The sequence below is a fragment of the Gossypium arboreum genome, chromosome 8 (assembly GCF_025698485.1).
Source record: "Gossypium arboreum isolate Shixiya-1 chromosome 8, ASM2569848v2, whole genome shotgun sequence".
NCBI lineage: Eukaryota > Viridiplantae > Streptophyta > Magnoliopsida > Malvales > Malvaceae > Gossypium > Gossypium arboreum.
In genome coordinates, this window is record NC_069077.1 from 10,845,961 (window position 1) to 10,990,139 (window position 144,179).

At 32.3% G+C, this 144,179-nt stretch overlaps 9 protein-coding genes and 1 long non-coding RNA gene across 11 annotated transcripts; 5 read left to right on the forward strand and 5 right to left on the reverse strand.

Moving 5' to 3' along the window:
• Nucleotides 1–3,309: 3,309 nt before the first annotated feature.
• On the reverse strand, nucleotides 3,310–5,428 carry LOC108467868 (geraniol 8-hydroxylase-like). The gene is made up of 2 exons (XM_017768682.2): nucleotides 4,316–5,428; nucleotides 3,310–4,231 (listed from the first exon to the last, which is right to left on the reverse strand). Exons 1-2 carry the CDS (start codon nucleotides 5,201–5,203, stop codon nucleotides 3,626–3,628), a joined length of 1,494 nt encoding a protein of 497 aa, XP_017624171.1. The 5' UTR covers nucleotides 5,204–5,428; the 3' UTR covers nucleotides 3,310–3,625.
• Nucleotides 5,429–27,500: 22,072 nt separating this feature from the next.
• On the reverse strand, nucleotides 27,501–29,153 carry LOC108469153 (geraniol 8-hydroxylase-like). Its single transcript, XM_017770041.2, has 2 exons — nucleotides 28,275–29,153; nucleotides 27,501–28,188 (listed from the first exon to the last, which is right to left on the reverse strand). The coding sequence occupies exons 1-2, from the start codon at nucleotides 29,151–29,153 to the stop codon at nucleotides 27,583–27,585; spliced, it is 1,485 nt and encodes a 494-aa protein (XP_017625530.1). The 3' UTR covers nucleotides 27,501–27,582.
• An 8,753-nt stretch (nucleotides 29,154–37,906) lies between these two features.
• Nucleotides 37,907–39,324, forward strand: LOC108469023 (growth-regulating factor 10-like). The gene is made up of 3 exons (XM_017769907.2): nucleotides 37,907–38,257; nucleotides 38,332–38,640; nucleotides 38,724–39,324. The coding sequence occupies exons 1-3, from the start codon at nucleotides 38,206–38,208 to the stop codon at nucleotides 39,104–39,106; spliced, it is 744 nt and encodes a 247-aa protein (XP_017625396.1). The 5' UTR covers nucleotides 37,907–38,205; the 3' UTR covers nucleotides 39,107–39,324.
• An 8,307-nt stretch (nucleotides 39,325–47,631) lies between these two features.
• Nucleotides 47,632–50,696, forward strand: LOC108467510 (probable sugar phosphate/phosphate translocator At1g12500). Its single transcript, XM_017768143.2, has one exon. The coding sequence runs from the start codon at nucleotides 48,022–48,024 to the stop codon at nucleotides 49,090–49,092; it is 1,071 nt and encodes a 356-aa protein (XP_017623632.1). The 5' UTR covers nucleotides 47,632–48,021; the 3' UTR covers nucleotides 49,093–50,696.
• Nucleotides 50,697–51,777: 1,081 nt separating this feature from the next.
• Nucleotides 51,778–57,721, reverse strand: LOC128296331 (uncharacterized). The gene is made up of 3 exons (XR_008286907.1): nucleotides 57,609–57,721; nucleotides 55,452–55,504; nucleotides 51,778–51,931 (listed from the first exon to the last, which is right to left on the reverse strand). It is a non-coding gene; the product is annotated as an uncharacterized LOC128296331 (long non-coding RNA).
• A 10,181-nt stretch (nucleotides 57,722–67,902) lies between these two features.
• Nucleotides 67,903–70,067, forward strand: LOC108469263 (guard cell S-type anion channel SLAC1). The gene is made up of 3 exons (XM_017770155.2): nucleotides 67,903–68,525; nucleotides 68,610–69,415; nucleotides 69,497–70,067. The coding sequence occupies exons 1-3, from the start codon at nucleotides 67,995–67,997 to the stop codon at nucleotides 69,843–69,845; spliced, it is 1,686 nt and encodes a 561-aa protein (XP_017625644.1). The 5' UTR covers nucleotides 67,903–67,994; the 3' UTR covers nucleotides 69,846–70,067.
• A 4,703-nt stretch (nucleotides 70,068–74,770) lies between these two features.
• LOC108467450 (probable aminotransferase ACS10) lies at nucleotides 74,771–78,077 on the forward strand. Its single transcript, XM_017768064.2, has 4 exons — nucleotides 74,771–75,694; nucleotides 75,801–75,932; nucleotides 76,953–77,113; nucleotides 77,190–78,077. Exons 1-4 carry the CDS (start codon nucleotides 75,212–75,214, stop codon nucleotides 78,034–78,036), a joined length of 1,623 nt encoding a protein of 540 aa, XP_017623553.1. The 5' UTR covers nucleotides 74,771–75,211; the 3' UTR covers nucleotides 78,037–78,077.
• A 64-nt stretch (nucleotides 78,078–78,141) lies between these two features.
• Nucleotides 78,142–81,727, reverse strand: LOC108469247 (probable LRR receptor-like serine/threonine-protein kinase At1g12460). Its single transcript, XM_017770137.2, has 2 exons — nucleotides 79,801–81,727; nucleotides 78,142–79,712 (listed from the first exon to the last, which is right to left on the reverse strand). The coding sequence occupies exons 1-2, from the start codon at nucleotides 80,976–80,978 to the stop codon at nucleotides 78,233–78,235; spliced, it is 2,658 nt and encodes an 885-aa protein (XP_017625626.1). The 5' UTR covers nucleotides 80,979–81,727; the 3' UTR covers nucleotides 78,142–78,232.
• Nucleotides 81,728–84,644: 2,917 nt separating this feature from the next.
• Nucleotides 84,645–87,184, reverse strand: LOC108467614 (uncharacterized). Its single transcript, XM_017768321.2, has 4 exons — nucleotides 86,599–87,184; nucleotides 85,672–85,908; nucleotides 85,375–85,592; nucleotides 84,645–85,305 (listed from the first exon to the last, which is right to left on the reverse strand). Exons 1-4 carry the CDS (start codon nucleotides 86,890–86,892, stop codon nucleotides 85,128–85,130), a joined length of 927 nt encoding a protein of 308 aa, XP_017623810.1. The 5' UTR covers nucleotides 86,893–87,184; the 3' UTR covers nucleotides 84,645–85,127.
• Nucleotides 87,185–122,158: 34,974 nt separating this feature from the next.
• LOC108468152 (putative DUF21 domain-containing protein At3g13070, chloroplastic) lies at nucleotides 122,159–124,866 on the forward strand. 2 transcript variants are annotated; one of them, XM_053031475.1, is made up of 2 exons: nucleotides 122,159–123,166; nucleotides 124,486–124,866. In XM_053031475.1, exons 1-2 carry the CDS (start codon nucleotides 122,708–122,710, stop codon nucleotides 124,498–124,500), a joined length of 474 nt encoding a protein of 157 aa, XP_052887435.1. In that variant the 5' UTR covers nucleotides 122,159–122,707; the 3' UTR covers nucleotides 124,501–124,866. The 2 variants fall into 2 exon arrangements, with proteins under 2 accessions (XP_052887435.1, XP_017624513.1); XM_017769024.2 differs by having other exon boundaries at nucleotides 122,171–123,166; nucleotides 124,481–124,866.
• The last annotated feature ends 19,313 nt before the right edge of the window (nucleotides 124,867–144,179 follow it).

Sequence of the window (144,179 nt, forward strand, 5' to 3'; positions counted from 1 at the left end):
CAATAGTGTTGCAAGATCGAAAAATAAAACAAGATAATTCGACGGAGAACTTTAAAGAAAATGGAAAATCACCTTCAAGAATATGCTTTCAAAATGCCTTCTCTAATATTTAGTGTGCATAATATGCGTATTTTAGAGTGCATGCGTCCCCTTACAAAGATGAAATCGATGGGTTTTTATAGCCAGATTTTTTAGAATAAATAAAAATAAAAATTACATTTATTTGTTGTATTCTGTTAATGGTTCTTCTGGTGTATTCTTGTGCAAACTCGGCCGTACGGAGGAGCGGGGAGACGTGCGAAGGAGGCCGTGCGAGGAGCCGCTTGTGGGAGCCCAACTCTCTCTAGCATATTCCAGAAGCTTCTGGTGCTCTCAACCACTGAATTTCTTTTTGAGTTCCGGATTTGGGCTAGGTTTAGGATATGGGTTTATGAATTTGGGTTAAAATTGTATCTGGGCTGGTATAAGTTCTTTATTTGGGCCTGAAAATTTGTAAAAGGACATTGATGTTGGATTTTTATTGGTTTTTATCTTAATTTATTTTTGTTTTTGTTTATTTTTTTATTTTTGGGTTTACTCTAGCGAGCCCGGGCGAAATGGGCCAATTACAGTAACAAAAGAACCTAATTGAGATAAACTCGATAGTTTACTGATGTGATTAGAATATTTTAAAATTTAAGGACAAATTTAAAATAAAATCATAGTTTGAAGATATTTGGTACAATTCACTCTTAAATTAATAAAGTAATAATAGTGAGTTATTATTTAAAGAACAGATTATGCTTTTTCTAATCTCACGAACAAACTTAGAAAATTATCATGTGTTAAAATTTTTATATATTTATTTATTCATATTTTATAGGATATTTTATCACCCCAATTCTACTTAAAATAAACTACCAGTATATTTGATATATTTATTTATTCATATTTTATTATATCTTATAGGAGATTATGCTTTTATTTTATTTATTTTTGTTGTATCGCATATTGACCAATAATTTCTTGAAGGCTTGAAACAAGAGCAAGAACAAAACAGGGCACACTAACCAAGTCAAGAAATTCATCATATTTCCTTATTATTAGTATCCTATTAAATAAATAAATAATATATATTTAGGTACAGTAAAGTCATTTTATTTTATAGCAATTCTAAGCATTAATCTTATTTGCAGGGTGAAATCAGAAAATTTTTTGAGGAGAAAATTAAATTGTAAATTTTAAAAATTAAATTAAAATTTTATATTTTAAGGAGTTAAAATATAATTTAACTTTTATTAATTTTAAAATTTTAAAAGGTTAAAATAAAAATTTTCTACGCCCCGCTGCTTATTTGGAAGTTGAAACTGAACGCGGTCTCCATTTCTGACTAAAGTAGCAGCGTTGTTTGGGAGCTGAAACTGAAGTGCCAAAATAGATTTGGAAGTGGCGTAAATAAGCTCCCATTTCAGACTCAGCTTTGTGGGATTAACTGCTTCAACTTTGCCTGCTAATTTCAATTACACAAAATCAATGAAAATAGGAGTTTTAAGGGAAAAGCAGTCTAAAACACAAATATATCAACATTCCATACATTCTCTTTTTTCTTTTTCTTTTCTTATATTGTACATATAAGTTGCTGCTACGGCTCTTTACCAGTTACCGAGTTGTTTTTAGGCGGTTTCTCAATTTCTAATTTTGTTGCATTTTTTATTATACAAATCAACAATTAAATTATAACGGTGTATCACTGAGTCAATGGCGAGAATAGCAGTTTATTGAACTAGTTATTAGCTTTTTTCTTCAAGATACTAATAAATTAACTCTTTACTTCATTAATGGCGTACAAGACTCATATCCCGACTCTACTTGTCTATCTTACATGTGTCCCCTATTTTTATTTTTTTTTTTACTTTTCCGGTTGGAGAGAGAAAGAGAGAAAGGGAATGAAGAGATGGAGTTTGCTTAATTTTGTGTTTTTTGTATGAATTGTTTTATCATATTATTGACATGATTTGTATTTAATTTAGAGAAAAAATATTTTATTTTAAATTTTTATTATTTATTTAGATGGTAATGGCCGTGAAACCACCAAATAAAAATTCCTACGATAAAATAACTCTAAACAATTAAGAGTAATAGGGTTGAGTCCACATGGATTGGTACTTATAATCAACTTTCGTGTTTCTCTTATTAATAGAATTTCTTTCGTGCCGATAATCGTGGCAATAGCCGTACACACGACTCAAAACGGACCTATTGAAAAATAAATACAATAAATTAGGGGAGTTAAAAATGTATAGAAATTAAATAAGTGAGATAGCAAAAATTAACAATTATGTAAATCGAAAATAAAATAAATTAGAAAATGAATTTGAATTCTGTAAACACAATTATAAAGCCTTAGCCCTAGACTCGGTGAATTCTGGTTTCTAAATCTATCCTCGAAAATGAGTTTTTTCCTCCAAACAATAAGCTAGTTATAGCGGCTAAGAATGTCCTAACCGTCAATTTCTCCTTCGTAGTTGATTTCGGTACAACCTGCAAATTAACCCTTACCGATTGTCTAACTACGATACACGCATTCTCAATTCAAGACCTCGATAGTCTTGCATTTTGAAGAATCCAACTCGGATCAACGGCCTTAACAACGTGGGACATTTAAATCTGATCATTATCTCCCTTGATTTGTTTGCGGAAATCCGAATACAGCATGGTCGACTCATCCTTCCAACTATCAGCCAAAACGACTCTAACCCAACGCGCTTTTTGAATTAAAATTGAGTTAACTTTAAGGGATAAATTTGTCAATTCCGATATTTCAGAAAGATGGTGAATACCGGTTTGAAGGATTTTTAGTGTAGATACATTTCTTACGATTTCTGACTGGAAAGAATATCAACCTAAAGCTAAGTAAAGCATGAAATTAATCATGCTTTGGTTGGTTATGGAAGTGGATTTGAATGGAAATGGTGGTAGGTGAAAGGGGAAGGGCTTCGGAAAAAATTAAGCCAAAATATTAAAATGGAGACAAAAGTTGACAGAATGCCACTCTTTCATACAAAGTAAGAATGAAAATAAATTGATTTTTTTCTATTCAATAGCCAGGCAAATCAAGGAGTCTTTTCAAGTCCACCATAGACCTTGTTTATATACAAACTATAAAATATCAAATTTTTTTTTTTAAATTTAACTTTTACAAGGTTAAAAATCTAATTACCCCTTAAATGTCTCTAAATTTTTTATTTGACCCTTCTATTGTTGATGCTCCAAAGATTAAAAGCAAAGAAAATTTGTGTTGAAAGATGAAAAACAGAAGCAAAAGAAGAATTCTGTTGAGAGAAAAATGATAATTCTCATTACTAGTTTCAGTAACAATACAATATATATATATAAATAGCTCCATAACATTGGAAGAAAACAAATATAACTTGTGCTAGTATCCAAGCTGTAAAATCAACTTAATGATAAGTTAAAAAGCTACTAAATCAGCTAAGTAGCTCACTAACCTTAGTAAAAACAAAATTACAACCAAACTAAACTTAGTTTACATATTACAAAAAGTTCCAACAACCAAATTACACACTAAACATTTCCTTGCTGTTGCATTGTTGCCAACGTTCAACAAATATTCAACAGAATGTTTTTAGACTGAATGTGCGATGATTTTTAATGGTTGAGCTTTTTGTAGAACAATGCCATACTTGTCATCCATGTTTAAGCTTTCAGGTGTGATTCCATCTTCAAGTTCCCAAACAAATGAATGAATAAGTCTACCCAGTATTAAGTGCAACATTCTCATGGCTAATGGCGATCCAGGACAAATTCGTCGCCCAGCTCCAAATGGAATCAGACCGAAGTTCCTTCCTTTAACATCTATATCTGATCCTATGAACCTTTCTGGATGAAACAAGTCAGCTTCTTCCCAGATACTGGGATCTCTGCCTATAGCCCATGCATTGATCAACACTTGTGCGTCTTTTGGAACCACAAAGTTGTGAATCTCAATATCTGCTTCAACTTTTCTAGGAAGTAAGAAAGGAGCCGGAGGATGCAATCTCAACGTTTCCTTTAGAATTGCTTGCAAATAAGGTAAACGAGTAACATCAGATTCCTCCACTACGTTCCCTTTGCCAATTATTTGTTGTAGTTCTCTCCGGGCTTCTAGTAAAGATTTTGGGTTACAAAGTAATTCTGCCATTGCCCATTCGAGTGTACTTGTAGTTGTATCCGTCCCTGCGGTGAACAAATCCTGTTTCACAAATTCTTACCAAGTTATGGACTGAAACTTCAAAAAAAAAAAAATTGAGAAACTAAAAAGAGACAAAGTTACTACAAAAATCAAATGTTTTATCAGATTTCTATCGAGTTCTTCGTTGTCATCTTGACTGATTTGGAGAAGAATATCCAAGAAATCATTAGTTGGTATATAATCATTCATCTTTCTCAACTCCAACCGCTTTTCAATCTCTTTATCGAAGAGCTTCATAATCTTCTCAAAAAGAATTGTCACCCGACGCCTTATGCCTTGCAAGTCTAGCTTAGCAAGAAGAGTAGGAAAAAAATCACTAAAATTGGGTTTCCCAAACTCCTCCTTGAAAGCCTCCATAGTTTCTCTGAATTCCAGAGCAGTATGAGAAGAAGAGTCGGCAAAATCGATGGAGAAAACAGTATTGGAAAGAAGATTAAGCGAAGTTTTGAAAACAGCTGTGGATATCTCTATCGCTTCCCCAAGTCGGGAACTATCACGAACATCAGTAAGGAGTTGTTCTACTTTGCTTCGCCGCAAGTGTTGGTTAGCGTCAAGTTTCTTACTAGCGAAAATGTGCAAATTGCAGATTTTCCTAAGATTTTTCCATGTGGTTGAAACAGGCATCCAAGGCAATCCAGCTTCGTGGTGTTGAAGGGCACGAAGGGCATCTGGAACGGTTCGGTTACAAGATATTGCATCCTGTGTTTGGAGGATTTCTTTGGCCATGGTTTCAGATGACAAAACTATAGTAGTTGTTTGACCAAGTTTCAGAGTCATGATGTCCCCATGAATCTTGGCAAGATTGGCAAGAGACTTATGGGGTTTATCACCAAGCAGAAAGAGGTTTCCGAAGATCGGAATTGCGGGTGGGCCTGGTGGAAGCTTGTCGGTTCTTGTCAATTTCCTTGAGGCTTGAAACAATACCAAGAACAAAACAAGGCACACTGACACTAACCAATTAAAAAAAACCATCGTAGTTGCTTGCTCGTACAAAGGATACAACTAATTTTCAACATATTTTGTAAATTGTAAAGTGAAGTTGTTTTATAGCAATTTTAAGCAACATGCCTTGAATGTCTTGCTGTTGGGTAGCCTTATTTGAAAATTGAAACTGTTGATGATTACTGAATAAATTAGTTTACTGACAGTGGTTTTGAATGTTTGACCCAATTATTCAACGACGGAAATATTAAGACGCTACTCTAAAATATAGAAATCAAAATTATTGAAAGTGAAACTAAATTATAGAAATGACAAAACGCCAAGAAAAATATGTACTTTTTTTTTGGTCTTCCAAGAAAAAGATTTAAGTAGAGACTTCTTAAATAAAAATAATAATTGTAAATTTTTTATTAAAAGCTTAATATAAGTTTTAGTACTTGAATTTGACATATTTTATAATTTAATATTTAAACTTTTTTGGTGCAATTTAATATTTAATCTTGTCAACCAATACACAAAATACTCTAAAGCGCTAAGGGTGTTAATATTTTTATGAGGTGGCACACATATCCACTATCTGGCTGACACATGGCATATGAAACCATCACAATTTCAAATATGAAAAATACATAAAATTTTTAAATTTTAATTTCTTAATTAAAATTAATCTCTTTTTTTTGAAAATTTCTTTACTAAAACTTAATCTCATTTTCTTTCAAAAGCTAAACCCTAAACCATATAACAACTAAATCATTCATCTTCTTCAGATTTCTTTTCAATCAAAGAAAGAAATTAATATCAAGTGATATTTGTATTTATCTTGAGTGGCCTACTGATTTTTTTATTTGAAAATCTTTTTTCTTTTCTCTTTTTATAAACCCTTTTTTAATTTTTATTTATGATTTTTTTGTTAACTAAATTGTGTTTTGTTGTTGAAATATCAAGTTTTCAATATTTAAAACTCGAAATATGTTGTTTATTTTAAGTTGTGTTTTGTATTTGGGTTAGGTTTTTTTATTTGCTTTAAGGAATTTGATAATTTATTAAAAATTCTTTTTGGATTTTCTTTAAAATTGTTTTATGAGTATTTAGAACTAATTTGAGGGTTCAAAATAAGTATCTAACTTGGGAAATGAAGTTGAGAGATTTCGAATTTGAGTTCATGCTCATATAGGTTTTCCTTGATATGGTTTAGAGTCATAATATGATTTGAACTCATTTTGATTTTGAATAATTAAATTTTTTTATAGCACATCTTTAAGGAACCTACTTTTCTGAGAGTGAACTAAGTGAATTGAGATTATTGACTATGATTGTAGAATGTCAGGAAACAAAATATATATATATATATATATATATATATATATGATTTTTCTCTAATTTTTATTTTTATTTTGTTAATTTGTTCTTCAAATATCAAGTTTTAAATATATATTTTTTGGTAGACTAAAAGAGAAACCCAAAAAGGGTTATGCTCCATACAACCTATCACAGGAGGTCCATCTACTATCCAAGGTATGCTTCAACACGTCTGGTGAGTTCTCCAACCAACTAAACCTTATAGGATTATCATACATAAGTCTTGGTAGAAAATCAACAGCCAAATTTTAAATCATATTTTGTGTTTGGGTTAGATTTTTTTATTTGTTTTAAGGAATTTGAAAATCAGTAGTTATGCCATTGTTGTTAGTACTGCAAATATTACATGGAATTGGTATTTTGGAACAAAAAAAAAAGTAATGTTTTAACCAAATTACTTATTTAGAGCTTGGGTTGTTGCGCTTTTGTTTTTGAATAAATATCAAAGGCTAAGTAAATAAAAATTTATTCATGTGGTGAGGACATCCTATGGTGCCAATGATAAGGAATTTGACTGTGTTGGATAGTAGTAATGTGGTGTTATGAAAACTAGGGTTTCCTTGTCGAAAGAATTGGTGTTGTACGTTGGATATCCTTGTTCTCTCTATAAGCAAATTTACAAGAAATAAATTATAGCAGAAGGAAAAAGAAAATAATGACATCCAATTATAATTTATTCACCTCAATAGTTTATATCAACCATTTTTATTGTTGTATAATATGAAACGAGTCACATGCCTATTAAAGTTAAGGAATTGAATAACTACAATTCATTTGTTCAAAAACTATGTTAAAAATTCCCATGAATTAACAATAAACCAATTATGTTTTAAACTAAACAAAAATGTATCGATTTTCTAGCATTATTCATTTCAACCATACATAATAGTTAATTTGATTATGTTATTCTTAGGTTATTTTTATTATACCTGTGTACATAATAGTTAATTTGATTATGTTATTCTTAGGTTGTTTTTATTATACTGTACTATTAAATTATGGTTTGAATTGTTTGATTAAAAATTAAATTGATTAAAAATATATTGTTCTCCTTCGTATCTCAAACTAAATATTATTGATTATGTTTGAAACTAGAAACACAATGAACAAGTTTCGAAATATCAAATGATGAAATATAACATCAAATGACATTGAAAACAAATGAGGCCAAACTTATTAGAATTAAATGTTTCAAATAATTGCAAACATTCAAAATTTCAAATGATAAAATATGACATCAAATGAAATTGAAAATGAATTTGCATTGTTTATAGCAAAAAGTTCCAAAATATTTGCAAACATTTCTAAATAGTTCTAACATTCATAATAGTCTATTTTCATAACCAACATCTAGGTTTTAATAGGCAACAACTAACTACATTGAGTAATTAAATCTTAACAAGCAAAGTTTCCAAATATTGCTATTTTTGAACTTTGGCATTTTTGTTTCTACTCTCTTTTGTACCTATTGTTGCATTAATGTTAATTTCCTTCCTTTTGCTAGCTTTCTTTCTCTTAGGTAAAGAGATTAATGTTTCACTTTGAAACCCACGCTTCATAAAAAAACAAACATAACATCAGTAGAATTTAACTTATACAATAAATCATAAATAAAACTTAAAAGGCAAATCACTTACATTCAAAATTTGCATGCCTGACCTATCATCTGTGTATAAACCAATCCCTTGCAAGATTTGTTTTTCCCTTCTCCCAAGTTGACCAAAATTTGGCATGGAAGTTGAAGGTGGTATTGATGGACCACCAATTGTAAGGGTTGAATGTGCTTTTGAAACATTGGAATAAATAGTAAAAATTCCTTGACCCTATAAGAAATCATAAACTTATTCATTTTATATAAAAATTCATAGTATTCATAATAAGAAGTTTACCTTAACTATTGGTTGTGATTGTGGAGTTGTAATTGTAGGTGCTATTGTATCAAGGTTTACTACATCTCTTGATCTAAGTTGGTAGAAAATTTCATTGTCCTACAAAAGTATAACAAATGTAAGTTAAATATTTTAGAATTAAAAATTTTATAATATTAATACATTAATGGTTACCTAATTTGAAGTGCCACTAGTAGGGACTAAGTTGTTAGTGATAGGGGTTGGAACATTACTGATACATGCCGAAGTGCCATACAACAATAACAACCACATAAATTTATATAAATAAACGCACGATAGAATTGAATAAGAAAAATAAATCAAGAAACACTCATACAACTCTTAACATTGTTTCCGATCTTGAAACACTTTTGGCATCGTATTTTCCTTCCTCTTATTAATAATTGAGTGCCACAACTTGATTCACCTACTTCCTTCGCTTTGCATCTGTTGGGTCTTCCAGGCTTTTTTCTTAAGATAGGTGGATCAATTGATCCCATGTTTGTTTTTGTCCAGAAATTTTCACTTGGTAAAAGAAATAAAAACACATTCATATAGTTTTTTCATATAAATGTATACTATATCCAACAGAGACATAAGTTGCAATATCTTCTTACTTCCACAACATGGTAGCAATGGAATAAAGGCATGGGATACTAGTGAGATCCCCAAGCCCTACAAGTGCATTTCCATTTAACAAGGTCAACCACATAAACATCATCTCCATAGACCACTTCAAATCCTTCAGATCCATTCCATCTTACATGAAAAAAAGCACTAAGTTCTTTGTTTCTTTTTAATTTCCCACACATCTTAGGACAAAATATTGTACAATTTAGCCATATTATTCACTATCCTACCCATTACATACTGGCTCACTTCCTCAAACAATAAAATAATAACCATAAATCTTACCCCTATTATGACTAAATTAAAGGCTTCAGCAAAGTTGTTATCTACCACAACATCTAGCATGGAAGAATGCTCGACAACAACGTTTCATTTTAGAACTTTAGAGACCTATCATGGCTTCATGCTTGATTGTACCTACCTTTTGTATATTGTTTTCATATTCAACCTTAGTTGTTGATTTACAACAAGCCAAAAATGTATGATGTACATCACCACCAGTATGCTCCTTCCTCCAATTAGCATAATAATGCATTACACAAAATCGATACTTGTAACAAGCCATTTTTCAATGATATTGAAAACAGTGGTTTTAAGGCCACAAATATGATCAGTGAGTTCGTAAATATTATATAATAATATTTGCAAGCCAAAAATAGTGTTATAATAAATTTTTATTTGATAATTTATGTATTTGAATGAACAATTAGGCTCAAGTAGTAAGTCCTTAAAGTCAAATGGTTTTAGAAAATGAGGTATCTGAACCTCGTTTCTATAAACCAAACCTATAAATATTTTATTAAATATTTATGAATTGTTATTAGGGTCATATTAAAGTTTGGTTAAGAAATTCTATCGTTTAAATAGTTAATTAATTAATAAGGACTAAATTGTAAATGTTACAAAAGTGGGTTTCTATTAGTTTAATGGGATAAATGGTTAATAAAATTTTAAAGTAATGGAATTATATGGTAATTATACCAAATCTTTAATTGGTGGACATTTTTGGACTTTAATTTGTTGAATTTTAAAGTAATCATAAGGGCAAAATGGTATTAAGCATAAAATTAAAACAAACAGAAGAAACAACTTCCATCTTCCACAATTTTGGAAGCTAGCCACAAAAACCATCCTTTAAGGGTGGAAGACGTTCGGCCAACCTTAATTATTCATGCATGGTGAGTGATTTTTGTCTCATTTTTAGTAATTTTTATGTTTTTGAGCTCATATTAGCTTAATCTAGCTAACTCAGGGGTCAAATTGTAAAAATTTTAAATTTTATAAATTATGCCATTGATTAATTTGATATGTTTTTGAAGTTTTATGGTAGATTGTTAAGCTTGGTTGTTAAATAAACATAATTTGTTAAGTAATTTTTGACAATTTTAAGGTTTAGGGACTTTTTATGAAAATGATAAAATTCAAGGAAAATATTGTGAATTGATGATAAATATGGGTAATTATGGGACTAGGTAAAAATCGGCTAGCATGAATTTTAATTAAAAATGGTTAAATTGCAAGTTTTGGGTTTAGAGACTAAATTGCATAAAAGGTAAACTTTGAGGGCAATTTCATAAATTATATTGTTAAAGGTTATAAGATAAATTAATTATTTTAAGTTATTTGAATGGTTTAATTGAGTGAAAATTATTATTTAGATAAAGAAACGCTACAATTGAATTTAAATCAAGAAAAAACTAAAGTTTCGGACTAGTTGTCGATTCCGTTTTAGCAACTGTTCTAATCAAGGTAAGTTCATTTAATATGAAATAAATTATATTTATATTTTTTTATGAATGTTAGAGATTAAATGATATAAAAATTACTTATGTTTAAATTGATTTGTTGATAGAACTAGAAATGTAAAAAGTCATGAAAATGATATTTTTTAAGATAAATGGAGACAGGCTACATTCATACGTAAGACCATAGCAAGGCTATGGCAATTATAAATGTAAGACCATAGCAGGGTTATGGTAGTTTTTTGGATATAAGACCATGGTTAGACCATGGCAATGTATACGTAAGACCATAGTGAGGCTATAGTAGTTGTTCAGTCGTAAGACCGTGGTTGGACCGTGGAAGTGTATATATATATATGTAAGACAATAGCTGAGCTATGACATTCTAATGATAAGACCATAACTGGGTTATGGCACTATAAACGTAAGAACATGATAAGGTCATGACAGTGCACATGTAAGACCATAGTTGGACTATGACACAATATGAAACGTGTATTAGGGTTTCAATCATCTTTACAGTGTTCATCGGATGGAAATAAATGAGAATCTAAATGTGATATGTAAAACGGTAAGTGGTTTGTAATAGTACATATGTGTAAAAGAGGTAAATGTTATACTACCATTATAGATTAAAGAGATTGTGCATTATGATATTAAGAAATGTAAATGTTATGAAATGTGAGGGAGTTGATGAGAATAGGAAAGGGATTAATACTCTCCATGTGGGATTTGCGATATATTTTGATAGATGAATGTTTTGACTAGTATAGTTTGTAATGCATATTATACCTTAGTGTGATTATATGTTTCATATGTCTATAAATATGTTAACTAATGATGTTTGTGGTATTTAGAGAATTAAATGAATATACGAGTATTTTCTGAGTAGTCAATGTTATTTCATATGATTCAACGGATAATCAAGGTTCAAATGGATAAGTACATGTATGTATTAAGCTATGGTATTAAATATGTGAGATGGGAATTTGGATATGCATAGTTTAAGGAAAAGGAAGTTACATGGCATAAGCATAAATGTTAGTTGGTGAAATTGAAATGTTGGTATGTTTATTGCTATGCCTTATTTGATATTATAATTGCATTGTTTCACTAACTAACCTTATGACCTTTTGTATATAAGAAAGGATGTTTAGCCTATAATGAAATGAAATTATCTTTGATTGTTTAACTTAATGTACACGGTAAGTTTAAGTTATTAATACGAGCTTACTAGGCACTACTTGCTTACGTATGTGTTTTCTCTGTTTTGTAAATCATCGGAAAGCTCAATTGATGGAATCTCGTTGGAGCTTTGTCACGCTATTCATTCATCATATTGGTAGTTCTGGTTATTTTGGTTAATGGTTATAAATGACATGTTATAGGGTTAAAAAATTATTCGAGTGATTTGCCTTTTTTTTAATTGTGTCCAATTTATTATGGTTAATAATGTTAGATGATGGCATGTAAATAAGAGTGAATGAACCCTTATGCATGATCTTTAAATAATAATATTGTATGGTATAGTGGCATGTTTTGGAATGGTTACTTGGCATGGTTGGCATATGTTCAATTTAGGTTTTGGAAATGTTGAATGGGATTAAGTTTAGTTTGTTAAATGTAGTGTCTTTGAATGGCACATTGGTTAGTTATAGGTTAAATGATTCTTGACATGTTTTAAGTGATTATTAATGTGATTTAAGCATGTGAAAGTAGTTATAGATGTAGTAGTTAAGAAATGGTATTTGAAATGGCTTGTTTTAGAGGCAATTTGAGCTACACACAACCTGGGACACGGGTTGTCACATGACTTTCTACCACACATGGTCACCCCACATGGCTGTGTGTCTTATTAAATTTAGGAGCAGGATCCATTCGGTCTAAAACACGGCCATGTGGCTCAAGCCAGTATGTAACACGGTCTGGCATACGGTCTACGACACGACCATGTGTCTCAAGTTAGTATGTAACATGGTCTGGCACACGGCCTACGATACGGTCGTGTGACTCAACATCGAATGCACATACGATTTGACATACAACCTGCGACACGGCTGTGTGACCTTATTTTGAATAGCTACATAGGTGCACGACCATGTGTCCTTACTTCGAATGTCCACACGGCCTGGTCACACGGTCGTGTGACCCTTATATCTCAAATTTTCAAATTTTTCCTAAATTTTTTATTCCGTTTAAATTTGGTCCCTGAGTGTTCTCAAGTTACTTTTAGGGCCTCTTAGGCTCAATTTAAGGCTCATAAGAGTATTATTGTAACAGCCCAATTTTGGGCCTAGTCGAAACAGTGGTTTCGGAACCATTAACTCGAGGTCAGAGAAATTATTATTTTTTCTTTTTTATATCATTTATTGTGTTGTATCATGATTATATGAGTGCATGAAAATTTTAGTGAATTAATTTTAGCGATTGTCAGCTTAATTGCGAAAAAGGACTAAATCGCATAAAGGGAAAAAGTTTTGTTTTACTAGCAAATGGTGTTAAATAGCTAGAGAATCATAATTAGGGGTCTTTAAAGGGCAAATAGACTTATTCTAATAAAGGTGCCTGGCCATTGAGACAAAGAGGAGTCAAAAAGTTAAAAAAATTGAGTAGGGTTAGTATTTGATGACATTATCTAAATGAATAAAAAAATAAAATCAAAGGGGTCATCTTTCTTCTCCATCTTTCCACCAAAAATTGAAGTGAAAAACCCCCATGGGAGCTTGAAATTTTCAGCACAATAAACCTCTACATGTAAGTCATTTTGATGGTTATTTTTGTTGATTTTTGTACTTTTGAGACCCTTGTAGCTTAATTTAGCTAATGAGGGACTATTTTGCAAATGGTTGAAAGTTTGGGATTTTTCCATTGAAGATTTTGTGTTATTTGCTGAAATATTATAGAATAAAATGAGTCATGGTTGTTAAACAAACAACTTTTGTGAAAGGATTTTCATGAAAACACCTAGAATGGACCATTTTGTAAAGATGACAAAATGAGTGATAAGTATGAGTAATAATTTGAATTTTGGGCTGCTTCTAGTACAAAAAGGATTTGGCTAGGCTTGGTTAGTGAGAAAATTTGATAAAAATTAATTTACGAGCCTAGGGGTAAAATAGTAATTTTGTAAAAGTTTAGGGGCAAAATGGTTATTTTTTCAAAATATGAATTATGAAATACATTGATTAATATGACGATTAAATTAGTGAATTTTTATCATTTTAGATCAGGAAATACGAAATCCGAACTTAGATCGGGGAAAGGCCAAGTTAGTAGACTAAATCCAATTAGTCATCCACTTTTTATATACCGAGGTAAGTTCTGCATAAGTAAGGCAACTTTATCACTATTATGTGTTGAATGATTGATTTTGCATAATATGGTTGAATATGATTATGAATAATGCATGATGATATTAATGTGGTAAATTCTAGTTGAACCTAGGAATAGATTGAATATCCGTGCCATGACATTTGGGTGATATGTGCGCTAGTGTAAGACCATGCCTGGGACATGGCGTCAGCCACAATATGAAAGCCAGTGTAAGACCATGTTTGGAACATGGCATCGGCAATGTTGTGTGAGCCAATGTAAGTCCATGTCTAGGACATGGCATTAGCATTGATATGTGCACTAGTGTAAGACCATGTCTGGGACATGGCATCGGCCTCGACATATGAGCCAGTGTAAGACCATGTCTAAGACATGGCATTGGCAAATTACCCTCTTGTATGAGGCTTATCGGATATCCTTTAGTATTCCAAAGGGTTTCACAGGTTATTTTTAAGGCTTATCATAAAGATGTGGAATGATATGATCATGTAGTAAGTGGTACAGGTTTTTATTCGAAAATCATGAGATATGAGTCTAGTTATGATGCCTTAATGGTAAGAATAACATGAGTAAGTTCTATCTATGAAAATGATTTTGGAATCCTTGGCTTATACTGTGATGTATAAATATGTGGCGATATCTACCTTTGTGCACTCAAGAATGTTGTGTTCGTTTATTACATGCTATGTGTTTAAATATGCGTGGTTGACGTCGTTATTTATTTACATGCAACTTACTAAGCTTTATGCTTACCCCCTCTCCTTTCCATTTTCTTATAGTGCCTCCAAGTTAATATCGGGAATCAAGGGACGTCGGAGGCATCAATCACACTATCCCCTGAAGCTTTTGGTATAGCTAGTTTAAATGTTTTGAGTGTGGCATGTATAGGGACTTGCTTTTTTGTTTAGTGTCATGTTAGTTTAGCCACAAGTGTTGGCTCATATGGACGTGATATTCATTTTGTATAGACCATTAATGTTGGCTAATATTGATTATTATTAAATGCACTTGATGAAAATTCTCATGGTTGTGGCTGTTTTGGTTATATGCGTTATGCTTGGATTGGTTTTGGTTGATTTTGTGTAGGTTGGTGCAAGTAAGGGTGGCCTTATTTTTGTCCACATGGATAGACACGCGGGCGTGTGTCTATATCGTGTGTGACACATGGGTTGCCCCATGGGCATGTGGTAAGGTCGTGTGTCCCCTGCACTTAAATTTGGCAAAACAGAATGCCTAGTAGTAACCATACGGACAGAGACATGGTCGTGTGTCCCAACCATGTGGAGGACACAGCCAAGTACACGGGTGTGTACCATGGCCCTGTGCCCTTAAAGGGTTACTGACGTCAGAAACAGAATGTCAATGTAATGACCCAAAATTCACGGGCACCGGAAAAGAGAGTTATAGGGCTTCCGTCTTAGTGAAATAAGTTCGAAAATACTTATTAGAAATATTTATGAGTTTAGTAGTGTGTCTAATTAGATTTTAATTAAGTGAATTTAGCTTAATTTAGAGGAATTAGTAAAAAGAACTAAATTGAATAAGGGGTAAAAGTTTAATTCTGAAGTAATAGAAAATAAAAAGGATTAAAATGGTAATTAAACCATTTACAAAAGATTAGGCGCCATTTTTGTTTGACAAACAAATTGAATAATGACAATTGTAATAAAAATATTGGTACATTTGTAATAAATAGATACATGCACACTTGTAATAAAATAATTAAGTTACTTAATATTAAGGTAAAAGATATTTGTTAATTAAATTATTAAATTATTAAATATTTGTGTGAAAAAAATAAAAATAAATGGTGACAAATGTATGGTATTGATGGTGCACACTTGTGTATATAATTAAATGCTTAATAGATATTTAAAATAAATATATTATAATATATGTTAATTAAGTAAATAAAAGAATAAAAGAATGAAATAAAAAGAAACAAAGAAAAGAAATAACAGAGACATTCGAAACAGAACAGGAAGAAAAGGGCAAAGAAAAGAAAAAGGAAAAACTGAGCGTTTAAGGTTTAAAGCTTTGATTGGTAAGTCATTTAAGTCCTTTCTATTTAATTTTGATGTTTTAGAAGTCTTAAAACAAGGTTTGATGAAATTAATTTGATAGTTTGAAAGTTTAAAAGTTTTTAAACAAAGTTCATGTTGAAGAAAAAGAAGAATTATGGATTTAATTGAATGAATTTTAAGTTAGAAATTGAAAAAGGGATTAAATTGTAAAAGAAGCTATAAGTTTTGTGTTTTAGGAAATTAAATTGAAAGAAATTTTAAATTAGGGTTTTATAATGAACATTAGATTGTTAGGGTGAACATGGAAGGAAATTGAGTAGAAATGAAGTATAAATTAAGTTAAACAAATAAAAGAGTTAATTAGGATTAAATGAGAATTAGGGAATAAATTGAATAAAATTCAATTAATTATTAAATTAATGCTGTAATTAATAATGTAAATTGTTATTATAATTTTTTTTTCGTAGCTAACAAGGAAAACGAGGCATCGGCATCCAAAGGAAAAGAAAAGATCATTGAGGAGTAAACTCGTGTTTGGGTTTGTATTACTATAACTCAAACTATTTATTAAATGTATATTGAATTTATAGTTATGTAATAATTAAGATAAGGTAAGTATTATATTTAAATTTAAATATAAGTATGTGTGAAAATTAAATTGTATATGAATTAAGATAATAGATATTTGAATTGATTGAGTATTGAAAATTTTTTTTGTATAAATGAAATTGAAATTAGAAAAGTAAAATAATACCCTATTAACTTGTTGGACTAGATTTGATACAAATGGCAAGCCATTGGATTTGTGATGTGATAAGGAGATTGTAGTTCGGCCGAGAAAATGTTTCTGTTATTATATACTTCGGTTTATCCGAAGAGGCATTTAATGCCTTACTGGTGTGTTTGGAGGATTTATAATATTCCGGGTATGTTTGGGTTGGATATTCTGGTGTGTGGGTGGAATCCGCGTATCTGTCAAAGTCTGAGCCTTGTTAATAGGGTAAATAATTGAAATGAAATATTGAAAATAAGATTATTTGTTTTGGTACTATTGAAAAGTATGAGAAAGAATGTATGAACTAAATTATGAATTGAGTTGGTATGGAAAAAAAAATGAATTATGAATTTAAGATTTATGAAGTAATATAATTATATATATAATTAGTTTAAATAAATAATAAATTTATGGTTTAATGTTTGTAATTTATTAATGTTAAATAGTCTTGATTTATAGTAATACCACTGAGTATGAAATACTCAGCGTACGGTTGTTTCCGTACTCAGGTTATTAGAGTTTAGGATCCGGTCTAGCATCCAAAACAAACCCGACTCCAACAAAAAGATTTTGGTGATGTATTTCTTCCTTTGGTTAAGTGGCATGTACTAGGTAGTTGCATATAAATTATGTGTATACATTAAGTTAAATGATTTTGGTTGTATATAAATGATTATAATGTTTTGGATTATGAATATGATATAAAGTTGTGAAATGGTAGGTTTGGTATTAAATAATTGAAATGAAATAAATATTATTAATTATACATATATACTAACATGTTGTATTGTTTAAACTAAGGTATTAAATTATTATTTTAATATAAATTGGATGTAATTGAGTATACTTAATCATTGGTTGGAGTATTGATATTGGTTTGTTTTTGAGTTTAAAGTTTGCAGGGGGTTTTATATAAAAATAAGCAGAAAAGCTGTCGAAATTTAAAAAAAAATCCGAAGAATTTGAACAAGTTCCGTTTCACTTTTAAATTTACGTTTTGGCTTCGAGCATCTATTATTAGGACTTAACTGTTATATTATACTATGAATATTTTTTATTTGTGAATTATTTTGTAAGTTGTCTGATATGTCTAGTAATGCCTCGTAACCCTATTCCGACAACGGTTTGAGGTTAAGGGGGCGTTACAGTCAAGGTTTTTGCACACGGGTATGTCCTGGCCGTGTGGTAGACAGGGGCATGTGCCAAGCCGTGTGAAAACCCTTGTAAGTTCGAATCGAGAAATAAATTCGCACAGGCTAGGGATAAGGGCGTGTCCCGATATGTTCAGGCCGTGTGAGCCACACGGGCCTTCAACATGGCCATGTTAAGAAGACACACGGGTGTGTTGCCCTTCCACATGGGCGTGTGCTCCTGTCTGCTTGAAATTTTACAAAGTTTTCTAAAGTGCACAGATTAGTCCTGAATCAATTCTAAAGTGTTTTCGAGGCCTCTTAGGCCCATAGTAGGGACATTAAAGTACTGTGAAAGGTTTTAAATTGGAGCGAAATTTCATAATTAGGAAATGTATGTTTGTATGTGTTTAAGTCCGGTAACACCTCATATCCTGTTTCGGCGTTGAACTCGGGTAAGGGGTGTTACAATTATGCTATAATTAAATTAAGTTTTTTTAATTGTTACTTTTTAAATTGCATATTAGTTTATATTTCGGTGTTAACTGTTTTGATTTGTATAGTAATGCTTCATAACCCTAATCCGATGATAGAGATGGGTTAAGAGTGTGACAATGCTCCACTCATAGCAACATGTATGCAATCTCCCTTACAAAATAGAAATTTCAAACTTAATAGCATAAATATGGTTAAATTTGTATGAAAAGCCAACTAAATAAAAATTAAATAAAATATACTAACCTTTTGCATATCACTCATTATGCTGAATCCATCACCATCACCCAACTATAGATCCGATTACAAATTTTCAAGGAACCACCCCCATGTTTCCCTATTCTCTACCTTAACAATAGCCCATGCAATAAGGTATATTTGATCATTCTCATCTCTACCCACAATTGATAAAATCTCACCTTTGTAAGACCCTTTCAAGAAACATTCATATAAACATATAATAGGCTTACAAAATTGCTTAAACCCATTTTTCAAGGTTGTGAAGCAAACATACATTCTCTTAAAATTTAGGGTGTGATTAATAGTAGGTCGCTTAACCATTAGCTCTATCTTGGCAATTGGGTCTGTCTTTCTTAGAGAAAAAGTGTAATCATACAAATGACTAAACTTAAACTTCACTGTACCTTTTAATTTGTTTTAAGGCCCATGCCCTAGCTCTACTACATACACTTATTTGCAATTCTACCTTCAAATCCTCGTTTGCAAGCCTTTACATCTAAACTAGCTTTAATTGAGGTAACACTCTCAACTTTTCAAGAAAATGCCTTCCAACAAACTTGTAATTGGCTCGACTATTTCAAAATGTCACAGAACATTGGTGCTTATTCAAAAAGGTCTTAATCTTGAAAAATCCATTAGTACTATCCTTAGTAGCATATATAAGAAAAGGATAACTAGCATATTTACACTTAGCTCCTGTCCTAAACTTCTCGTTCCTAATGTACTTAATATCAATTCTCTTAGCTATAGCATAAGCTGCTAAAGCATTCTTGAATTGAGTATTATTAGTAAAACTCATTCCAAGCTAGAATCTAGGTACTGTGACCAATGTATCAAATAAGACAATTCTCCCTTTCTTACAAGCTAACCTACCATTGAATCAGTTTCACAACTATCCAAATCAGAAGATCCCAAATACTCAATGTCATCCCCACTAAACCTATTAAAATATGCTTCTACATCATTTTATTTTCCTACCATTTTTTTCTATCTCTCAATTTCACTAATGACTCTCTCTCTCTCTCTCTCTCTCTCTCTCTCTCTAGGACTCAATTATATTATCTTCATTAACCCTTATACCGTTAACATAATTAGACCCATCAACCCTACCTGTCTCTTTGGTACACTAATAAAATCAATTATATTATTTTCATTTGCCTTTGGCTTAAATCACTTATCTCAATTTCTATACTATGCAATAAAGGCTCAGAATCTACATCAATTGGTGCACTAATCAAATCCACGTTTTACTCTACAAAAACAACCATTTACAAGCCTACATTTAATACTAAAAAATTACAAACAACAATAAAATGAGTTCCATAAAATAATAACAATATATGCAATACATGTGTATAGTAAATTTCAAATGAAAAAAAATGTTCCTTGACTTGTCTACAATCACAGTCAATAATCTCAATTCACTTAGAATTCACTCCCAAAAAAAAAAGATGTGTTGTCAAAGAAATTAAAAAAATATTACTTATTCAAAATCAAAATGAGTTCCAAATCGTATTACAGCTCTGAACCATATCAAGGAAAACTTATCAGCACATGAACTCAAATTCAAAATCTCTCAACTTGATTTCCCTATTTAGATATTTATTTTGAACCCTCAAATCAATTTTGAATACTCATAAAACAATTTTCAAAGAAAATCTAAAAAGAACTCTTCATCCATTATCAAATTCCTTAAAACAAATAAAAAAATCTAACCCAAATAAAAAAACACAATTTAAAATTAGGGGTGAGTATTCGATCTAGTCAAGTCGAATTGAGTCAAAAAATTCCAACTTAGTCGATTTGACAAATCCTATTTTAGCAACCAACCTAATTTGAATTTTTTTTAAATCGAGTCAAACTGAATCAAAAAATTTCAAGTTGAGTCAAGTCGAATTAACGAATCTTATTATTTATACTCAATGTTTCTTTTACGTGGACCGATTATTTTACTAGTAGACGAAGTACAAGCTTTTAGATTAATTTTGAGTAAAGGAAAAAAGGAGAGTGGGGTGATTCGGGAAGGAAAGTAAGACTAATGGGTAATCATTTATCAAAATAATGTAGTTTTGCCTTTTAACTTGATAGTTTTGACTTTTAACTTTAGAAAAATTAAACATTTATCAAAACGACGTAGTTTTGCCTTTTAACTTGATAGACTTTTAACTTTAGAAAAAGTAAACATTTATCAAAACGACATAGTTTTATCTATTTTATTTGGATTTTTCTTTAACTCGAATTAGGGGTGAGCGTTCGATTGAATTGAATGAAACCGTTTGAGTTAAATTAGAAAAATTAATAATGTTAAATTACAATCTTGTACAAAATAACTATTTCCATGTTAGAACACAAAATTTGAAATAATATATATTTGAAAACTTTTTAAATCAAAATAAAAGAGAAAAAATATATATATATATATATGTTAGTATCATAAGCTTGAATCATTAATCACTTATTTAGATTCCAAAATTATTATTTTATTACATTTTTAATTTATTTTAGAATTTTTAAAAATTTATAATTTTTTAAAAATATAAATTTTATAATTTCTATAAATATTTTGAATTTTAAAATTATTTTCAAATTTTGAAAATTACTTTGATTTTTTTTTTGTACTTTTTTGTTAAGAGAGAGACCAATTTGCTCATTTTCAAAATTGATAGGGACCAAAACGGTATGTATACTAATTTTTTATTTGAATTATTCGAGTTACTCGAATTGTAAAAATTCAACTCGACTCGAACTCGAAATCTGAAATTTCTTATTCGAGTTGACTCAAATAATTTGAATAACTCGATTTGACTAATTTGAAATTTAATTTTTTTATTTTTTCGAATCAAATCGAATTTTGCTCACCCCTATTTAAAATAACAACATATTTCGGGTTTCAAATATTGAAAACATGATATTTCAACAGAAAAATACAATTTATTCCTTCAATGGTTAACAAAAAAATCATAAATAAAAATTAATAAAAAGGGCTTATAAAAAGAAAAGGAGATTTTCAAATAAAATAATTAGTAGACCCATTCAAGATGAAATACAAACCTTATTGGATATTGATATCTTTCTTTGAATTTAAAGAAATCTAAAGAAGTTGAATGATTTAGTTGTTGTATGGTTTAGGGTTTAGCTTTTGAAAGAAAACGCGACTAAGATTTTGTAAAGAATTTCCCAAAAAGGAGATTAATTTATAATTAAGAAATTAAAATTAAAATTTTTTATGTATTTTCCACGTCTGAAATTGTGATGGTTTCATACACCATGTGTCAGACTCAGCCACACATTGTCTATGTGTGCCACCTCATAAAAAAATTAACATTGTTAGTGTTTTGGGTGATTTGTGTAACAATTGACAAGTTTAAGTATTGAATTAGGAAAAAAAGTTAAATTCAAGTACCAAATCTTATATTAAGCCTTCATTAAAAATTTAATTCTACACTTTAATACAACTGCCCACATTTTATCCTTAAGATAGTCTCTTCTTTTCCCTTGAAAAGACTATTAATGTTTTATGGGCTAGTTGCATCCCTTAAAAAAGATAACTAAGGTTAGTTAAAATCATTCAAATCAAGTTTATTCAATAAAAGATCTGTTAATTTTCTTGGTAAATGTCTATTACTCACACATGTCACCTTCTAGTTGCAACATTTGTCCTTTTTTTTTTTCATACTTCACTTTTTATTCTTTTCTAATGTTTTTTTTTCTTTCATAGTAAATCAAAAGAGTTAATTACACCAAACATCTCCAAACTATGACCCTCATTCTAAATTGGTCTCTAAATTTCAAAATATTCTAATTACATCATTAAACTACCGATGCTATATCAATCAAGTCCTTCTATCATGAAAATGCTAATTTAACTTATAAATGACACGTAAAATCTTATATAACATGATTTAAAATGAAAATTTTAAAGAAAAATAAAATGTTGCCACATAACTTTTAAAAATAAAAACTAAAAAATAAAGTAAAATTAAAGAAAGAGAGTGTGTGTGTGTGTAAGTGAATGATAGTTTTTGTAAAAGCTTTGACAACCTTAAAACCAATATTTTTACAACATTTATTTTTACAATATTCATTTTTCTTTAAATTGTTCATTTTAATTATGTCACATAAAATCTGACATCTCATTTTTACCTTTGTCACCATTTTCGTTTCTATCTTTTTAGTGGTCTCCCCACCATTGCCTATCTCTTTAGGCTTGGAAGACTCAAACTTGTCTTTCCTCTGACCAAGCTTGATAAAGGATTCTGCCTCGGTCATGGATACAATAAGCTTAGTGATACGTTGTCAATGCAACTTTTACTTCACCTAAGGCTTCAACCTGTCTCTAAACCAGTAGAAAGTTTCTTTCTCAGTCAGGTCAATATTTGAAGTATCAATTCACTTAAGTCTTTGACATACTCCCAAAAAGTACCTTATTGCGTAAACTGATACAACTTAGCCTGAGTCTCTTCCTCAACATATTGCGGGTAAAACTACTTCTTTAGTCCTTTTAGGAACTCCTCCCAAGTCCAATTTTGGTACCACCTCATTCTCATCTATGGACTTATGACGCCACCATAAAAAAGCGACATTAGTAAAATATATTGTAACAGTGTTTACCTTAGTGGCATCATCCTCGATGCCTACCGCACGAAAGTATTGTTCTACTCCCAGAGAAAATTGTCCATATCTCTTGTGGACATTGTCCCCTTGAACTCTTTTGGCTTAGGGAATCCATTTTTCACTGTTTAGGGACTACAATCAACATCTATTTTCCCACGGCAGCTCTGCATAGAGTAAGTTTTTCCTCGAGCTCTTCAATTTTTGCGATCATGGCCTCAGTTTCCCCCTTCAAATCCACGATCATCGCTTTAAGAGCAATATCCTTCTTAGACAGCTTCTTGTCTAATCATCCATGGCGACATTGATGCCATCTCTCATTGCACCCCGGTTGGAACTAATAACCTCTGTCACAAAGTCCCTAAGTTGCTCTCTCAACGAGTCTAACTCACCGATGCATCCCTCAACTACCTTGAGTACTTCCTTCACACCACCCATGTATTCCTCGAGATTGGTCACCCTACTTTCCAAAGCTGATAGCATATCCCTCAATCTACTATTTTTCCTAGACCTCCTACGAGTCTCTATCGAAACATTCTGCTCGTCTCCTCCTTTCATCATCTTAATTGGTGCCTTCGAACATTGGCTCTAATACCAGCTGTCACGGGGCTAAATCTTTAGTCTAGTAGACCGCGCGGCCTTAGGCGATTCTTTGGGTTCAAATCTTGCCTAAGTCAGCCTACTTTTGAAAAATGAGAATTCTTGTAGAAATTCTCTAAGACACAGAAGCAAAACGGAAATAAACTCGAAAGACAAAAGAAGCTACGAACTAACAGAGAAAGCCACAGAAAAATAGCACACACCAAGTATTTGAGTAAATTCTCTCAATAATATTCAATTACTATGAAGGATTGCAAATGAGTGAATATAAATGAAGAGTAAGACCTCTATTTTAGTTGAGTTCCCCCAAAACCAATGGTACAGATTAAGTTACATCGACTATCGAGATCAGAGTGTATCTACAATTGAGAGTCCTGAGGGATTTAAGCTCTATAAAAACTTATCCTTTTAGGATTTACACTATTTAACATGATAACTCTAGTTGTTCTAGAGTGTTTCACTGCACTACCAAGGCTTCAAGTAGATAGGCTTCTGGAAACATGAAAATATATAGACTTTTTCATGCCTTTTTTAACTCAAAATCATGCAGTTTCGTAATAATTCTGGTCGAAAAATATAATTATAAAATAATTAAATTGTACTTAAATTATTAACATAATTAATTTTGATTAATTTTATAATAAACTTTCATAAATTTTTATTTATTTTCAACATATTTGCACAAAGGATGAAATTTGGCTTAGCAGACACTGCTAGAAGCTCAAAACCATGAATACTTATACATAATATAACTAATTTTAATTTTTCAACATATTTGCACAAATGGTGAAAATTTTGATTTATTTTCAAACATATTTGCACAAAAGGTGAAAATTAGCTCGGCAGACATATTTGCATTAAGATGAATTAATTTTTTGGCCTAAGATGATCCAAATTATGAATATTAATACATAATATAATTAATTTTAATTTTTATCCAATTTATTTTGAGTTAAATAATTATTATTAATTATATTATGGAAAGGAGACCCAATTGTGCTATAACGAAAGATTGATCCAACTGAGCAATCAGACTGTCCAAACCCATCCTAAATGCTGATCCAATTAGCTCAAATTAATTGATTTATTGACTTACAAATCAGCCCTTGTAATCTCCTTGAAATCGCATTTAAACCCCTCCACTTATTATGCTTTTATAGATTTGCCCCTAACTAAATATAGCAAGTTGAAATCTTCCACTTGTGCATGAGTGGTGGCCGGCCATGGGGGGAATTAATGGTTGTTAATTATTTGCTATTTTTAGCAGCCACTCCCATCTATAAATACCCCCTTCACCTATTCATTCAACACACCTTTCATTCCACATCTCTCTCTCTTTTACTCACTTTCTCCCTTCCAAAACCTCCATTTGTTTCCCATTTTTCCCTTCTATTTCCATTGTTGATTTCTCTATTGGAAAAGAGCCTTCAACCACCTTGGGTAGTAGTATTCAAGTGCTTATAGAAGCCGTGGAACAATAAGAATGAACGGAGAAGGAGAGGAGCAAACTAGTCTGGCTTCGGAGAAACACAGGATTTGATTCTAGTTTTCTATCCTTTAACTTTCCTTGTCGTTGTTATGAATATGTCTATGAATATTTTATGTTTTTATTCTAAATTTAATTAACATGGCTTAAATTTAATTTGTGTTAGGTGATTGCATTTCGCATACTTAAGTTATTAAAATCATGTTTGTGTTGTGATTAAACTGTACATTAGTCTTGCATAACTTGCAAGATTATTGTGATTAAACTGTTTCAATATAGGAATATATTGTTACTTCACTTAATCTTTTACTTGCTTATTAAAATTGATTAATTGTTTGAATTGACATGGTAATATGTTCAAGAGATTAGTTAATTTTGTAAGTCTGCATGTGCTATAGTTAACAAATTACCAAGATGCCATGAATTTATTCGTAACAACATGAACATTGTTTTAGTAATATTAAGTTAAAAAATGTAATTGATCTAACACAATTATGTCATATTGATTCAGCAATCGTGCATTAGAATTTCTACCCTTTAATTTTCTTAGTTAAAATCTAGTTTTATTAAACCCTTTTTCAAAACAAACGATTTTCCATCACCAAAGTATTTTTAATTGCATTTCATAAATATTTTCTTACACAGTCCCTCTAGGTACAATAACTCGACATTTACTTGTCATTTTATTTCTTCTTGTGATTGTGTACACTTGCACATTTCCATCGTTCCAGCTTTCCATGAGTCAAGCTAATTTATGTTGGTCAAATGAGCACCATTTAATAAGTTAATCTCTCTAAGACATTCTGTGCACAATGGTCTTAGGCTTTGATCTGTGACCTGTGAAACTTACATTTATAAGTTCAAAATGCATATATTATAACATTCTCATGAATACTAAAAAAAAAAAAAAAAGTGACAGATTTTATCACCAATAAAGTTTGAGGATTTTTCGAACTTGGTATACGTACTTGTACATACACTTGTATCCTTGGTATCAAGATTCTTGCTCATTAAGCTTCAATGACAATGGAGAAAGTTGTTTAATCCATATATATCTAATATATGTGTTGTGGCAGATATATTTTGGTTGTTGACGAAATGAACCTTTGTTGAGTTCAAATGTGAATGTTGGCTCCCAGACATGACTTGATAGTGAATAGGTACGCATGATTTTTATGTGATTGATGTTGTCATTGCCCACAATGTTTGAAAAACATGAATATAATACAAAATAATTTGATAATAACTTTTCATCAAGTAAGTTTCAATTATTGCTCTTCAGTAGTTATAGATACAAATAATCAAAACATGTTTCAAGGGGGGACGAGTAGGTTGGGTCCATGCTGAGGTTGAAGGATCGGGACGGCTAATCATCAAGAAATCTGGGTGAAATCGGGGAGCTGACTACGCGTCTAAGTTGGTATGTGTATTTATATCCTTGGTACCAATACTTTAGTTCACATAATTTATGAGCAGTGGAAAATATTGTTATATATATATATATATAAGATGTATTGTGGCAATAATTTATGTGATTAATGAATGCTAGCATTGCCCACAATGTTTGAAAAAAATGAAAGATAATCTAAAATAATTCTATAATAACTTACTATTAATGAAGGGTGTGTTTGATAAATCATTGAAAATGAAAGTTTTCAACATTTAATACTTTAAATGTGTTTGATAACCATTTTATTTTTTACTATGAATTTTTTTAGAAAGTGTTGAATAAGATAAGTAGATAGGTAGATAGTTATTACTTAATCTAAAAAATATTAAATTAATTTTATTTTATTAAAAATTAAAACAAATTATCCTTCTCTTAAAAGAAAGACATATTTAAATTACTATATTTATCTTTCACGAAAATAATCCAAAATATATAAAATAATATATTAATAAGATTAAAATTAAAATTAATATTTACTTTTATCTAACAACATAATTATATTTAATATTTATATTTACTAATTTATCAAACAATTTTCTAATATAAATTTAGCTCTCATAAAATTTAACAGTAAAATTCAATACTTAACTTTTCTAATACTTAAATTTTTCAAAAGTTATAGATAAAATATACAATAAAATATTATTAAATCGAACGAGGGATAACTTTTAATGGTTGAGTTTTCTGTAAAATAAGACCGTACGTTTCATCCATGTTTAAACTTTGAGGTGTGACTCCATCTTCAAGTTCCCAATCAAATGAATGAATAAGTGTACCCAGCATTAAGGGCAACATTCTAATGGCCAATTGTAATCCAGGGCAAATTCGTCGCCCTCCCCCAAATGGAATCAATCCAAAGTTCGTTCCTTTAACATCAATTTCTGATTCTATGAACCTCTCTAAACTAAACAATTCAGGCTCCTCCCAGAAATTAGGATCTCTGCCTATAGCCCATGCATTGATCAACACCTGTGCACCCTTTGGAATGACGAAGTCGTGAATCTTGATATCTACTTCAGCTTTTCGAGGAAGTAAGAAAGGAACTGGAGGATGCAATCTCAACGTTTCCTTGACAATTGCTTGCAAATAAGGTAAACGAGTAACATTAGATTCCTCCAGTACGTTCCCTTTGCCAATTATTTGTTGTAGTCCTCTTCGGACTTCCTGTAAAGCTTTTGGGTTATGGAGTAATTCCGCCATTGCCCATTCCAGTGTACTTGTAACTGTATCCGTTCCTGCAGTGAACAAATCCTGTTTCACAAATTCTTACCGAGTTATGGACTAAAAAAAAAAAAAAAGGAAGAAAACAATTGAGAGGCTGAAGAGAGAAAAAGTACAAAAAACAAATGTTTTATCAGATTTCTATCAAGCTCTTCGTTATCATCTTCACTGATTTGGAGAAGAGTATCCAAAAAATCTTGAGCTGGTATATAATCATTCATCTTTCTCAACTCCAACCGCTTATCAATCTCTTTATCAAAAATATTCATCATCTTCTTAGAATGAATTGCCATGCGACGCCTTATGCCTTGCAAGTCAAGTTTAGCTAGAGTAGGAAAAAGATCACCAAAATTGGCTTTTCCCAACTCTTCCTTGATAACCTGTAAAATTTCTCTGAATTCCAGGGCAGTATTAGAAGAAGAGTCGGCATAATCGACGGAGAAAATAGTATTGGATATAAGATTAAGCGTAGTTTTGAAAGCAACAGTGGATATCTCTATCGATTCTCCGATGCGGGAACTATCACCAACATCAGCAAGGAGTTGTTCTATTTTGTTACGCCGCAAGTGTTGGTTAGCGTCAAGTTTCTGACTAGCGAAAATGTGCAAGTTGCAGATTTTCCTAAGATTTCTCCATGTGGTTGAAACAGGCATCCAAGCTATTCCGGCTTCGTGGTGATGAAGGGCATGAAGGGCATCAGGAACGGTTCGATTACAAGATATTGCGTCATGCGTTTGGAGGATTTCTTTGGCCATGGTTTCAGATGACAAAACTATAGTAGTGGTTTGGCCAAATTTCACAGTCATGATGTCCCCATGAACCTTTGCAAGTTCTGCAAGGGTCCTATGGGGTTTATCACCAAGCTGGAAGAGGTTTCCGAAGATTGGAATTGCAGGTGGACCAGGTGGAAGCCTGTTGGTTCTTCCCAATTTCCTTGAGAGTTGGAACAAGAACAAGAACAAAACAAGGCACACTAACCAACTGAAAGTATCCATCCTTTGTTGTGGAATCCGTAAGGAAAAGATTACCCTAATTTTTTAAATTGTAGCTGCATTCTTTTATCTAAAGTGAAATCATTTCATGTTATAGCATTTAAGCATCATCCCTTGACTATTTTATTTTTGAGCAGCCACCTAACTATTTTATTTTTTAGCAGCCCGTTGGCTATTTTATTTTATAGCATCCTTATTTGAAAGTTGAAACTGAACAAGTTGAGTATTGCCAACTAGGGGTGAGTAAAAATCAATTTGATTTAAAAAAATTGAAAAAAATTTAATTTTTGAGTTAATTGAATCGAGTTATTCAAATTATTCGAGTTAACTCGAATAACTCAATTCGAGTTTCGAATTCGAGTCGAGTTGAATTTCAGAATTCGAATAATTCGAATAATTCAAATAACAAATTGGTGTAAATACCCTTTGGTCCTTGTTAACTTTGAAAATAAGCAAATTAATCTCTCTCTTAATAAAATTACCAAAAAAACTTAAAATAATTTTCAAAATGAAAATAATTTTAAAATTCAAAATATTTATAAAAATTTCAAATGTTATATTTTTAAAAATTATAAAAATTTTAAAATTCAAAAAATATAAAAAGTTAAAATTTTAAAATTTTCTAAATTAATTATTCAAATATATCATATTCAAGTATTTTATTTTTATTTTTTTCAATCTTTTTAAAATATATATTGATGTAGGCCAATTTTGGCCTATAGAATAACAAAACCCTTAACCCATTTTACAAAACCCATTTGAACTAAATCTACCCAAACTCATTACAGAACCCAAATATTTAACTCATCCCCAAGCCCAAATAAAACCTAAACTACCAGCCCAAATTAAACAAACCCTAACCCACTAACTATCCCACAACCTTTCGTCAGAAACTAAAAACCCTAACCACTTTGTCCCATTCGGCCACCTGCCCTCTGCCACCACCTGCCCATTGCAGCACCGTCCCATCACATCCACCGGCCATACCCTGCAAAGACAAAGCAAACAAGCAAGACAGAGAGAAAGAAAAAAAACAGTTTGTAATATGGCTATAAAAGCCAAATCGAAAATCAGTGTAAAGGGTTGGCAAGTTCATGAAATAAATCATTATATACAAAAACAACAAGAACAGTCCCAAAATATACAAAAGTAATAGCAAGCATTCGAAGAAGAAAACAAAATGCAATCGGGCTAAAGGTTACTTTGTTTTTTTCTTTTATTTGATTTTTCACATATATATACACACATATTTCTTTATTTTTCTATTAATATACATATAAAATATATATTATAAAATTACAAAAAAACTGACCTTTTTGATTTTTTACCACAGGTACGGTGGTGGCTGACGGCAAGGCGTAAATGCGCGGCGATGGTCCGGTGATCGGAAAGTGACCGGCCCTGGTGCCGAAAATCTCCTCTCCCTCTCCCCTCTCTCCCTTTTTTTTCTTTGCTCTGCAAAAAATGAATTTTTTTTGAAGAAAAAAAGCCTTTTATAGCCCCCAAAACGACGTCGTTTTGGCTTAGAGCAGATCGACCCGACCCAACTCGACTCGCCTAGGATCCACGTGTTTTTTGGAAAATGGGCTATTTGCGCATTTAGCCCTTCCGCTTTTCTACAATTTTATGATTAAAACTTTCGTTATTTTTAATTTTGCCCGGTAATTTTATTTTTTTCTTCATTTTGGTCCCGTGTTAATTGCTGCGTTTAGGAGGGAGGGGTATTTTCTCCTTTGGTCCCTCCAGGTTATTTGCGTGTTCAGATAGGTCCCCTTCTTTGTATTTTATCTTCAAATTTGCCCCGAATTTCCATTTCAAGTTCAATTTAGTCTTTTTTTTTTGCTTATTTTGCCTTTTATTTTCAAATTATTTTGTCTAAACACTATTGTTGTTATTATTATTATTATTCTTTTTCATATTATTATTATTATTATTATTATTATTATTATTATTATTATTATTATTATTATTATTATTATTATTATTACTATTATTATTATAATTATTATTATTATACATTAGTGTATATTATTTTTATTACATATGTATATGTATATATTTTATACATAGTATTATTTCCTAATTACTTTATTTTAATATTTTTATTATATTATGCTTGCTTTTTTATTTATATTATTTTTATTATTAGTAGTAGTAGTAGTATTAGTGTATATTTTTTGTTATATATGTATATGTACTTATATTTTTGTACATAGTATTATTTTCTAATTATTTTATTTTAATATTTTTATTTATTATATTTGCTTTTTATTTCAATATTATCACTCTTATTATTATTATTATTATTATTATTATTATTATTATTATTATTATTATTATTATTATTATTATTATTATTATTATTATTATTAATATTAGTATTTTTATTTATATATGCATGTATACGTATTCACATAGTAGTTTTTTTAACTATCTTATTTTAATATGATTATTATATTATACATTTTCTTTTCATGATTATTTATTTATTACTCTATTACTAATTAACTTAATTTATTAACATTATCACTATTATTATCACTATTATTATATTATATTTTCTTTTTATATTATTATTTATTATTATATCTACTTATACCCTATTATATTATATTATTTACTTTCACTGTTATTATTATTTTTATCATTATTATACATATATGCGTATTAATATTTTTAAGTACTTATTATAAATATATTATTTTCTTATTATGTATTTATGTATATTATTTTACTCATTTCTTCCTTATTTTTATTTCAAAACTTTTGTATTAGGTATTTTTTTATTATATTGTTCATATATTATATATTTTATATATCATATTATTCGTATATTTTATTATGCAATTTTAAATAATTATATCATGTATATATTTATAAATATCATACTATTCATATATTTTTATGTTATTACATGTATATATATTTTATATTATTAGTTATATACATTTTTTATACTATTTCATGTATATTTTTTATATATTATCCTTATCATTATTATTAATATTGGTATATGTTCTATTATATAGGTATATATATTTATATGAAAAGTTATCAACAGTTATTTTAATATTATCATCTTATGTATATATTTTTAATACTATGTATATATTTTTATTCTTATTATTACTTATATATTTTAATTCATACATATATTTATATATCATTATCATTGGTTTTTATTATTATTATCATTATTATTATTATTATTCTTGCTTTCAATACATATTGTATATACTTTTGATCTAGTATTATATGTTTTATATATATGTTCGTTACTATTTCATGTTTACATTATTACTATTATTATCACGTTTAGTATCATATCCATTATTTTTGTTTTATACTATTATTATCACATATACATTGTTAATGTTTTATATATTATTTGCTTCATATATTCTTAATTTTTATTATTATTTGTGCATTCGAATTTAGCCTATTTGTTCATATCTTATTTCAACATCAATATAGTTTCCTTTTATTTTCTTTATCTAGAAATACTTTCATTCTTGTTTTTAACTAATTTCAATAAATAAGGCAACACGCCGATTTAACATTAAGCTGTTGATTTCATCGCTATGTTGGGTGAATATCATCGGCTCATGTTAAAAACAGAACGTCCTTCTCAAAAGAAAACGAAACTTGATATTTCTCGTGTTTTGATCGGATCGCGATTAAATGTTACTTTGAACTTGCAATTTTGAAAATTAAGACAACACTTGTTTAATGAGATACCAATTTTGGGCGTCACGAGGGTGCTAATACCTTCCTCGTGCGTAACTGACTCCCGAACCCTATTTTTCTCTGGATTTTCGTGTAGACCCAAATTTGGCTTTCATTTTTATTCAAGAATAAGTTTTCTTTTCTAAAAAGATGATTTATTAGGTGTCCGATCACACCTAGAAAAAAAGATCGGTGGCGACTCCCTTTTCTTTTTAAAACCATAAGTCGGTTTTCAAATTTCCAATAAGTCACCTCAATTAACGACCGAAACCAAAAATTTTACGTCGCTACATATACGATTTCAAATTTACATGTTTAACATGGAATTAGATATATAATAACAATATTTTTATTTGACATGTTTATTTTTTTAATTAAACTAGAACAATTTTACTTGATTTGACTCTACTTGAATTTCATTTCACTCAACTCGATTCGAAAAAATTTCAAATTGAGTTAGGATGATAAAATAGGACTTGTGAACTTGATTAACTCGAAATTTTTTCACTCGATTCAACTTGATTCGATCGAACGCTCACCACTATTGTCGACTATAAATTAGTTTATTTTCTAGCTTTAGTAACATTGGTTTTGAAAGTTTGACCCAATTATTCATGTGCGGTTATGGATGAACTCAATTCGATTCGAAGAAAAATTAAAATTTAGAGTTAATTCAATCAAGTTATTTGAATTATTCAAGTTAACACAAATAAGTAATTTGAGTTTCGAGTTCGAATCGAGTTAAATTTTACAATTCAAATAACTCAAATAATTTGAATAATAGATTCGTGTAAATACCCTTTTAGCCCTTGTCAAATTTGAAAATAAACAAATTGGTCTCTCTCAACAAAAATTACAAAATAAAATAAAATATTTTTAAAAATAAAAATATTTATAAAAATTTCGAAAAAATCTAAAAACTATGTAAAGGAAGTTAAAAAATTTAAAAATTTTCTAAAATAATAATTTTAGAGACTTAAATAAGTTAATTAATGATTCAAGTTTATCATATTAAAGTATTTTTATTATTTTGCTTTGAAAAATTTTCAAATATATATGGTTTCAAATTTATGTGCTCTAACATGGGATTAGTTATCTGTAACTAGATTTTAATTTGACATGTTTAATTTTTAATTTAACTCGAATAATTTCACTCGATTCAATCCGAAAAACTTTCAAATCAAGTTAGAATGATAAAATAAGTTAATTCTTCATTGTTTTACAAGCACATAGCTGCTAGAAGTGTTTATTTTCTTGTGTATGTTGGTGATATTATTGTTACATGTGGTGATTGTGCTAAGTTAGATGTTGTTATCTCATCTCATGATCATCAGTTCTCTCCTAAAGACTTAGAGAGCTGAATTTTTTTCTTGGGCTTGAGGAGTTGAGACATAAGGATCGGATACAGGGGCGAAGCCAGGGGGGCTGACATGGGCCCCGGCCCCCCCTAAAATGTAAAATTACATTTTAGGTCCTTAATTTTTTTTAAAAATTTTAAATTAGTAAATGTAAAATTTCACTTTGGCCCCTCTTAAAATTATAAAAATTCGATTTAATTATTTACAAATTATAAAGTTATAAACTATAAAAAATTAAAATTTCATCCAACCCCCCTAAAAAAATTTTCTAGCTTCGCCCCTGATTGGATGCATGTGTCTCAACAAGAATACACTCGTGAGTTGCTAGAACGCACAAACATGGCGAATGCCAAGCTGGTAAACACTCCTATGGTGAATTCTTTGACTCTTACATCCTTGGTTGGGTCGCCATTGTCAGATAGTATATTTTATCGACAAGTTGTAGGTAGTTTGCAGCATTTGTGTTTAACTCACCCTGATTTGTCATTTGTTGTCAATAAAGTTAGTCAATATATGTATAAACCTCATGATGTGCATTGGACAGTTGTAAAACATATCTTGCAGTATGTTAAGAGTACAATTAATTATGGGTTGTTGTTTCAAGTATCGAGTATGAATTTAACTAGTTTTAGTGATGCTGATTGAGCGAGTTCACTTGAAGATTGCAAGTCTACTTCCAGGTTTTGTGTGTATATTGGTGATAATCTTGTTGGTTGGATGTCCAAGAAACAAAGTGTTGTATCCCGGTCTACTTTAGAGACTTAATATAGAAGTTTAGTATGCGACATCCGAGTTGACATGGTTTCATTCTTTGTTGAATGAGATTGGGTTAAATCTTAGTGGTACACCGATTATTTGATGTGATAATTCTAGTATTGTATCTTTACACTTTTTTTTCTTTGGACAGAAATCTCTTTCCCTTTAAAATTGAACCATCCATAGCTTTCAATCTCAAGAAACTAACAATAGCAATTCTAAATCTTAAGAAAGTAACTGAAGCAATTTTTTATCTCCTTTTCTTTGCCATTTTTCTTTACTTTTCAAATTTTCTCTTTACAAACTACTTGTGCCCACACTTTCAGTCGAGCTCGAGCCTTGACATTCCTAAGATTGTCATCTAAAATTGTTGACTAAAATCTTTAAAAAATTTACATACTAAACATCCTATCAGATTAATTGAAAATTTGAAAACGTTGATGTTCTATATTAATCAAGCAATTACAAATTAAAAGTAATCCAAAGAGAGTGGGCATGTTTTGAATAACTAAAGCTTGGGATATGACAGTTGGTGATGGGAGAATTGCCACCAGTACTAGTGGAACCAAGAGTGGAACCTGAAGTGAAACATGAATGGCACTAAACATCTCTAACATGAACCATGTTCTAACTCAAGATCCAGGTCTGTACATACCTTCACTTCCTCCAAGTTCATACACAACAATCTCCTGCTGCATTTTCGCTCGATAATCTCCGCCACATCGGGACTACTCCTTTATTCTCTTTTTGTAACGATGTTTAAACTTCCATTGTAATTTATATAACCCACAAGGAAATTGCCATCTTTCCTTTTGTTATTATTTTTATCCTCCTTGTCTGCCCATCTTTGTTAAGACTTGTCACACTCCTCGGCTACTCGGAAATGTGTCTGCACCAAACACACCATTGACCTCCACGTTGACTCTATCTGAAGTAACATCTAAGTAGGTCACCCACTCCAAACACCTTTGGGTAAGATCACTCTTTCTAACTAGAGGGAACCACCCACCCGCTTTTAAGTATGAACATTTTCTTAATGTGAACACACTTTTGACATGATAAGAAGTCTATTTAGGCACAATAACTTCATATTGGTAAGGTCTTATGATGTACACTTTACGCATTTAGTGTGATTGAATGTTTATTTAACCACACCACATCAATGGACAAAAGGACATTCTCTATAAATACCTTAAGGAACGATGTAGAAAGAATTGATCTTTTAGCTCCTTAAAATTACTCTAAGTAATTGTCTTAAGTTAGTTTATCCTTTTGTTTTAATTTCAATTAGTTCTCGACCTCTTCAGATGAATCAACCTCCATTACTTCACTTTCTCCTTCTCTTTTATTGTACTCCATAATAACAAAACTGAAACGTAAAAAAGTTTGAACTAAAAATGAAACTTGAACCGTCCATCTTTGTTAAGACAAAAACTTGAAAAGTTTGAAAAATGCAAAGAAACTTAAGCAGCCCAGCTTTATTGAGACTGACACTTGAGCAAAAGGAAAAAGCAGAACGTAAAATTTAATTGTACACGTGGACTAATAACATTGGTGAGGCATAGGTAGGGGCAGGCAAAAGGACAGAATATTTTTATTCATATTTAATAAGTATGGGTATGCTTTGACCTCCTTTTGGCAGTTTTTGAACTATAATATGGTTCCACAAGTAAATGAAGAGTTGGAAACTTCAAATTTTACAGCAACATGAAGGTGGAAACTCCAAATTTAGAGTCGGCATTTTTTTTTCTTTTTAAAGGGAAAAACTGATTTAAATAATATTCAAACTCCATTTCTAAATTAATTATCTTGTAAAATTTTATGTACTGACAATCTTTATGTATCATCAATACACCACAATTATTTACATCATTAATAAGTAAAATATTAAAAAATTAAACAACTTTCTAATAAATACTTAAAATTTTATTTAAGGCTAATTAAAATTAATTATAATTCTCCTTTCCTCCTCATGTATTAACGTATAAAAGAAAAAATGCTTTGAGGTTGATCAAATCTTAGAAAATTTATTGAAATTTTTATGATTAAGGTTTAGATTTGGAGTTAAAATTAAATTGAAGTGAAGATTTAACTAAAATCCTAAAATTTTTATTGAAATTTACATAAAATTTCATATATTAATTGAAGCAGGAGATAATTATCTTTAACAATTTTTTTTTCAAAGAAGCTCATCAATAATATGAATATTAGAAGTTTTTTAAAGTTAGTACCCCATCATTAAAAGAGTTTAAATTTTAAAATAATTCTCAAATTTCTCAAAATTTATAATTATATAAACTAAGTTTAAACAGTGTAATAAAATCATATAATAAAATTAAATTACACCAATAATAATAAAGAACAAGAAAAGAGCCGTCTTCAATTTTTAAAACTCTAAGTTAAAACCTCGATATTATTATTAAGAGATAATGGTTAGAAATTATAATTAATTTTAATTACATTTCAATAAAATTTTAAGTATTTATTAAAAATCTTTCAATTTTTTTATTTTTTCCTCATTAATGATATGGAGAATTATGATGCATAATATTTATGCACCCATTTATTATATTTGTTTTACTTAAAAACAACTTTTGAAAATCCTTTTAAAAACCGAAAACAAAATAAAATATCAATTCTTTTAAATGATAATCTATTTTCAATTTTTTTTTAAATACTTAATAACGATACAATACTGACCAAATCCTCTGCAGTTCCCCCGTCCATGTGCAGGCGCAAAACATTAAGGTGTCGCGCGCTCACGCGTTGTGATTTAGTTCTAATTGTTATGATGAAGTGGTGCATGTTCGTGAGTGGAAGAAAACAAGGGACGAGGGTTTGTCATAATGCGGGTCCCCCCCCCACTTGTCACGAGTCATGACCCGACAACCGCGTTTGTTTCTGCAAACACCTGCACAGCTACCTGACATGTCAGATGACTTTCAGTCTCACTTTCATCTCTATCCATCTCTCCAACATTTCTTTTAAACACAACTCGGGCGTGCTTGGTTTCTGTCATTCTTGCATTTGTCTCTTTTATAAGTCTCATGGCTTTTCCTTTTGTTACAGATACACGTTTAGGAGGATACCCCATTACTCTGCCATCAACTGAATTTTTCTGACTCTAAAAAAATCTTTTAACCTTTACTGTTAATTCACTGTTTGTTGCAATTGCATCCTTTTGTTTGCCACTGAATTGTGCCCATACGCAAGAGATGGAGCCCCAAGACTCATCACCTCTCAAGACTGGCCATTTTTCAGACCTGGGTAAACTTTCTTTGTCCCTCTTGCTCTCACGCCCACATTACTTCTTTTTCTCAATTTTTTTTTTTTATTTTCAGGGATAGGACTTACAAATTTGGGTGATTCGGGGAACATGGAGAGTAATAGATTGAGTGGAGGAGAAGGGTCACCTCCAATTGGATTAGGTCTCGAGCTTGGATGTGGGTCCGGTCATATACAAACTGGGATCACTAAATCATGTGGGTTCACAATCTTTCAACTCCAGGAGTTACAGCTTCAATCTCTCATCTACAAGTACATGGAAGCTGGCCTTCCTGTTCCCCATCATCTACTTCTTCCTATATGGAAAAGTGTTGCTGGTTCTCTTGGTGGCCTCCACGGCAGTCCTTATCAACTTTACTACGGTTGTAAGTACCCCCAAACAAACAAATATCTCTCTTGTCCCTACAGTATTTTTCTAGCACTAATAAAGTTTCCCTTTCTGGTGCAGTTTTGGGTTGTGGACCCTTGCAGTTGGGGTATAAGAATGGGGTAGATCCAGAGCCAGGAAGATGTAGACGAACAGATGGGAAGAAATGGAGATGTAGCAAAGAAGCCGTCCCAGATCACAAGTACTGCGAGAGACACATGCATAGAGGTCGTCAACGTTCAACAAAGCTTGTGGAAGCTTCTCAAGTAACTAGAACTAGTATTAGCCGCAACAATGCCAATACCAACCTCTCCATTTCTCTTCAAGTGGATAGCAGTAATAATAGTGGTAATGGCAGCAATCTCTCTTCCAGTTTTACTGGGTTTTCTCCGAACATTGCTCTTCTGCGAGGGGGTGATTCGAAAGCTGTACCTCTTTCACCACAGTTTCAAGAATTATTATAGAAGGAAAAAAAAAAAGATTTTAATATGACAGATTTTGATAGACGTTTGTTTGTAGGTAAAATTTAAAGCTTTAGAAGATTTTGCCAGAGTTTGGTGATTTTGTTTTGATGTACTGCATTTTTAGATGTGAGAGACATTAATGGTGATTATGATTAGGTTTGCTTGGTAGAGTTGTGAACCCACCTCGGTCCATAAAAATGGTAACTTGATCAAAGAAATTGGATCCACAGCTACAAATTCAACCTTGACTACTATTTTCTATTAATACGAGATCAAAATAAGAAGCATATAAATTATTTTATAAGCTGATTTCATCAATTTTGGATAAGATAAAACATATGAATAAAATAGTTTAATTAAATTTTAAGAAGATATTTAAATAATTTAAAGCATATGCTTAGACTGATAAAGACTAAAGAGCAAGATTTATAGGTTCTTCAAATTTCAAATGCTTGAACGTAAAGGCTTAACATAAAACTCATGATGATTAGACCTCTTTCGGCTAAAGCATGGTTCATGGACGATGAGCCTACACCCTTTGAATTTGATCGACCCTACTCTACTCTTTTTTTTCCGTTAGTAAGTTTTAATCCTTTAGTTAAAAAAATTATAAAATAATTATTGAATTATTTAAAAATTATCATTTAAGTTATTAAATTATTAGAAAGTTTTATTTAAATCATTAAGTTTGTTAAGTTTTTTTTTTTTAAAGTCTAAGTAGTCAGCTCCAAGCAAAGATTCAACAATCGGTACAGTGGATTAATACTCATTGATAAATAGAAGAATATGCCTCAGACCCAAGCTAATATGACTGTCAATAGTGGAGATCAGAGAATAAAGTTGTTTGAATTTTGGTTCGCAGGTTCATGATATTCAAAACTATTTCGTGAAAAAACAAAAAATTGTAGAAGAGAAAGGGAATGAGAGCTTTCAATTGGTACAGGCGGTGTAAACAGAGAAGGCTATACAACAATGATTTTAAATGAAAATTTTCGAATAATTCAACAACCATTTTGTAACATTTTGAAGTTAAATGACCAAATCGCAAACTTACTAATAATTTAGTGACCTTAGATGTATTTTACATTTTTTCTTAATTATCAAACTAATTGCCTGATACTTAATTATTTCTCACATTTATAAGTCAAAAAATTGGTGATGGGTTGGAGGTAACACGATTTGAACTTGTACTAAAACTGGCGCCTAATAAGAATTTTAACTACGACTTTATACAAGTTAAGACATAATTAATTAATTAATTAATTAATCCTAGACTTTCCGATCATAATTAAAATATAAAAAAATAAGCAGTTCCTAATTAAGCATTAATTATTTCTAACAAAATGTATTAAATTATTGTTAATATTAAATAAATTGAAAATTTGAATAATTATTTGGTAAATTTTCGTGGAGAATTTTAATTTTAAAAATAAGGAGTATATCTTTTATTGATATTTTAAAAATAAAAAGTAAATAAATGAAATATATATTTGTAACCTCCCAACTAGACCTAGACGTTAGACACGAATCCAGAAGACCAAATCAACCATCAAGATGGCCTAACAAGGTTATCAGAGTTTATTCAAAGCATTTATTTAGTTTGATAAAAAAGGTTATATTCTCAAGTTTTTAATAAAATCAAGGTTCATACATCATCAATTAATAGTAAAAATTCAATGTCCTAATTAAAATCATAATTAAATGTAATGCAACAATAAAGACAACCTAAGTTCTAAATCACATGTCACAGATCAAATAAAATTTTACGGTCTTTGAATGATAAAACAAAGCAAAAGATTATGCTTAAAATAACTGAAAATAAAATGGGTTGTGTTGAGACTCTTCGGATTTTGTGCCTGTGTCTTAACCTGATGAGTTATCTGTAAAGATGAAATTAAAGGGGAAGTGAGTTTTGACGCCCAGTGTGAGTCCATTTACAACAAAATCAATGTGATACTCATTAAGACACATTTATTAACAATGCATAGAATAATCAAAAATAGCAATTCAGTTCATAATATCAGTTTTTCAAATCCAACCATTACTGGTATATTAGAAATCATAACAACAGTTTTCAGGATAATCAAATCATCATAATTGCCACAATAATCATATTCCATGCATATATAGACAAATAAATATAGGTTCAATCATATGTATCATAACATAATTTCCAAATTTTTATGTACATGATTTAAATTATGTCATACAATTTTAGGTTTTAAACAGAATAATTTCTACCCCATCGCTACACCCCATAGTAGTAGTTCCCCAGAACTCCTCTACCTTTAGGTCACATTGTGGATAAACCACTACTGGTTCGTAGATAACAACTATCATATCGGTTGTGGACACACAGCAAGTCCTCGTGATTAGAATTCATCTTTGGTTATGGGTTCACAACAAAGTCCTGCAGATAAAACATACTTTTTTTGTTGTACTACAACATAAACTTGCTGTTGAAATCAACCTTTGGCTATGGATTCACAGCAGTACCCACAGATGGAATCTGCCATTTGGCTATGAATACACAACAATTTGTAGATAAGAACTGACGAATGTCTATGCTCTGCACTTGCCATTTTACTTACAAATAAACTAATTGATCTTCCTCCGTACATATGGTCCCAACCCATGCAATGCATTAAGACTTATTCATGTTACCTCATATAATGGCATTCGATATGTGAACACATGGAAAATCAATAGCAAAACTAGGTTTTCATGTACTCAATTTGACAATAATATAGGGCATGTCATAAATATGATCGCAAGTATATAGATACAAAGGTAACATATACTATTCATGATTCATGCAAATATTCATAAATACCACATTAAATCGATCAATTATGGATTCTAGCATATATTATATCATCAAGGACATATTTGCATAATTTAATTCACTAAAAATAGTTTAGAACTTATTTAGGGGCTAATCTGATCAAAACATAAAGTTTTGGGTCAAAATTGTAAATTCTTGGTTCTAGGGGACACATGGCCATGTGACCGGACCGTGTGGGAAGCCTTGGGCCATGTGGAAGGGGTACACAACCGTATGGCTAGGCCATTTGCCAATTCAAAAATTCAACCTACAAGGACGACACAGTCGTGTGGCAGGCTGTGTAGGGGGTTTTAGGCCGTGTGAGAAGCATAATCCTAGGGTTTCAGGGGTGGCATGGTCGTGTATGGGGTCATGTAGTCCACACTAGTGGCCCACATGCCTGTGTGGTAGGCCATGTGATTTAGGCTAGGTTCGGTTTTACCTCAATTTTCTTATAAAAGAACCCACACCTGACTTTTGGGATTTTGCACGATGATCCTCACTTCAAGTCTGGCTTGGGATACCTACAATGAGTCTTTCGATCGAAAAATACACAAGAATTAATGTTGACTTTTAAAATTTATTGAAATTATCAAGATTTTGAGGAAAATTCGTAAAAGATTTGAAATCAATTTGAAAGATTGTCAAGAACGATGTTATTCTAGAATTTTAGGGTTCTACGTAATTAGAACTAGAATGCTTACCGATCTTTGATGGAATTTCGAAGATTATTGATGGTAAATTCGATGATTGATAAAGTTCAAACGGGAATTGATCTTGATTTGGGTTTTCAAGAAGTTAATTTTTAGCAAAAGAATGTAGAATTTTTTTTATGAAAAGGAAAAAGGGAAATACAAGAAGATAAGGGTTTTAAAAGGGAAGAAAAAAAAGTTAAATTTAGGGTTGAAAAGGAATTGAAATCAATGTATGGTTAGGAAAAAATATTAAGTACTTAGGATTTCAAAAATTGAGGGACTGATTGGGCAAATAGCCCTTCTTGCCATCTAAAACAAAGAAATGGGGAAGAGAGTAGCATGACTTGAACAAGGGAAAATGAAAGACCTTACTACTTGGGCTACTTCTCAATGTTAGTTTGTTTCCACCACATCTAATATATGTACTAAATTAAATTTGTTCCTTAGTTGCTGAAAAATAATAGAGAAAAAATAGAAAGAGTAAGGCTTGGACCTTGGTTTTCTAGGCAATATCTTAAGCTCTTAACCGTTAAGATTAAGACTTATTTATTGATGATTCATTTCGTCTAACCCCTAAATTTTAGGGCGTTACAATAACAATTTTTGTAACTCCGCTTATGAAATTAAAAGAACTCCATCATCCATGTATCAAATGATAATTCATATATTCTATAATATTTTCTAAAATAGATGGAAAATGAATGTATGTAATTAAATTATCATTATTTTATAATTAGAAAATAATAAGAAAGTTAATAATTTTATATTTTGTTTTATTTAAAATTATATTAATAAATGAATTTATTAAAATATTTTAACCAAAAAAAAGTAATTTTTTAAAAAATACTAGCTTCTAATGTCACATGTGTTGTATGTGATTTTATGCGTTTAATATTTAATCAATCTTTTAAAATGTTGTATTTTTAATTGAGATAATTAATGTAAAATAATATTTTTTATTTGAATTATTGAATGTAATTATAATATATTAAGTTATCAATTCAAATATTATAGTAGAAAATTTTTAAATTATAATTAAAGCATTTTTTAACATATTCAACATACAATATAGTTTTACTTTATGTAATTAGTGCAAAGTAATATTATTCAAAACAATAACTAATTAACTCTAGTATAAATTAAGTGATCATTAAGATGCTTAAAATTCTATTTAAGTAATAACTCTATTTTATATTAATAAAATTAGTGAACTTCTTTTTACAATAAACATTTTCTAACTAATCATTGTAATTTAAATTATAACTATAATAATCACAATTTTTTCTTATTTTATGCTTAGAGTTCTATATCAAGTTATGACTCTATTTTAAAATTAACACAATTTTAACTAAAATTTAGGATTTAGTATTTACACTTTAATTTAACATAATTATGTTTTAGTACTTTTATAATATCATTAGCTAGTCAATATAGTTTCTTTTTTCAAGGTATCCTTCATGTACGTTTTACGATCCATGAAGACTAATCCTTTTGAGGATCATGGCTACCACTCCCAACAATAACATTTTCAACGTTTGAACTCAAATTCTTTCATTGGGATTGCAATGTGCCTTACCACTACAGTTAACACTTGTTAATAATTAAACTCTTAGTTATTCCAATTAAAATGCTCATGCTGAAGTTTTTCTTAAAATACCCTTTCAAACTTATCATATCGAAATGGATTTTTTGAATATTAGAAATGTGTTTTTAAGAAAAAATCACTTCAATTTAGCCAAAATAATTAAGGAAGTTAACTCTTTAAACTAACTAATGTCATTGTAAAAGTAGAAGATCAAATTATGTCAAAGTAAAATAAAAAGTCTAAATCCTAAACATGAGAATAGTAGAGGATTAAACTTGTAATTTAACCACTTATTTTATAATGTCCGAGAAAAGGAAAAGAAAAGCCCTTAGGGAATTTCTTTCATATATAGTTAGAATGAATTCTTCATTAATTAGATTATTGGAACTATTACAATTTATTAAATTATTCTTTTATGATACTAAATTACCTTTTAAAAAAAATTAAATATATTAATGGATATTTGGTTTGAATATCTTAAGCTTTTATTGTTATAAGCAACTAGAATTTTGTATTAAAATGAAAATAAATTTAGGTAATGAATACTTCTTGACTCTCATTGATAGCCTTATGAATCAATGTTGAATGATAAATTTAACAGTCTGCAATATATTAAATCCATAAAAAAGATTGAATAGTATCAAGTATTTAATTTTTATTATACTATATATATAATATGGATGAGTGTGTTATTTATAGCTTGGTTTCGGTTAGATTATGGGTCTAATCACTTTATTGTGAATAAATTTGTGATTTAATTTCTATATTTTTATTTGGTATAATTTGTGTTAGGTATAGAGTATTTTCAGTCATATTATCGTTTTGATCCTTTAGTGTGTATAAATTTTGAGATTTACTTCCTTTTTTTTTTTGAACGAAATCAGCATAATGTCAAACTTAGCCCTTAATGTTTACATTTTTTTGTCAATTTAACCCTTAATTAATTTAGTCATTAAACTTTCAAAAAGAGATAAATCACTTTTTTTTAATGAAAATATTAACTAAAACATTTTTTTAATAATGTGTGGCAACTTGCATGGCAACCCATGTGTACTTTATGTTGACATGACACTATTTGTCTTCTATGTCGCATCAATAAATAATTTAAAAATATAAAATATTAAAAAGAAAAAATTCAAAAGAAAATTTTAAAAACTTCATAAATTTTTTTAAAAATAACATGAAATACATATGAATTGTTATACGAGACTACCATATTTAAAAATTTAACATTTTAGTCGGTATTTCCATTAAAATAATAATTTGCCTCTTTTTGAATGGTTGATGGTAAAATTCGGTTATTTTAAAAGGTTAATAATAATGTTCAAATTAACAAAAGATGTAAACATTAAGGGCTAAATTTGGCATTATGTTGGCAAAATTTGGTCTTTATACTATTACAATGACATTAGTTAATTCAAATAATTAACACTCTTAACTATTTCAATTAAAATGTTAATGTAGATTTGTTCTTAAAAACATCCATTCAAACTCATGTAAGTAAAATAATTTTTTTGTTGAAAAATATTCTTAATAAAAATTAGTGTTGGGATTTTAATTGAAATGGTTAACAATAGTGATTATTTAGATTACTAATGAATTATAAAAGTGTAGATACCAAATTATGTTAAAATTGAAATATATAGATTAAATTTAAAATGTCAACATAGCATAAGGACCAAAACTAAAATTTACCATTGTATTATAACAATAGTAATATAGATAATCAAAATTAAACTTCTGAAATACCTAAAATCATTTCAATTACTTACAAAACCCTCTGCACTCATTTTATCATGCGTCTTTTTTCATTGTATTGTTAAAATTATTCAACATGTTATATGTTACGTTGTATATTAGGTTTAATTATCAACTTAATCCTTACACTTTATAAAATTGACAAGTTAATTTATTGAAATTTGGTCATAATAATTTACAAAACTAAAATTTACTTCAACTAGATAACATTATTAAACTTTACCACTAAATTGTTTACCTAAAATCAATAATTTAGTAATTTATATACAATGAATTAACAAAATCAGTGCTCCAACATTTATATGCAACAAATTAACTAATATCAACTATTCAAGTTTATGTGCTTACTAATAATTGGTCTAATCTCAGTTTTCAACAAAGTATGAGGATCAAATTCTGGCAAATTAAAGAAGATGAGCTAACTTCTTGGTTTTCGTAAATTAGAGGGATGAAATTTATAATTGAACTTAACAATTAGATCCACTTTGGTACACGTATTTTTCTTGATCTACTTTGCCACTCAAACATAATAACCATCTATTCTGGTTCTTAAACTTGAAATTATAAAAGCTTGATGATATAACACAATCTTTAAGTGCCACATCTAATGTTTTAATAATTGATTGGTTGAACTGGCCAAACAATAATTAAATAAATAATTAAAAATTCATAAAAATCTAAAAAAATAAAAATTTATTAAACTGATTCAACTTGTTCAGTTGTCGATTTTTGTCCTTGTTTTTTTTTTTTTTACAAATTTCAAGCAGTTTTTGATTCAATCGATTCAATCCATTTGTTTGGGCTGTTATATCGATTGATTGTCGGCCTAACCAGTCCAACCGACAGATCTAATATTGTTCTAGTAACACTGGTCACATCATCAAGTTTTGATAGAATCCAAGTTCATGAACCAAAATGGATCTAGTGGCTAAGTTAAAGTAACAAAATTGACTAAAAAAGTATAAGTATCAAAGTTACTCTAGTTGTCAAGTTCAAGGGTCAAATATTATATTATCCCTTTAAAAAATTATATCGAGAATGAATCTAAACAAACGATTTTTTAGGTTCATTATGGATATGAAATTTTCAAATAAATTTTTTATTTTTATTTCTATTTATAATATTTGTCTAGGTTTATTTTAAATTTGAAATGTAAAATATAATATTTTTAATTTTTTACAGAATTTTTTTTTACTCACGTTGTGATGCCATGTCAACAATTGTTACTAACATAAACCACCATCTTAGCATCATGGCTAGCTCAATGATAGTTAACAGTCATGTTAGGAAACTACTGGCCAATGACGGAAATAATTTGTCAAGAGACCTAATTGATGAAAAATTTGACGTACTCAATTGAGTACGTTTTTTCAGTGACTAGTGGCCGATGATGGAAATAATTCTCGAGCCCTTTATCTTTTTTTTTTTTTATTCCCCATCTCAATAAAATTGTTATCTATTGAGTTTTATTGGTAAGATTTTTCAACTTAGAGATTTTATTCTTAAAAATTAATTATGGATACAAACTGAAAAAATAAAAATATTGAGTAAAATAATTTTATAAGATATTTTTTATTAAATTTAATTAATTAAAAAATTAAAAACAAATTAGATGGGATGGAAGAAATGTTATATAAAAAGAAGAAAGACGGGGAGACGGTAATAAGTTTGAAGTAAATATAAAAAATAATAAAATATGAGAAATGTGGTCAGATTCAGACAAGAGTCTTGCAAGCGAATCCATCACCAGCCATCTCCAACCTGCTTTCACGAGGATATCTAATCTTAACTAATATTACTTTTATGTTTTTATTTTATTCCCTCCATTACCCTTCCTTCCCATCCAACGCCTCCTATTTCTCCATTTTCTCAAATCTAATTATTCACCGTCCGATCAGATCACCTCAACGAACATATCTTCCTCAACATTCCCTTCCCTCCTTCAGATCTAACCAGCTAAGTGGCACAGAGGGAAAGAAAAATTCTTTCTTTTCTCATTTTTGAGACTTTGGCTCAAAGCTACCATCTTTACTGTCACTCCCGAAGGACTCAAATGGTAGAGGCGCAAACATGGACTACAAGGAGGATGAGCAACCCAAGATTGGACTCAACCGCCACTGCCGACCACCAACTTTTGGACATCCCGGCAACCCCAACAGCTGAGGTGAGAAACGGCATCTACAGCGTTGGATCACATCTCTCTCCTAATCTCTTAACGGCACTGATCATTGCTTCATGGTTCACGTCCAACATTGGGGTCCTTTTACTCAACAAGTATCTCCTCAGCTTTTATGGCTACCGTTATCCAATCTTTCTCACCATGCTCCACATGATCTCATGTGCTTGTTACAGTTACGTAGCCATAAACTTTCTTGAAATAGTTCCAAGGCAACATATTTTGTCGAGGAAGCAGTTTTTTAAAATATTTGCTTTGAGTGCCATTTTTTGTTTCTCCGTCGTGTGTGGGAACACTTCTTTAAGGTACATTCCAGTGTCGTTTAACCAAGCTATTGGCGCCACGACCCCTTTTTTCACTGCAATTTTCGCTTTCTTAATCACTTGCAAGAAGGAATCTGCAGAGGTTTATTGTGCACTTTTGCCTGTGGTTTTTGGGATTGTGTTGGCTAGTAACAGTGAGCCTTTGTTTAACCTGTTTGGGTTCTTGGTTTGTGTTGGTTCTACTGCTGGTCGTGCTTTAAAGTCTGTAGTTCAAGGGATCTTGTTAACTAGTGAAGCTGAGAAGCTACATTCCATGAACTTGCTGCTGTATATGGCTCCTATGGCAGCAATGATTTTGTTACCGTTTTCTCTATATATTGAAGGAAATGTTGCAAGAATCACACTTGAGAAAGCCAAGACTGATTCTTTCATTGTTTTCTTGTTGGTTGGGAATGCTACGGTGGCTTATTTGGTGAACTTAACAAATTTTTTGGTTACCAAACATACGAGTGCCCTTACTTTGCAGGTTTTGGGAAATGCCAAAGCTGCATTAGCAGCGTTTGTGTCGGTTATGATCTTCAAGAATCCGGTGACCGTGATGGGGATGGCCGGATTCGCTGTTACAATAATGGGAGTTGTGCTTTACAGCGAAGCAAAGAAAAGATCTAAGGTCACTACACACTGACAATAAGGTCACAAACATGGGTGCGGCTCTTTTTTTATTCTTCATTATAATTTCTTGCTTTTGATTAGATTTAATGGAAGGAAAAAAATGAAATTTGTGATTGGAATTGTATAGGAAGAATTGAGAAAAAAAAAAAGGGAAAAAAGGGTTAGATGCTCTTTTTTTTCTTTTGCTATTGGGGGTGGTTTAAGAGAATAAAATTCTCTTTTTCACTTTTTCCCCTGTTTGTAATCTTATAGTATGCTTTTGCTACATTGATATGGACAGATAAAATTAAAAAAAAAAAAACTCTATTCAAACATTTGTTATAATTGGGAGAAAAAGTTCTCCCACTTCTTTATGTTGGATTATTATTGACTTCAATCTTCTGTTCATGCCATACTCATTTGCTTACTTAGCAGCTTAAATCTATGCATGATTCACATTCTTCAGCCTTATATCTGAGTTTGTATGAACTTTCATCTTTGTAGATTGTGATTTATAATCTGTGTTTCTCCATCCAATGATAATTGATCAATTCTTCCCATTTATTTCTCCTCATGGTGGTCATTTTCTGTATGAAATATATCATCTTGAAAAAGCAAAGGGATTACCTTCAATTCATTGATAGGGACAATGGTTGAGCCCCTAATTGTTAGTTTTGAGGTAATTGACCAATGATGCTTGTTACTCCTATAAAATAAAAATGCTGATGAACTTTAGAATCTTTTTATGAACCATTGCATTGCAGAGTTAAAAGCTGGTCAGATTCCATATTTCAATTCCAGGAAATTAACTGCGCCTGATGTTGAAATACCAAGTTTGTATGTCTAAAAGTTGGCAATGTAACATATTGTTGATTAGAGAATTTTAGCTTTTTTTTCATCACTATGACGAATGTTTTTCAACGGCAAATCAATGTCGTTCCATCATGGATTCTTGTCTTGCTAGGAAATTACGTGGAAATGGAACTGTTAATGTATGAACGGTTGAGAAGCTGACAATTATGTCGAATATGAACCACATTGCCTGTTCATATGCTTGAGCTCTATCCTGTTTGAACCATTAGGCATTGCTGGTTAGCCGCCCCAATGCTGGTTGCCACGTATATGTCTCTAGGCTCTAAGCTCTAGAGGAACCCACTTGGTATCGCTTGATTGGGAATTTACAATCACTAATCAGCAACTTGCATCATGTGGGACATATAATTAGGGTAGGCTCAAAATTTTTGTGGTGGTTGGAACATCATTCTCTTAGTGGCTGGCTTTAAAAAATTTTCATTGAGTTAGTTGAAGGGTAAGATTTACAATGATGAGTTGTAGGATACATGGCTTGTCTTTGTCGAGTTAGTTGCGTATTAAGGTGTTATATCTCTCCATTAAGAAGATACATGTCAGTATAAGAGGTATAGTTGATTCTATATTGATTTTTTGGCCATCCGTCTCACTTCAAACGTAATCTACCAATGTTTAAATTAAGATTATGCTCTTTAAACACGGATGATAGATTCTATTTGAAGTGGGACGGTTGACCAAACTCAGGGGATCTATATAGAGTCAATCTTATCTCTTATACTGACACGTGTTTTCTTGACATAAATATATAAGATAACGCTTTGGGGTTAAGGCATTAGAGAGGAAGCAATTGCTAGCTTCTCATTTCCACTTTCAGAACTCTCAATCTACACCGAAAATTGAACCAAAATTACATGCAACACATGGATTCCATAAAACAGTGTGGGCTCCTTTTTTATATATATACTGCTGTAATGGAGTATGCAAGGTTTTGCAGCATGTCAACTAACGATCCCACTTTTCACATCTCTGAATCTGATGTTATGGCGACGTTAGGTCCTTGACCTTTTGGCCGACATTCATTTTCACCTAAAAACCTATGTGTATAGAGGTTTAGGAATTTAAATCACAAGTGAAACAGGTAATATGTTTTGTTTTTATTAATTGAATCAGCTGGACTCCTTGATGCTTGTGGGTTTGTGAGAAACTTTAGAATATAAAGGGAAAAATAAGACGAGAAATTTTCCATGTTTGGCCAGCTGAAGCTTGTTTGGTGACTGCCAAAAAACACCGAAACTTGCCGAATTTAAGCGGGCCTGTCTAGCACAGTGTTGCTGCTGCACTTTGGATCTTATACCCTCCAAAATTTTTAATGTTTTAGTCGGAAATTTTAAACTTTAAAATTTCTTTATCAAATGGGACGTTCAATTTGTAATAATTAGAGGTGAGCAGAATTAAATCGAAGTGAATTCAATGGATTTAATTGAAATAAATTGATTTAGATCATGTTTGATAAATTGAAAATTTAAATTATGAAAAATTAGATATTTATTTTTACTGTAAAATTTTGTAAGTGCTAAATTTATGCTAAAAATTTGTTTGATAAATTAATGAATATAATTATATTGTTTGATAAAAGTAAATATTGATTTTAATAGATTATTTCTTTTTATTTTAATCTTAAGAATATAATTTTTGAATAAAAGGCGATATGATAATTTAAATATTTCATTTTAAAAAGATAATTTATTTAAAATTTTAATAAAATAAAATGATCTTAATAATTTCTACATTAAATGATACCTATTTATTTCATCTAATAAATTTTTTGTAAAAATTAAAATGATTATTAAAAGCATTTAAAATATTAAGGGTTAATATATATAAAAGTACTGAACTTGACAACTTATACTTATTTAGTACTTAAACTTTCTTTTTAATTTAATTGATACATAAATTTGGAAACCATAACAACATCTGTTATTTTTTAAATTAAGTTAAAACATAAAACATTTTCCAAAAAACCCTTTCATCTTCACCCACAAATTTTCAGCAACCGATTAACCCTGCAAAAAAATTAATTCAATCACCCAATTTCTACAGCTTTATGGGTAAAATAATTTCTTTCAAGGGAAATAGCTAGTGGCGGAGCCACGTTGGGGCCATGGCCTTCCAAAGTTTAATTTTTTTTAATTTAGTCCTTTGTAAATTTACACTATGGTCCTCCCAAAAATATAAGTAGGCCCCCAAAGTTTAAAATTTTTACAATTTTCCCCTTTGTATATATATTATAGCCCTCCTAAAAATATAAGTAGGCCCCTCCAATATTTTTATAGAATTAAACATAATATTAAAAATTTTATTCTTGATAAAAACAAAGAGAAAATATTCTTTTTTTTTTTTTAAAAAAACTGATATTCATTAAAAAAAGGGAGGGCCAAAAAACAGAAACAAAACGTCAAGTCAGATGGAACAACACCACAGAGTAAATATCAACCTAAAAAGACAAGCACACAGAAAAGAAAACTAAAAGTCAGAAAAATAGCTACCAAGCCAACCCCTCAAAAGAAAACCACGAAGAATACCAGCTAGTTCTTTCCGATCAGTAGTCAAAAACCTTTAGAGCCCTAAAAAATAGGAAAGTGAAACGGTACTGGAAGACCCCAAAAGAGATTCAACAGAACCTTCTCCCTTTTACCACTGCCTAAAACAGGAAACTTAACACTGGTTGAGCCATTCAATCTGGTCCTTCTCCACTAGCTTGAAAACTAGGTCAGGAGCCTCCTCAACCCAAAAGCAAGGAGCGGGTCTACTACGCCTATACATCGCCAGAGCGTGTGCCGCCCTATTAACAGCTCTTGGGACAAGAAGGTAAACAACTTCCTCAAAAAATCTCTCTAACTGCTAGATACTCTACGAAATCGAACTGAGAATAGATCTGTCTTCCCTGTACGATTGTAACTTCTTTATTATTGTTAGGGAATCTCCCTCTAGATTGAGCTTTCTGAAACCTATATCCAATGCAAATTGAAGAGCTCTTTCACACGCTCAAGCTTCTGCAACAAAAGTATCTACCACATCTGAATAAGGGTAAGTGCATGCACCCATTATTTGTCCTTCTGCATTTCGAGCTAAAATTGCTGCAATAGAAAGGTTAAAATCACTCATAAAAGATGCATCAAAATTCAATTTAATAGTCCCAAGACTAGGTGGTCACCACAAAGCATTCATTAGTGTTTTAGGGGAGAAATAAGCAAATTTACTTAGACTAAAATCCTGAATATAACTCTTTACAAAACCCAAGGTTTCATACATAGAGAATTTGAGGCCTTCATGTATCAGTTTGTTTCTTTTAAACCAAAAAGTCCAAATCGAAATAGCTAGAAGTTTCCTGGTATTCTCATCAGCTGCAATAAAATTACTTACAAATTGTGTTCTTCCCTCCGAGGTATTCATTCTTGTGTCGAGAACGAGATTTAGAAGATGCCAAAGATGTCGCAAAACATTATAGGACCATAAGATGTGATGTATATCCTTTGGGGCCTCCTTACACAACCGGCAACCAGTATCCACTCGTAATTCCCTTCTAGCTAAATTAAGAAAGTCGGGCACATAGTCATTAAGAAGACGCCACATATGTATTTTGATTTTAGAAGGGAGCTGCAATTCCCAAAGAGATTTGTAGAGTAATTTGGAATTGTCATTTGTATTCAAGTTGGAATTTGTAAATTGAGTCTTCTTAGAAAGTAAGCTACGATACCCACTCTTCACTGAGTACTCCCCAGAAGCATCATGGCGCCAAACCAACATATTTGGAACACTAGAACCTGTAATTGGAATTTTTAAAATGCGACTAGCTTGTTCGCCATCGACGATCTTGCAAATCACCTCCCTATTCCAGATACCCAAAATCGCATCAATTAATTGGTTTACTGTTGACCAGCAGGTATCAATAGCATAGACTAATAATCTGCCACTCCCAAAACTAGGCAGCCAAGCGTCATTCCAGATATTCACCTTCTCTCCACTGCCAATTCGCCAAAGTAAACCGTCATCAAACATATCCCTAGCACTGCAGACACTTCTTCAGGTAAAGGAAGGGTAAGATCCAACTTTAGCTGACATAATGTTTGTGAATGGGTAATAACGAGACTTAAGAACCTTAGATAAAAGGCAATCTGGCTGAGTTATGAGTCGCCAGACTTGCTTAGCTAGTAAAGCTTTGTTGAAAAAGACTAGATCACGAAAACTTATCCCCCCATCTACCTTGGATGAACAGAATTCACTCCAAGTACTCCAATGAATTCTTTTGGCTGTTTTAAAATTAGACCACCAAAACTTATTCAAAAATCCTTCAAACTGGTGACATTAGTTCTTCAGCAATGCGAAACATTGCATCACATAGATTGGAATTGCTTGCAGTATTGCTTTGATAAATACTTCTTTGCCACCCATCGAAAGATACCTAGTACTCCAACCCTCAATTCTCCTTCGAAATTTGTCCACAAAATTTGCAAAAGCCCATTTTTTATTTTTCCCAACCATCATGGGTAACCCCAAATATTTCTCTAGATTCGTGGTCATTCTAACCCCCAAGGCATTAGTGATTAAATTCCTATCCTCAGGCCCCACACTTGCACCAAAATAAATAAGTGACTTGTCCCTGTTAATCTATTGACCTGATGCCAGTTCATATTCCTTTAGAATATTGCGGGTAGTGTTAGCATCCTCAATTGAAGCATCACTAAAAATAATGCAATCACCAACGAATAATAAATGGGTAATCACTAACCTTCCCCTACCGATCAAAGCACCCTTCAACATATTATTAAGTTTTGCCTCATTCAGAAGAGTAAAAAGTCCTTCCACGCAGAGAAGAAAAAGATAGGGACTGAGCGGGTCACCTTGTCACAACCCTTTTGACCGAGTAAAATAATAACTAATGTTCTCATTGATTCCCACCGTGTAGGTAACCGAACATACACACCGCATAATGAGGATAATCCAATCCTGGTGAAAACCCAAGCTAGTCATCATTCCAGCCTAAAAATCCCATTCCACTCGATCATACGCTTTACTAAGATCGAGCTTGAGCTCAAAATTCCCTCTTTTACTCTTCTTTAACTTCACAGAGTGTAAAACCTCATAAGCAATTAATGTGTTATCCGATATGTGTCTCCCTAGGATAAAAGCACCCTGAGATTCATCAATGCAAAATCCTAGCATTGGACTCATACGATCCACTAGAACTGTAACGTCCCCTAACCCCATACTGTCGCCGGAATAAGGTTACGAGACATTACCAGTTAATACAGTACAATACAGACATTACTTAAATATAAACGTTCAGACTCATTATAATTTTAAGATGTTGTCCCTTTAATGGGCCCTCGCGGTCTAATATGAACAGTAAAATCAATTCGGAACTAATTTTGAATTACTACGAATTTTTCTTTCAAATTTCAAATTCATACTATATACCATTGCCAACCATAATTTACTTATTTTATCAATACTTTCACAACCTAAATGACTCTCATAAGACATCCTAGGTACATGCCATTACCAATACTCAACATACTTTACCTCATTGAATTCGGGATCGGCCTGGAATGCTAATTCAACGGTCTAACCTTAACCTGCGCACGGAAGCAAACCGTACGATGAGTATACACTCAGTGGTATTTCTATAATCTGAACACTTAAACAATTATAAAACATATTAATTTTTATATATTGAACTATTCAAACTCAATGAGTATTCAAACATTCACTTTCCAACCAATGTTTTGGTCTACTTTAAATTCAAAATCATTTATTATTTTTCAATAGCAATTAATCAATCAGTAATATTCATTAACAACCAGTCAATTAGAACGATTATTTATTCAGTAACAGTCAGTTATTCGGTAACAATAAATTATTCAATAATAATAAGTTATTTAGTAACAATTAAATTATTCAGTAACAGTCGATCTTTCCAGTTCCTTTATTTACTCCTATTAACATGACTCGGACTCAGACGGATACACGAATCCAACCAACACACCAGTACGGCACATAGTGCCTCATCGGCCAAAGCCAAAAAGAATAGTAATAAAGAGTAATACGGTACACGAGTACCTCATCGGAACAAATCCGAACGAAGAATAAGACGGTACACAGAGTACCTCATCGGAACAAATCCAAAACAGTAACAGTAATGGTAACAGTAACAATATCTGACACACAAAGTTCGAATCGAATAATGAATGTGATAAGATAAGATGAGTCGGCACATAAGTGCCTGATTAATAAGTCAGCAAAAACCCGTACTCTTTCATATCTTATGGCATGCCAACTATATCCGACTAGCCCGACTAGGTAATAGGGTATTTAATTCACTTTTCAGTTTTCAATTAATTCATATTTTAATTAATTAATTATATATTTTTTTCGATTCAATATAATTTCATTCACTTTTCACTAATAAATATTCAATTTCACAATAAACACATGTTCATAATTATTTCACCACATTTTCAAATCAAATCATTTCAATAAAAACACAATACCAATAATTCATTCTTTAATTATTTACCATAACATTCAATTAAAATACAACAATTATTAATTAAATTCACCCTTCAATTTCAATTAATATTTATTTTATTTCAAATAATTTAATCAATGCACCTACCATACATAATAAATAATAAATTCAATAATTAAATATTAAGTTCGGGTTATAGAAATACAAACTGTAATTTTCGAGCTAACTCTCATTGACTTTGTCTTGTCCTTTCTTAGCCGAGATTTTTGGTACCACATTGACTACGAAATTAATACAATTCATAATCATTAATACATTACTAATTTATATCTTGAGTTACAGAATTCTAAATTAAGATCCCCTGATTTTTCCTGAAACTAGACTCACAAATCTTCTTACCATAAAATTTTCAGAATTTTTGGTTTAGCCATTAAGTACAGTTTATTCTTTAAATTCACCCCTATTCTGCTGTCTGGCGGTTTAGACCCTTCTTCACTAAAAATTAATTATCTCACAATACAGAACTCGGATAATATTCCCGTTGATTTCTCCTGAAAATAGACTCATTAGGGATTCTAAACATATAACTTTAAGCCTCTAATTATTTTTCTCCAATTTTTGGTGATTTTCCAAAGTCAGAACAGAGGAACCCGAATTCATTCTGACCTTGTCTCACAAAATTCATTATATCTCATAATTTGTAATTCAATTGCTTATACCGTTTCTTCTATAAGAAACTAGACTCAATAAGATTTAATTTCATATTTTATTAATTCTATAATTAAATTTATACAATTTTTGGTAATGGTGTCCAAAATAGTCTTAGTGCAAAATGTTGATTTTCTACTTTTAATTTCAATTTAATCCTAACTAAATTCAATTACTTTTCTATCTTAATTCATACTTTATTTCTACTCAATTTTTAACCAAACTTAGACAAAATTATCTATTTTTCATCATAAAACCATAATTTCGAAATTCTTTCAATTTAGTCCTTAAAGCATAAAACTTATGAATCACTTTACAATTCAATCCTTATTTCATTTCTAACTAGAATTTCTATCAATTTAACCCTTAATTCATCATTTTACTCAACATGAACATTATCTAGAAATCTAATAACTTTCAAAATATCAACTTAATTTCATCAAAATCTTGTTCCAAAGCTTCTAAAACATCAAAATTAAGTAAAAAGGGCTAAATTGACTTACCAATTAAACTTTCAAACCTTGAAATCTAAAATTTCCCTTTTCTCCCTTTCTTTCTTTTCTTTCCTTCCTTGCTCTCTGTTTCGTTTCTTTCTGTTTCTTTTCTATCTTTTTTCTTCATTTCTTTTCTTTTGTTTTACTTTATATATATATATATATATATATATATATATATATATATATATGTTAACTTAATAAATATCTAATTAATATCAAATATTTATTTTACATTTGTATCCATTTATTATCCACACACTTGTCATAATTTAATATATTTATTACATAAAATCTTATAATATAATTATTTAATTAATAAATATCTTTTATAAATAATAAATATATACTAATAATTAAATATACATATTACAAATGTATGTATTCAATTTATTACACATGTATTTTATAATTACCACACATTTGTCACTATTTTAATTTATTTCATAATATAATATAATATAAATATTAATTAATAATTATAGCAATAATTTAATATTTAAATAAATATCTATTTATTATCAAATACTTGTATTACAAATGTGTATATTTTATTTCTACACTTATATCAAATCATTTTCATACACTTGTCTTTCTTTTATTTATTTATCATATAATATCAATTTAATAATAATAAATACATTAATACTTACTTAAATAATAAGTAAATACAAACATGTATTACAAATGTATGTACATTATTTATCACACATGTATTTTATTTTTATCACACACTTGGCACTCATTTTGGCTTATTTGCTTATTTAATCCCCTCAATTTTCTTTATTCTATAATTAAACTTTCACACTTCATTCAATTTAATCAATTTATCCATTTATCCTTAATTAAGCTAAATTTACTTCATTAAACTCTAATTAACCACTCGACTAACTTCATAAATATTTTTAATAATTATTTACTAATCCATTTTTCAGAAACGGAGACCCGAAAATACATTTTTCTGATAACCTTAAAATTCGGGTCGTTACAAGAACTTTTACAATTATCTTATAAAGCACAGTAAATAAGCTTATGGGTCAGGATCGAGAGAGGTTTTTTGGTTTATTAACCTTTGGAATAAGGACAAGATGTGTTTTATTGATCGCGCTCATTTCTATTTTACCATTAAAAACATCCAAACAAAAGTTTGAAATCTCATTACCTATGATGTGCCAGTATCGTTAATAAAACAGGGCTGGAAAACCATCAACCCTTGAAGCCTTCAAAGGTGCCATCAATTTTATTGCAAACCAGATTTCGTCTTTTGTAAAAGGCTTTAGCAGATCTACATTCATGTTTGGTGTGATCTTTTGCTCAACAAGGCCAAACACTCTGTCATCACCCCTCGATTTAGAAGCCGTAAAAAGACCTCCAAAATGCTTCAAAGCAACCTTCATCATTTCCTCAAGATTAGAAACCCACTGACCAGACTCATTTTCCAAACCAAGAATCCGACTATGACTATGACGAGTCACAGCAACTTTGTGGAAAAAGCTCGTATTCCATCATCATTTTGCAACCAGTTAGCACGGGTACGTTGCTCCCAGAATACCTCCTCTTTATCTGCCTCAAGATTCAAACCAATTTACACCTCCATAATTTCAATCAGGACCGCGTCGGATGGATCCTGATTAATGAGATTAGCCAGCTTTCTTTTCAGATGTAACCGATGATATCTTTGCTTATGGGCATTTGACCGACTCCACTTTTGAAAATGTTAGCCCACAACTGTCAATTTAGACGGGAGGCTAATATAATGAACAGCCTAAGCCTGTCGAACAATCTCTTCAAAAGACTGGTCCAAGCACCACTTAGCTTCGAACCGGAAAAGCCTAGACGCAGAATTGCTCCCAAGCTGCAGCTTTCCAATAGTGTCCAGTAGGATGGGGTAGTGATCCGATATCTAATGGCTCAAATGCTCTATCGAATATCCTGGAAAAAGGTTCGTCCAATCCAAATTTGCAACACCCTTATCAAGTCTTTCCCGAATGTTGGTAGATAAGGAACGTCCCCTTTCCCATGTGAACCATCGACCAGTAAAACCCAAATCATAAAGAGAACAATCCTCCAAAACAATCCTAAAAGCAGTCATTTGTCGTTCAAACCGAAGTCGGCTCCCTCTTTTCAAAATAACTTGTAATCTCATTGAAATCCTCAATCACAAGCCAAGGAACTGACTGGTCATATCCCAAGGATTGAAGTAAAGCCCTTGAATCCCGTAAAAAATGTTCATCGGGGTTACCATAAAAACCAGTAAGTCTCCAAGTTTCACCATTTTCAAGGTCATGAATATCCGCATCTACATGGAAAAGAGAGCAACTTCTGAGCCAAACTAAGTTGTTGCCTTTCTATACCAAAGATAAACCACATTTCGAACCAATAGCTCTAATATCTATCCCATTCGAAAAACCACATTTTAACTGCACCATCTCTATTTTTTTAGAGTTTAATTTTGTTTCAATAAGAAACAAAATATGAGGATTAATGGCCTTTAATTTATTACGGAGCCTATTAACTGTCCGGGGTCTCCCCAAACCACACACATTCCAACTAAGTAGCTTCTTTGTGCTCAGCTGCTCTACCCAGTAGAGCTAGCCGATATGTTAATAAATCCTTCATCAGTATTATTACCCGAAAGATGAAACAAATCACTCGCCAAACGCTGGCGCTTCTTTCCTTCCAAAGCAAGGAATAGGTCGTTTTACTCATTTGGTTGCAACTTTATCGGCCCATGTCTACTTTTAGACACAATATAGGCTCCATTTAATACACAATTATCCACATTGATCCCTGTATCCAATCCCTTATGTTTTGGCATTTGACTAGATCCTAAGGGAATTAAATTAGGATTTGGATAAGAGTGAGCCAAATCACTCCCACGATTATTCCCAAAATCTCTCTCAATCCCTACATTTTGGCCCCAAAACTTTCTTTCCTTATCCGTCCAGCTGCATTCCATCCCATCAGCATCTCGAAGCCACCTACTAGCCGACGTAGTGTGTTGTCTCGCCGCCGCACGTAGAGAAATATCCCAGCCAAAAACGATTTTAAAAGGATTGATTCTAACACGATAAGGGCAGAAACTCTCACCATGTACAAGTTTGCCGCATATAAAGCAAAATAAGCTTAATTTCTCGTATTGAAATCGAGCAGAAGTGATTTGGTTATTGCTAACCAAAACTTTCTTCTTTCTTTTCAAAGGAATCGTAACATCTAGCCGAACCCGAATGCGTATGAAAGAATGAAAAGTGGTTGTCTGAAAAGATATATCATAATCCAAAAACTGCCCTAAGAAATTCCCAAGCTATTTGGCCATGGATTCCGTCATCAGTCCTAGGGGTAGATCATGAATTTGGACCAAAAATTATGATGAAATTAACAGAACAGAAGATGGGTTCTCTCCTGACAGTATTCTATGGAGTAGTAGTAAATGATTATTGAAGAACCACAGCGTTCCCGTAAGTACTCTTTGAATATCCACCTCATGAAAAAATTGAAAAATGATGCGTTTTTCTCCTAAGTCAGAGATACAAATGCCCCGAATAGGATGCCAAAGATCAGCCATTGTGTTCCGTAGTGAGGGAAAATGGACAACGCTATCAGTCAAACACCATCTCACCAACATAAAATGAAAATTCTAGTCAGCCACACTGCATCTTCCTGAAAACCCTCTTCCTCCTCATCAACCAAATGTAGATTAGCCAAATCTTCCTCTATATAACACTAGTAGGAAAGCACTGAAGAGAAAAATGAGAAAAAAATCGAGAAAAAAACAGCAGCACCCAAACAAGAAAGCAGAAAACGTGTCAACAGACAGACAAGAGAAAATATTATTGAATAAGCTAAATTACTCATGATGATTTTTGAATAATATTTTTGTTAAATATAATAAATTAATATTTATTTAATAGTTTACTTAACATAATATATAATATATATAAAATGAAAAGAAAAGATGAAGAGACTTTTATCATATTTTTCCTCATTTGGTGCTTAGCAATAAAAGAAGAAAAAATTATTTATCATTTATCCATCAAATTTGAAGTATAGAGTATGTTTTTTTCAAACTTTTCATAAATTTTGAATATTTGAAACTTGTTTTACATATATGTACCAATAGTTTTTGTTTTATCAAGTATATTAAAAGTTGTCATTAAAGGATATTTGATAGAACTTGGAAACTTATAAAACTAAGTTAAATGTGTATATTTTTGGATGAAAAATGATTAGGAGATGGTTTCTAACTTCTTAAAAGTGTAAAAATGAAACAAAAATAGTTAGATAATGTTATAGTAAGTTTCGGCCAAAGTGAAGGGGAGGAAGAAATCCTTGATCATTTATTTAAAAACATGTCAAATGATAGCTTGTGAAGCAGTGAGCATTTCTGTTAAAACAAAATAAAAAATGGTTAACTAAGTCAGATGTTAGCTATTTTGTCTTAATTGTTGAAATGCTGTTTCTTTTGAATATATTTTTTATATGTTTAAATCGACTGTCGTGTTGAAATAATGTTTCTTTTGAATTGATTATTTATATATTTAAATCAACTCTTACATTAATACTTCTAATTTTAACTTTACCATCAAAATTAATATTTTGACTCCACCACTGGAAATAGCTATGAATTCTATCCTGGGGTTTATTGATTTTATAAAGGTGATATGGGGAAGACGAGGAAGAAGAAGCAAATAAAAGAGAGAGTATGGTGGGTTTAAGATACTTTATAACTTTAACTAAATATATTTTACTAATTTTACAACCAATTTATTAAATATAAAACATGACATGTGGCGGCTGTTTATTAGTGGAATTGAAAAATCTAATGAAAAACTAAAACTATTTTTAAATTTAGATATCAAATAGATTAAAAGAAAATTTTAAGTAGACTACCTTTATATATATTTTAAATTGGTGAACTTGTATTAGCTTAAAGATGATATCAAGATTTGACAAATTCAGAAAGGATGTGATTTAAAAGAGAATAATATATTGACTTCATTAAATATGATTGTTACAAAACCATTGCCACAACAACAGCAAATTCAAGAATTGAACACTCAAAACCAGTACATTTTATCTTAAGATTGACCTAGAACAAAAATTGCAACATTAAAAAAGGAGCACACCGACGAAGCTAACCATGAATGCAATCCATCCATAAAAGCTAAACCAAGCACTTCCTCTTGTAGAAGATGACGGAGTTTGTGAGCCTGGAATAGGACCAGGAGCAGCAAAAAGGGATCCCACTTCAGAAAGCACAGTTATATTAAGCTTCATGTTACGGGCTGCACAGTGCCTGGGTAGACTACAAATGTACCATTTTCTTCCTGGTGTCAGCAGTGTAATCACATCATTTCCAGTGGTAAGTGGATCAGTGTTATTTACTGCTTCACATCGTTGGAACTCAACTCCACTGACTCTAACCACATTGTGAACTCCTGGTGTATACCTGAAAACTGCACCAACAAAATTGTTTACTTTTCATCACCCTAAACAATTGCTTAATGTACATTTATATATATGGGAACGTTAGTTTTACCAAGCTTATCACCAACTCGAAATTCCTTTCCAGCTGCCCAAGCTTGGTAGTCAAAGTCAAGGCTCCATCCTTTCTCATCACCAACCACAAACTCAGTGGCCAAACTCGATGGAATTGCAAAGACAGTAACAATAGCAATGATGAAAAAGATGTTGGAAGAGGCCATTGATGAGTTTAGTGTGTTTTTGGGAATTAATGCTTGCATTTAAAGAGTTCAAAGTGACGACTATTTATAAGGTTAGTGTGATGCATATATGGTTAACTACAGCATATGTGATTCGGCTGAGGTCGGCAGTGGAACAACCAAATGGCAAGGAAACATGTTGGAAGAGAAGTAGAAAACCTTTCAAGAATCAAATGGGGGTTTAGAATTTTTTTTTTGGAGTAATTCATATAGGATATTTTTATGGAACAGTTCAAAATAGTGATGAAGTTTCATTTGACATAATGCACCAATGGCCTGCCATTAATTTGTGTGAATATTTGAACCAAGATTTTGCCATGTTGTTGACCACCTCCATATTAGGTTTCCTTTTTAAAAATATATATTTCGATGGTTTAAAGTTGTCACTAGAAATTTTAATATTATTATACATCACCGGGCATCTTAAATCATCGTTTTCTTTGCATTGTATGATGACATCCCAATAGCTGTTATGTAGAATACAATTTTCGCATCTTGTTTTATTTGTTTCTTATCTCTATTCATTTAGTTTTTCTACCTTTCATATCTAAGCTATAACCTCTCCATTGGACTCAAAAGTTGAAACCAAACATTTCAAACATTAACCAATATCACAACAATGCAAATATTTAAACCTGTTTCATTTCTTTGCCAACACACCAAAAAAAAAAAAAAAAAAGAAGAAGAAGAAGAAGCTTCCACCTAGTGCAGTTTCCATAGCCAAGCCTCGATTTGTTGTTTCAGCTTTTGAAAAAGGCCACTTGAACTTGCGACACCAGTGAGTGGATTTGTTCCAAAAATGATGTCTGGGTTGGTGAGAATTGCTTTAAAATGTGATATAGAGAAAGAAGTGGGTTTGCAAATTTAGAAGAGATTGTTTCAATAACTTAGAACAAGGAAAGACGTGAGTTTGCAGTAGAGAGGAAAGAGAGAGAAGAAAGAAGAAAGAAGAAAGAAATGCAACGGTGTGGATTTGAATAAAAAACTAAAATGGTGTGGATATGTTGGTAATTATATTCTCTTCATAATTACCGCAATATATATCTCAATCCATTACACATAGATGTTTACTATTACCTTATATAAGAGACAAAATAAAAAGATGGTGAGTCTTAGTTCAGTTTTAACAGATTAATTTTTCTCCTATAATCTCAATATTGATTTCCGTACATTATTTTTCAAGACAATAATATTAGGGTCTCAAACAACAATCTTCACCATTCATTTTTTTAAAAAGCTTTTCATTCCTACTTTTTTTTTTATCAAAACCCTCCTTTCTAATGGTTTCTAAAATAGAAACAAGTAAATATATGTTTTGGACCTATTTTAGTAGGCTACAAGTTTTTGATTTGACGACCAGTGCAATAATTGGGCCTATGTCTTTGACCAACTCAAGCACTTGTTCACTGTATAAATTTTTATAGGAATTAAATTATCATTCAAATCTAAAATGCTTATAATAAAAAAAGAATTATGAACATTATTTCACGTCCAGCATAATCCTTGATAGATGGATGTCCCAATTTAGGTGAACCTGAAAGTTGATTTGTTTATGTTCAATCCAATTGTTTTTTTTTAGTAATTTTACATATTTTTCATTTTCAAAACAATAATAATATAAAAATTGATATTTTTAGGAAAAAAATTAAAGCTTATTTTTGAAATTTTATATATATATATATATTGATATTTTTATAATTTTTACAAAATTTTCAAGTACTTATAAAAAATTAATTTTTTTCAATTTTCTGGAAAACTTTTTACCTTTGAAGAAGTTTCTTTCAGCCATCAAACTTTGTTTATTTTTGTTGAAGTCTCTTCTCATTGTCCTCATTTTTTTATATACTAAATAAATCAGTTATTCATAAATTTATAGTTATTACTATTTAGGAAAGTATTTGGAATACTACAACTAAAGTTTTTATATTTTATAAGCACAGTTATGCTGTTGACAAATGTCTTATAAAAATATAGTAATATATTTTTAAAAATATGACATTTTTAAGATTGTTTGTAGAATAAAAAATACACTGCTAGTATATTAAATTTTAACCCTTAGATATTATGTAATTTTTTTATTTCCTTAAGGTTATGAAGTATTGATACATTAGAATTTGATTTATGTACTTAAATATCCGTAATCAAGTTTTTATAATATATAGATATAGATATAATTACTAAAAATCACGTTTGCAATGAATTTAGATGTACGGTTCTTGAAGCCACCAAAAATAAAGCTTACTTGAAAATATAAATTAGTAGATAACAACAAGTAAGGCCTATCCATAGAGATCAATGATAATTTTATTTCTTTAATAAACAAATAAAATAAAATAAAAGGTTTAAAATTAAAAAGTAATACAAAGTAAAATAAAATAGTAAAATAAAATATAAGAAAATCAATGTAATGAAACTCTAGCCAATGGTAAAATCTTCATTTGATTCAAGGGCTTGATCGTTGATGCAAATATTATTTTTAATAAATCTTAGTTATAGTTGCTAACAATCACCTAACAACTTAATCTCTTATTATATTCTCGATAATCAAGACAATCACCATTAATTACTTTCATTATTAACAAACAATCATATAACGGTCGCTTAAAAATTTAATTTATCAACAACCTTAATAACGGAATAGGCCCAATTCTAACCAATAAATACACAATCAATGTTTATTTAAGTTAGGCCACTTGCTCACATTAGACAAATAATTATGTAGTCATCACAAATATTACAAATCAATCGATCAACTAATTATCTAATTGACAAAGTAATCATTCTAAGTTATCAAATATCAGCCGAATATTTGACAAACATGAACAATTGTAATTAAACTAGAAGACATACAAATACTAAAGAGCAAAGAATGATTAAGAGCAATTCAATCACACTAACTTATAGAATCAAACTAATTTGATTAACCTTCGACTAGAAATAAAGGTTTAGAAACCCATATAAAAACACAACCAAAATAAAACTAAAAATGACTATCTCTGAGTCTCTCTACTCTTGACCTAATAATGTCTATTTATAGGGCAAAAATAATATAAAGGAGAAAATACAATAGTGTCCATGATTAAATAAAATAGAATCTTTTTAAGTTTTTCAGCTATTCTTGTGTCAAACTTCCAGGACGTTTTTGGGTGCTTTCCTGACGTTTTGGGGCTTGAGTTGCGAAATAAATTTAACTAAATCTTTCAATTCCCTTCAAATTGAAATATTATAGGCCCAAAATAGAGATTCATAGCTCAAGTTAAGGTCAAAATACTAAATTTACGCTATGTTGAAAGTCCAAACTGCAAAAACTTCCCTAAATACATAAATAAAATATAAGTATTGATAATATAATTAAGAACATAAATAGTATAATTAATGAAAGAAATATCTAAATAATTTAGAAATTGCGCACTTATTAAATTCCCCCATACTTGAACCATGCTTGTGCTCAAGCATGAAACTAATGTGAATGAAAATGCAACCTAAAGAAATACTTTTGAATTGACAATTGAAAATATTGTTATATACCAATCAAACTAATAAACATGCTTTTATGGATAGAAACGAAATCCTATATGCTAAACAAAATATAGAGATAACAATAATTCATACAATTAGTAAGGATTAGGAACGATAGATTTTTGTGCTCATGTGCGGTTGTCTTCCTTTATAATATGCGTTTTTCGTGCTCATGCATGGTTGTCTTCCTTAATAATATGCGCTGTAGGAGAGATATTAAAAAATTCAAGAAATATTTTTAAATTTCATCACACTTCCAAAAGTCACTAGGTTTTCAAGATCCACAATTTCAATTGAGCATAAAGTATTGAGCTTTTTTTCCCTTCAATTTCACCACAATAATTTATCAATTAGCATGAGATTAAGCACAATTCAAGTAATATAACCATTAAGTTTATTTTCCCTCTTTTTTCGAATTTAGAACGATTACTTTTGAACGCGAGTCTAGATGACAACTGAAACACCTACATAATTCCTCATATCTACATCAACGAATTATACTAGGAAACACCAAACTTTTTAACTCGAAGGTAAATGACAACCTAGCACCTAGCCTCTATTACTTAGTCGGGCCACTAGTTCATTCCGAGGCTCATAAAGATAGAAAATGAAGTAATCAATTCTCATGCACATTATCAAAATTATTCAATTAAGCACATTCATCAACATATAATCCAATACTCAAGCTCAAAATAATTCAAAATTTCAGCCAGATCATGTAAGAAGTTTGACATTGATTGTTATTTTGCTTGTCCTATTCAAACAAACAAAGCAACTCCACTTGTCTCCCCCCTTCTTCACCTCCCGTGAGGTGTTGAAAACTCTCCTTTCTCATTTTTCATCCAAGTTGTTTGGATCCATGATTTTACTACCTCCAAAACCACGCCACAAATCAATATTTTCCTTTCACGAGAAATCTCTCCCCATTCAGCCCAACTTTTTTCCCCATCATAAAGCATTGGTTCCCATTTTATCAACCAAAAACACCAACTACCTAAACCAGCTTCATGCTTCTTTCTTCAACTTTTCGTGATGTTTTTCAAAAAGCAAAAGTATATGATTGTTTATATTCCATACCTCTACAAAGATGATTCAAACTTTGGGTTTGCATGCTTAATTTCATTTGTTGAATCTTGGAATCAAGAAACAAAAAATGAACAATGGCGCAAGTGCAACTTCTCCTCATAATTCATTTCAAACTCATTTTCTTGACATCCATGAAGTTTTACCTGAAGATGAAGAAGAAGAAGGGGTGATCAAAATGGAAGATAATAAACTGACCAGCAGCAAAAAGGGTTTACAGAAGCCTGTTAAACTTCGAGAATTAAAGAGGCCACAAAGGAGTTTTAACAGGCAAGTGTCATTAGAGACTGGGTTTTCTGTTCTGGGCGTGGAGTCTAAAGCTAAAGATGAAAAGAAGGTTCTTTGGAGAAGTGGTCGTAGTTTTGGAGGTTTTGATTCTGCAAACAGGGTTGGTGCGGAGGCAAGGAAAGGAGACTTTAACATCTTCAGGACCAAGTCGACTCTCAGTAAGCAGAATTCCCTATTGCCTACAAGAAAAGAGAAAGAAATGGAGACTCAAAGAGCCGAAGGTGCCACTGGCCTTAACGAGCCTGTTAACAAAAGTGTTCCTGTTGGAAGATACTTCGATGCTCTTAGAGGACCTGAATTAGACCAAGTCAAGGTAACTTAACAAAACTAATTATATTATATGTATGTATGCAAATGCCATGAATTTGATATGCTGAAGTTGTTTACTTTTCTGCAGGACTCTGAGGACATTCTCCTTCCAAAAGATGAGATATGGCCTTTTCTCCTTCGTTTCCCAATTAATTGCTTTGGTATTTGTCTTGGACTTAGCAGCCAAGCTGTTCTATGGCGTGCCCTATCAACTAGTCCGGCTACCAAGTTTCTCCACGTTACACCATTCATCAATCTTTCCCTCTGGTTATTAGCGCTGGCAACGCTCATCTCAGTCTCCGTCACCTACTTGCTCAAATGCATTCACTACTTTGAAGCTGTTAAAAGAGAATACTTCCATCCTGTCAGAGTCAATTTCTTTTTTGCTCCATGGGTTGTATGCATGTTCCTCGCCATTGGTTTACCACCAATGCTAGAACCTGCAAAACTACACCCTGCCATTTGGTGTGCTTTCATGGGACCTTATTTCTTTCTCGAGCTCAAAATTTATGGTCAATGGCTTTCTGGTGGTAAGAGACGTCTTTGTAAGGTGGCAAACCCATCTTCCCATCTTTCTGTAGTTGGAAACTTCGTTGGAGCAATCTTAGCATCAAAAGTAGGATGGATAGAAGCTGCCAAGTTCTTATGGTCTATTGGCTTTGCACATTATATTGTGGTGTTTGTGACATTGTATCAAAGATTACCAACAAGTGAAGCTTTGCCTAAAGAGTTACACCCTGTGTACTCCATGTTTATAGCAGCCCCATCAGCTGCTAGTATTGCTTGGGGAAGCATTTATAGTGAGTTTGATGGCTGTTCCAGGACATGCTTTTTCATTGCTTTGTTCCTCTATATTTCACTAGTCGTGAGGATCAACTTCTTCACAGGATTCAGGTCAGCCAAATTCATATTCGTTTCAATCAGACGATATAAATATAATTATAAATTTACCTGTTTTTTTCAATACTTTTGAAGGTTCTCCGTAGCATGGTGGTCATACACCTTCCCGATGACGACTGCGTCGGTAGCGACAATCAAGTATGCCGAGCAGGTTCCTTCTGTTTTAAGCAAAGGGCTTGCTCTCTGTCTTTCATTCATGTCATCAACAATGGTTTCTGTATTATTTGTGTCTACCCTTCTTCATGCCTTCTTCTGGAACACATTGTTTCCCAACGATCTCGCCATTGCTATAACAAAGAAAAGACTTGTCAAAGAAAAGAAGCCCTTCAAAAAGGCTTATGATATAAAACGCTGGACGAAGCAGGCCCTAACCAAGAACAACTCTGGGGACAAAGAATTCAATGGAGAGAATAAAGTAGTCTAGCAGGAGATAGAGGGCACTGCAGTCCAGATGCTGGGATTTGACCGTTATTATCCCATATTTTATTGGAATCAAGTATGAAATGTAAACAATCAAATAGTTCAAGGATGACAATATATTTTAGTCAGTTCTACAGATAATACTTTGTCATTTCATAAATATTTATGGCTTTAGTGATGCCATATAGCCAAGGTTTTGTGAAGAAACTCAGTAATTAGTTTGCAATTTCTGACTTATGGCCATTACATGACGCTGCAAAATTGAATGATATGTGGCCGTCTTGGTGCTTGCGATAAAAGATAAAATTACCAAAAATTAACTCAAGGTTTCGAGGCTTCTCATCATGTCACTTCTCTTTTAAGATTTTATTTATTTTCACTTAGGTAAAAGGGTTACAATCAAGTAAATTTCAACGATAGAATGAAGTTTAGTGATTCTCTGTCTATTTCTCCAACAAAAACAATCCACTCAGCATAATTAAAAATGTACACATGAATATCAGAGAATTTTTACAGTAATTTTTTTTTAAAAAAACAGTCTAACAATAATAGAGCATTACAGAAAAATAGAAAAATAATTCTATGCAAATGAAAATTTCACTCTAATTATTTATAACGGTTTTCATGTTTTGTTATGTAGACGTAATTATTCATTAATACCATAATAGATATCTTTTGAATAAATACATATCTTAAATACATATAATATTTTAATTAAATAACATAAACTTATCACCATGAAAATGATAATTCTTGATTAATAACCAAGTGATATAATTACGTGTTACTTATGGCTTTTCATCTGCATCTATTGGAAAATTGTATATATTGAAAATATTCCAACATTCTCTCTCCATTTTCAAAATATTCTGGATTTTGATAATTTTATAAATCAATTGCATAAATAAAGGTGTATTATAATTGAACATTTAGTTAATAACAATATCTTGAAGTTAATTAAAATTGCAAAGTAAACTATACTTTAAACCAGCTATTCATTTTGATTAACAAACATGTCTCAACACATTTCATACAACGATTTCAATAGCAATTCATGCATACTATCTAATGATACTATTATGACCATGTGTCTGTAACCTCTTATTATGAGTGTTGTTAGAGCTTAGTCCTTGAGCTTCTAGAAGTGCTCATAATTAGAGGTGAGTAAAACTCGATCCAATTCGAAAAATCAATTTTTTTTTTTAATTTTGAGTTAATTGAATCAATTTGTTCGAGTCAACTCGAATAAGTAATTTGAGTCGAGTTGAATTTTACAATTCAAATAATTCGAATACTAGATTAGTGTAAATACCCCTTTAGTCCCTATCAATTTTGAAAAAGAGAAAATTAGTTTCTCTCTCAACAAAAATTAAAAATAAATCAAAATAATTTTTAAAGTTCAAAATAGTTATAACAATTCCAAAATTTATAAAAAATTTAAAAAATTCTAAAAATATAAAAAGAAATTTAAAAATAAAAAATTCTAAAATAATAATTTTAAGATCTAAATAAGTTAATTAATGATTCAAGTTTATCATGCTAAAATATATTATTATTATTTTGCTTTGAAAAAGTTTTCAAATTTATGTGCTCTAACATGGAATTAGTTATATTGTAACAAAATTTTAATTTGACATATTTTGTTTTTTAATTTAACTCGAACGATTTCACTCGATTTAACTCAATTCAAAAAATAATTCAAATTGAGTTAAGATGACAAAATAAGATCCGTCAACTCAATTAACTCAAAATTTTTTCACTCAATTCACACTTACAAAAGTATATCCCATCAAGAGTATTCTTGTATTTATAACCGTCTTTATTTTATGAGTCTATTAAGAATATATTATTCATCATTCTTCTTATCATTATGGGTACTTGACACTTGCTAATTTGGGTGATATATTATATATTATTTTATAGTTTTAGCAGTCATATATGTATATACTTTGTCTCATTAAATTTAGAATTTGATGTCATAACACGTGTTTAATCGAATTTCCTTCATGAGAGACTCAAATCTTATGGGCTTGGACTTCATCCCTAAATTTTCAAATTTCTGACATAGCTATATTAAAAATCGATACCACATGGTGAAACTTAATTTATTTTATGTCTTGAAAGCTCATAAGATCAACACTTCCACCATGTTCAAAAAATAATTTAATAAATTATAATAGTTTCAAAATTATAATTATTTATTTTTATTTTATTGTAATTACATAAAAATAAACAGACAGAAATATCATCTATTCTTTTTCTAAATTTATTTTTCTTATATATTTTTTAATTTTTATTTTTAAGTAAAAAGATAATGATAAAAGTACTTGAGAAAATAAAATCTTAATAATAAAAAATTTGGACAAAATTTTAATTTTATGAATTTGTAGTTTGATTTAATAAAAAAGTTAATTTTTTTCTTAAAATTGTTTTTTAACTTTATTTTAGTAAAAACAATTTCAATGATTTATTTTAAAAATATAACTATTTTAATAAATAAATATCAAAATTTTAACAAAAATCTAAATTATTATTATTTAATATAATTAAATTTATATTTAAAATTGAAACCTTGAGAGTTTAAGGGTAAAATTTCAATTCGATTCTGAGAATTATTTCTGAACCCTCCTTACCACATCATTTATATCCCTATCAATTAATAATAAATACATAATATTTTTTCCACTTCATATGTACAGTTGATAATGAGATATCATGGATGATGTGTTTATTTTTAATTGATAGGGATCATGAATGATATGGTAAGGAGAGTTCAGAAAATAATTTTTTCTCGTGTATTTATATTAAACTTAAATTAGTGATTTAACTATTTAGAGAAAAGTGGCTTAACTTTTTGCTCTTTTTTTGTTTTTGCTCATTTTTAGATTATATAATAAGGGTGAATTTTGAGTTTTGGTTGTTATATTATACTTAAAATTGTGTTTTAAATTTGTATATAATTTGGTATCTCAATTTTTATACCGCCATTAATTGATTTAAATACTTTATTGTGATAAAAGATTGATGTAAATTTTAAGGATTACTAACATTATTAAAATTCTTTATTAAAATTAGGTACATTACCATGTCAATTTTCAGCTTCATGACTATTAAAAGAAAATTCTAACTTTTAAAATATCCCGTCAATAAATAATATTTAAAATAATATTAACTCAAAAATAATATTTACTTGCCCAGATCTGAAAATTTATTAAAATGAAAAATATAGTATGATATAGTGGAAGGGTTGATGCGGCCCAAAACTAATTTCATCATCTAAAATATATTAAGATATTTAAAACTAAATTTGATGGTAATAAAAATATTAATTATCAACAATGAATCAGGAGTCAAATTCTAGACAGATGCTTGCTTATATTTGGAGTGATAGGTTTTCAGTTAATTGCGAAAAGAAATTGAGTTCCAGGTCATATAAGCTTATCCAGGCCCATCACTGTCTGAAAAAATAGAGTAGCCCCAAGTTGTTTCAGACCTCCAATCTAAATTAATGGCTGGCTGTTTGCAATCTTTTTCCAATGACGCTCGCTATCAAGTCTCCATTCAACGCAAGCCTCACACGTCCCCATCCATCATCCAATTCCTCCCCTTCTACTTCTACTTCCTTTTGGGTAAATGGTAATTAATATATGTGAAATTTCATTACACAAGAATATCAGCAGGTGACTTGCCCCTGTAAAATTGCTATTGTAGCTTGTGGTTGTGGCGTGGAGAAATAGTAGGGACAAAATGAGGGTGTTTGTCTTCAACTGGAAGGGGGGATTTTGAGGCCCAATTATTGCCTCATTCTATCTCTTCTACTCTTGTTTTCTTTGGAGATTCCAACCAGCTTCGATTAGTCCAATGTTTTATTCCACATAAAATATTGTCTTTCCTCATTTTACTTTAAAACCAATTCTAGTTCATTACAATCTAAAACTAATCGAAACAAAAAAAAAAATCAATGATAATTTAAAATAGACTATTATTTCATACACGAAATTTTTAATTTTATAAATAAAGTTAAAAATCTTCATATATCTCCTTTTTTTTTTTGTTTATTTTTCAATTAATTATTAAAAAGATGTGATATCTTCTTAACCTCACAGATCATCTATATATCAAATAATTATTTATTTTATAATTTTAGCTCCACTCCAAATATATCAAATAAAATTTGAATTTAAAATTTAATTGATATATATGATATTTAAGGAGATTTAAAATTGAATTCATATGAGATAATGTGAATTTTTCAGAGAAAAATCATTGGAAAAGTTGAAGGAAATTGATACTATCTTATTGGTGTCACATTGGGGTAAAGTCATGAGTTGGATAGTTTAAGGACATCTGTTTCATTAAATCATATGGCTATCATAGCGGAAGATTAGATCCTAACACTATAATAAACTTTATTCAACTTGCAAGTAATGGTAGATCCAATAACTTCAGTCTTAGAATATTCAATAACATGTGCATCTCCATAACCTTCACCCATTAACTGCTCATTTCCTCCACCAAATTTCAAATTACATTAAACATCTAACTTTAATTTTGGTAAATAATATCTGTAAAAAGAATTTTCTAATTTTGAAATTGAATAAATTAATTTTTTTTAAAAAAAATTGAAACAATTTATTCCCTCTCAATTAAATGAGCAACTAAGGACAATTAACAACAAAGTTAATGTCTTTCATCAATTTTACATAATTTTGATTGATATAATAACAAATTTAGCCTTTAATATTTACATATTTTATCATTTTAGCTTTAGTTCTATAAAGTCTAATATTTATACAAATGTTATAGGATAAATTTGTTAAATTAGAACTACATTGACCAAATGTAAAAATTTTGAGGACCAAATTTATTATTATACAAATAAAAATAGTGTGAAAATATTAAGCTCACAGGGTAGATTTGTAGTAAAGCAGTTGGGTTATTTTGACAGCGGAAAATAGAGGGAATCCAAAAGGTTTCACCGAAAAGGACAAACCAAAGTTGTCCCCCCAACATCTGAAAATTATTGAAGAGAAGACCAAAGTTTCAACATCCAGACCAAACCAAACATGGAGCAAGGCCATTTCAGTAAACTCCCCAGGTTTTTATACCTCCAAAAGATCTCAACTGCTAAATCCCAATATCTAAATTCCAAAATTAAAAATCCCACCTTTCTAGCAAGGAACGGCTCACAATTTATCTTTATCCCACTTTTTTAATATCAATTTCCCTCCCATAAAAAATAAAAGAGACCACAAAGCTTTTGTTCTGTATTCATCCATTAAACGTCAATCGGAAAACGCAGGAATACCCATATTTTTCCAATCCTTTTTTTGTTTTATTTTTGGGTTATGTGGCCATGAGTTCACTACAATGACGCAAACCCGATATTATCGGACTCGGAGCCCCGAACCCGAAAAGGAAAAGACCGGAGGGGGAGGAGGAACCGCCATGAGAGTGATAGTTCCTCTTCAAGGCGTTGTTCAAGGAAGGGGGGGTTTAGTTTTAGGCTCCATTATCCCTTGCGCGCTCTTTTACTTTCTACAATTCTATTTGAAGCGAAACCGTGATGACCCGGATGACAAGAACGAATCCAATTCCACGAGTCAAAACCCAACGATCCGTTCGCCGTCGTCCGAGCACCTGACTGAGCTTCCTGGTTTGACACGTAGTCTGTCTCGGGCTTTGCTATCGCCCAGAAATAGTGGGCCTGTCTCGATTTCGGCTCGTGTTAGTGGGATTGTGAAGGGTGGGGATTCACCATATTATATGGGGTTGAAGCGGGTCAAAGAAGATCCTTACGATGAATTGGATAATCCGAATGGGGTCATCCAACTGGGTTTAGCAGAAAACAAGGTGGGTTCTTTTAGTTTCTTTTACCTTTCTTGTAAATGGTCTAACATGCTTCATGGTTCAGTACTTGAGTTCTTGAATCTTGATTGATTTTTCTTTTGGTTCCTAGCTGTCCCTGGATTTGGTCAAGGACTGGCTAGCTGAGAATGCGAGAGAAGCCATATTGGGAAATGGAAAAGAGCTGAGCGTTAGCGGTATTGCACCTTACCAGCCTTTCGATGGATTGATGGAGTTCAAAGTGGTAAACATTGTCATAATACTTTTTCTACTCATCTATTGTTTAGTATTTGTTTCAATGCTATCACTGTCAGTTTTATCGGTTAAATTCTCTTATTATCTTTTCCCCCTGTTATTTGAAGTTTCGTTCAAACATCAAATGCTTCATATGATGCTAGTGAGGTTAAGTAATAGTATTCAGTTTTAGGTCACTTCAAGATGTCTTGTTAGGATTTAACTGTTAGGAGACTCAGATTGGACGAGCAATAATAAGATTACTCTGGGTGCTCGGGGCTGCTTGCGTGTTTCTATTGACCATGGTCAATGGTTCATGGTCTCTGATAATAATGCTATGGTACTCAACTTGCGTTTGATTGTTGAATACAGATATAGCACGGGTATGGTCAGATTTTTCTAAGTTTTTCTATATATTTGGAGGGTCTTTGGAGGTCATACCCCTATATCTGTGTTAGATACGAGTAGCAGACATGAGTACTTTATGAGGAGTCAAAGCAACATAGGTACTTAAAACAGGGGATAAATAGAAAAAACACAATAAATCTACCTTCATTGGCTCTTAATTCTTATTCAGTGATAAATATGTTGGTAGATACAAGAACCATTCACTAAAGCTTGTCCATACACTCAGATAATTGTAATTTCCAGTTGAGTTCACCTCTTAAAAAAAGTGCTCTTCCTTTTCCCACAATTTATGTATGAAGCATTTGATCACCTGCAATGTATGATATGATGAAAATTAAACATAAGCTTGTGATCATAATGTGTGACTCATCTGCTTTACTACTTGTGCACAATTTCTGCAGGTGTATTTAAAATTTTCAGGTGATAAAATATGTTGGGAAAAAGAAAACCTTTTAACTAGCATAACTTCAAGAATTAAGCTGTTTGATATAGATTCAATTCTCAATCTACCCTTGGAAACTCTTTTTCATCTAATGATTCCTTCCGGAAATTTTTTTTTTTTTTGTTTATAAACAGTGTTCTTCCAAGCATTTGTGTTTTGACTTGTTATTACTTTTTTAAGGCTGTGGCAGGATTCATGTCTCAAGTCATGGAGAATGCTGTTTCCTTCAATCCTTCACAGATGGTGCTGACTGCTGGTGCTACCCCTGCGATTGAGATTCTTAGTTTCTGCTTGGCAGATACTGGAAATGCATTTCTTGTTCCAACACCATATTACCCCGGGTATTTTTTCTCCTCAGTTTTCATTCCGGTGACCAGGTATCTGTCGAGTAAACTGAAGTTTTGATCGAATATGCAGTTTTGACAGGGATGTAAAATGGCGAACTGGGGTTGAAATAATACATGTTCCTTGCCGAAGTGCTGAGAACTTCCATTTAAGTATAGCTGCTCTCGATAGATCATTCAACCAAGCAAAGAAACGCGGGCTGAAAGTGCGTGGGGTTATAATATCAAACCCATCAAATCCGGTTGGCAATCTTCTAAACCGGGAAACACTTTACAGCCTGCTAGACTTTGCCAGAGAGAAGAACATCCATATCATCTCCAATGAAATACTGGCTGGTTCTACTCATGGAAACGAAGAATTCGTGAGCATGGCAGAAATCGTCGACCAGGAAGATACTGACAGGAAAAGAGTCCATATAGTATACGGTTTGTCAAAAGATCTCTCTCTTCCAGGTTTCCGGGTTGGTGTTATCTACACTTTTAATGAGGATGTTCTGGCCGCTGCTAGAAAGTTATCGAGGTTCTCAGCCACCTCAGCTCCAACCCAACGTTTGCTCATCTCCATGCTATCTGATACAAAATTTGTTCGAACATTCATTACCACAAACAGGGAGAGGCTTCAAAGGATGTATGTGCAGCTTGTGGCAGGGTTGGAAAAAATGGGCATAAAGTCCATAAAAAGCAGTGGGGGTTTCTACTGTTGGGCTGATATGAGCGGATTTATCAGCTCTTACAGTGAGAAAGGAGAAGTGGAGCTGTGGGATAAGTTGTTGAATATAGGCAAGGTCAATGTAACTCCAGGATCTTGTTGCCATTGTATTGAACCTGGATGGTTCCGCTTCTGTTTTGCTACATTGACAGAAAAAGATATCCCTGTAGTTATGGAACGGATTCAGAAAGTTTTGAAGCCTGTAAATTGAATAGTTGTAATGCTGTTGACTTATTCTATGGTTTTGGACAACTCCCCAGATTCCCTTTTTTTTTTTTTTTTTGATATGTTCTCTTTTCTATGATACAATCAAAGATACACATAAATCAATACTTTTATTGCATAAAATTACAAACAGGAAACAAATCAACGATGGTAAGCTCAAAATGAATACAAAAGAATGATCACTATGATTCTATTCCAGATCTGATGAATTCCAGAACCTGAACTACTTCAGACATGCTAGGTCTTCTTGAAGGAATCTCCGATGTACAAATCAAACCCAGCTTCATAACCTGTATTAATTCGTTATCCGCAAAACCCCGCAATCTTCTATCGAAGCAATCCGAAGCAGAACCCCTCTCCAACAATCCTCTAACATATTCACACAATATCACCACTTCATTTGCAGTTGGACTCTCTACTGGTTTCCTCCCAGTTACCAGTTCTAAAAGAATTACTCCGAAGCTGTACACATCACATTTCTCACTAACTCGCAAACTTTGTGCCAACTCCGGTGCAACATATCCTACGGCATTATGGAATTTAGTTAAACCATAGTTATCCAAAATTGGAAGCAATTTTCCTAACCCATAATCAGATAATTTGGCCTTGTACTCCTCATCTAAGAGTATGTTACTTGATTTGATGTTGAGATGGAAAATTGGAGGTCTACAATCATGGTGAAGGTAAGAAAGTGCTCTTGCAGTTCCAAGGGCAACATGGAACCTCCTAGACCAAGTTAGTTCAGTATTACCAACACCTGTACTAGTATCTGGGTAATTTAGTCCATGAAGATTATCATAGAGATTTCCATTTGGAATAAATTCCGATAGAATCAACTGTATCGATGACGACCAGTAATAACCTTGAAGAGCAACCAAGTTGGGATGCTTGATGTTACCTAGGCGTCCAATTTCTTGTTCAAATTCATCTTGGTTTCTAATTCTTCCCAGAGTCTCAAGTTTCTTCACTGCAATTGAGATCCCACCTTCAAAGCTAGTTCTGTAGACAGTTCCAATCGAACCACCACCCACTAGACTATCCTTGTCAAGCAAAGCTTTCGAGCCAGCTTCCCAATCTTCGTATTTAGACGGTAAGATTTTGCTAAAGAGGACCAACTTCCCGATTATAACATTCGAGTCTGATGAACCTGGTGGTGTGCTCTCAACAACCATTGTTGATTCTTCCTTTTTACTCCTACTTGCCCTGGTGTTCAAGATGGTTACCACACAAACCCCTGTGAGGATCACAGCAGCAGCAACAATGGCAACAATTGCGGAAGTACTAAGGACCCCGGTTCTACCAGATGTGGGAAGCCTGCCACTTAGTGAGCAGGATGTCAAAGGTAAACCACAGAGACCAGGGTTGTTAGAAAATGCTGATGGACCAAAGGACTGGATGGTTTGGATAGTAGGAATGATACCGGAGAGATTGTTGTAGGAAAGATTAAAATGTGTTATCATATTCAGATGCGCAAGCGAAAAGGGGATTGACCCAGAAAATGAATTCAGTGAGAGATCAAGAAATTGGAGTTTTGACAAGTTCCCCAAACTAGATGGGATACTTCCATTCAACTGGTTGCCATGCAAGTCAAGGATTTCTAGATGTGTCATGTTGTAAATGGTATCAGGAATATGTCCCTCTAGAGCATTTCCAGAAACATCCCTACAGCAACATAGTATAAGTTTCTAACAATTAATTCGAAGCAATGCTAATGAAAAGCTAGAAGCATCAAGGTAGTGTTTATACTCACAGTTGACGAAGAAACCTGCAATTGCTTACATATGCAGGAATACCGCCAGCAAGGTTGAGATTGTGCAAATCCAAGACTTGAAGCAACTCAATGCTACCAAATCCTGCTGGTATGGTCCCGTTTAGTGAATTATTAGCCAAGCTAATTGCCAAAAGCCTCCCTAAATCTGCAATATTAACTGGTATGGTCCCATTGAGCCTGTTGAACCCCAAGTCCAAAACTTTAAGGCTTTTACAATTGGAAATGCTTGTTGGGATCTCCCCATCCAAACTATTCCATGAAGCATCAATAAATTGCATTGTCTCACTGCAGCTTCCAATCGAAGGGATCTCACCAAAGAACCTGTTATGTGAAACATTGAAATAAGTGATATTCTTAAACTCAATAACCCTAAATGGTGCCAACCCTGTGAAAGAGTTTCTGCTAAGGTCCAAATATGACAGGCTTTGGCATTTTGACATCTCTTGGAGCACATTGCCACTTAATGCATTGCTACCAACAGATGCATACTTCAACACTGATATATCACAAATTCCAGAAGGCAATTCACCAATAAGATTATTGAATGAGAAATCAAACCCTTCAAGCTTACTGCATTTCACAATAGTCCCTGGAATGGAACCCGAGAGACTGTTATGAGAAACAGAAACGTACTTGGTTTTGTAACAGTTCTTAAACAAAGCAGAAGGGATCTCTCCAGAATAGCCATTGTTAGAAAAATCAAGAAATCTAATGTTAGGTAAATCACCAATGAAGTCTGGTATGGAATCTGATAATGCATTTGAGCTCACATTGATCTTCCATAATGTCTGCAACAGTGAATACTCTTGTGGGATATTACCTGAAAACCTGTTACCAAACAATGTCAAGACTCTTATAGAGCTTAAACCTGACAAGGCAGCTGGTAGTTGTCCACTAAGGTTGGTGTTCCACAAAACAATCTTGTCCACAAATCCCTTTGGATTGCAAAACACGCCGCTGAAATTTACACAAGGGTAACCATTTGGGACCCAAGAATTCAAGCTGTTGTAAGGATCATCAGTGATGTTCCCTCTAAATTGGAGCAAAATTTCCTTCTCTGTTGCTGCTAAAGAAACAGTGAGAATTCTCATTTCACATGAAGCAAGAATCAGAAAGAGCAAAGCCTGGGAAACACTGAATTGATGGATCCTTCTCATGCTCGAAACTCAGTAGGAATAAAGCAAATTGAGTCTACCCCTTCTGGCATTATTGAATTAGATTCAAAGCTTGTTGTTTTGCACGTGTAAAAATCTTGAGAATCAAAGAAAAAACATCAGGATCATGGTTAAACACCAACATTTTTCACTTCCTCCACTCAGATAAACTCAACAAGTTGTAATATTTTTCGCATACACTTGCTCAACAAAAACAACAGAGCCACCCCCTTTAACCCACACTTTCCTTCTGGGTTTGAGCTAAAAATCTCAAAGTGTTTTAGCTTTTCCAGGTGTAGAAACTAGAAAGAATAAAGCATGGGAGAAAAAAAAAGCAATGAAGATGCTGACAAATGAGAACAAATATGAAGATGCCTTGGCTGGAAAGTAAAACAGGTGAGCCAATTAAAATACCAATATGTAAATATTTATATCTATGAGAAGCCGAACCACGTGCATGTGCAATTCTTTCAATCTCAATGCTCAACTCTTTTTTATTGCAAGTTTTAACCCAGAAAAAAAAAACTAGAAAACCCCAATATGGTATTTAGTTTACATTACTCGCCACCATGGAAGGGCAGGGCCTTAGGTATGTCTGTGAAGTACAAGCATTTATTCTCCCTCACCAACCCATGCTACAAATGCTTTTCGTCACCACCAAATTATTGGCAAATGAATAAAATATGTCTAAAAAAGGGAGGAAAAATAAAAACAAGCAAAACCCAAAAGAGAAGGAAGTTTTAAGCAGAAATGGTGGTGGGTCTTTTTGGGTTAATTTTTGGTCTTTTGTTGACCGAGTTAGGCTTTTTATTACATGGAAATTTCTTTGTTTAGATAAAATATCAATGTATTTCCATTTCCCTTAATTTTTCCTTAATAAGTAGAAATTTTATAAGAAAGAAAATCAAGTAACTTCTAATTTAATTAACGTTTAAATTGCCGTTGTTGCATTTGACTGAGTACAAGGTTTAGGTTAGAAAACTGAGAAGAATCCATCACTGGTCAAGAAAACTACAGGAACAGAAGCCAATTAAACTACAAGTCTCTAAACACAATCCATTAACAGTTGAATTGAATTATTTAGTGCTAGTTAGCTTAACTTATACGAAAAACTTACTAGCATAGACCTTAAAAACATTCTAAAACCAAACTTTGGCTGTTTCTCATTTTCATTTTGAGAGGATCCCCAACAATGGTGTATCACAGCCTACTCGATATACTTATCATTTTCATGCCCATCTGGCCCTATCAACGTCACTCAACACTTCAACCATAAGTGCATACACTCTTAAATATGCCAACCCAGATGTTACGGCACTATTGAATTGTTTAATGCCCACTACACAGATTTTACATAATATCAAATTTAAATTTTAATATTTATATATTTTTAATTTAATTTTTTAGCTAATTTTAACATTTAATTTTTTAAAATATTCATATTTGACAGTCAATCTCTTGAAAATGTTGAATTATTATTATTATTATTAATAGAAATACAAATTAAAATATTAATAATTACCTTGCAATCCATGTTTGCTTCATTTTTAATTTTTATTTTTTTAATTACTTCCATAAATTTTAAATTATTCATTGATATAGCATATAAGATAAATATTATTATGTCTGCATAAAGTACATATAGATTGTCACACGAGTTGCTACGCTAACATTGTTAAAAAATCGATATTTTAGTCAATACTTTCATTATAAAAATAAATTTGACTCTTTTTTTTGAAAACCAAAATTAGCTAAATAAAAAGCCAAATTGACAAAAATTATAAAAATTGAGGATTAAATTTGACATTATACCTATTATTTTTTAATCCGAATAAAATTGTGAAATTTGAATAAAACCGTTACACCAAACACCACCCATTTTCTCGTCCAAGTTGACATAAAAAACACTCAATCTTGACCAGATTGATTTGAAGAAAAGATGCTTTAACACAAAGGATTCTTTCAACACATGTCACTTAGGTTTGTAAACAACCCAACAACAAATTGATAGGCTACGGACTTTTATTAGTACTGAGTACAGAACAGCCATTAGGGTTAACAATCTACAGGGTTCTCTCTTGATAGAAGGTTTATGAAACAGTACGGGTTTTTCCTATCTGCAACACAATAATGTTGGATTTCTGAACTTGATAATCATTGTGGTTCTTCCCAAACACAATAATGTGTGTCACAGAATTAATGTTCCGAAATAGTAATAAAAGGATATTCAAAAAGATAATAGCAATATGTTTAATGTATTTCATGGGGAACTCCTAGGTGGTTAAAGACAATTTTTTTTATCTCTTCTAGTTGTTTATAACCAAGTTTTTCTCTAATCATCATTAGGCTGTCTAAAAGTATTTGCATATTTCATTAACTATTCACAGTATGGCAGTGGATTGTATTAAAAGACAAGACACCAAACACCTGCACTACTGTATTATATTGCAGTCTCAAAGGGCAATTATGTAGACCAAACCCTTTCCCATTCTTAATTTGTAACTTTCACTTGCTTTTCTGATACACCTACTTGATAGACAGATGTGCTTCTACTTTAATGCTTCATTTGTATTTCACTCTGTATTCAAATCTTCAATATTGAATTTTTATTTTTATTTTCAAGTTAAATGACAATTTAAAATTAAAAAAAAATTTACTTGATAATTTTACGAATAAATATTATATAAAAAGAAAATAACGTTGAAAATGTTGACATAATTTTTTCCTGAAAACATCTATTTTTTGTTAAATAATATTTTAGTAAAATTGACATCGACATTTTAATTGAAATAATTAACACTATTAATTATTTAAACTAACTAATAATATTATAAAAATAGAGAGGTCAATTTATATCAAATTAAAATATATAAATTAGTTTTGCTCAGTAGCGGTGCCAACCTTCAAACTGGTTATCGTCTGCCTTTTTCCTCTTCTATCAACCTTTTATTTCCTTATTTTTTTTATTCACTACACATGTTTTCTCTTTTTTTAGTTTGCAGATCTATTTTATGAGAATTTTTATTATTTTCACAAATTTGTGATGGATAAATGACGGTGCTTGTCATTCCCTAAAACTCCACTACTACCAGTAGTTCTTCTTGAAAAGTTAATGACTTTTCGTCAACTTTTTAATCTTTTTTATTTTAAGTGTATTTTAGAATAATAAATGATTTCACGTGTCGGTTTAGACATGTGTTGTCTTTTAAGTTTTATGTGTTTTTGTTTGTTTTTTCATTGTTTAACGAGTCTTCAATTTTAGAAAATATCTACTCTTTTTAACACTTTTTTTAGTTTTGATTATGTATGTAATAATAGTTTTCCAAGTAATTTTAAGGATGATTTTATTATTGTCCTATGAGGCTAAAACCTTTGTTATATTGATAAAATTAATAATCCTTCATTGTGTTTGCGTTTGCTACTTTTTTTCTCTAAATTGTATGATATCATTCATTAATTTACCTTTCAAACCGTATGTAAGATCCTTTAGGGTAATCACATAATATTTTAATAATATTAACATTAACTATTTGAATTAATAAATGTTAACATTAGTATTAATTAATAACATTATAAAACTACAATACCGAAATTATTCTAAAATGTAGAAACAGAGACCGATGCTGAAATTTAAAATGGCAAAAAAAAAAAAAAAAAAAGGACGTGTCATGGCAAAATCACTTTGGACCTTTCATATATATTAGTATAGATTTCTATATTTGGCCCAAGGCTAAATATAGAAAAAGAAAAAGCATATTCATGTGAAACCCAATACAAAAAAAATAATGGAGGACAATACATTACCACCATTCTGCTACCAAAACAAAGGATTCTACAGTGCAGAATATCATATTCAACTCAACAAGTCAACAACAAAATGACATTGAATGATGTACAGAATGTCAAATAATATTGACTTTAGCAGCTTCATTCATATACAAATCTCAATTATGAGTAGGCGTGTGTGTGAGAGAGACACCAAAGAATAAACTCTTTAAATAAATGGAAGACTGTAAGATGTTATAATTTTTGTCTTGGTTTTGGTTTTCCCCTGTCACTTCCTTCACAATGTTACAAAGAACCAATTTTGTGTCACATTTCCATCCGTGGATTGCTCAATAAATAAAATTTCATCAACCCCTATAACGCATCTCACTGTAATAGCAATTCTTCTCCCTGCAACACTTTTAGTTGCCTTTTAGCATAAACTGTGAAAACAATTGTTGTAACCACTGTTAAAAGGAAACCGCCAACATTTAACAAAATTTGTGGAGCCGATAAGGTGTGTTGTTCTTGTGAAGCATCTGCCAATGTCTGTATGAGGATACCACTGCAATAACAAACGTGTAAGTTATATGCATATAGAAAGCAAAGGGGGGGATGGAGAGAGATATCTTACGTGTATATTGCAACAAAAATTTCAGGCACCATTCCTATCAAAGATCCCAAGATGTAAGGACCATATTTAACATGTGTTGCCACCGCACAATAGTTATATATGATATATGGGAATGGAGAGATTCTAATTAATGTTACAGCTTTAAACTGATGAAACCAATTTCCTTCACCAGCTGCTCTTAGAATGGCTGCTTTCTTAGGATATTTTTCTAACCAGCCCTGCATAAAGATAGAAAATGTTCAAAGTTATTGCAGATCACAACATTGGCACAATAAAAGCTTAAGACGAGGTACGTACTTGAATTCTGTGGAGGAAAAGAGAGCCAATAAAGAATGGAAGTGATACACCCACAGCAGCTGCTGATATGATTAGTAGAAATCCAAAACCATAACCAAAAGTCATCCCTGCCACCCAGATTGATGGTGTAGATGGTAGAAGTATTGTAGGGAATAATGCCACAGAGGCAAAGACTAGAACTGCCAGCATTGGAGTACTAAAGGTTGTCATCTCCCAATTGATTATAGGCATTAGCTCCTGCATTCATCATGTCACGATATAAAATGGATAATCTCCACTAGTCTTTGGAAGGAAATTATGAGTTTTAAAAGCAAAATTAATACAAACTATCACTAAAATCAACAGTGAACACTAAACAGCCTGCACCTCAAAAAATATCAAACCTAAGTGGACATTCAATATATGTCAGGTTGTATTACACAACTGAGACACATAATAAGACAAGCTCCTGCCTATAATCATCATGGAGGTGATGAAAATTTCTAACTTAAAAGATAAAAGCCTAGTCATCTGCCCATTCTGACTAAACAGTGTGCTTAGTTTAATAATAACATCAAGTGCAGCAAGGAGAAAGCTTCAGTCTATTTTTAAGAAAAAGCAGCAATAATCTCCAAAATTATACTGGTAGAAAACATTAACATTTATTAGACAATATGTATAAATCACAGAACATATCACAACCAAAAAATGTACAACCGTGAACCATCATTAACCCCGTAGCAGCACTCACAATCAAAGAGATTTCAATTAGCAAATTGAGCAAAAAAAAAAAAAAAACCTTCGATAAAAAAGATTTAAAAATCCCAAAATAAGCTAAAATCAAAAGAAACAATATACATGGCTCAGAAGAAACTCAAAATCAATATGAAAACACATTAATATGAATTGCATGTATAAAAAGATCGGGGGAGGGGGGAGAGAACAAACCTTGTCCATTAAAAAGGGGCCAACCCATCTGAAGAAAACAGCAGCCAATAACCCTATAAATGTAAATGAAACTCCCAACTTTACCCAAAACCAAATAGACCTTCTCTGTATACAAGAAAAAGCAGGCTCCTTTACCAACAAATACCTCTCTTCTGCTTCACATTCTTCCAATAATCGCTGTCTCAAAGTTACCCTTTTTCCATTAACACCATCATCGTCACCCTCAACTCTTACCTTCAGCTCTGGCACCACCTCTCCTCCCTCACCGTTACTATTACCATCATAAAAAGTCATTGAATTTCAGAACAAGAACCCTAATTTCCTATTTGGTTCCTGAGTGTAGGAAAAATGTCAGAAGCAAAGAAGAGGATAACTAAGCGAAGCAAGCAAAACTAAACGGAAAAAGGAAAACAGAAGAGTTTCAATTTTTGGTTTTTGATTAATTTTAAAGAAAACCCAAACGTTTATTTATGCTCCTTTTCCTTCATCAGATTGGGAGTTTTATGCTTTCGTAAGGTATTATAATTAATTTACGATCTGCCATTAGAGCGACAACGTCGTCGCATAAAGGTTCTAAAGGTGACACGTTGCGAAACAAGTGATGACTTGTGTAACTGAGTTTTCAACCGAGTTGAGACTTGGGATTGTAAAGTGTCAACACTTAACACGGAATTGACTCGCTCTTGGTTCAGTTCGGTAAATTACATAAATAGTTATCTAATTATTAATTTTTTTATTTTAGACACTTAAAATAAAATATTTACAATTTAAACACTCACATTATATAATTTGGTCATTTTGATCATTTTCGTTAAAGTCACGTACAGCAAGTTGACATGATAGTTAAAAGGTTAACTATATTTAGCTTTCAACTTTAACATATTATATTAATTTAATCATAATTTTAGAAAATTAACTCTCAAAATTTACTAATATTTTTAATTTGATCAATTTTAAAAAATTAAAATATATATAAAATACATAAATATTTTTGAAAGATATAATAATTAAATTTTATATTAATATTAATATTAACATTAATATTAAATAAAATAATTTTATTAATATTAAATAATAATAATAATAAAATCGTCCCTTACTGTCCTAAATAGAAAGCCCATCCTAACCCAGACAGGATGATGACCCGAACCAATTAGTCTCTTCCAAGGTCCTTGAAGACTCGAGCCAAGTCCGTTATCAGAAGCTTACTCAGCGAGTTGAGAGATGTCGGTTGGTTGATAGTGACGGTGGCGGGTCTTTTAATATTAATATAATTATTTGTATTTGATATTAAATTAAAAATATTTTTAATTATATTTAAATTTATTATTATATTTTTGAAAATATTTATGTGTTTTATATATTTCTTTGTATTTTTAGAATTTGAATTAAATTGAGAACATTTATAAATTTTGAAGGTTATTTTTAAGAATTATGATTAAATTAATATAATATGTAAAAGTTGAGGTTAAATATATTATTTTATCAACTTTTTAACTATTACTTCAACTTGCTTTGTGATTTTAACGAGAATGACCAAAATAGCTAAATTATATAACATGGGTGTTAAAATTAAAATTTTTACTTTTAAGCCTCAAATAAATTTTTTATAACCGAGTGACTATATTTTATTTAGATTGAAATTTTATCTATATTTAGTTAATTAATTTATTGCAAAATACAAATAAAATATAAAAATATGAAGAATATAGGCTAAAATTTTATTTAAACAAAATTTTAAATTGTATAAAATTTATATAATAATCTGAAATACATTTATAATATAAAAAGGTTAACTATTACAATTTTTGTTCTTTAAAATATGGATAAATGCTAATTCCAAAAGAAAATAATAATTTGAGAAAGAGGGGCGGGCATGTTGTGACGGTGACATAGTGGAGTGCTGGATGTTGGAGGACAGTGCAATCAGAAACGGACAGGTGTGCAAGAAAGAGCTGGCAGACACAAATTGTAAAGCATAGAACGCGTGCTTCTGGTTCTATCCTTTTCTTCGACGTCTGTTGATATTTTTTTATTTGGCTTAATTTATAAATTAGTATCTAATAATATCATCTTTTTCATTTTGGTACCTAAACTCAAGTGATATTTAAATTTCTTTTTCCAAGTTGGTACTTTCGTTAGTCTAGACCTATCCAAGTGTTGGGTAGCCCGCTTGACCCGGCTTAGACTGGGCTTAGACAAAGATTTTTGCATTTTGGGTCCGCTTGACTCGAATTCAATTTGAATAATAAAAATATTTTTATTACTTAAAATTGATTATAAAAATATATAAAATATCAATTAAAATATTTTTTTTAATAATGAAGCGGGCTTTTTAGGAAGGCTAAGTTGCCCGAAACAAACTTGAACTTGATTTTTTTTTGGGAACTGAGCCTCGACCTGATCCGACCTAGTCCTCGATTTGCTCTACAATAGCTCGATCATTAGTTAAACTATTAAATCTATTTAAAAAGATCTTAACCCCTTAAATTATACATTTTTTTAAGTTGGTACCTAACCTCTTTTTTTTGTCACAAGTGGTAGCTAAAATTTTGTGTTGTCCATTTTATACAAAAATATTATATTTGTTTAAAAATTCCAGCCAATAATAAATCTTCACGTCATATAAACTTAAAAGAAATTTTTCTTAATTTATTTTATTTTATATTATCCCTCTCTTTATTTTTTTTTTTTTTTCTTTCTTTGTAATACCTCGAAAATTTTTACAAGAAGATATTATCCTTGATATAGTAAAATAAGGAAATAAAGTGACAAAAGGAAATTTTGAGTTATGTCAATATTGAGAAGTATATTATGATATATTAATTCAAGAAAGGACTAAATTGTAAAAGTGAGAAAAGTTTTGTTGCACAAGAGTAAATATTCATAACTTGAGGGGTTAAAGTGTAAATATGAAAAAGTTGAAGGACCAATAGTGTAAATAATTTAAGAGTGGAATGATATAGAAACTAAGGAAAATGGACGAATTAGGACCAAATTGAAAAGATGAAGAACTATGAAGGACTAAATTGTAATTTTACCAAATTAAATGATGACTCAAGGATAGAATTTTAAAAGATAATGAAGGGCAAAATGGTCAATTGGAAGAGAGAGAAATCTAGAAAGTAATAATGATGCTAGAGATATTTTGATATTTTATAATTATTTAATTAGATAAATATTATTTTATTAATACTTTAATAAGATATTTTATTATTATTTTATTAGTATATAAAGAAAGAAAGATGAGAAATTCTCATCCATATTTTCCCATGCACTAACGTGAGAGAAAGAGAGGAAGAAAGAAATTTTTACTTTCTTTACAATTTGGTCCTTTTACCAAAAATTCAACATTTTCACCCAAAAATCAAATGAATTTCCATAGCTACCAAGAGACAAAAATGTTAAGGAGAGCATGGGGAGTTAGAATATCAAGTTGGATTCAAGAAATCGAAGCTGGAGGAGAGAGAAAAATCAAGTTAAAGATTGAAGTCAATAAGAAAAGGTAAGTACATCAAGATTTCAATATGTTTTTAAGTTTGTTATTATTGACAAAGCATGGAAATAATGTTATATTAGAGTTTTCTTACATAAGGTCCTATGTTTTTGATATGTTAGTGAAGAGAAAATAAGAGAAAGTGATGAGCAATGGTGTAGAAAAAGAAAATAAGGGTGTTATAACATGGTAATTAATAGCTTGCACAAAAACAGTTTGGACAGCAATAGTAGACTAACTTTGAAAAATCACCATAAATTTTAGAAATCGAATTAGAAGATTAAAAAAATATGGAATTAAATCTTATTGATTATAGTTTCTCATAGAAGAAATAGTGTAAGCAATGGATTTGTAAATTTTTAGATATGATGAATTTTGTGAGACAAGGTCAGAATGATTTTGGGTTCCCCTGTTCTGACTTTTAAAAATCATAAAAAATTGAATAAAAATAATTAGGGGCTTAAATTTATATTTATAAAATCCTGAATGAGTATATTTTTAATAGAAACAAACAATAACATCATTTGAATCCTGTATGAGGAGATAATTAATTTTTGGTGAAGAGGGTCGAACTGCATGACACCGTAATGGGGTAACTTTAAAAATAAACTGTACTTATTGGCTAAACCAAAATTCTGAAATTTGTATGGTAAGAATATATATGATTCTAGATTCAGGGAAATTATCGGATATTAATTTGGAGTTCTATAGATCTAGATATAAATAATTTAGTGACTATGATGCGAGATAGACAGTTTGAATATTCATAAAAGTAAATAATAAAAATTATGGATAATGTTACTTACAAGTGTGTTATCTACATTAAGGATGTGGAATGGAGAGGCGGAGGAGGAAAAATATGTATGAATATTTATCTAGCATGGCTAATTTGCATATTTTAGGCTCAGGGACTAAATTGAATAAAAGTAAAACTTTATGAGTAATTTTGTAAACATGTCAGAAATGACCAAATTGCATGAAATGGATTATTTTATTATTTAAATTACAAAATTTAATGAAATTATTAATTTAGTTCAAGATCGGGGGAAAACATGTTTTAGGGATTAAATTGAAAAGTGTTGAAATTATGAAAAAAATTCTGATATTTTATAGAATTCATGGATTGTTATCAATATATATGAGAATAATAGCTGGAAATAAGGATTAAATTGTAAGAATTTTATTATCCTGACCCTAAGGATGAAATCGTCATTAATTAAAAGTTTAGGGGCAAAATGGTAATTTTGTCTAGAGCATTAATTAAATGCATTAGAATATGAAATGAATGAAAATGATGATCAAATTTATTTATAAAGATCCGGACGACTCAAATATGAGACTTGATCGTGGAAAAGAAAAGATATCGATTAATGAAATTATAAACACAAACAAGCAATGAGGTAAGTTCGTAACTTGAATTATATTCTTAAATGCTTGAGATTGTATGTTATTTATGTGAATATGATTTGAATGTTCATTGTATGAAAATTTATGAAACATTGATAAATTTGATAAAAGGAGAAGAAATCCGGTTGAATGAAAAGAAAATTCGATGGATCTCTCAAAAGGAATTGACGGTAAAAGGATCTAGCTCGAACGGGTGATCCTATCCCGATATAGCCCTCCCAAGAATATGTGTAAACGGATTTAGCCCGGACGGGTAATCCAATTAGGTCTGAATTTAGCTTTGATCGGTAATTCAGATCCAAGCTCATTAGAGTAATTGTCGCTGGGGATTTAGCCCGACCGGTAATCCCGACAATACTCTATGAGTTTATATTACAGGATTTAGCCTGACCGTAATCCCACCGTAAGGATGAGGTTCATGGAGTGTGCTCTCGATATGAAATGTGTAAGACCATGGTTGAAAGATACCATGGCAACTGATATGAGATGTGTAAGACCATGGTTGAAAGATACCATGGCAACGTGACATGAAAAGAATAAGACCATGGTTGAAAGATACCATGGCTACATGACGAAAAATGAGTAAGACCATAGTTGAAAGACACTATGGCATCACGTCAAAGATAAATAAGACCGTGGATGGAAGACGCTATAACATCTGTTGAACAATTGATATTCGTGTAAAATGTATCAGATGACGAATGGTTATATGAAATGGTTGTGTGAAATGTTTACAAGAACTGGTCATATGGAAATATATGTACAAAAACGTTGTATGAAATAATTATGAAAATGGATAAACGAAATAAGTATAAGTACATGGAATATAATTTATGTTAAGTTTGATATAAGCTATTACCGAATAAATATACATAAAATATATGGAAATGATGAAGCATAAAATATTGATATAATGAAATGAATGATATATGCTTGTGAAGAAACGGTAAGAGCATGATATGTTTCATGACATGTACATATATAATTATCTTTGATATGTTGATACAAGGAAATTATGTAATTGAGACTATTATTAAACTCAAGTGCGACATGTCGAGAAAATAGATATATCAATGTTGAATTTATATGAGATATGTATACTAACAATATTGTTGTTTGATGCTTATACAAGTGCCAAACTGTTGACTGAATGGTAATATATTTATTTTATATGATGCATTGAATCGGTAAGTATTTTAATTTTTTTAAGTGATCTGCAAATGGTAGTAATGCTCTGAAACCCTGTTTTAGAAGCCGATACGGGTTTGGGGTGTTACATTTAGTGGTATCAGAGTTATGGATTAGTTGGTTCTCGGACTAAACGTAGTATATGTGAAGTCTAAAAACACATGTCATTATAATATGTGATAGTATGATATCTCCCGACTCTGATGAGATTTGTTTTACTTATAAAATGAGATGCTTTCTAACCCAAGATAATTCTGATAATGCTAAAAACGATACTCAGGTATATGAGTACATAGTTGATTAGTATGAATCGGAATTCATAAAGGTATGAATAAATACATGTCGATGATGAATGTTATGTGTATTATTAAAAGTAAATTATATTGCTACACGAAATATTGTGCTGATGACTAAATTACAAAATATATAAAAGTGGTATATGAAGTACATGATAAGGATTATTAGTAAATTATGGATGAATAGTGAATTTTGAAAATATTACATGTATTAAAGATAGAGAAGACATAAATAAAAGGATTATTGGTACAAGGATTAAATTGTAAAGCATGTAAAAGCATTATGCGAAAAGTGTAAAAGTGATATGCGTGCATGAAATAATTTGCCCAAGTAGACAAGATTAGAACTACTAGAAAATTAAGGGACCTCAAAGATGCTTTCGATTACTAGCACGTTAGTGCTATCGATTATTAGCACATTCAGCACATTCATACTCTCAGATAGCACTTCAGTGTTCTCTGCTTAATAGTGCATAATAACGCACCTCAGATAAGTCCCAGATACCAAGTGTTCTATCTAGTCTCTTCGGGCCTCTCTAAGTAAAAAGTAAACAATTTTCGTTATGAGGAAAAGGATTATCTCGAGTAAAATGTTAATTATGATGAAGCGTAACTCGTAAAAGTACGTATAAATGTTTTATAGTACTTGAGAATGATAAATGTTATATGAGTAAATACATGACAATTAAATTATGAGGCTTTACGATCTATACCCCTTTACTAATACAATTATATGCAATGAAAGTCATGAGAATTATATTGATTACGTTCAGAAGCGGAAAGTGAAAAGCTCAATGGTTGAACAATTGATAATGCAGTCGGAACTGAGAATGAGTTAATAAGTAAAGATGGGTTCTGAATAGAGATATTAGATTTTTCTTAAACTAGTTGAGATATACAATATCACTGTTAAAGAAAGAAGTTATTTATGGGAAAATCGATTTATTTAAATATGGTATTTACAGAATAGTTAACTGAAAATTTCTTCCGAATTAGTTTTTTTTTAGTGAAGTGAATAATGTGAAATTATTGATGACTATACTAGTCAATAGATTGGTGAATAAATTGCAAAAATATTTGAATATAGCCGTTATAACTGGGTATATTATAGTAAATTTTTTTGGGATTTTATATGGGTATCTTATATATATACTGATATTTTCAGAGGCATATGGAACTGTTCATGTTTGGATGCTATAATCAATATATGGAAAGGTTGGATAAATATGCTAATAGACAGAAATTATCGCAAGTCTGATTAATTCACAAGTGGTACTACTTTATCTTTCTTTGGTTTTCCAAGCCAATATATGTGATAGAACACTTGATAATAAGATTCATATGATATTATTTTCTATTTCTGTTGGTAGAAGCTCTGAAAGGCAAATGTGAAATATTGTATTGAAAATAAATTGTGAAATGAAAGGATAGAGAATGGATATAAATGATAAACTGGGTAAATATGTACAGAAAGAAACTATAGAACTACAGAAATAATGAAATTCATGATCAAAAGAGAACAACGAAATTTCGAGGACGAAATTTATTTAAGGGGGAGAGAAATGTAATACCCTGAAAATTTTTACAGTAAGATATTATCCTTGATATAGTAAAATAAGGAAATAAAGTGACAAAAAGGGAAATTTTGAGTTATGTCAATATTGAGAAGTATATTATGATATATTAATTCAAGAAAGGACTAAATTGTAAAAGTGAGAAAAGTTTTGTTGCACAAGAGTAAATATTCATAATTTGAGGGGTTAAAGTGTAAATATGAAAAATTTGAAGGACCAATAGTGTAAATAATTTAAGAGTGGAATGATCTAGAAACTAAGGAAAATGGATGAATTAGGACCAAATTGAAAAGATGAAGAACTATGAGGGACTAAATTGTAATTTTACCAAATTAAATGATGACTCAAGGATGAAATTTTAAAAGATAATGAAGGGCAAAATGGTCAATTGGAGGAGAGAGAAATCTAGAAAGTAATAATAATGCTAGAGATATTTTGATATTTTATAATTATTTAATTAGATAAATATTATTTTATTAATACTTTAATAAGATATTTTATTATTATTTTATTAGTATATAAAGAAAGAAAGATGAGAAATTCTCATCCATATTTTCCCATGCACTAACGTGAGAGAAAGAGAAGAAGAAAGAAAATTTTTCTTTCTTTACAATTTGGTCCTTTTACCAAAAATTTACCATTTTCACCCAAAAATCAAATGAATTTCCATAGCTACCAAGAGACAAAAATGTTAAGGAGAGCATGGGGAGTTAGAATATCAAGTTGGATTCAAGAAATCGAAGCTGGAGGAGAGAGAAAAATCAAGTTAAAGATTGAAGTCAATAAGAAAAGGTAAGTACATCAAGATTTCAATATGTTTTTAAGTTTGTTATTATTGACAAAGCATGGAAATAATGTTATATTAGAGTTTTCTTACATAAGGTCCTATGTTTTTGATATGTTAGTGAAGAGAAAATAAGAGAAAGTGATGAGAAATGGTGTAGAAAAAGAAAATAAAGGTGTTATAACATGGTAATTAATAGCTTGCACAAAAACAGTTTGGACAGCAGCAGTAGCCTAACTTTGAAAAATCACCATAAATATTAAAAATCGAATTAGAAGATTAAAAAAATATGGAATTAAATCTTATTGATTATAGTTTCTCATAGAATAAATATTGTAAGCAATGGATTTGTAAATTTTTAGATATGATGAATTTTGTGAGACAAGGTCAGAATGATTTCGGGTTCCCCTGTTCTGACTTTGAAAAATCATAAAACATTTAATAAAAAAAATTATGGGCTTAAATTTATATTTCTAAAATATTGAATGAGTCTATTTTTAATAGAAACAAACAAGAACATCATTTGAATCCTGTATGAGGAGATAATTAATTTTTGGTGAAGAGGGTCGAATCTGTCGACAATGCAGAACAAGGGTAACTTTAAAAATAAACTGTACTTATTGGCTAAACCAAAAATTCTAAAATTTGTATGGTAAGAATATATATGAGTCTAGATTCAGGTCAAATTATCGGATATTAATTTTGAGTTCTATAGATCCAGATATAAATAATTTAGTGACTATGATGCAGATAGACAGCTTGAATATTCATAAAAGTAAATAATAAAAATTATGGATAATGTTACTTACAAGTGTGTTATCTACATTAAGGATGTGGAATGGAGAGGCGGAGGAGGAAAAATATGTATGAATATTCATCTAGCATGGCTAATTTGCATATTTTAGGCTCAGGGACTAAATTGAATAAAAGTAAAACTTTATGGGAAATTTTGTAAACATGTCAGAAATGACCAAATTGCATGAAATGGATTATTTTATTATTTAAATTACAAAATTTAATGAAATTATTAATTTAGTTCAAGATCGGGGGAAAACATGTTTTAGGGATTAAATTGAAAAGTGTGGAAATTATGAAAAAAATTCTGATATTTTATAGAATTCATGGATTGTTATCAATATATATGAGAAAAATAGCTGGAAATAAGGATTAAATTGTAAGAATTTTATTTTCCTGACCCTAAGGATGAAATCGTCATTAATTAAAAGTTTAGGGGCAAAATGGTAATTTTGCCTAGAGCATTAATTAAATGCATTAGAATATGAAATGAATGAAAATGATGATCAAATTTATTTATAAAGATCCGGACGACTCAAATATGAGACTTGATCGTGGAAAAGAAAAGATATTAGATTAATGAAATTTTAAACACAAACAAGCAATGAGGTAAGTTCGTGTAACTTGAATTATATTCTTAAATGCTTGAGATTGTATGTTATTTATGTGAATATGATTTGAATGTTCATTGTATGAAAATTTATGAAACATTGATAAATTTGATAAAAGGAGAAGAAATCTCGGTTGACTAAAAAGAAAATTCGATGGATCTCTGAAAAGGAATTGACAGTAAAAAGGATCTAGCCCGGACGGGTGATCCTATCCTGATATAGCCCTCCCAAATAATATGTGTAAAACGGATTTAGCCCGGACGGGTAATCCGAATTAGGGTCTGAATTTAGCCTGGACTGGTAATCCCGACAATACTTTATGAGTTTATATTACAGGGGATTTAGCCTGGACTGGTAATCCCACTGTAAGGATGAGGTTCGCGGGAGTGTGCTCTCTGATATGAAATGTGTAAGACCATGGTTGAAAGATACCATGGCAACATGACAGAAAATGAGTAAGACCATAGTTGAAAGACACTATGGCATCACGTCAAAGATAAATAAGACCGTGGATGGGAGACGCTATAACATCTGTTGAACAATTGATATTCAGGTAAAATGTATCAGATGACGAATGGTTATATGAAATGGTTGTGTGAAATGTTTACAAGAACTGGTCATATGGAAATATATGTACAAAAACGTTGTATGAAATAATTATGAAAATGGATAAACGAAATAAGTATAAGTACATGGAATATAATTTATGTTAAGTTTGATATAAGCTATTACCAGAATAAATATACATAAAATATATGGAAATGATGAAGCATAAAATATTGATATAATGAAATGAATGATATATGCTTGTGAAGAAACGGTAAGAGCATGATATGTTTCATGACATGTACATATATGATTATCTTTGATATGTTGATACAAGGAAATTATGTAATTGAGACTATTATTAAACTCAAGTGCGACATGTCGAGAAAATAGATATATCAATGTTGAATTTATATGAGATATGTATACTAACAATGTTGTTGTTTGATGCTTATACAAGTGCCAAACTGTTGACTGAATGGTAATATATTTATTTTATATGATGCATTGAATCGGTAAGTATTTTAATTTTTTTAAGTGATCTGCAAATGGTAGTAATGCTTCGAAACCCTGTTCTGGCAGCGGATACGGGTTAGGGGTGTTACATTCTTCTTTCTTTATAATGTCTAGCAATATCAATAATGCTCAAAATTTTCCCTCATGAGATCAATACACTAGCAATTAATTTTGTTTTCGAACTTCACCACCTAATTGCTCTAACTAGCAGGATTAAAAAAATTATTTGATAGATCAAAACTAGATTTTTTTAGAACTAGACCGGATTGATCAAGAACCAATCAAGGTACTGGTCTGGATATAGGACTTGTGTAACACCCCTGTTCCGTATCCATCGTCAGAATAGGGTTATGGAGTATTACCAGAGTTTATAGATAAATCAAGCCAAAAATACTATTCACTTTCGACAATAATTATATAGTCCATTTAATGGACCTTCGAGGCCCAATATGAACAGTAGAAATGATTCGGGACTAAATCGGAAACACTAAGGATTTTTCGCGAATTTACAAAATTTTCCTTATGTACAGTGCACACACGCCCGTGTAACTCTCTGACTTATAGGGTATGAAGAAATTTAGGTTATACGGCCAAGTCACACGCCTGTGTGCTAGGCCATGTGGTTGTTTTAATTTTTATAATTTAGGTGCAGTTTTCACACGGCTATGTAACACCCCCGTGTCCAAGTGTAATAGCCTACTTTCAGTGAAATCAGAACAGTGGTTTCGTGACCACAAATCCAAGCTAAAAAGAAAATTTTATTTTAAAATTATGGCATGGTCTATATTATGGTAGGAAGGTTGCATGAAACTTTTGATAAGAAAATTTATTGATTTTGTAGTTAATTGATTAAAAATGTATTTTCGGGACTCTGTTCCAAGAATCAATTCTTAAATATTTTTAATAAATATTTACGAAGTCAGTTGTATAGTTAATTAGGTTTTTGTTAAGTGAATTTGCTTGAATTAAAAATAATTAGGTAAAAGGATTAAATTGCAATAGAGGTAAAAGTTTAATTATAGATTCAAGAAAAACTAAAGGAACTAAAAAGGAAATTATACTATTTTTAAAATGTTGAGGCGGTTTAAGTATGAAAAATCTTAGATTTTTTTAGTTTAAAACGTATATATATATATAATAGTAATTAATTATAAAGTATATTATTATATTATTATATTATACTATTTTATATTTATGAAACAAAAGAGAAAGAAAAACAGAATAGAGATACGAAACAGAAAGAAAAGAAAAGAAAAGGAAATTAGGGTTTTTGAAGTTCAAATTCAAATTGTCTCGGAAAGATTGAAAAAGAAAAGTGATCGTGGAAAAAAAAAGATACCGAATTAAAAGAATTTTGATTACAAGTTGCTATCGAGGTAAGTTCGTATAACTTGAATGAGTATGTAAATATGTTAATTTAAATGTTGTATTGTATTGTATATGATGTATGAAATTGAATATATGAAATATATAGATGTGAAATGAAAGAAATGATACATGTTTGAAAAATAATAATAAATGGGTGAAATTCCGTTTGATTGTTGGTGACTGATGGATAAATGGAGATTTCCCGAAATAAATGAAATTCTGCATGTGTTGTAGAAATGGTTTGAGCTCGGATGGAAAATCTGACAAAAGCCTTCTCAAGAATTAAAAGTGAATAGGATTTATTTTTGATTCATTAAAAGAAATTAAGGTGAATAGGATTTATTCCTGATTCACTATAAATATTTAAAGTGGATAAGATTTGTTCCTGATTCACTATGGTAACTTAAGGTGGATAAGATTTTCCCTAAAATGGTAATCCTGATTCGCTACGGTTACTTGATATGTAACTCGAGAGAGTGCTTGATGATTTAACATCCTAAGGGCTAAATTTTGGATATGAATTGATGAAATATGGAAATGTACACTTTATGTATACTACTAAAAAATCCACGATAATTCCAATGATTCAACGGATGAGATAGTAAAACGAGACATGAGAAATATGAGATGGAATGAGAAAATAGCATGATGAGCTCATCTATGCCTATTGGTACGTTTGTTACTAACATGTTTGATTGAAATGTTTATGAATAGGCAAATAGCCAAAATGAATGGAAATTATGCTTTTATATGATTTAAATGTTAAATATGATTGGTAAGTTTAATTCATGTTATATGAACTTACTAAGCATAAATATGCTTATTAGGTTTTATTTTCCTTGTCTTATAGTGCTTGAAAGCTCGGAAGCAGTGGAAGACGGGTCGAATACTTCATCACACTATCATCCTGTCAATTTTGGTATAATGGTTTACTTATTTTGAAAACAGCATGTACAGCTAAATTAGTGAAATAATAAATGTTACACAATGTTTGGAAGTTAGCCATTGGTATGGCTAGCAATGATATATATATATAAACATATGAGTTCATAAGGTTATAAATGGTTCTCATACACACATGGATGAAATAGTATAAGTATGGTAAGGAAAATATGCATATTGATGTGTCATATGGTATATTAATTAAGGATATATGATATTGTGAATGTGGTTACTTTGGTAAGTTTGGGTAATAGGTTTTTATGACGTTAAAGTAGAGTTTTCTTACATGAGGAATTATGTTCATAATATGATAGTGAAGGAAAATAAAAGGGAGTGATGGGAAATATTGAAGTGAAAGGAAATAAATGTGTTATAAACTTAGTCATTAATATTTTGCACTAAAATAGTCGTACATAATTGCTGTAGTCTAATTTTTAAAAATCACCAAAAATTTTGGAAATTAATTTAGAGGTTGAATAAAATATGAATTTAAATATTATCGAGTCTAGTTTCTTATAAAGGAAACGGTGTAAGAAAAAGAATTTCATATTAGGAGATATTTGAATTTGTGTAAGATAGAGTCAGAATGATTTTGAAATCCCTTGTTCTAATTTGAGAAAATCATTAAAAAATGTAAAAAAATAATTATGTGTTATAATTTATATTATTAGAATCCTTAACGGGTCTATTTTCAAAAGAAATAAACGAGAACATTATTCTAATCTCGTACTAAGAGATAATTAATTTTTATTGAAGAGGGGTCAGGACTTTTGGACAGTGAAACATAGGTGAATTTAAAGAATAAACTGTACTTATTAGCTAGACCAAAAATTCTGAAAATTTTATGGTAAGAAGATATGTGAGTCTAGTTTCAGGAAAAATTAGTGGTTCTCAGTTTGGAGCTTTGTAGCTCAAGATATAAATAATTTAATGATTATGACTCAGGTGGACAGTTTTGTTATGAACATAAGAAAATTGTGGAATTATGTGTAGTTATTTTGTAAACTTCGGTAACATCCTGTAACCCTGTTCCGGTGATGGATACGGGTTAAGGGTGTTACACCAAGGCCATGTCATCCAATGGCTGAGACACACGCCCGTGTCTCTGCCCGTGTGCTCAATTCTGAGCATTCTTTTTTTCATTTTTTTAAGGTGTAGGGGACACACGGCCAAAACATATACCCATATGCCAGGCAGTGTGGACGAAAATAGGTCATTTTAAGACCACTTTTCTCACCATTACACTATCAACCTGCATATGATACTTTCACATACCAAAATACACCAATCAAGCAGCCAACACAAGTTTTAATACAAGCTTTAGACCTATGTTTTATAACACAACTCGTTTGCATAAACTTACCATATAATCTCATTCATTAACTACTTTTAAATTCTATTTAACATATACATATATACTAACATATATGTGTATGAGCCATTCAAGACCATATTACAATATCACTTTCTTTTCAGTCAATCATATACATACCATATAAACCAAAAGTTGTACTATAAAATCTACAGGTAAAATCTGGATAGTGTGTTCCAATGTGTTGATCCAGTCCTCTAAACTCGCGTCAATCTACACAGAATATTAGCACACAGAAGTAAGCTTATGAAAGCTTAGTAAGCTCATAGGCTCAAAACATAAATCTTACCGAATTACAATAACAATTCAATAATAAATTTTTCACTAAAGTTTCCTGTCATACACAATTTCAAATGATGAATTCATTGAATGGAGCTCAATATAAATAACTAACTAAATCTCAACACTTAATTTCAAATAACACTTACCATTATTTGTCAAAGTAGGGAACGTCTTACGGAATTGAGTACGTCATTAACTTGATGCCAAATTCCACTTTGGTTTTGCACACATTTTACCATGGTTTTGCTATGATCACACACTTTATCACATTGTCACAGCTTAGCTATAGTCTTACACTTGCACACATATATAACTGCCATGATTCAATCATGGTCTTACGTTCACTTTCATAGTGCCATAGCTCCGCTATGATCTCACATTTCACACTTTGTCATGGTTTAAACATGGTCTTATCCGTCAATTCATCACTGATCACTGAATGAACGTACTCAATCCTGCGTTTTCCTTAATTCGAACTTTCAATTCGATTTTTACATTATTACAATTATTATAATTCAATATAAAAAATACAAATATAAATATTGTATTATTCACAAAATTTACATTTGAATATAAAAATTCAGCCATATGAACTTACCTGGCAATTCCGTAGAAGTTATGGAAATTCAAGGACTAATCGAAAATTTTCTCGTTTCCACGTTTATCTTCGGACTCTCGATCTATAATATAGAATTTTCCATTCATTAGAATTCATTTAAATTCTAATTCACTTAACATTTTATGCCCTTCAATTTTTGAAATTACACTTTTACCCAAAATTTATAATTTTTACAATTTAATCCCTACTCAATTAGCACTTCATTTGAACTAATTTCTCCTCAAATAACACTTATCTAATCATTTTAAGCTATTTAACATTCACAATTTAAACATCAAACCCTAATCCATAACTTTTTCACAACTAGATCCTAAAATCATTTTTCTATCAAAATAATTGAATAAAATCATCATATAATGAAATTAGAGCTTTAAATCCATGATAATTCATCATAAAATTTCAACACTCAATCATGGTAACTTTAAATTGTATCCATAAAATTAAAAACTAATGAATTCAATAATTGGACCTAGTTGTAAAAGTATCAAAATCACTAAAATTATAAGAAATAATCAAGAATTGAACTTACTTGTAGCAAGAATATGAAAAATGAGTTTAGAAGAACTCTTCTATGGCTGTTTTGGTTGGAGAACGATGAATAAATGTCTAGATTTCTTTTTAGTCCAAATTTTATCTTATTAATCTTTATTTTATTTCCCATTTTACCCTTATTTCACCTATTTCCTTGATATTTTTCTGCTCCCACCGTTTCAACAATCCCATATGTGGTTGTTTGCTCCTTTAATCCTTTCTTAGTAGACACTTAAGTATTTAATCACTTTAACAATTTTTTGTACCATTTACAATTTAGTCCTTTTTAATTAATTAACTATCAAAACATTAAAATTTTATGAAGAAACTTTAATACTAACTCAAATAACACTCCATAAATATTTCTAAAATTATTTATAACTCAGTTTGTAGATTTGAGGTCTCGATACCTCATGTTTGACCCATTTGACCAAACAAATTCTTTTAATTCACATAATTCTCTAATTCATAAATATTTCTAAATTCACACATGACTCATAAATATTAATTTACTAAATTTCAAACTTACTCGTCAAATTTAGTGATCTCGAATCATTGTTCCCGACACCACTGAAATTTAGGCTGTTACAGTTTGAACCGATTGATTTGAAAATTGATACAAATTGATTCAACCAAGCTAAAAAAATCAATTCAACCGATTTTCGTTATTTTTTAAAATATTTATTTATTGAATTTTTAACCAATTTATTGATTGAACTGAACAAATTAATCAAACTGGGAACTGGTGGCCAATTAGTTTGACCATCGATCAATAAAAATAAAAGAATATATATATATATATATATATAGAGAAAATAAAACTTTTTTTTTATTTTTTGCCACTTATCAATTTTTAATTGGTTATCTTTTTTTTAAATAGATTTAATGGTTTAATTAACGATTAAACTAAAAGATGTACCAACTTGTGAAAATATAGTTTAGGTACCACTTATGACCAAAAATTTGTTTAGGTACAAAAAAAGGAAAAAAAAGTATAGTTTTGTACCAATTTGTGAGTTGAACCTTTTTTTAAATAGACTTCACAATTTAACTAGAAGTTTGACTAATTGATGTGCCAACTTGAGAAAAAAAGCATAGTTTTTTTTTTACCAATTTGTGGGTTAAACTTTTTGTTAAAATAGACTTAACAATTTGACTAGCGGTTTGACTAATTGAGGTACCAACATTAAAAAAAAAATAAGGAGTAATTTAGGTACCATTTGCAACCAAAACAGGTTTAGGTACCAAAATGAGAAAAATGATATAGTTTAGGTACAAATTTGTGAGTTAAGTCTTTTTATTTTTCATTTTAAGAAAAAAGGTAAATTACATCCAAGGTAACTAAACTATTAATAAGTTTACTTTTTGGTCACTCAACTTTAAAAAGTTACAAAATAGTCATTGAACTATCTGAAAGTTTTCATTTAAATCACCAAACTATTCAAAAGTTTTTATATAAGCCATTGTGTAACAACCCGATTTTGGTCCTAGTCGGAATGGTGATTTCGGAACCACTAACCCGAAGTCAAAGAAATTATTTTAATATCATTTTATGTTATAGCATGGTTATATGAATGTTTGAAAATTTTGGTGGACTAATTTTAGCGATTTCTTGCTTAATTTCGAAAAAGGACTAAATCGCATAAAGTGCGAAAGATTTGTTTTACTAGCTAAAAGTGTTAAATGGCTATGAAACATTAAATTAGAGGTCCTTAATGAGTAAATAGACCATAAATTTATTAGTGGCTGGACATGGAGCCTTAATTCATGGAATGGTCAAATGTTAGGTGAATTAATTGATAATAAAATATTAACCTAAAAGGCCAGCTATCATCTTTTTCAATTTCCTTTCTTCTCCACCGAAAATTTTGGCAAAGAGGGGGTTTTGAGAGCTCAAAATTTCAGCAACTTCTATCCCTTGCAAGTAAGTGGTTTTGATGGTCATTTTTGTTTATTTTTGTGTTTTTAAAACCCTTATAGCTTAATCTAGCTAATGAGTGGACTATTTTGCAAAATGGTTGATAGTCTAGAGATTTACCATGAGAGGATTTTTGATGTTATCTGAGTATTTATAGAAGAAAATGAATCTTAGTTGTTAAATAAACAACTTTTGTGAAAAGGGTTTTCATGAAAACACCTAAAAGGACCATTTTGTGAAGTTTATAAAATATGTTGTAAATGTCTGAAATAATTGAAAATTTTGAGTTTCTATAAGAGTAATAAAGGTTCGGCTAGGCTTTTTAAAGGAGGAAATTTAATTAAAATCGTTTTACGAGCCTAGGGGCAAAATCGTAACTTTGTAAAAGTCTAAGGGCAAGACAGTAATTTTGCCAAAGTAGGAATTTTGGAATGTCTTGATTAATGTGATGATTAAATAAATAAATTTTTCCATTATAGATCAAGAAATATAGAATCCAGACTTAGACCAGGAGAAAATCAAGCTAGTGGACTAAATTAAACTAGTCGCCCATATTTTGCATACCGAGGTAAGTTCGTGTGTAAATAACATACTTTATATTATGCAATTAATAATCGATGTTGAATGAGTTTGTAATTAATGTTACAAATATGTCCAAAGAGACTTGATGTGGTAAATTTCCGGTTGAACCCTAGGAATATTAGGATACTGAGGTCATGCCATTAGGGTATATGTGAGCTAGTGTAAGACCATGTTTGGAACATGGCATCAGCATTGTTATGAGAGCTAGTGTAAGACCATGTCTGGGACATGCCATCGGCCTTAATATGTGATCCAATGTAAGACCATGTTTGGAACATGGCATCGGCATTGTTACGAGAGCTAGTGTAAGACCATGTCTAGGACATAGCATTGGCATCTTACCCTTTTGTGTGAGGCTTCTTGGGTATCCTTTAGTATTCCAACCGGTTCAACAAGTAAATTAAAGATTTTATCAAGATAAAAAAAGTTATGATTATGTTGTAAGTGGTATAAGTACCTACACGAAACTCATGAGAAATGAGCATCAATTTATATTATATGAATAGTGAGGATGAAAATAAGTTATGCCTATGATCATATGAAAATTTTGTGTAAGTTTATAATATATTGTGCGCATGATAGTGCATGATTGATGTTATTACTTATTTACATGCAAATTTACTAAGCTTTATGCTTACTCCCTTTCCTTTCCATTTTCTTATAGCATCGCCAAGCTAACTCAGGGATCAAAGGACTTCAGAGGCTCGATCACACTATCAATCAGAATATTTGGTATAGTTATATTTATCATTTTGAGTATGGCATGTATAACGACTTGGTCTTTTTGCTAAGTGTCATATTGTTTTAGCAAAATATGTTGGCTTGTCATGAAGGTTGATTCATTTTGTATAAGACCATGTATGATGGTTAATATTTATTATTGCTAAATGCATTTGATGAGGATTTCCATGGATGTGGTTATTGCATGGTTTGTATTGATAAGTTGGAGATGTTGTATGCGATAGAAAATAGCTTAGAATCGATGTGTGGATGTTTGGTTGTGGCTGTTTTGGTTATGTGTTTATGTTTGGATTGAATATGTTTGATGTGGTGTAGGTTGGTGCAAGTAAGGGTGGCAAAAAGGCTTGGTAGATAACCTTGTTTTTGCTCACATAGGAACATACACGGGCGTGTGTTTAGGCCGTGTGTGACACACGGTCTGCCCCATGGGCGTGTAGTTAGGCTGTGTGTCCCCTGCACCTAAATTTGGAAAAATAGAATGCCAGTAGTAGCCACACGGGCGGAGACATGGCCATGTGTCTCAGCCGTGTGGAGGATACGGCCATAGGACATGGGCATGTGCCTAGGCTGAGTGAAGTCTGTACCTTAAATGTGAAATTAAATTGGTCATACTGCCTAGCACATAGGCGTGTGCCTTGGCCGTGTGCCCCTAAATGGTTGATGACGTCAGAAATAGAATGTCAAGGTTTTAATACACGAGCTGAGACACGGGTGTGTCATGGCTGTGTGAGGGACACGGGCTATGGACACTGGCGTGTGCCAAGCCATGTGAAAACCTCTGTAGGTTTGAATTGAGAAATAAATCTACACGGGCCTTCAACATGGCCGAGTGAAGAGGACACACGGGCGTGTCTCCCTTCCACACGGCCGTGTCCTCCTGTTTGCATTGAAATTTTTTCAAAGTTTTCTAAAGTGTTCAGTTTATTCCCAAATCATTTCGAAAGCGTGTTTTAGGCCTCGTAGGTCCATATTAAGAACGTTAAGAGGAAGTTTGAAAGTTTTAAATTTGAGCAAAATTTTATGACCCGAAAATATTTGTATGCATGTGTTTAAGTTTAATAAGGCCTCGTACCCTGTCCCGGCGTAGGATGCGAGTAAAGGGTACTTCATTTAGTGGTATCAGTGCTATGGTTTAGTCGATTCTTGGACTAACCTAGCATAAGTACAATTCTAGCTATACATGCCATATAGGTGATATGATAGTGTGATGACTCCTGACGAATTTAAATTGTGTTTTCATATAGTAAATGGATCTCGATGGAGCAGTGCCAGATGATGTAGAGAGTAATTCACCGGCTCCCACTGAGGGGACTGCCCTAGTCGAGAGTGGGCCCGTGACACTGAGTTAGGGTGGAGGGGCTAGAGAAGCCATATGATAGATGCTTGGTATTCGGAGTTTGTTCGTACAAATCCGAACATTCCACCTCCTCTACCCCCTCCAATTCCCCAGTCTGCCCCTGTAGTTCCCCAAGTGGTGGAGATGTTAAGAAGGAAAAAACCTCCAGTTGACAGAATTCAGAAGCAAGGGGCTGAGGAATTTAGAGCAAATATAGATGATGACCTAGAAAGGGCAGAGTTCTGGCTAGAAAATACCATTAGGGTATTCGATGAATTGTATTGCACACCTGAGGAGTGCATGAAGTGTGTTGTGTCACTCCTGCGAGACTCGGCCTACCAATGGTGGAACACCCTTATGTCGATTGTACCAAGGGAAAGGATTACATGGAAGTTTTTCCAAGAGGAATTCAAAAAGAAGTATATTAGTCAGAGGTTCATAGACCACAAGAGGAAGGAATTTCTAGAATTTTAGTAAGGCAGAATGACAGTAACAAATTATGAGCGTGGGTTCATGAGACTTAACAAATACGCTAGGGAGTGCATCTCTACTGAAGCCATCATGTGCAAGAGATTTGAGGACGGATTGAACGAAGACATCTGATTATTAGTTGGCATCTTAGAGTTAAGGGAGTTTGTGGTGCTTGTTGAAAAAGCTTGCAAGGCAAAATAGTTGGTCAAGGAGAAGAGAAAAGCTAAAAACGAGTCTCGTGACTCAAAGAAAAGACAAATGGAAAGATCATTTCAGACCTTATCCAAGAAATTGAGAGAGTTTCCTACTCGATCAAGTGCGTCAGTAGGATTCTCGAGCATAAATAAGAATAAGCAGTATACAGTGTCTAAAGTTCAAACCACTTCTATCATGAGTATTGGTAGTGCTCGGTCGAACAGACCAGAATGTTCACAGTGCGGTAGAGGTCATTTTGGTGAGTGCCGAGAAAATGAAAGAGGCTATTTCAAATGTGGGTCACTAGACCATTTTATTCGTATTTGTCCCGAGATGGTTGAGAAAGATAGAGATCAATGTGTAGGATTGGCTAACACTCCTTCTAGGAGTAGACAACAAAAGAACCTAGGAAGTGGGGCTAGCAGCAGAGGTGCGCCTAGAGATTCTGCCGTGAGGTCCAAGGACCGAGCGCCTACAAGGACTTATGCCATTCGCGCTTGTGAAGAGGCATCGTCACCGGATGTGATTACGGGTACTTTTTCTCTTCACGATATTTCTGTTGTTGCTTTGATTGATCCGGGGTCTACCCATTCGTGTGCTTGTGTGAAAATTGGTGTCCAGCATGAATATGCCTGTTGAGTCTACAAAATTTGTGATAAAAGTGTTAAACCCGTTAGGCATGCATGTGATAGTTGACAAAGTGCGTAGAAACTGTCCTTTGATGATTAGAGGTCATTGTTTTCCGGCTAACCTCATGCTACTACAGTTTGATAAATTTGACCTAATTCTTGGCATGGATTGGTTGACTATTCATAACGTGTTAGTAAACTGTGGTAGTAAGTTTATTGAACTGAAACGTGAAAATGGGGATATTATTCGTGTTAAATCAGGTGAACCGGATAGCTTACCCGTGCTGATTTCTTCTATGACTGCTGAGAAATACCCGTCTTTTTTTTCACAAATAATACCGGAGCACCCCAGGACGAGAAACTCGGTCTAGCAAAACCTCTGTCTATTAACTCTTGCAACTTAGCTTTCAACACTTTCAACTATGTTGGTGCCATTCTATACGGAGATATCGATATAGGTGTTGTTCCCGGTATTAATTCAATACCAAATTCAATCTCTCTGATTGGTGGTAATCTTGGTAATTCTTCAGGAAATACATTCGAAAACTCGCAAACAATTGGTACAGATTCAATTTTTGACTCTGATACCTTAGTATCCAGTACATATGCAAGATATGCATCACAACCCTTTTTCATACATTTATGGGCCATCAAATACGATATTACAGTAGGCAATTCACTCGAATCATCAGACTCAATCCGAAGAACTTCACCGTTCTGACATTTCAACTCGATAATCTTTCATCTGCAATTCACAACGGCATCATGCATAGTCAACCAATCCATACCCAAAATCACATCAAACTTATCGAACGGTAGAAGCATCAAGTCAGCCCGAAAATGTAACCCCAAGTCATCAACAGACAATTTCTACAAATTTTATCAACTAGAACAGATTTGCCTAGGGGGTTCGATACTTTAATTACAAGCTCTGTAGACTCAACATGTAAACCCTTTTTTAACACTAAATTCATACAGATATATGAATGAGTTGATCTAGAATCAATCAACGCAACTATCTTAGTGTCAAAGAGAGAAAAAGTACCGGTGATAATGTCTGGCAATGATACATCCTCACGTGCACGGATAGCATAAGCTCGGGCAGGTGCTCGTGCCTCAGATCTCACTGTAGTATCTCTAGTAGCACCTCGGTTACCACTAGCATTCCCAGTATTTCGGGTTAGTCTCCTTTTAGTAGACGTGTTGCTGAATTTCACTAGTTGATCTCTTTCAGTCATAGACCTTTCTGGACAATCCTGGAGAAAGTGATCAAAAGGTCCACATCTAAAGTAAGCTCCGCTTTGAAGTCTATAATCACCATAATGTCACCTATTGCAATGCTTGCACTTAGGCCTAACATTCTTAACACTGCCCACACTAGCAACAGATGTCGTTTGAGGTTTTGAGTTAAATTGTTTACGTCTCTCTCTCTAATCGAAATTCCCACAGAAGTAGTGGAGCGAGGATGAAAATCTCTAAATTTCTTTGATATTGACTGGTGTGATTTCCCCGCAGATCTCTTTCTGAAATCTCTAGCCTCAGAATCGGCTTTTCTTTTCTCTTTACTAAGCTCTTCGGCCTTGCATGCTCTATCAATCAAGACAACAAATTCTTTCAAGTCTAGAATTCTGACCAAGAGTTTGATATCCTCGTTCAACCCATTTACAAACCGTTTACACATTATTTCTTCGGTAGCCACGCACTCCCGAGCATATTTACTTAACCGAACAAATTCTCTCTCATATTTAATTACGGTTCTATGACCCTGTTTAAGCTCTAAAAACTCTTTCTGCTTTTATTCCAGGAATTATTGACTTATGTATTTGTTACGGAATTCTGTCTGAAAGAATTCCCAAGTCACTCGTTCTCTGGGTACTACCGACACCAATGTGTTCCACCACTGATACGCTGTGTCCTTTAGTAGTGATACAGCACCTTTTACATAATCATCTGGTGTGCACGACAATTCATGAAACACTCGGATGGTATTCTCAAGCCATAATTTAGCCTTCTCAGGCTTATCATCAACTGTATCCCTGAACTTTTGAGCACCGTACTTTTAGATTGTATCTAATAATGGTCTGTTCGGTCGCAAAAATTCCAAACCTTGAGGAGCTATAGGTATTAGTTGGGGAATGGGTGGGGGTAGAGGTTATTGAGCAGCTAGATTTGTTCGGACATACTCAGAGAACCATTCATTCATCATCTGGAAAAAGGCTTCTTTAGCCTCCCCTCCATGACTACTTGTTACAGGTCTAGGTTCGGAAGGCGCTGTCCCATGAGCAGGAGCAAGTGCATTACTCTCTACTTTGTTAGCCATCGCGCGATTTGGATCCATTTGCTATATGAAAACACTTTTAAAATGTCAAGGGTCATCACACTATCACAGGTTATAAATATATGGCATGTATAGCTAGACTAATATACACTACGGTAGTCCTAGAATCGACTAAACTATAGCTCCGATACCAATAAAAATGTAACACCCCTAACCCGTAACCGTCTCCAGAATAGGTTAAGAAGTATTACCAGATTTGTAATTCAATTTAGAACTAGAAACATCATAATTCAATCAATAACATTCATTCACATCCATTATGTACTTAAATAATACATATTAAACTTTAATCATACATTCAGGACTAAATTGTAACATATTACAAATTTCAAAAACTTAGAAAATTTTCAATTTTTTAACTATCTCACGCCCGTGTGAACAGGCCGTGTGCTTCACACAGCATTAAACACGCCCGTGTGTCTAGGCCATGGCAAAACAAGGCATACATACTGATTTGTCCACATGGCCACCTGATACGCCCGTGTGCCAAGCTGTGTGAAAATGAGATCGGCTGCTGACTTGGCCACACGGCCAGTCACACGCCTTTGTGTCTAGCCCGTGCTTGAAACTGACTTGGCCACACGGCCTAGCACACGCCCATGTGTGTGTATCCGTGTTGCCTGCTCAGGCTCATTTTGAAATGGCCTTCGAATAACACAGCTGAGACATATGCCCGTGTCCCTACCCGTGTGGGAAAAAATAGGCTATTTACAAAGCCATCTTGCCACCCTAATATCACAAGCATACATAACCACAATTGGCAATTATTTTACAACCTTTTCATATGAAAAATATAACCAATTCATACCTATTTCATCTTTATCAAATCATTCACAATAAAACATATTAATTAATCAACATTCAACACCATATATGCCAAATACCATTCATCAAATTTACCATTTTAAAGACATATCATATAAGCTTTCATACTAAGTCAACCATTTCCAACTCAAGTCATATCGCATAGCTTGATCAAATACCAAAATTCACATCACATTCATTAGTATAAGTAACCATATGATTCAACCTAAAAACTAGCCTATACATGCCATATTTACATCATTTAAATAAGTTCCAAAAGTACCAAAAGCTGCCTGGATAGTGTGATAGTAATCTCTGACTTTAACCGAATCGAGCAAACTTTGGATCTATAAAACACAGAAAAATAAACAGAGTAAGCATTAAGCTTAGTAAGCACGTATAATATAGAATTAAACTTACCAAATGACAATAAGCATTTTAAAAAATTAAAATCCAACCCATTTGTTTTTAATGCCTATTCACATCACCAATCACAAGTTAGTTATCTTATATTCATCTATTCATCAATTCATAAGAATGAAACTAACCACATATACATTTATATAACATCCAAAACAACTCTCAATTCATGTAACTCAAGTATCATTGTATCCATACTAATCATAAATCTCATGTACTCTTATAACATATAATCCATGTAAACCTTATAATCCATGTAACATGTAATTCATGTAAGGTATATTATTCATATAACATGTACTTTATGTTTCATATCAGTATAATGCCCGTTGAACCTTCAAAAATATCGAGGATACTCCGGTGATACACACTAAGTGTATAAATCGAAAATCCATCAATTCATCATCATATACACTCTTTCGAGCCATTATCGGTATGCTCAATTGAGCTAAACGGTAAGCTTCGTAGAGTTGAAACGGTAAACCCCTAAAGACTGAAACGGTAAGCTCTGAAGAGCTGAATGGTAAGCTCATAAGAGTTGAAACGATAAGCTCATATGGGCTACAGTGAATCTGCAACAAATGCTAGAGCTCGACCAAATGGTAATCCTAGTTACATGTCACTTGTATCCTATGACTTTCTACGGTTCAAACGGGACTCATAAATAAATTTGAGCATATAATCAATAGGCATTTCAATTCTATAATTCATATATATACATTCATACAATATTCAATATAGAAATTTCAATTATAAATATAAGTTTGATTCTAATTATACGAAATAACCTCAAGTTGCTCGGATATCAACTATCAACTACTCGTTAATCTTTTACTTCCCCCGATCTAAACTCGAACTCGACTTATTTTGGTCTATATATATTATCAAATTCAACATATTCACTTTCACATTCATTTTGTTTTAAATCCAAAAACATGTAATTAAGGTACTTTACAAACTAACCTTCACATTTTCACATCTTCACAATTTAGTCCCTAATTCATAAAATCACAAAATACACCAAATTTCTTTAAACATAAGCTTAGCTGAATTTTCACATACCTCATACAAGCCCACATATTTCATTTATTTCACATTTTAGTCCCTCAAAAACTTATTTTCACAATTCAGTCTATTTTACTCAATTTTATCAAAAAATCAAAGACAAAATATACTAATCCAAAATATATCTTTTATTTTCCATCAACTAACTTCACAAAACTTACAAAATAAACAATATTATAACTTAAAATCATCATCAAAAACAAAAATTTAAGCATGGGGTTTATAAAACATCAAGAAGCGATCACAAAAACGTAGAAATTATCAAAAGTCTAGCAAATTACATACCTTGATTAATCAAAATAAGTGTCGAACCCTAAAATTTTTTTCTTCTTTTCTTTTCTTATGAATTTCGACAAAAATAAACATGAAATGAGCTAATTTTCATGTTTGGTTTAATTTTAATTAACATAATATGTATTTTACTATTTTAACCTTATTAAAACATTAACATATAACATATAAGCTATGGATATAATTGTCCACTCACCTTTACAATGGTAAAACAACATAATAAGGACTTCCATATTAAAAAACCATAGCTATTTAATACCTTTAAAAAATAGTACTCAACTTTTACGCATTACGCGATTTAGTCCTTTTTACCGAATTAAGCATTTAAATGGTAAAATTTCTTAACGAAATTTTTATACTATCATTCTATCATGCTATAAACCTTAATAAAATAATAAAATAAATATTTTGACTCAGTTAAGTGGTTCCAAAACCATTTTTCCGATTTGACCTAAAAATGGGTTGTTACAACTCTCCCCCTTAGGGATTTTCGTCCCCGAAAATCTTACTGGTAAAAAGGTTAGGATACTATTTTTGCATAGCTTCCTCGGGTTCCCACGTAGCTTCCTCTATCCCATATTTATGCCAAAGAACCTTCACAAATGCTATACGTTTATTTCTCAATTCTTTGATTTCTCGAGCCGGAATTTTGATTGATTCTTCACTATACGACAAATCAGATTGTATTTCTACATCAACAGGAGAAATCACATGTGACGGATTCGATCTATATTGACGTAGCATCGAAACATGAAAAACAATTTCATACGACCCAACGAATCGCGGGCTTAACTTTCCTTTATGTACAAAATGGAGAATTTTCTTCCATGGTGACACTTTCAAGAATACACGATCTCCGACCTGAAACTCTATTTCTTTACGTTTCAAATTCGCGTATGATTTTTGTCGATCTGAGGTTGCTTTTAAACTGTCGCGAATCATTTTCACTTTTTCTTCTATTTCTCTAATCAATTCAACCTCGTGAATCTTTTTCTCACTTAATTCAGTCAAGTATAACGGTGTTCGACATTTACGACCGTATAAAGCTTCGTATGGTGACATCTTTATACTGGTTTGGAAACTGTTGTTATAAGCAAATTCAATCAAAGGTAAGTATTTCTCCTAGCTACCTTCAAACTCGAGAATGCAACAATGCAACATATCCCCAAGTATCTGTATAATTCCTTCGAATTGACAGTCCATCCGGGGATGAAATGCTGTGCTGAAATTTAATTTTGTTCTAAGAGGTTCTTGTGATTTCTTCTAGAATCTGGAAGTAAATCTCGGGCCTCTATCGGAGATAATAGACAGTGGTACACCATGCAATCGTACAATTTCAGACAAGTACAATTCAACTAATCTATCCAAAGAGTAATTCGTACGTACCGGTATGACATGAGCAGATTTCGTTAGTCTACCTACGATAACCCAAATTGCGTCTTTCTTTTTTGGAGTTAGGGGCAATCCTGATACAAAATCTATTGTAACTCTATCCCATTTCCATTCCAGAATCATCACTAGCTGTAATAAACCTGACGGTACTTGATGTTCAACTTTTACTTGTTGACAGATTAAAAATTTTGATACAAACTCCAATATATCTCGTTTCATTCTCGACCACCAGTACAACTATTTTAGATCGTGTGTAGATAACGTACTTTATATTATGCAATTAGTAATCGATGTTGAATGAGTTGTGTAATTAATGTTACAAATATGTCCAAAGAGTCTTGATATGGTAAATTCCCGGTTGAACTCTAGGAATATTAGGATACCGAGGTCATGACGTTGGGGTATATGTGAGCCAGTGTAAGACCATGTTTGGAACATGGCATCGACATTGTTATGAAAGCTAGTGTAAGACTATGTTTAGGACATGACATCGGCATCTTACCCTTTTGCGTAAGGCTTCTTGGGTATCCTTTAATATTCCAACCAGTTCAACGGGTAAATTAAAGATTTTATCAAGATAAGAAAAGTTATGATTATGTTCGAAGTGGTACAGGTACCTATACGAAACTCATGAGAAATGAGCATCGGTTTATATTATATGAATAGTGAGGATGAAAATGAGGAAGTTATGCCTATGATCATATGAAAATTTTATGTAAGTTTATAATATATTGTGCATGTAATAGTGCATGATTGATGTTATTACTTATTTACATGCAAACTTACTAAGCTTTATGCTTACTCCCTTTCCTTTCCATTTTCTTATAGCATCGCCAAGCTAACTCAGGGATCAAAGGATGTGGAGGCTCGATCACACTATCAATCAGAATATTTGGTATAGTTAGATTTATCATTTTGAGTATGGCATGTACAGGAACTTGGTCTTTTTGCTAAGTGTCATATTGTTTTAGCCAAATATGTTGCCTAGTCATGAAGGTTGATTCATTTTGTATAAGGCCATGGATGATGGCTAATATTTATTATTGCTAAATGCATTTGATGAGGATTTCCATTGATGTAGTTATTGCATGGTTTGTATTGATAAGTATGAGATGTTGTATGTGATAGTAAATAGCTTAGAATCGATGTGTGGATGTTTGGTTATGGTTGTTTTGGTTATTATTTTATGTTAGGATTGAAAATGTTTGATGTGGTGCAGGTTGGTGCAAGTAAGGGTGGCAAAAAGGCTTGGTAGATAGCTTTGTTTTTGTCCACATGGGAAGACACATGGGCATGTGTCTAGGCCGTGTATGACACACGGTCTGCCCCATGCGCTTGTAGTCAGGCCGTGTGTCCCCTACATCTAAATTTGGAAAAATAGAATGCCAGTAGTAACCACACGGGCAGAGACACAGCCGTGTGTCTCAATCGTGTGGTGGACACGGCCATAGCACATGGGTATGTACCCAGGCCGTGTGAAGTCTGTACCTTAAATGCGAAATTAAATTCATCACACGGCCTAGCACACGGGCGTGTGCCTTGGCCGTGTCCCCTAAATGGTTGATGACGTCAGAAATAGAATGTCAATGTTTTAATACAAATGCTGAGACACGGGTGTGTCGTAGCCGTGTGAGGGACAAGGGCCTTGGACACGGGCGTGTGCCAGGCTGTGTGAAAACCCCTATAGGTTATAATTGTGAAATAAATCTACACGAGCATTCAACGTGGCCAAGTTAAGAGGATACACAGACGTGTTGTCCTTCCACACGGGTGTGTGCCCCTGGTTGCATTGAAATTTTTTCAAAGTTTTCAAAAGTGTTCGGTTTATTCCCGAACCATTTCCAAAGCGTGTTTTAGGCCTTGTAGGCCTATATTAGGGACGTTAAGAGGAAGTTTGAAAGTTTTAAATTTGAGCGAAATTTTATGGCCTAAAAATGTTTATATGCATGTGTTTAAGTCCAATAACGCCTCGTACCCATCCCGGCGTAGGATACGGGTAAGGGGTGTTTCACATTAGGCTATTGATTTTTTTTTTTTAAGTTTGGTTAGTAAGCTCCAAGTTATAATTTAACGATTGGTACAATGTATCAGTACCCATCGACAAGTAGAAAAACATACATTAGATCCAAGTAAGGGTTATTGGTGTAGGGTTACGAGGTAGAAAAACACCCCTATCCCGTATCCATTACCGGAGTAGGGTTACGAGGTATTACCGATAAATACATATTATTTAACATACATAACTCATACATTTATGCATTCATACTCAAATACCATTTAGTCACAAACACATTGTCCCTTATAAGGGCCTATGAGGCATTAAACATGCTTTAAAAGTGATTCAGGACTAAACCGATAACATATGAAAATTTTGGAAACTTAAAAAAAATTTCAACCATACAGGGGTCACACGCCAATGTGATCAGGCCGTGTGCCTCACACAACTCCAAACATGCCCGTGTCTTAGGCCGTGTGGAAACAACGCATACATATTGACTTGTATCACACGGCTGAGGACACGCCCATGTGCCAGGCCGTGTGAAAACTAGAGGGTATACTGACTTGGCCACACGGCCGACCACACGCCCATATGTCTAGGCTGTGTAACTCACTGACTTGATTTTTAAGCATCATCAAGGGACACACGGCCGTATACCGTGACCGCGTGTTGCACACGGCTGAGACACACGCCCATGTCTCTGTCCGTATGGACAAAAATAGGCTATTGGTAAGGCCCATTTTCCACCCCAACTTTAGTGTACCTATACAAGGCAAAATGTAAAATTTACATACACAAAGGGCAGCCAAAATCAATCCCAGTTCATGCACAATTCATGCTATTACAAATACAACCATTTCACTTACTTAAATATATATCAAAACAACATGATCTTTAACCTTAATTTATACAATATGTATATATATACCAACTTAATATTCACAACCGAAAACCATCCTCAACTCAATCAATTCATTCACTGTATTACATACCATTTAACTACCAATTTGACATGTAAATTCTTGCCACAATAAGACTTTTCTCAAGCTTTCATCCACCATAATTCAAATAACCATTTTAACTTCCGTAATGTCTTGGTTACAACCATACCAAAGCAAACCATCTCACAAGCCATTATAAACATCTTACAAAAGTCATTAATAACCATTTCTAATAGCCAAACACATATCAATATTAACATCATTTACAAGCGAAATCTCATGGCTATAGTCACAACCAAAATACCACATTTAGCCTATACATGCCATATACCATAAATGTATAATTCAAAAGTACCAAATTAGGTGTTTGATAGTGCGATGATGTTCCCGACGACTCCTGGATCCGAGCTAGCCTTGATTCACTATAAAACATAGAAAAATAACACGAAGTAAGCTTCACAGCTTAGTGATAAACATGCTAATTTGCATATTTTTTGTGTTTGATTTGGTTTATCATTAAATTGAACCCTGCTAATTAAGTGTTTTTATGATCTAATCTTGTCAGGGATGCAATCGGTCAAAAACAAGCTAAAAAGGGCCAAATTGAAAAACAATCATTAAATTGGGGCCAAATAAAAAAGATGGAGAAAGCCAAGGAGTTATTGAATTTTGTTGACTTTGTAAAAAGCCAAAAATAGGAAGATATTAATTTATTTTTATTTTTATTTTATTTTAATTTATTAAATTAGTTAGGCTAGTTTTAGTAAACCCCATGTATATAAATAGGGGTATTTTGTTCTTTGAAAATCATCCACTACTTTTGTATTCCTACTTCACATTGGAATTTGATTATTCTCTCTTTTTCTATTTCCATTTGGAATTGAATTATTTTCTTCCATTTGGAATTGAATTATTTTCTTTTCTCTTTCAATTTGACGTGGGAATTTTGTCCACCTTATTTCAATTTCTTTGTTTTTTCTAAATTTGTCCAATTGCTTTCCAAGCCCTTTTATCCCCCAATTTCCTCCATTATCATACAAATTCAATCACCTTCCACAACTTACTAGCATGAATATATTCATGCTTCACTAAATTTCATCTTAGCTCTAGGCCGGTGTTCTTTTCGGTCGAGAATCGTGAGATACGAATTCATGCTAAATTCCATCCAATCAGTATTCATTCTTTTCCTAAGTATCGGGATTGACAACTCATCCCTTAAGTTTAACTCGATTACAAGTCAAAAAATGCACGTTGGGTTGGAGGAACGAGTCAGCCGTGCTGTATTCGGATCTCCAAGAACAAATCAAGGAAGAAGTGATCGGATTTAAACGACCTACGCGGTTGAGGCCATTAATTTGAGTTGGGTTCTTCAGAACACAAGGCTGCCGGAATCTTGAATCGGGAACGCGTGTATCTCAATTAGATAATCGGTAAGGGTTGGTTTGCAGGTCATACCAAAACTAGCTACTAGAGGAGGAATTGGTAGTTAAAACCTTCTTAACTGCTATAACCAGCTTATCGTTTGGAGGAAAAGACTAATTTTCGAGGATCGATTCTTGATACGAAATTTACCGAGTCTAAAGCTAAGGCTTATTTTATCTATTGCAAAATTTTGAATTTATTTTCTAATTTATTTAATTAATTATTTATGTTGTTTCATTTATCTCATTTCTAAACACTTCAAAAACCCCCGATTTACTTTTATTTCTAATTTTTACATGTACGATTGGAGTCATGAGCACGACTATTGCCACGACCTTCGACACGACAAACAATCTGATCATAAGCTATACATGGAAGTTGATTATAACATCCAATCCTTGTGGACTCGACTCTACTACCAATCTTACTACTAATTAGAGTTATTTTGTAAAAATTATTTTTGGTGATTTTGACGCCCATCACTTGGTAAGCTCGTATATGAATAACTTAGTTCATCGAATAAATGCAAATCAATCAATTACACATGAAAAAACCATATACATATTAACTACAAACCTTTCTCATGTCTCAAAACATGATCAAATACAAACTCATCGAACTTTCACTATTTAATACTCGAATAGGTTCTGCACATACCTGTATCACCTCGTACTAATAACCTCTTTCTCAACCAAATCATTCGTTTACCCATTGAACCATTCGGAATAGAAATCGGATACTTAGGATTCTAGTACGATAAGTACCTATACCATGGCCCATAGCCAAATCAAGGTAACTTATCCGAAGAACTATTATTATGGCCCAAAGCCAAATCACCCGATATGCATGCCCCGAAGCCAAATCGGTAAAATACGCACCCGAAGTGCTAATATCATGGCCCAAAGCCAACTCAATGTATCACTTACTAACATATCAATAGTATCCAAAACTATTCTTAAGGTTCAACCGGGCTTTCACACTTTTCATTTCTATCATCGAATACATTCGTATAGTCGTTTTCACAATTCATACATTATCCATAATCCTGTTTTAACAATTTATGCAATATTAAAGCATTTTAACAAACATTTATAATGTAATCATCATATACGAACTTACCTCGTATTCAGAATTGACGGATCAGGTTGACTACTCGATAACCTAGTCTTTCCCCCGATCTAAATCCAAATTCTTTCTTTCTTGATCTATATGTATTCAAAATTAACTTATTTATTCATCTACTCATTCAATTAATCCAAAAATACACATTTTGGCATTTTTACACATTAGCCCCTAAACTTTTGCATTTAATCAATTTAGTCCCTATTTCACAAATACACAAAATTCACAAAATTCAACAAAACTCATGCTTGGCCAAATTATATATAGGTCCTTAGCAGCCCAAAACTTTCATTTATTTCACATTTCAACCACACAATTTGCACATTTCTCAATTTAATCCTTATTATGCATTTTCATCAAAAAATCACTTAACAAAACATGTAAAACTATCATCTAGCTTTCATATTTCAACATTAAACATCAAAGAACACATAGATTCAACAATGGTGACTCCCAAAATCTTTAACAGTTTCGAAATCTAAGGTACAGGTTAGCTAGAATACGAAGCAACAATCTTAAAAACATAAAAATCATCAAAAACCGAGCTCAAAACACTTACCAATTAAGCTATGAAGATGTCGAACCCTAATATGCATAAAAATGGTGTTTTTCACCTCGGAATTTCGGCAATGGCAAAAAGAATGAACAGAAATCATGTTTTATTATATTTTTATTAACTTAATTACATAATTACTTATTTACCCTTAATGAATAAACATAAAAATTTATAATGCATGTCCATTAACACTACCAATGGTCTAATATTATCACAAGGACTTTTAATTTAATTAATCATAGCAATTAAGCACTTTAAACAAATAGTATGCAACTTTTGCATTTTACGCGACTTAATCCTTTTTATCAAATTAACCAACCAATCAATAAAATTAGCTCATAAAATTTTCACATATATGAAATAACATGCTGTAAATATCGAAAATAATATTAAACTAATTTTTCAACATCGGATTTGTGGTTTCGAAACCACTGTTCTAATTTAGTTAAAACTGAGCTATTACACAATACTTGACAAATTTAACTATGACTAAGAAGCAAGTCCATATGTATAATAAAATTTATTATTTATAAAATAAACTAAAAAAATTGAATCTGGTTTAAGTATTGTTTGTGAGTTTTAAAATATATATTTTATTTATAAAAGTATTATTTTAATAAATAAATAAATTTCACCAAAAATGTGTACTTTTTATAATTTATATGTATTTTTATCAAAATGAACTTTTAATTTTTTTAAAGTTTTTGAATTTTGAATTATAAAGAAGTAAAACTAAATTGACATTCTGTGAAAACTTGAAGGTTAAATTTATTGATTTTTTTAGAATTAGGACTAAATTTATAGATTTCATAAACTTTGAATGATTAAATTTATTATTATGCCAAGTCGAACTAAGATAAGTTAGTAGCCTTTAACAAGTTCAATACTACTTAAAGTAAACATGAGTCTCCGATTTAAACTAAATCTGATTAACAGCTTATCTTTACAATGATAGCATGTTTGGTTGGTCGTAATACCTATGTATTATAGCTCAATTCAGCGGACCCATTATGAAACCATTGTTTGGTTGGGTGTAATAAGCTATTATAGCCCTATTCCATACAGCTTATTCAGGGCAAAAATGTTGTTTAGCATTCAGTGGTCTCCCCACAGAATGACGATTCAGGGAATGGGTGGGTAAGAAATTAGCTAAAGCTTTCAATTTTACCCTCACCATTATCCTTTCTTTTTGGCATCTGAAATATTTTCCTTTCTTTTTCATGCTTCTTCCATCCACTGTAATATCAACAAATTCCCAATTTATCAATTTAAACCTTTTTTTAATCCCATTTCCTCCAAACCCAATCTGTATTTTCTCTTCTTATTCAACTCTTTCTATCTTCAATATATTGCCACCCCACTTGCAGCTAACTAGAATCTTTCCTTCACCAAACGACTCTTCCTTTGAAACCTGAAAATCCCTTCTTTTTTTTTTTTTGGCTTAAACAAGTTTCGATTTTTTTATTAATTATTGATTTATTCTTATTGATAAAATTGGCACCTGAATCCTTAATTTTCAGTTGACCTACTTTCATTTATTCAACAAATTCCTTATCTTTCATGTTTTTTAATCAAAATTTGAAGAACCAATTAAAGTTTTTACCCAAAACCAATCACTACTCAGCTCCTATTATCTCCACCTGTTCAAACCCCCAAGCTTTCAAAGCTTTTGGATTCCTCAAAAATGGTAGTTTTGGTCACGTGGGATCGTTAAGGGAAGAAAATGAAGATGTGGGGAATGATCAAAAGATGGTTTTGGTGAAAAGGGGTATTTTGGTGGCAATGGTTTGTGGTGTATTGGTGTTTCGATGCAAAAGAGTTTTTGCTGTAGATGGAGTGGCTAATACTGGTTATGGAGTTATTGGGCAGTGCATATTGTTGTTGACGAATGCTTGGCCTAAGGCATCTATGATTCTTAAAGTGTTTAAGGAACAAGGTCTGGTTTTGACAGCTCTTTTGTGTCTTTCAGCTTTCTTCTCGATGGCAGAGACTGCTATAACTACATTATGGCCTTGGAAGGTAATGATTTCTTTGACCCTGGGTTTGATAGCTTTTATACTTATAAATGCATATTTGTTTTTATGGAAATCAACATGAATAGGATAGGGATTGTTGCAAGTTGAAAAGAATGTAAACGCTTTAGTCAGTTTATAAATACCGTATTATGTTACCAACTCTTTATGCCTGTGTTTGACACATATCTGGACACAAATATGTAGTATCATCGTCCAAATATATGGAAAAAATTCGAAAAAAATGAGTATACCTGTGTAAGACACGTACTTATATCCAATGCTCACTTATCTTAGCATCATAGATTTTGTCTTTTGATTTTCATTTTTGTGACTGCCATGCAGATTTCTTGTTGACTTGAGATATTTGGCTTAAGTTAATATAAGATTAAATTTTGGTTTGCCATGTGAATATTCTATATGAACTCCATTTCTTATTATTAGTTTATCATGGTTGAATTTGGATGGTAATCATCTCTTTTAGATATGAGCTTAATCATTGTAACTTATAAAAAGAAGCAAGCTATTAATAGTGAGAAACAGAGGAAGAAAGATAGATGGAAGCACCTTAGAGTGAAAAGGGAGAAGAAAGGTGAGTGAAAGAAGGAAAACAAAGAAAGAGAATAATAGAGAAAAATAATTTATAGAATAAGCTAGAGAACAACTTAGAAGTATTTACTATTTCAACTATTAAACCTAAGTCTACATTGATTAAGTAGTATTGCATTTTGGTCAAGCCATCAGGCAAGCCTTTTGAAGTAGTATTGATTAAGTAGTATTGCATTTTAATTAAGTATTATTGTATTTTTGGATGGTTTATGTGATGAAAAAGCTATATTAGAACTGGATTGTAGAACTATATTTTTTTTTATGGTTTACGTTAGATTCGTGCTTGAGACATCTTATGGAGGTCAAGGATCAAAGTCTCGTAATGTTTGAGTTCAGTTAGGTTTTCATTTCAATTTCCCTTTTTAGTAGAACTTGTCTGGAGGTAGCATGGAATTTATTCTTTGATTTCTTTTTCCCTTTGCTGCTCAGAGTCATCTGTGACTGCATTTTGTTTTATTTTGTTGTTGGCACCTGTGTTCAAGTCTTATATTTTACACTTCCATTGGCATATTTTTGGTGAATCCATTATTCACCAGGCCAAGGTTCAGTTGTTAAGAAAGATATTAAATTTTCAACTAAAATTTTTTAGGCCAAATTTCTCTCCTCTCACCCTTTTCTCTCTCTTATTTTCCTGGTATTATAGTTTATTTTCTTGAATTTTACATTGTTTTAATGTTGTATATGGAAATGATTTAATAACGATTGCTGCAAGAGGAGGGATGGAGACTTTGAAGCCTGCTTTATAGAGGTTATACATGACAAGGGCTTCTGCATATAGAGATGCTCTTAAGAGTTTCATAGAAGGATATGAAGAAGGTATCCAGCAGATCATGGATAAAAAGGAAGATTCTTCTAAAGCACATCAAGAAGGCAATACGAATAAAAATTCAACTTGATGGCTGATAAGTGCATAATCGGAGATGCATGTGAGTACTTCTCCAGCATACCTATTGTAAATACAAGTTTAGAGATTTGGTGGAGCTAGGTTGGCATGAAATCACAAGAATGATACATGTCTTGAGAATTTTCTTGTATTGAGAAAGTGACCTTTAGAAACTACAAATATAATGGGAATCTCCATTAACAATGGTGAAGCTATTTCCTTCTTGTCATTTGATGTTTATTAATTTTTGTTGTAGCTTAATATTCAACGTGCTTGAGCTTGGAGAATGTAAAAGAACCTGTAACACCCCTAACCCCAAACCCCAAACCGTCGCCAGAACAGGACTACGAGGCATTACCGGATATATCAGACAACTTATGGATATTTTACAATTATTATAACATTCATAGTATAATTGAAGAATTATGTCCCTATAATGGACTTTCGAAGCCCAACCCAAGTATTAAAGTGGAATGGAACGGGACTTGTTCGAGTATTCAGAGATTTTTTTATTTTTTTATTTTTACAAAAATTTCGACAGCATTTCTTCTTAATTTTTACATAAAACCCCCGTCAAATTCAAACAAAAAACCAAACTAATCCAAAACCAATGGCACGATCAAAAACAATTTAAACCTAAATATATCTAAATCATAATCAATTCATTAACATAGTCATTTAATAACTAAACATTCATAATATTAATCCAAATTAACTAATAACTTCATTCATTTTTCATTCCAACTTAATACCAAATTATATAATATAATATTTACCATTTTATCAAACTAATAACAAAATGTGGTATACCATTCTTATAACCAACATTACAAGTATATCTATATAACTTATACAACACCTAGTACATGCCACTTTCAATTAAGAAAAAAACGTCACCCAAAATTTCTTTGAGTCGGGATCGTTCGATGTTGGACCGGGTACTAGACTCCTATTAACTGCATGACGGAAACAACCACACACTGAGTATTCCGTACCCAGTGGTATTACCATAATTCAAATTATAATAGCAATAAAGAATTTTAATTACCAAACATGTAACTATCTAATTCACAAATATCAATTCATTCTTAAACTTTCATTAATTAATAATAACAATACAATTTTTATCTATTCTTCAGTTTCCATCACATATTACATGTAACAATTTCAATCACTACATGAACATTAAGTTCATGCCTTTCATTTTCAATCTCAATTTCAATCCACTATTCAACTTTTTCGTTTCTTTCAATATTTCAATAATATAATCAATCAATTTATTTTAAATTTCTCATTTTAGATATTCACCCTATTAACAAATCCGGACTTTGACAAATACACGGATTCCAACCCAACACACCAGTATGGCACATTGTGCCTAAAACGATACATAGTACCTGATCAGTATACGACACATAAAGTGCCTAAAATGACACACGAGGTGCCTGATATGACACACGAGGTGCCTGAAATACAACACATAAAGTGCCTGATCAGTAAAGCCGGTAAATTCCCGTACACTTCCAGATCCTATGGCATGCCAATTATATTCGACTTAGCCCGACTAATTAATAGGGTATTTCAATTCTCAATTCACTTTCATTTCCATTCCAAGATTACTTTTCAATTAAAATTTTCACATTCAAATCAATTTACAATTCAATTATACATACACATTTACCATTCAATTCAATTATCATTCAACTCAAATATCAATACTTACCTTATAATTCACTTATTAAATATAGAATTGATATAAAACATTTAATAAAAAGTAATTTGAATTATAGTAATACAAACCGTGAATTTCTCGTTTAATCCTCGATAGCTTTCTCCTTTCCTTTGTGCTACCGATGTCTTGGGTTCTTTGTTAACTATGAAAATAATAATAATTTATAATCATCAATATAACACAATTCAATTTAATCCATGAGCCTAAACATGCAAATTTAACCATTTTTATACATATAATTCCACTATTTACTTTTATGTTCATTCAAAGCTGTCTACTTGAGTCATTGTTACTAAATCATTTATATCTTGATCTAGGAAACTCCAAATTAAGATCCACTAATTTTCCCTGAAACTATACTCACATATCTTCTTACCATAAAATTTTTATAATTTTTGGTTTAGCCAATAAGTACAGTTTATTCTTTAAAGTTTCCCCTGTTCTGCTGTCAAACAGTTCTGACCATTTTTCACTAAAAACCGATTATCTCCTTGTACAAGATTCTAACGATGTTCCCGTTTAATTATATTGAAAATAGGTTCAATAAGGATTTTAAACATATAAATTCCAACCTATAATTAGTTTTATACAATTTTTAATGATTTTTCAAAGTTAGAACAGGGGAATCCGAATTCATTCTGACCTTGTCTCACAAAACTTATAATATCTCATGATCTACAATTCCGTTGCTTACACCGTTTCTTCTATAAGAAACTAGACTCAATAAGATTTAATTCCATATTTTTTCATTATCGAGTTCGATTTATTCATTTTTTTGTGAATTTTCAAAATCAGAACACTACCACTGCCCAAAACTGTTTTGTGAAAAATGTTAATAACCAAATTTACAACACCAATTCACACTTTATTTCTATTCAAATTTCATTTAAACTCAATTTAGCTATTAAATTTTCAACATATTTTCCTGATTTCAAATTTTTCTCAATTTAGTCCCTAAAACACATAACTTATAGTTTACTTTACATTTCAATCTCTATTCTAACTTAATTTCATTCAATTAAACCCCTATTTCATCATTTTGTTCAACATGAACTTTGTTTAAAAACTTAAAAACTTCTAAACTACTAACTTAATTCTATCAAAAACTTGTTTTAATACTTTTAGAACATCAAAATTAAGAGAAAATGACATGATTGAACTTACCAATTAAACTCCAAGCTTCAAAAACCTTATTTCCCCTTTTCTCTCTTTTATTTTCTTCTTTCCTTCCCCTGCTCGAATGTTTTCTGTTCTCTTTTCTCTATTCTTTTTGTTTCTTTTCTTTACTCTGTTTCTTTTATTCACTTTAGTTACTAATAATATATAATAATAATTTATTTATTTATTTATTTATTTTAACCATCCACTTGTCAAAATTATACTATATAACCAAGTAAAAATCTTAGATTTTTACTCCTTTTGCCGCCTCATCTTCCCAAATAGGCTTAATTCCCTATTTGGTTCTTATTATTTCCTACTAATTTATAATTAAACTTTTACTCCTTATTCAATTTAGTCATTTTTACTAATTACTCTAAATTTAGCTAAATTCACCTAATTTAAACCTAATTAAACACATCGCTAAACTCATAAATATTTCTAGTAATTATTTCGAACTTGATTTACTAAGACGGAGGCCCGTTAATGTACTTTTTCGATGCCTGTGAATTTTGGGTCATTACAGAACCTTAATGCTTTATGTCTTTGTTAAGTGCAACTGAAGAATTACTTAGATATATGCTGCCAGCTGCTTGATGATCTAGTCTTGTCGAAACCATTTTTAAAAAAAAAAAGGGTCGGCTTGATTTTGGAAATAAAAACAAAAAAAACGAGAGTTGCCACCAATCTTTTTTGTTTAGGTGTGATTGGATCACCTAGAAATTTGGGTCATTTTAATAAAACATTTCTATTTACTAAAACAACGATTTTGGTCTACGAAATTTGAGAAAACGGGTTCAGGAGTCGGTTACGTACGAGGAAGGATTAACACCCTTGTAACGCCCAAAATTGGTAGCTAATTGATTAATTAATGTCTTAATCTCGAAATTTAAAAAACTCGAAAAAGAATTTAGAATATGATCCCTCTTTTTATTAATGTTAATTTTGCAAAGATGTTTAGAAAAATCGAAGCAGATGGTAAAAACCTTCTCGTCCCGAAGCAATAAAATGTCACATCCAACACGTTAGGACACAACACTTTAAACCCTTGAGAGTAAGCCGGTCTTTGGATTTTCAAAACTCATGCACCTTAATTTTAAAAGTTTATTCGATTATTTGGGTTGAACGAAAAATCGAAACCCAGCACATTAGGGCACGGTCTCTCGAATCCACTCAAAAAATGGAATATTGTCTTTATTTTTAAAGAATTATTTTTTATAAATTTTGGTGAAAGTTGATGAAATATATTTTAAAATAATATGCTAGTAGATTATTTAATTATACCTAAAAAGAAATCATTTCAAACATGAAGAGGGCCATATGTGACTAATGAGGATAGTGCAACATACATTTGAAATAACAATAGCGTAGTATGCATAATAAAATATAACATATATAGCCTTAATATTAATAAATCGAAAAGTTAATATGCATGAATGATAATTTTATAACAACGTAAATAATAATGATAACAATAATAATAACAATAATAAATCTAAATTTTGAGGGTGCATGAAAAGTAGTAAATAGATAAATAAAAAAAGGAAGTAAAATGACAACGGTAAGGGCAAAAATAAGATAAATAAGCTAACTTAAAAAAAGTGAGCAAATGAATAAATAAAAGCTAATACAAATTGATTTAGAAAGAAATCAATTAATTAAATAAATAAAATATTAAACAATACATTAAATAAAATTATCTTTAAAATAAATAACCAAATAAACAAAAGGGATAAAATAAATAAAGAGAGTCCAAATCTTGAGAGAATAAAGACTTGATTGTAGTTAAAATGAAATTTAGGGTCCAGAATTAAAATAAAATAAATGCCAGGATATAAAAGATTAAATTAGAACCTAAATAAAACTTCAGGTAAGCATTTGAAATAACAAAAATGGAACAAGGAACCAATTCGCAATACGTTGAAAATTTCAGGGAGCAAAAGAACAAATGTCCCAGGCAACTATGCGCAGCGTTTTATCTGGCAAGGCGACGGGTTAAAATAAAAATGAAACAAAATTAAAGGGGAAAATTGGTAAGAAGAAAAAGAAGAAAAAAAAACCACATTAAAACAACCTCAAAAGCAGAAGAACCAAGGGTGCAAATAGACCCTTGGTCCAAAACACGCGATCCTGCTGCAGGCTGGTCGGGTAATCGGGTTTGGCTCCAATACTGTGCCATTTTGAAGCATTTTGGGACTGGATGAAACGGTGTCGTTTCATGGTTATCATAAGAACCCAAAATTTTTCTAAACCCTCATTTGAAACCCTAATTCTAAAAAAAACTTTAAAGTTATTCCATTCCTCTCTCTGCTTGGCCGACTCAAAGTCCTCATCGGCATCCCATGTGCCTCCACCCATCCTGGTCCATGGCTCAGGAACAATTGACAACGAGAGGCATCCCTTGGCCCTATATCTACACCGAAGAGATGGCCTCCAATGGTCGAAAACTCAGTAGGTTCCCTTGCTCCTCTCCTTTTATTTGTTTTTGAAAAGAATCTTAAGAGGAAAATAAAAATCAGCAGAATATGAATCGTAAATCACCTTTCAAAACTGATTTTCTTTTTTTGATTTCTTTTTTCGTGTTTAATATAATGCCTTTCTTTTTTTTCCAAAAAAAAAAACCCTTTTCTACATTCGAAATGTGATCTTTATAGCCAATTTACAAAATTTTTTAATCTATTCTATTGTTTGTTGTGTGTTTGCTTCATCTTTGCAGGGTAGTTGACGATGGTGGAGCAGGTGGCTAACAGAAGAGTGGCTATAGATGGTGGAAAAGGTCAAAAGACCTAGGTGCAGTGGGGCTAGGGTTTGTTCTCCTTTTTTTCGATTTGGGCTATTAGGGTTAGTTTGGGTTTGGGTTAATATTGGGTTTAGTCATGTGGGTTGTTGTTTTGGGCTTTGGGTTTAGGTGTTTGGGCTGCTTTGGGTTTTTATTATCTGGTCTTATTCATTTAATTATTGGGCCGGGCAAATTGGTCTTATAACAGCTGCCCTTCTTTGCTTGTTGTCGTGTAACGAGAACAGAGCAAAGACTTTTAAGAGAGACCAAATTTGCCCGGTCTCACCGAGTCTTGACTTTTTTGGTGCTTCTCCTCTTCAGGTTGCCTTGTTCCAGTCCACTGCGTCTTGTTGCTTCGATCCATTCCACCACAACTTCAGAGAAATAAGGTTTAGTTTTCAACCTGCTCCACTACAACTTCAGGGAGATAAGATTCGCCATTTTTAGTCTGATTCGCTGTAACTTCAAGAAGGTAAGACTTGTGACTTCAACCTGCTCCACTGCAACTTCAGAGAGATAAGGTTTGTTATGATCTGCTCTACTACAACTTCAGAGAGATAAGATTCGCCATTTTTAGTTTGTTCCGCTGCAACTTCAGGGAGATAAGACTTGTGACTTCAACCTGTTCCACTGTAACTTTAGAGAGATAAGATCTGCTCTACTCCAACTCCAGAGAGATAAGATTCGCCATTTTTAGTCTGCTCCGCTGCAACTTTAGGGAGATAAGACTTGTGACTTCAGCCTGCTCCACTGCAATTTCAGAGAAATAAGGTTTGCTATCTTCAATCTGCTCCACTGTAACTTTAGGGAGATAGGACTCGTAACTTCATCCTGCCCCACTGTAACATCGGATAAGGTTTTATAGCTTCAATCTGCTCCGTTGCAACTTCAAGGAGATAAGAATTGTTGATTTCAACCTACTCCACAGCTGCTCAAGGAGATAGCACGGTGGCTTAAATCTGCTCCACTACTGCTTAGAGAGACGAGATTTTCAATTCTTAGTCTGCTTTCTTGTTACCTTAGGAAGATAAGACTTCAATCTTCAACCTGCTCTTTTGCAACCTCAGAGAGATAAGGCTGGTTGCTAAAACCTGCTCCCCTGCTACCTTAGGAAGATAAGATTCACCATCTTTGATCTGCTCCACTACTGCTTAGAGAGATAAGATCTTCAATCTTCAGCCTGCTTCCTTGCTACCTCAGGAAGATAAGACTATAATCTTTAACCTGCTCTCTTGCTACCTCAAAGAGATAAGGCTGGTCGCTAAAACCTGCTCCCCTGCTACCTCGGGAAGATAAGATTCCCAACTTCGATCTGCTCCACTACTACTTAGGGAGATAAGATCTTCAATCTTCAGTCTGCTTCTTCGCTACCTCAGAAAGATAAGACTACAATCTTCAACCTGCTCTCTTACAACCTCAGAGAGATAAGGTTGTGAATTCACCGACGTTACTACACCATCCTCTAGAGACCTGATCTGTAGAATCAATTTCATGTATCTATGCTTATGTCAAATAATTAGGATGCTATGAATTAAATGCTCCTAACTAGATGTGTTATGAATGATATATGAATGCAGAAATGAAAATGATCCTTTTTAAAAGGCTTAAGGTATCAATGTTTATTGTTCATCAGGGCCTTATCAATGACGTATTATTCGGTCTTTTTATTCAGTTGGTATCCTTGGCAGAAAAATCGGAGAATAAACACAATTTGGGACTATTCTTTCCGATGTTTCCAATTTTTGAATTTGGGTTAGTTTTAAATAATTGGTCCCGTTTCAGGTCCTTGCACTATTTAGAAGTGTTTCAGAGTGATATGCAGAACTCCTTTTTTGAATATCATTAGTCCGTATATCATCATTTCAATAAAAAATGTTTGAAAAAGATTATCACAATGGATGAGATGAAATTTTATTGAAGGCAAAGCTCGAAATGAATAAGATAATCAAGAAAGTAAATTTTGCTAAGATACAAAATAGATAAAATGAAAATAGGTGCCCCAGATATCATAGTATGAGCTTCTCTGCACAGAACTTCTTGAGGACTCTTTGAACTTGATATGTGTTTAGAAGACAAAGAGTACTTTGTTGATGCCCCAAGATGTCGCATCCCTCTTTCTTGTTGATTCAGAGAAGACAAGACTACCACATGCCCTATCTTCGATCAAAATTTGAATTGCCCATTCTTGGGTTTTCAACTTAAAACCCTTTTGGTCTCAGAGCGCCCTTTGCGGGTTTTTGCCTTAGCCTCTCTCTCTTTTTTTTTTTGTATCAGAGCACCTTTTGTGGGTTTTCGCCTTGGCTTCTCCCTCCTTAGGTGAAATATTTTTTGACGGAATTCGAATTTATAGGATTGGGCAAGTTTTTACCATCCATTTCGGCTAAAATCAATGCTCCTCCAGAAAAGGCTTTCTCCACCACATAAGGTCCTTCCCAGTTTGGCATCCATTTTCCTTTGAAATCTTTTTGTATGGAAAGTATTTTTTTTCAAAACCAGATCCCCCTCATGGAATTTTCTAAAGAGCATCTTTTTATTATAGGCTCACATCATCTGCTTTTGGTACATCTGTCCATGACGGATAGCCCTTAACCTCTTTTCTTCAATCAAGTTCAACTAATAGTATCGAGACTGGATCCACTCTGTTTCACCTAATTTTAACTCTGACAACACTCGAAGAGACGGGATCTCGACTTCGATAGGCAAAATCGCTTCCATTCAATAGACCAAAGAGAAAGGTGTTGCCCCGGTAGAAGTTTTGATTGATGTTCGGTAGGCGTAGAGGGCGAATGGTAATTTCTCATGCCAGTCTTTATAAGTCTCAGTCATTTTTCCCACGATCTTCTTGATGTTCTTATTGGCCGCTTCCACTGCGCTATTCATTTTTTGGCGATATGGTGATGAGTTATAGTGTTTGATCTTGAATTGGCTACAGACCTCCGCTATAGTCATGTTGTTCAAGTTCAGCGCATTGTCTGATATGATCCTCTCAGGCATCCCATATCAACATATAATCTCTTTCTTTAAGAACTTGCTGATAGCCGATTTCGTGATGTTGGCGTAAGAAGTAGCCTCTACCTGCTTGGTGAAGTAATCGATGACCACAAAGATGAATTGGTGCCCGTTAGATGCTTTCGACGAGATTGGCCTAATGACATCCATGCCCCACATAGAAAAAAGGCCATGGAGAAGAAATGACATGAAGAGGTGAAGGCGGTATATAAATCTTATCTCCATAAATTTGGCATTTATGGCACTTCTTGGCATAGTTGATGCAATCCCCCTCCATAGTGGACCAATAATATCCGAATCTCATGATTTGTCTGGCCATTGTGAAACTGTTAGCATGTGTTCCGCAGACACCCTCATGGACTTCTTCCAAGATTTGCTTAGCATCGACAACGTCTACACATCTTAAGAGTACCTGATCCTTCCTTCTTTTATATAGGATCTTTCTATCCAAGACATAGTCACTGACTAGCCTTCTCAATGTCCTTTTATCGTTCTCCGTCGTTTGGTCCAAGTATTCACGATTTCTCACATATCGCAATATATCTTGATACCAAGGGTGATCGTCCTTTTCTTCCTCTTCTATGACGTTGTAACAATGAGCCGGAGTCTCATAGATACTCATCTGGATAGGCTTCATATCCTCTTACTTGTTTACTTTTTTCATAGAAGTTAAAGTTGCCAAGGCGTCAGCCATTTGGTTTTCATCTCTTGAGAAGTAGCAGAATGTGATATCATCAAACTCCTCAATTAACTCCAGAACTAGCCTTCGGTAATTGATTAACTTAGAGTCTCTTGTCTCCCAGTCACCTTTGAGCCGATAGATCACTAATGCAGAATCCTCATATACTTCTAGCATATTGATTTTGCGTTCAATGGACGGACGGATACCCATGATGCATGCTTCGTACTTCGCCATATTATTTGTGCAATTAAAATCCAATTTACTAGAAAATGGATAATGATCTCCATTTAGGGACACCAGAACTACCCCGATTGCGTTACCCACAGCATTTGAGGCTCCGTTAAAATTCAGTCTCCAGGGGTGATCTTCTTGAGAGTCTTCTTCAGTGGTTGCAACATACATTAGATCTTCATTTAGGAAATCAAAGCTCAAAGGCTCATAATCTTCTAGAGCCCTACTGGCTAAAAAATCTACTCTTGCACTTCTTTTTATAACCTTCTGATTCACGTAGACTATGTCAAACTCAAAAAGTAAAATTTTCCAATGAGCCATTCTTCCTTTCAAAGCATTTGACTCCATCATGTACTTCAGAGGGTCTAGTTTTGATATGAGCCAAGTCGTGTGGTACAGCATGTACTGTCTCAATCTTCGGGTTGTCCAAATCAGAGCACAACATAATTTCTCGATCGACGAATATCTTGTCTTACATTCAGTGAATTTCTTACTGAGATAGTATATCACTTTTTCTTTTCTTCCTGACTCATCATGTTGGCCTAACACGCATCCCATGGAGTTTTCGAATGCTGCCAAATACAGTATCAGTGGCTTATCTAGGCAAGATGGCATCAGCATTGGAGCATTAGACAGGTAATGTTTGACCTTATCAAAAGTTCTCTAGCACTCCTCATCCCATACACCTAGTTTGTGTTTTTTAAAGAGACGAAATATTAGGTCACATTTTTCCGTTAGTTGTGAAATGAACTGGGCGATGCAATTTAGTCTTCCTAGGAAACCTTAAACTTCTTTTTTAGTGCGTGGCGGAGGTAATTCTTGTATGGCTTTGACTTTATCTAGGTCAATCTCAATCTCATTTTTACTGACTACGAATCCTAACAGCTTTCCTGACCTAGCCCCGGATGTACATTTTGCGGGGTTGAACTTTAGCTGAAACTTTCTTAATCTTAAGAACAGTTTCCTCAATACTTGTATGTGCTCCTTTTCTGTTCCGGATTTCGCAATCATATCGTCAACATAAACTTCAATCTCCTTGTGCATCATATCATGGAACAGAGTTACCATGGTTCTCTGATATGTTGCTCCTGCGTTTTTCAGTCCGAATGGCATCACCTTATAACAAAACGTCCCTCACATGGTCACGAATGTGGTCTTTTTCATATCTTCAAGATGCATCTTTATCTGGTTATCCCGATAAGCTATCCATGAAAGAGAAAAGTGAGTAACCTACCGTGTTGTCCACTAATTTATCAATGTGAGGTAACGGGAAATTATCTTTTGGGCTAGCTTTGTTCAAATCTCGATAGCCCACACACATTTGTACTTTCCCGTCTTTCTTAGGAACGGGGACTATATTGGCTACCCATTCTGAGTACTTAACCACTTGTAAGAAACAGGCATCAAATTGCTTCTTGATTTCTTCTTTTATCTTTAACAGAACATCGGGTCTTATCCTTTGGAGTTTCTGTTGAATTGGCTTGCACTCTTCTTTTATAGGGAGTCGGTGTACCACGATATCAGTATTCAACCCGGGCATGTCACGATATGACCATATGAAAACATCCTTGAATTCTTATAGTAACTCAATGAGGTCTCACTTTGTTTCTGCTGTGATACAAGCTCCAACCTTCACCTCTTTTCCCTCTCCTAAGCTCATAATTTTCACTGACTCCTTGTGAGGTAGAATTTGTTTCTCATCTTGTTTGACCATCCTTAACAAATCAGAAGATAGGTTACAGTTTCGGTCATCTTCAAAATCCTGAGAATCTTCCGTACACATATCTTGCTCAAAGGGAGGCTCTGATGCAGTAGCAGCGTTACTCAATATCATTGATATCTGGAGACCTGTTATAGGGATGAAAAAAAGTCCAAAGAACAAAAGAATCTAAGAATATTTATTGGTGGTATGATTATGAATGAAATGGAAAGAATAAAAGAATATTTCCTCAAAATGATGCGCAAAGATGCATTTTTATTGAAATAACGATTTTGGACAATAGCCTATTTCACAAAAGGATTCTTATTGCCACTAGGCTTAGAGTAATAAGCTTGTTTTGGACATTACTCTGAATTAATTTTAAAAGTTACAGGGATCTCCTCCGCGGTCCAATTGTTTAAAATGCTCCCAGGCACGTATGGGCAAATGCCTAATTGGTCATCTTCTCTTGTTTCTTCCTCAGTTATGGCGTTAATGCTTAAGTTTTCTAATATTTTTTCGGTAGATACTTTCCTTGTCGATCTTCCTTCAGAGTAAATAGTCCCTCCCGAAACGAATGTTCTGGATATGTGAGGAAATGTTATTGGCTCCTATTTAACCTCTTCCCCGCTTAAACGCGCTCTTCTCCTTTCTTGTTTCTTCTCTTGTTCTTTTTTCTTTTGCTTTGCATCTAGCTTGAATTCTAAACCAAAGCGGTCTCGTTTTTCCATGAGTATGGGTGTTTCGACCCTTCCTTGTAGGCTTCTTCCAAGCCCCCTCCCGGGTAAAACTCCTTTCTCAATCGTCAGTTGTAGGCTCATCCTTATAGTTTTAGAGATTTTAGGCATGGAGACCTTATTTCCTTCGACAACAAAGGTCGCATTTACAAATTCTAACGACCGAAAAGAATATTTTATGACTTCATCATCCGTCCCCACATATGGTGCATTGCTGGTAATGGATGCAATGATATCTTCTTCCGTGTTTATGGTCACCAATTGACCTTCCGTTATAAATTTGAGCGTTTGATGTAACGATGACGGCACTGCCCCTGCTAAGTGAATCCATGGCCTTCCCAATAAGCAATTGTAAGAGGGCTTGATGTCCATCACCAGAAAATCTACCTCGTACGTGCTTGGACCGATTAAAAGGGGTATTTCAATCCTCCCTATTATTTTTCTTTCAGTGCCGTCAAACGCCCTCACTACATTTTGACATGTCTTCATATGGGAACTATCCATTGGCAACCTATTCAGTGTGGATAGGGGTAGGATGTTTAGTGCTGATCCATTATCAATCAATACCCCCAGCAATGTGTATCTTTTGCAACGGGTGGTGATGTGTAGGGCTTTTGTGGATCCAATACCTCCCGGTGGTATTTCGTCATCATTAAAGAAAATAAAATTGTCGGCACTGATGTTGTTGACCAGACGATCAAGCTTGTTGACTGAGATATCATCTGCAACATATGTTTCATTTAACACTTTCATTAACGCGTTCCAATGTGTCCCCGAGCTTAAGAGTAAGGCTAGTACTGAGATACGAGCCGGCTACTTATGTTGTTGTTCTACGATGCTGTATTCCCTGTGCTTTAAGAATTTTAAGAATTTTCTAGCCTCTTTCTCAGTCACTGGCTCGGCAATTGGCGATTCGAGCCTGACCATCTTCTCTTTCCTTTGCTCGACTATTGGGGCATTTGCTTTGATAATTTCGGTTCTTGTACCCGCAGGATCATAATGTCTCCCACTACGTATATAGAAACCTACATCTTGGCTCTCCCCTGAAGCACTAGCCGGATTCTCTTCTCCCGGGATCGTCACGTTGCTGTCATAGTTCTAGGGGACCCTTTTGATATCCTTGTAGGGAAAGGATACGTACGAGTTTCTAAATTATGACTCTCGGCGCCATTGATATCCTGCTTCACTATTCTTTGGTCGCGAAATGATCACCACAGGGTGATTAACTTTTTAGACCCCTTCTGTTATTCCCTCTTCCGAGGCGTAAACCCCTTATTCTTCTGATCCTTTAATTTCTTCATAAAATTACATCTCTTTATTGTCCATCAAATTTTGCACTATGGACTTGAACCCATTGCAATCTTGAATGTCATGGCTCTCATCGGCATGAAACTCGTAGTATTTTCTTGTTTCTCTGGGCCTTTTCCTTGAATGTTGTGCGATCAGACCTCCATCAATCATTTGTTTCCAAACCCAACTCAATGGGGTTTTGATTTTTGCCACGTCGACCTTGATTCTTTTGATTCCACTCTCAACTATCGCGTTTACCCTCTTATTAGCATGATCGGGCAACGGATGTCCTGCTACATTGGGTCCTGGTAGGTTGTCAAACTTCATGATACCTATTTCGATCAATTTTTCTACCAACTTTTTGAACCCAGTATAGTTCTCAATCGAATGCCCCGTTACCCCTGCGTGGTACTCACATTGGGCGTTTGTGTCATACCATTTTGAGAACAGGGGTTGCATAGGCTTCAGGTAGAAAGGTGACACCACATGGACATCAAATAAGCTCTGGTACAACTCCCTGTATGACATGGGGATAGACGTGAACTGGACTCTTCCCGTGTTAGGCCTTAGGTTGGAATTTTATCTTACGGAGCCCTAATGGCTAGTATTCACTGCCCTCGATTGGCTCACGGTAACTGGCTTGGAATAACTCTTATTATACATGCTCGTGTTGTTCACCTCATTTTCTTCCCTTCTAGGGGCTAATTTCTTGACACTTTCCCCTATTTCAATCTTCCCACATCTTATCGCGTTTTCTATTATTTCTCCAAACATTACTATGTCTGAGAAGCTCTTAGTAGCGCTTCTCAGCATGTGGTTGATGAATGGAGCCTTCAGAGTATTGATAAAGAGCATGGTCATTTCTTTCTCCAGAAGAGGTGGTTGGACTTGCATCGCCACCTCTCTCCATCATTGGACGTACTGCTTGAAGCTCTCATTTTGTTTCTTCTCCATGTTTTGTAACGTGATTCAGTCGGGTGCTATGTCTGTCACGTGACCGTATTGCTTCATGAAAGCTTGTGCCAAGTCTTTCCATGAATAGATTTGAGCACGACTTAGTTAGTTGTACCATTTGGCTGCAGACTCAACCAAACTATCCTGGAAGCAATGGATCAGCAGTTGATCATTATGAACGTACCCTGCCATCCTTCGACAGAACATGGTGATGTGAGTTTCTGGACAACTAGTTTCATTATATTTATCAAAATCTAGAGTCTTGAACTTAGGAGGGAGTACTAAATCTAAGACCAAACTGAGGTTCTTGGTGTCTATTCTACAGTGATAATCAGCGTTCTCCATTGCTCTGAGTTTTTCTTCCAGTCATCTGTATCGATCATCTAGTTGTTTTGATGGTTCTACTTTTGTTTTCTCCACCTCTACTACATTATCAAGATTAATAACAACGGGATTGGTTGGGTTATCCCTGGGATTGGAACCCGAGCCTGTTTGATAGTTCATTGGTGCTGAAGTATCAGTTTGATGCTGTTGAGGCCTGATAGTAACGGGTACCCCTCGTGGGTACACTTCTGGTGGTGTCTAGACGTTGATTGGAGTAAAGCTCGGGGGGTAGATAGGATCCTCATTTTCATTCACAGTACTCCTCCCTTTTTCATGTTTTCTGACCAGCAACTGCGCCAATTGGCTCATCATATTATTTTGGGACTCTTGTATTTGTTCTCTTATATCTTGTTGTATTTTAGCTAACTGCTCTTATATCTACACTTGCAATTGCTATTGCATATCCTTTTGCATTTGTTCTAGTCTTTCAAATCTCTGATCCATTGCTTTAGTTTTGTGACGGGTATTGTAGTGGTATTCGGTTGGTTGACTCTTGTTGGTTTCCAGATTAACTGAAATAATTTGGTTTAATTAGGGTTTTTTCATGAAATTTAATGCATATGATGAAATGTAATGCAAATGAATGAAATGAATGCAAAAGAGGCGTTGATTCTGATTCAATTTCAATAGAACAACTTTACTAGAAGAAAAATCTCTTTACATAGAGCAGATGATTACATATACAACTTTGCCCTAATGCCCAAAGCCTTAACCCTCCTAAGAAGCCGAGCTAAGTCCTGGCCTCGATCTGATTCTGATTTATACTTTATGCTTAATATGTCAGCCTGAACTGCCAAGGTTTGCAAATGATCGGCTACCTCTCAAACTTGAGCCACAGATTCGCCCATAACATAATCTCTATTTCTGATCTGATCTTGAGAGTGGTGGAGTTGTTCTTTGCAATGTTCATTGTTTGCCTCAAGGAATTCAACTCGACTTTTGCTATCTTGTAGTGCCGTCTCGAGTTCCTCTATTTTCCTTTTCAACTCCTCGATTTTTCTTAGACTGGTCTTCAACTCAATTAGGGAATTACGGCTACGATGCCGATGTAGTGATTTTTCCAATTCAGCCACCCGAGCTTGTAACCTCTCTTTTTCGCTTTGGCTTTCTAACAAACTGTTTTTCAAAGCGTCTTTCTGCACTCGGACATCTTAAAACTTCTTCTCTCAATAATCGGCTCTAGTCTTTTCTTCTTTAATTTCTTGACGCCACTACTCTGACGTTTTACCCAAGCCGATAGTTCTTATTAACATACGCAGCTTTTTATAATCAGTTTTCAAACCATCTAAATCTTCCTCGACCTTGTTCTTTCCTTTCCTTAATTTCTCGGCCTCTAGCTTGTAGATATCGACGTCTAATCCCAACTTCATCTTCTCCTCTTCTAACTGCTCTATCTTATTTCCCAATTCCGAGCTCCTTTTCTCAAAGTCTTACTTGATGATATCCAACTCAGACGGGACTGTATGTAAATGCTCTTTTATCGGTCGAGTGTTTTCTTGATTTGGCATTAGGATGTTGTCGTTGATTCTTTTACCCCACCACTAGTCGTACTCAGGGGTGGTCATTGGACCTGCAGCGAATCCTTTCATCCTATGGGTTTGTTTCCAAGCATTCAATATCTCACGAATTATCTTCTTATAATTATAGCCCTTATATGGGAACTCGCTCCAAACTAACCCTTGTGTTACCGGTATGAACTACCTTGATAGATACTGTCTCAACACGAGTAGTGGAGTGTATCCAACGGCCCCCCATATCTCAAGTAGAAGGACCCAGTCAAAGTCACCACATAGATATAAGATCTTATCGGGGATCATCCATGGTGCCCTCCATTCAACATTTTCAGCTTGTAGGTTTTGGAGAATTGTTATCCATTTCTCTTCAGAAAGGTCATCCCGCCTTGGTGTAGCCACTAATTCTTTCAATAGAGAGTAGTTCTAAAAAAAAACTCGGTATGGGACTTTCTCTACCCTCCAAAAGTGGCTATGAAACCACGATATTAGAAGTTGTGCACATCCTATAAATCTGCCTTCACCCACTCTTCGGCAAGCATTCAATGATCTAAACATTTCGGCCAAGATCGCAGGGATAGGCGTGACCCCTTTATCAAGTTGAACAAACAGGTCTGAGACTGCTTCATCCACGTGTCCTAATGCCTTGGGAAAGACGACCAAACCGTAGATGCTCAAAGCGAAAACATCAACCCTCTTCTTCATATCCTGATGTGCTAGAGTTAGATCTCTTAAGTTCTTCCAAGGAATACAACTTTCGTCTCCCTTTTACTTAATCCAGGATGCAACCTACTGCTCGCTCATCCCCGTGATATTTATCAGTCTCTTTACAAAAGGCGGGACTTTAGCAGCTCTGGCATAGACCTTGTCGAATTTAGCCTTTGAGCAGCGTAGTAAGGCCATATATTCTTCCACGATAAGTACCAAATCAACTCTCCCAAAAGTGAAGCAGTTGTAAGCGGGGTTCCAAAATTGGACGAGATCTCAGAACAAGCATTTCTCTACCTTCACCTCGAGTAAATAGGGCAAGTCTCCGTAATTATGATAAAATAACTGTTTGATCTCGTTGTTCCAACCATTCCATATCTCTTTTAATTCTTGCAGGTCATTCTGAGTTACACTGATGAGAGTAAAATCCCATAATTTCGACTCATACCCTTCGATCAAACTATCATCTTTTTCATGTTGCACCGTATAGGACCATATTCGGACGGCCGCATTATCCTCCACTCTATCAAGAAACCCCTTTTCTATGCTAAGCTTTTCTATTTAGTAACCGAACGTGAATCAACACCTTCTTATAATGTAATGCCATACAATGACAACAAAACACAAAAAGTCAGTATACAAAAAAAAAAAGAACTAAAAGCAAACAAAAAATAATAAAGCACCTATTCGGGTAACCGCTAAGGTTTGGCGTGGTTCTATCTAGGATGGGCTTCTATGGGTCACTACATGTGGTTTGGTTCTAAAGACAAGGTACCTGAACCAACAAATTCCTCGACCATCACCCATTATAGGCTCGTATGAATCGAGTTCAGTTCAGGGGAATACATTTCCCTATGGCTATGCGGAGATGAAAATCTCATGAAGACATAGGTACGAATGTATCCCTAAAGCGATCCATTATCCTACACAGAGGTGAAGACCTCACGAAGGAATAGTTTCTCACTCCCACTTAAAAGGGTTGATCAAACGATCATGCAATGCGATATGCAAAACTATTTAAAGACCCGAACTAACGAAGCAGGTATTATGACATAAACCACAAAGATAACAGATGAAATGCAATGAAAGGATCGTATTTTAAATCGGATTTTCAATTTTGATGAAAAGACATAAATTAATCAATTTACGGCTTGACTCTCTTATTGTCCCCAGCGGAGTCGCCAAGCTGTCGAAACCATTTTTTTTTTAAAAAAGGGTCGACTTGATTTTGGAAATAAAAACGAAAAAAACGGGAGTCGCCACCAATCTTTTTTGTTTAGGTATGATCGGATCGCCTAGAAATTTAGGTCATTTTAATAAAACATTTTGATTTACTAAAACAACGATTTTGGTCTACGAAATTTGAGAAAATGATTTCGGGATTCAGTTACCTACGAGGAAGGATTAGCACCCTCGTAACGCCCAAAATTGGTACCTAATTGATTAATTAATTTCTTAATATCGAAATTTAAAAAACTCGAAAAAGAATTTAGAATATGATCCCTCTTTTTATTAATGTTAATTTTGCAAAGATGTTTAGAAAAATCGATGCAGATGTTAAAGACCTTCTCGTCCCGAAGCAATAAAATGTCACACCCAACACGTTAGGACACAACACTTTAAACCCTCGAGAGTAAGCCGGTCTTTGGATTTTCAAAACTCATGCACCTTAATTTTAAAAGGTTATTCGATTATTTGGGTTGAATGAAAAATCGAAACTCAGCACGTTAGGGCACGATCTCTCAAATCCCCCAAAAAACTGAATATTGCCTTTATTTTTAAAGAATCCTTTTTTATAAATTTTGGTGAAAGTTGATGAAATATATTTTAAAATAATATGCGAATAGATTATTTAATTATACCTAAAAAGAAATCATTTTAAACATGAAGAGGGTCATATGTGACTAATGAGGATAGTGCAACATACATTTGAAATAACAATAGCGTAGTATGCATAATAAAATATAACATATATAGCCTTAATATTACTAAATCGTAAAGTTAATATGCATGAATGATAATTTTATAACAATGTAAATAATAATGATAACAATAATGATAACAATAATAATAACAACAATAATAATAAATCTAAATTTTGAAGGTACATGAAAAGTAGTAAATAGATAAATAAAAAAGGAAAGTAAAATGACAACGGAAAGGGCAAAAATAAGATAAATAAGCTAACTTAAAAAAGTGAGCAAATGAATAAATAAAAGCTAATACAAATTTGATTTAAAAGAAATCAAATAAATAAATAAACAAAATATCAAACAATACATTAAATAAAATCATCTTTAAAATAAATAACCAAATAAACAAAAGGAATAAAATAAATAAAGAGAGTCCAAATCTTGAGAGAATAAGGACTTGATTGTAGTTAAAATGAAATTTAGGGTCCAGAATTAAAATAAAATAAATGCCAGGATATAAAAGATTAAATTAGAACCTAAATAAAACTTCAGGTAAGCATTTGAAATAACAAAAATGGAACAAGGAACCAAATAGCAATACGTTGAAAATTTCAAGGAGCAAAAGAACAAATGTCCCAGGCAACTATGCGCAGCGTTTTATTTGGCAAGGCGACGGGTTAAAATAAAAACGAAACAAAATTAAAGGGGAAAATTGGTAAGGATAAAAAGAAGAAAAAAACC

What these genes read in the sequence shown, in the direction of transcription:
- LOC108467868 (XM_017768682.2), bottom strand. Translation starts at nt 5,203, where the DNA reads ATGGTTTTTTTTAATTGGTTAGTGTCAGTGTGCCTTGTTTTGTTCTTG. An exon ending in TGATAAAACATTTGATTTTT is followed by an intron (nt 4,232 to 4,315) that starts GTAGTAACTTTG and finishes TTTGTGAAACAG; the next exon opens with GATTTGTTCACCGCAGGGAC.
- LOC108469153 (XM_017770041.2), bottom strand. Translation starts at nt 29,153, where the DNA reads ATGGATACTTTCAGTTGGTTAGTGTGCCTTGTTTTGTTCTTGTTCTTG. An exon ending in TGATAAAACATTTGTTTTTT is followed by an intron (nt 28,189 to 28,274) that starts GTACTTTTTCTC and finishes TTTGTGAAACAG; the next exon opens with GATTTGTTCACTGCAGGAAC.
- LOC108469023 (XM_017769907.2), top strand. Translation starts at nt 38,206, where the DNA reads ATGGAGCCCCAAGACTCATCACCTCTCAAGACTGGCCATTTTTCAGAC. An exon ending in TGGCCATTTTTCAGACCTGG is followed by an intron (nt 38,258 to 38,331) that starts GTAAACTTTCTT and finishes TTTTATTTTCAG; the next exon opens with GGATAGGACTTACAAATTTG. An exon ending in TTATCAACTTTACTACGGTT is followed by an intron (nt 38,641 to 38,723) that starts GTAAGTACCCCC and finishes TTTCTGGTGCAG; the next exon opens with TTTTGGGTTGTGGACCCTTG.
- LOC108467510 (XM_017768143.2), top strand. Translation starts at nt 48,022, where the DNA reads ATGGTAGAGGCGCAAACATGGACTACAAGGAGGATGAGCAACCCAAGA.
- LOC108469263 (XM_017770155.2), top strand. Translation starts at nt 67,995, where the DNA reads ATGAACAATGGCGCAAGTGCAACTTCTCCTCATAATTCATTTCAAACT. An exon ending in CTGAATTAGACCAAGTCAAG is followed by an intron (nt 68,526 to 68,609) that starts GTAACTTAACAA and finishes ACTTTTCTGCAG; the next exon opens with GACTCTGAGGACATTCTCCT. An exon ending in AACTTCTTCACAGGATTCAG is followed by an intron (nt 69,416 to 69,496) that starts GTCAGCCAAATT and finishes ATACTTTTGAAG; the next exon opens with GTTCTCCGTAGCATGGTGGT.
- LOC108467450 (XM_017768064.2), top strand. Translation starts at nt 75,212, where the DNA reads ATGACGCAAACCCGATATTATCGGACTCGGAGCCCCGAACCCGAAAAG. An exon ending in TGGGTTTAGCAGAAAACAAG is followed by an intron (nt 75,695 to 75,800) that starts GTGGGTTCTTTT and finishes TTTGGTTCCTAG; the next exon opens with CTGTCCCTGGATTTGGTCAA. An exon ending in CCAACACCATATTACCCCGG is followed by an intron (nt 77,114 to 77,189) that starts GTATTTTTTCTC and finishes TCGAATATGCAG; the next exon opens with TTTTGACAGGGATGTAAAAT.
- LOC108469247 (XM_017770137.2), bottom strand. Translation starts at nt 80,978, where the DNA reads ATGAGAAGGATCCATCAATTCAGTGTTTCCCAGGCTTTGCTCTTTCTG. An exon ending in TGCAGGTTTCTTCGTCAACT is followed by an intron (nt 79,713 to 79,800) that starts GTGAGTATAAAC and finishes ATGTTGCTGTAG; the next exon opens with GGATGTTTCTGGAAATGCTC.
- LOC108467614 (XM_017768321.2), bottom strand. Translation starts at nt 86,892, where the DNA reads ATGACTTTTTATGATGGTAATAGTAACGGTGAGGGAGGAGAGGTGGTG. An exon ending in GCCCCTTTTTAATGGACAAG is followed by an intron (nt 85,909 to 86,598) that starts GTTTGTTCTCTC and finishes TGATGAATGCAG; the next exon opens with GAGCTAATGCCTATAATCAA. An exon ending in ATTTTTGTTGCAATATACAC is followed by an intron (nt 85,306 to 85,374) that starts GTAAGATATCTC and finishes TTGTTATTGCAG; the next exon opens with TGGTATCCTCATACAGACAT.
- LOC108468152 (XM_017769024.2), top strand. Translation starts at nt 122,708, where the DNA reads ATGTTTTTTAATCAAAATTTGAAGAACCAATTAAAGTTTTTACCCAAA. An exon ending in CTACATTATGGCCTTGGAAG is followed by an intron (nt 123,167 to 124,480) that starts GTAATGATTTCT and finishes GATTGCTGCAAG; the next exon opens with AGGAGGGATGGAGACTTTGA.